The following is a 144,179-nucleotide window of genomic DNA, read 5'->3' on the forward strand; positions in this document are numbered from 1 at the left end:
TGTCCCTTCCAAGGGCTCTCCTTTTCCAGCTTCTTGCTGAAGGGACACGGCATGCAACTGAGAACACACACACACAAAACAAATACCATCTGTCATATTTGGGAATTTTAATTTGTGTATGCATTGACCTGAGACAAGCTCCGTAGGCAAGAACTGAACTAGATGCAATCTCTCTGGCTGAGCCGAGAGGAACAGTAATAAATTTACTTCCTCTAAGCCACTTTCTTCAGATCTCCTACTAAATACAAGAAAACAGTTTCTGCAGACTTTATAGTCTACAGTAAGGTGAATTATTTTTGGAGCAAGCAAGCCACATACATAGGTTTTGATGGAAGCACTTGGGGCCAGATCTCCCATCCATCCCTTCTTACATAGATGAAGTTACACTGCAACTATGCTAAAAATATCAACCTGTTCCACACTGATCACATGATGGAGAATATGCTACTTTGATCATGTAACAGGCACACATCTAAGGGTGCATTGAGAGTGTCCCTATGTCATGGCTTGACAACCAGTCTTCTCATATAGCCAAATCTGCACCCATCACCTGAACTGCAGTTGTAGGATGGCTGTCATGTCACCCATTAGTTGTGTTATGGGGATGGGAGGAGTAGAGCGAGCAAGGTTACTGAGGAGCAGGGTGACAAGCAATACACTGCCAGCACAAGTTATTCTGCCTATAGCCCACTGACTCATCTTCTGAGGGGCCCCTGAGAAGGAGACTGGTGGGAGCAAGCCAGATTAATTGTTCTGGTATGACAGATTTGGTCTGCATGATGGAAGCTTCTCACCCCGCTCTATGGTGAGACTGAATGTGCTATAATTCAGTTTGAATTCCCTATACTGTGTTCAATCACAACTGCTCCCCATCAAGTGATGAATTCAATAGAGGTAGCAAAGTTAGGAAAAAGCCCAGTTGCACCAAATCACAGACAAAAAGGAAAAGAAAGTAAAAAAATTCTCCAGATTCAGCAGTCAGACTCTTATAGCCCTGGTAGGAAACCTGTATGAATTTCCTGCGCCTGAGGAATGAAAGATGCCAACTTTTCTGGAAAGCTGGGATAAGGAAGCCAGCTCTTTTTTGGAAGTTGTATCTGGGGGTACACCTAAATAGTTCTTAAATTGGAAGACTAAATCTTTGGCACACTCTACTCCAGCCTGTGGGCAATGATGACCTACCTGAGTTTAAATTATTTCAAATTCACGTTGGCCAAAATAGATGATCATTGTAGGCCCCTTCCAACTTAAATATCCTATTCTATTCTACTCTGTTCTATTCTAAAAGTCTATATCAAAGGTTGCATGAGTTTGAATCCATTTCCAGATAGAATCTCCCCCATTTGTAGAGAGCCATACCCTGACTTCACACTGTAGAAATGAATTACAAATGCATACATGGCAACATCTATTATCTGCCTGATTTCTGGCCACTGAGATGTCTTTAGCAAACAAGCTGGGTATTTTCACTTCAGTCAAACCTTTTTCAACAACTGTGGGCATCAGGATCTTCTCCCACTGTTCAAAAACAAGGGTAGCAGTAGTAAAATAAAAAGGTGGATGACAAGAATCTTGCAGGGAAACTCCACAGAGAGGACTACACAAAAATGGAACCCCAGTAAAAAAGCAAGGCCATTCCAAAATGCTGGCAAGCAATGGTTCCGGCAAATAATCTGTAAGTCTGCAGTACGAGAAAATTGCTGACAGTGTTGACTTTGTGCTTGAAAATAAAGATATGGAAATATGCCAATAATGTAGAAGCAAAGAGGAATTGCAGCTTGAATTGAGAAGGGAGCTTAGTCTCCATTTCCTCCTAGAGGCTCTACTGAGACAGCTGTCTACGACAGCACTGACAGCACTTCATTCCAATTACAGTTTTTTCACAATATGATGAGTTGTGTAGTAGGACACAGGCTATAACTCTCCTCAGATCATTCTATATAGAATATTCAACAACCCATCATATCTGTAAGTCAGAGGAAATGAGGACCAGACCTCTAACCAGTGGATTTAGAGGTAAATTCCTCATATTTGTCATTCTCAGTACTTTAAACTGCCGTAAGATACTCTGAGGAGTCTCATTAACTATACAGCAGAGAGGTTTCATCAGCTACCTCTCCCCAAATATTTCTATTTAAAAGTCTGTTCACCTCTATCACCTGAGAATCACTACATAAATTAGACTGGGACCTGGATAGCTACTGCTATTCCTGTTGCAGTAGCAACCCCATAAACACTCAGAAGCAGTGGACAGACATTAGCTGTTGGTTTGTCAAAACATTTCCAAGACCAGCTACCAGAGATAAAGCTTCTGCCTTAGACAAACCTTTCACCATGACAGCCAGATGATGATACTGAGACAGCCTGCACCTTGCAGCAGGACTGAGAATGGTTGATTTTGATAGTCTGACAAGCAGCATCAGAGGTAACTTACTTTATTATGGATTGTGACCAGTTCACATCAGTCAATAACTAGGAGAGATGTAAAAGGACCCTTCCATCAACAACAGAACTAAAAAGAATGGAGTCAATGCAAGAAAGGAACATGTGCTTCTCTGGGAGGGAAATTAACATCTTAATAGCATTTTACCAGAGACACCTCTGAAAAGTTGAGAAATAAGCATCACTGAAACCTGCAAGTCTTTTTTTCTTTCTTTGAAATGGAATATATTATGATACAACCAATCACAGCAGAGGAAGTGTTTTACTGGTGTGCCTCTTCAAACCAGCATAGCTTTATTAATTATTTAAGAGCTCAGAAAACTAGTGAGTGATGTATCAGTTTTGATCATAACATGCTATATGTCAATTTTGTAATTAATTGCAATTGTCTATAATAATCTTTCTGACTCTAGCTAAGCAGCTGTGAATATGGAGCCACAATACTCTAGAGCAAACCAAGTGCCTCCCCTTTGAGGTACACATAATTGCCATGTCAGGTGACAAATATGACAGCTATATTGATATTACAGCCAGAAGTGGTACAAGTGTCCCTGCAGCTAAGATGGCTTTTCTCTCATTACCCTTTATATTGAACAGGAAGTCAAGGAAAGTCTGAGATCCTGTACTTCTGGCAATGAAAAATTACAGACTCATTCAGCAATTTCTTACAACTCCAGCAAATTCTCAGTACAGAAAGCAGGCAGGTGGCTTGGCTATCCAGTTCTCATTAATCTGCCCTCTGGCATGTGTCAGTGCTCTGAGAGAATTTTGTATTATGCTTTAATAAAGCCTTTCAAGATGTATTGAATGCGTAAGTAATTTTTCACTGAAGGACGTTTGTGTGGCAGTCCCTCGACATGGGCTAATTATTTTTGCCTTGAATATTTTTTAAAGAGTATCTGGCTTCAACAATGCAAGAGCAATATTTTGTCATCACTCAGACTGATGTTACTAGATTTGTTTGATCTTTAGAGGACAGTGAACAATACATACAATCCCATTTGGAAATTTAAATGAACCAGCTCCTTTAAGTTATTATGCCTATGTTCATTCATCTACAAATTCCAAAGTATTAATGAATAAGAAACAGGGTTGAATTAGATAGAAAAAGAAGCTAGCTCCCTCAGTTGAAACTCCGAAGAATATATTCAGGGTAATGTTATTTTTTTATTTCCAAAGCCGCTTCTTTATTAAACAGTTATATCAGTATCTCAAAACAGTAAAATATCACTGGGAGGGAGATGGGAAGAGGACTATGTCCCCAGTTATCTCCATGTGGGTGCGTATGCTATTTTTACCCCAGCTTTGGACTTTCCTAAGTCTAACATAACATCTATTTTTGTCCTCTTTTCATATAATTGACTGGGTCCTGTCAGAACGCCAACAGTATCATTTAGAAGTGTTCCACTCCCAAGATTTTGCTTATTAGAACCAGGGCTCTCTGCAGAATTATTGGTGTGATTCTAATTAGCTTGCAATGCCGTCAGTTAGAGAATCCATAGTTACTCCAGTAAAAAAAAAAAATCCTGGATCTCATCACTTTAAAGATTAATAAAGCCTCAGTCTTAATTCTCACTGTCTGCTCATTTCCAACATAAATCATATTTGATGTGGAGAAAGGAGAAGTGTGAAGTCACAAAACCTGTGCCAATTCAAATGTCCATGGCACACACAAATTAAGTGCCAGTTAAATAGCCCTGATAAATTCCAGTGTTTCAGAAATGTCATCTGTTTTGTTTCTGGTAGTGCATGGGCAGTTTGCCTGGCTTATGTAGTAGAGAAAAAGCAGGTCATATTTTACAGTGTGAGAACCATCTGAAGAAAGGAATAACCATTTAGCACATCTGCCAAAAAGAAACACCAGAAGGAAACATTTCCGTGATCTATTTCATATACTTCTCTGCAATTATATTTTCTTTAACAGGTGCACTGCAGGACAAAAGTGTTCTGTCAATTCAGCAAAATCAATAAATCAAGTACACCACAAATTCTCTTCTGCTTTCTTGGTAGATTTTAAGGAACTATATAGCGACATCTGAGCCTTTGCTGCCTCTCTCTCAAAGATGTTGTGTCGTTCTTCATAAATGAAACTGTGAACAAATGTTGTGCTTACTGAACAGAAGCATGTCAGGCTAGTCCAAGACTGTCAGCAAGTTTATTGTGCAGAACTGTGGTGTCCTTTTAACTTCACAACAGCTAAATTAAAAGCTACATACCCTACCCACCCCGGTAGCCCTTCAGGACCTTGGGCAGAGGTATCCCGGAAATGACGACAATGGATACTACTTCTGTCTGTCTTCTCCGTATTCTTTATGATGAAATCTTTGAAGAACTAATTTCTAGATTAATGCCTAGATTTCTCTTTTTCCTCTACTAGAGATTTTGGGGGGGGGGGGGGGGAGGAATCAATGAATTATTTTTTCATTCTTGTTTTTAATATAGCATCTGAAGACTGAATCAGATGAACACTTGTCTGGCTGGCTTCCACTCCTCTATACAGGAAAAAGAAGTTTCAAAAGATATTTTCCAGTTTCTAATTTCCCATTATTGTTAGCAAGCACTGTATCCTATTCAGCCTTGTGAAGTTAATACCACTGGTTGATAGTTCTGAGCAAGGAGCACTTAGCTATACCTGGAAGGATTTGTTTATCAATGAGACATTCAAACTAAGCAACATTCAATCAACCACTCAGGAGAAATTTGTTTTGGAAATGAGGGGAATTAAAAAAAAAAAAAAAACCAAACCAAAACAAAACCAACAGTTATTCAGACAGTGCTTACTCTCATAGCTTCACTAAGCACACACAACTTGACATGTAGATGGACCTCCTTGAAGTTCATCATGCACTGTCTTGCTTTCCATTGTTCAAATTGCATTGTCAGGCACAGGTTCCTCCCCATCCACATCTCATATTACATCCAGCACATCTGTCTCAGCTCCATTACTCTAGCTTTTCTCCTTGGTACAGGGAATATTTATCCTATCTGAACTTTCTTGAAAAAAACATGGCTAAGTGTTATCTTTTATGTACAACCTGACAATGTGCCCTGAACTCTCCATAGGAAAAGAGCTCTGAAAAAAGTTACACATTACCCTGCTTTTAGATGACTTGAAAAATTCTCATCTACATATCTTATAATTGTTGATTTGACATAAAATGTAACTTTAGGTGTATATGTGACTTATAAATATTAATCTTCTCCTACTCTTACATAGAGAGCACTAAAAGCCCCAAATAGCTCCTTTCAGTATGACTCTGGTAACAGCAGCTAGAAGATGTACTTGATCTCTGTCCCATCAACTGATGTTCCATGTATTCATTATGCAGCCCTGTGAACCACATAGAGGTCTGAAAATTACAACAGAATTGGAATAAAGGGGTCAGAAGAGCTTATGGTGGATTTGGGGGTGGGGGACACCTTTGAACTTTAGCTGTTTCCTTTAAACAATAAACTGCACATCTTGCTTTCTTAATAGGGTTGGTACAGACATTGTTTGTAAACAAGGTGCTCTGCTGGACCTTGTTTACAAACAAGGGGATGTGAACGTTGAAGGCTGCCTTGCCTGCAGTGACCATGAGATGGTGGAGTTCAGGATCCTGAGAGGAGGGAGCATGGCAAAAACAAGACCACAGCCCTGGACTTCAGAAGAACAGACTTTGGCCTCTTCAGGTATCTGCTTGACAGAGTCCAATAGGATAAGGCCCTGGAGGGAAGAGGGGTCCAAGAAAGCTAGTTAATATTCAAGGATCTCCTCCCAGCTCAAGAGCAGTCCATCCCAATGAGCAGGAAGACAGGCAAAAAAATTTCATGAGGCCTGCATAGATGAACAAGGAGCTTCTGGAAAAACTCGGACAAAAACAAAGTATACAGAAGTTGGAAACAGGAATAGGTAATGTGGGAGGAATATAGAGACACTGTCCCATAGGCACAGTTAGGAAAGCCAAAGCCCACCTGATGCTGAATCTGGTGAAGTCTTTTACAAGTGCAAAAGGAAGACTAGTGGACCCACTGCTGAATGGAGCAGGGGCCCTGGTGACACAGGACATAGAAAAAAAAGACTGAGACACTGAACGCTGCCTTCGCCTCGGTCTTTACTAGTAAAACCAGCTTTCAGAAATCCAAGGACCCAGAAACCAGGGGGAAAATCTGGAGCAAGGAATATTTACCCTTGGTGGAAGAGGATCAGCTTAGACAATACTTAAGCAAACTGGTCATACCTAAGTTCATGGGCCCTCATGGGATGCACACAAAGGTGCTGAGGGATCTGGCTGATGTCATTGTGAGGCCATTCTCAATTATCTTCAATCATGGCAATTGGGAGAGGTGCCCAAGGACTGGAAGAAAGCGAATGTCACTCCTATCTTCAAGAAGGGCAAGAAGGAGGACACAGGGAACTACAGGCTGGTCAGCCTCACCTTGATCCCAGGGGAGGTGGTAGAACAGCTAATCCTGGAAACCATTTCCAGGCACATGAAGGACAAGAAGGTGATCAGGAGTGGTCAGCATGGATACACTAAGGGGATGTCATGCTTGACCAACTTTGATAACCTTCTGTGAGGAAGTGACGGGCGTGGTAGACAAGGGGAGAGCAGTGGACATTGTCTACCTAGACTTCAGTAAGGCTTTTGACACTATCTCCCATAAGATCCCCATAGAGAAACTGATGAAGTATGGGCTGGATGAGCAGATAGGGAGGTGGACTGAAAACTGCCTGAATGGCCGGGCGCAGAGGGTTGTCATCAGTGTTACCAGGTTGGAGGCCAGTAACTAGTGGTGTACTCCAGGGGTCAATACCGGGTCCAAAACTGTCCAACATCTTCATTAAGGATCTGGATGATCGGGCAGAGTGCACCCTCAGCAAGTCCACTGATGACACAAAACTGGGAGGAGTGGCTGATAGGCCAGAGGGTTGTGCTGCTATCCAGAGAGACCTCAACAGGCTGGAGAAATGGGCTGACAGGAATCTGATGGAGTTCAAGAGAGAAGAGTGCCAAGTCCTGCACCTGAGGAGGAATAACCCCATGCACCAGTACATGCTGGGGGCCACCCAGCTGGAAAGCAGCTTTGCAGAAAAGGATCTGGGGTTCCTGGTGGACAGTTAACCATGAGCCAGCAACGTGCCCTTGAAACAAAGATTGACAGTATCTTGGGCTGCATTAAATCTAGTTTTCCATACTCTCCCACATTTTATCTGTTTACCATAGCCTTAGTTATTGCTTTATTCCTTAACAAAACAGTCCACTACTTACATTTTTAAGAAGAGAGGTAATAGAAATAATCAGAAAACAGAAATAGAAATGATCAGAAAATCAGATCCAGTCAGAGGAAAAGAAAGGTAACCAGATATTACCTAATCATTTCTTTGTTTCATATCAAGGTTCTTTCTATATTATCACATTGTGCAATCTCTAATTTTTTAAACTATGTGACTCAGAAAACATTTACATTAGGAACACTGAAAGGGGAAAGATTTAGTAACAAAAACAGAATACCAGTGACTTTCAAGACAATTAACTTGAAAAGGTCAGAAATATTTTGGCACTACCACACTATTGTGGGTACTTACCAGAGCCTTTGCCTAATATCCAGGCTGTTGGATCAAAATTGCTACTTTCTGACTTTCCTTTAACTCACTCACTGAAAATTTCTAGTTTACTTCAGAAAAATACTGAAAAGTTTTGTAACAAGAACAGAGAAGATGCATCAGGTATAGGTAGGTAATGATGTTTATAGTACCGCTGTTCTTTCTACACTTCATTAAATTTTCATGTTTATAGTGTCTCAGATGGAAGAGATATGGACAAAACAAACTGGCTCCTGTTTTACAGCTACTACAGATGCTTTATATCCTCTGAGACTAAAACCAAAGCTGTTGTAGTCTAAATAACCTAGATGAAAGTGACATTTGCTCAGAGGACAGCTATTTATTATGTTATGGATATAAAAATCAGGGGGATTAAAAGACCAAAGGTTAATATCATAATGGTCTATCTCAAAAATGGCACATTAACAGGTATCCAAGAAAAACTAAAATCAGAGGATTAAAAAAGCTTTCTTCTCCTATCAGTCTGATGCATGAAACATTCCCATTCTCAAGCTTAGGGTTGGAAAAGGGTCTGTCCACACAGCTGAAAAACACTGCTGGGACTGTACTACATACACAGACTGACAGAAGAACTGTATTTAATCAGCATTTTAGCTCCCATGCAGGCATAAAGTGCCTAATCTTATGTATTATCTTTGATTACAACATTCTTAGCAAAGAAAAGTAAATTAGTGGAGGTTTACATTAGACAGTAGGAAAAATTTCTTCACTGAAAGGGTTGTCGAGCATTGGAACAGGAAGTGGTCGAGTCACCACCACCAGAGGTATTTAAAAGACATGTAAATGTGCCACATGGTTTAGTGGTGGACTTAGCAGTGCCAGATTAAGGGTTGGACTTGATAATCTTAAAAGGTCTTTTCCAATGTAAATGATTCTATGATTCTATATTTATTTTTACTTAGAAGTATTTACCTGGAAAGGTTTATCTTCATTTCACATCAGAAGCAACCTTGCAAGCATCTTTGACACTTTAACTGGGATATGCAACAGAAAAATCCCTATTATTATCCCAAACAAAACAGTTGAAAGGACATCCAGAAAAAGAACTTGAGTGAAAACCTGGCTTCACTTAACATATTCCTGTTGATATTAATGAAGCCAGGATTTCACCCATTGATACATCAGAAATTATAGTATCTGCATATGACAGTGCCCAGGATTATCTTGTTTGTTATATGACAGAATATAAAAGGGAATAACGTGAAATCTTGTGGACAGAATATGGGATTTGCAGGCATAAATTTAAAATCCTGCAGAATTTAGCCAGTCTATTTTCATTTAACATTTGTAGGTCTCCGATATCCTCAAGTGGAAGATACAAAGAAACACAGAGCATAATACTGTTTACACAGCGTATATATTTGTTGATTATGTATATATTGTGCATGATATTGTTATGATATATGCTAATTAATACATTGGATTAAATTTTAATCCAGTGAGGATGACCAAGGGGCAGAATATTAAGTAGATCATATTAAAAATATTCTTTCTTCAAAATCTGGGGATTATATTAGAATTGCTGGGAGTTTTTCTATTTATCACTTATTCCTTCTAGAGAAAGTGAGTCTAGGCTTTCTTACCATGTCACTAGTACCCTGCTGTGACAGTTACACTGACTTGATGGGTTCGAACAGTACAAAAAGAAATTATCCTAAACCGGGTTTAACTTGAAATACACAAGTCATTGCAGTATCAGCAGCAGTTTATAAAACTAACGTCAGGGAGGCTACCTAACAGTTGTTTATTTTTAAACAATCTCACATATTCAATTATTATGCCCTCTAAGGCCAGTGCCCATGCCAAGCATTTCTGCATAGAAATAGGTACACTAGACCTGTACCTTTGTTTTCATTTAGAAGGTAAATATAATATGTTTAAAATTAGCAGGGTTTTTTGTTTGGATTTGTTTTTTTACATTAACAGTAACAACAGATTACTTTTCTGACAAGAACAGACTTAAAAGACATAATTATGTGACAGTGCTATCTAGAATCATGTACAGGCAGAACCTATGGAACTTTTATAGCACCTAAATACATGTTGAGCTACTGAGCTACTGTAGTCCATGTTTTTATTCCTCTCAAACTTTAAACCACAGGTCTATGCAGCCCTGGTAATGCGTGTACTTGTGTTCTGACTTAAATTTATAGATCTTCTTCACAGAGACTCTGCAAATGAACCTCAAGAATGACATATATATCCTCCTCTCTTCCAACTGAAAACTATACACACAGCTTTGCTCCATGGCACACTAATATCCAAGTCCTAGAACTATTCCAGAATGTGTAAGTCAGTTGTAACAAATGGCATGATGATCCTCAGAGGCAGACAGTTAATCATCAACAGCTCTGTATTAACACCACTGTATTAGTACACAATAAAGAGTAAAACTCTGAAACAATAGGCCCTTGCTATTGCTGAGGATAAAACAAATTCCAGTATAAAAGGTATGACTAAAATCACACTTAAGGAGCTGTGCAAATACTTAGGCCGTTAGTGTACACTGCATTCTTTGCTTCTGCAGTCCCTCTCTTACCCAATTTCTTTCCTATTTAGCTTAGTGTTGGTTGTTATGCCTGACCAAGCTGCAGAGACAGCATAATAGACATAGTAAAAATAAGCACAGCTGCATATCAGTCTATGCAAGTGCTAACTGCATGTCTGATTGACTAGCCATACACATTTCTTGCTTTATATTACTAATTGTATCAAGAAGTGTTTTCATTCCATTTACCTACTTACAAATTTAACCTCTATCATGTCATGCCTTGTATACATTTCAGAATAAACGCAAAAAGCATCCAGTCCCCAGAAAAGGAGAAAAGTGTGCATTGTAGGTATTTATGCAGTTTGTGATTTTTTCCTCACTGAAGTGCATTCCAAATGATGACCTAATCAGCATCACCACAGCATATATTTTTTATAACTTGCTGTTATTTACCTTCTGTATTATGCGTTATTAACAGAATAAGGAAAAAAACCCAATTGTTCTCTCAAACTTTGTCCATTTTTTTAGGGCCATATTTCCTCCAAAGTTCACACTAGAGACTGAAGGCTGAATAAGACAATGTTGTGATGTAGTTTCAGGTCATTGTCATAAATGTTTTAGCATTCACATTCTGAGCTGCATAATAGAGAGAAAAAAGAATGTACGCATCAGTTATTCAACCTTCACAGCATCTGTGTCAAAATTACAGGTAAATGTAAATTCGCCTTAATTAGTGCAAACTGTATTACACCCAACCTCTCCATACGTATGTTTTCTTTGCTTAGATTCCATCAGGCATTTTGCAGGTATCTTTCATTACTAGTAGGTCTAGTATGATGCAGTAAGTAAACATGGGAATCCTGACTGTTTATCCACTGCTTTGCTTGCATTCTCTGTTTCATAAACACTAATATCAACAACAGAACTTGAAGATTAAAGTGCCAGACACCATCACACACTGGTCTTACCCAGTGACCACACCTACCTTCCAAGGATTCTCCAGCCTTACCAGTCACAGTCTCAGTCTTCTATGCTTTGTAGCTGTGTTATTAGAAAAAAAAAAAAAGAGACTGTGCTCCTGCAAGTATTTCATTGAACACATTTTAAAATAAATATCATAAAAGTGTTACCATAGATATGGCTGTGTTTAATTTTTTCTGTAAACTTCTATAATTTCTAACTACCTGCACTTATTGATATTCATTAAAAATTTAAGATCCTGATATCTATCAATCAAGTCTGATTACTTGCAAATGTTTATAATAATAATTTACCCTATTATCACATCCCTTTTTCTTTAAACACTCACCGACTGCTGTTTCTTTTATCTTAATTCTCAATATTTCCTTTCCTTGCCTCCAACTTTTTCTGTAAACCCAACAGGATTCCCTTAGCTCGCCTACTTCTTCCTACATTTTCACCCTACTTTGTGAAAATACCCTGCACAGCTCTAAAACTGAAAAAGTAGCAAATAAGTTATGCAGAATTACATCCCTACCAGCTCAGGTCACCACATCTCTAGACTATTTTCCTTTTGGAAAGCATTAAACCTTCCAACTGAACAGTGACTATTTTTCCTGGAAAAATATTACAGATGTTACTTTCCTCATGCTGCCTCTTCCTTCAGAAACAGTATATTAAATGCAGAGTAATACTCCATTTACATTATTGCTCCTGCTTTACTTAACATTAAGTATTGTATTAAAAATAAAACCTTACAGAAAAAGTTCCTCATCAAGCTCTAATCTTTTCCCTTATGTAAAAATCTTATATATTAAACAATGCACAACTCATATAACAATAACATGATTGTGTAATTAACAACAGTAGTACAATACAGGGATTCAAATGTGTGGGTTGACCCTGGCTGGATGCCAGGTGCCCACCAAAGCTGGTCTATCACTCTCCCTCCTCACCTGGACAGGGGAGAGAAAATATAACGAAAAACTCATAGGTCGAGATAAGGACAGGGAGAGATCACTCAGCAATTACCGTCATGGGCAAAACAGACTTGACTTGGTGTAATCAGTTTAATTTATTACCAGTCAAATCAGAGTAGGGTAATGAGAAATAAAACCAAATCTTAAAACACCTTCCCCCCACCCTCCCTTCTTCCCAGGCTCAACTTCACTCCCCATTTTCTCTACCTCCTCCCCCCGAGTGGTGCAGAGGGACAGGGAGTGGGGGTCGTGGTCAGTTCTTCACACATTGTCTCTGCTGCTCCTTCCTCCTCAGGGGAGGACTCCTCACACTCTTCCCCTGATTTGCAGGCTCCCTCCCACGGGAGACAGTCCTCCACGAACTTCTCCAACGTGGGTCCCTCCCACAGGCTACTGTTCTTCACAAACTGCTCCAGCGTGGGTCCCTTCCAAGGGGTGCAGTCCTTCAGGAGCAGACTGCTCCAGCGTGGGTCCCCCACGGGGTCACAAGTCCTGCCAGCAAACCTACTCCAGCGTGGGCTCCTCTCTCCCCACAGGTCCTGCCAGAAGCCTGCTCCAGCGTGGGCTTCCCATGGGGTCACAGCCTCCTGCAGGCACATCCACCTGCTCCGCCATGGGGTCCTCCATGGGCTGCAGGTGGATATCTGCTCCACTGTTAACCTCCATGGGCTGTAGGGGGACAGCCTTCCTCACCATGGTCTTCACCACAGGCTGCATGGGAATCTCTGCTCCGGTGCCTGGAGCACCTCCTCTCCCTCCCTCTTCACTGGCCTTGGTGTCTGCAGAATTGTTTCTCTCACATTCTCACACCCCTCTTCGGCTGCAGTTGCGCAGTTTCTCCCCTACCCCTCCCTTCTTAAATACGTTATCCCAGAGGCACTACCACTGTGGGTGATTGGCTCAGCCTTGGCCAGTGGTGGGTCTGTCCTGGAGCGCGCTGGCATTTGGCTTTATCAGACATACGGAAAGCTTCTAGCGGCTTCTCACAGAAGCCAGCCCTGCAGCCCCCCTGCTACCATAACCTTGCTGTGGAAACCCAATACAAAAGGAAAAGAATAAAATTCACATGAGCAACAACAAAGGTAGTATAATATCTGAGAACACAACTTTAGAACCAAAATAATGTTTGCTTTTGAATAAAGGTTTTCATACTAGAGTGGGAGATGGGATAGTGTGTCATGTGCTTGGTCTGGTAGAACAGAAAGAAGTATATAGATCTTTTTGTCCCCTCCTCTTTTACTCTTTAAGAAGCTTCAGGAAAAACTGATGTATTGTTGGGTCAGGTGATCAATCATGAATCAATCACACTTTGCTTTCAGCATCATTCCTTTCTGCTGTAGGTGCTCCTGCAGGTCCTGAATGTTCCCAATACATATTGTTCCATCACAGCAGCACTATGGACTTGTAGTCTTTATATTCAGTCATTTTTGGCAGCCTACAAAAATCTCTTGCAGAAATGCAAATGAAAGAACAGAAATAGTAATTTGTAACATTTTATAGTTCAATGAGAATTTCAAAAGATTTACAAAAGATCTGTCTCTAGCTGCAGGTCTTTGACCCTGACAAACTTCAAAGGTTGGTGAAAACAATAAGGTATTAAAGCTTTGAGGAAAAAAAACCCCAACATATTACAAAAATCTTACATAATGGAAAATGTTAGGCAATCTAAAGAGAGGGTTCACTATCAGCTCTCCTAATAATGATTCCCATTTCTTATTTTGTTTCTTTCATAACTAAATTAGGAGTTCAGTGTTCATTTTTACTTTCTGGCTAACGAGGTCTATTCTTCCCTAGCAGTTAAAAAGAATTGAAAGTCCTTTAGAGGCCTTATCAGAATATGTAAGTTTTCAACTCCTAGCATATGCTTAGAGTACAGAGAGAAAGAACTCAGGCTTTTCAACCTGACAGTTAAACATGTATCTCCTGTAATCCATATGCTTTTGGTCATTATAACTGTCCAACAAAATTCTCTCTATTCTCTGAAACTGTTATTTTATACTTACTGATGGGGTTTATTTGAGGTTTCTTTGAACCAGCTAAAAGCTTTTCAAAGCACTGATATATTTTTGTTGCATGTGTACACAGTCCCCCAAACCCTGAAGGCAAGCTTCTAAATGTTCTTACAATGGTAAAAAAATTTTAAAAAGCTATACTCAATGAGGTCTATGAACACACATGGATATCACACAAAGCCTTTTCCATTTCCCTTCAGTAATCTCATAAACGCCACTATCACCATTTATTAATATGTTGTTACTTTAGTTATCCATTGAAAATATCATTCTGCATTTTCTACTTACACTTCCTGACAATTGCCCTGTCTCCTATTACAGGAAAAAACAAGTATATTTGAAGTTTTTTGAATTAAATCCCAAGTCATATGTTTAAGTGGAAATGACTTAAACACTAAAATGCATGCTAAAGAGTTCTCTCTCTTTTGCATGATCAGTTTAAGTTTTAGCTGAAAGCAGACAGGGAGAAGATAGTTAGTGCTGGAACATTTACTCTAAATAGCAAGATGAGTGTGTATGTTAATACCATTGAAGAAGCAAAATTTGTGAAGTGGAAGGACAGAAGCAGCTCCATGAGTCTATGTAGAAGAGAAGCTCTAGCTCTAGATAATGATTTAAGAGCTTAGGATTTCTGGCTCAGGGATGCAAAAAAATATGCTACAAGAAATATCAGAACTGCTTAAATCTCTTCTCTCAGATACATTATGTTTAGTACACAAGGAAATTTAGGGCAATACTCTTGAGGTCAGGAGTATCAGTAAGCATAAACCCCACTGCAGATCCAGAGTAAGCAAGCTCGTCAGCTGCATCATTCAGCTAAACTCAGAAGCTACCTAATGTGGAACTATGTACAGTTAATGTGTGATCAAGCTACACAAATTATCAAGCCAATCTGGCTATATACAATTTTTTTGGTTGCCTGATGTCTTTCCATGACCATGGATAGAGACTATAATTTTTACTACCTGACTATTTTTCAGGGCTATACTGGGGACTGTATTATGCAAGTCTCCATCAGTGACAATTTCTCCTAGGCTGGCTAGCATCAAAAGGAGCTTTAACAGCAAGATAAATCTCTTAAGTAACCTTCTTTGAAACAGAAGGGCTTACAAGGAGCTGCTATGCTTACAGAGCAGGAACAAGCCACCACTAACATTGTTCTCAACAACTGTCCTATGATGATTCAGCAACTTTTCCAGCCTGTTTTTGAAGATCTACCAGATTGTTAAGATCTTTCTTATACCTGCACAGGCAGGCCTCAATGTGTGTCTCTTGGTTAGGGAAGACACTCTTTTTGCTTTAAAAAAATCTGTGCTAATTTTTTTCCTTCATACTCAAAACACCAAGTAGGTTGTTTTCCTTAAGCTAAACTTACAGTTTATCTGCAGTTTTATTTATGAAAAGTCACTGTATTAAAAAATAGTCCTTTCCTCTAAATTCCAGTGTATAACCAGCTTCATGTACCAGTCTCAATGATTAAAGTAATATCTTAACATTTTTTACTATTATCAGTTTTGCAGAGCCAATTCAACTTAAAGAGAAAAATCCTACTCTCTATTCAGGTAAACATCATTGAAACATTTAAAAATCCTTTTCAAATTATGCTATTGAGGTGTCACTAACATAACAGAGTTAGCACATAGATATAAAGCAAGTTTTTAAAAAGCACAGCATTGCACAGGAGAATTCAGGGTAGCATTTTGGCTACCAAATTCTTCTTACTGAAACTAATTCATCAGACAGAAGCAACTGTAATTCTTACCTCCAGAATGGTTTCATCATCTATTCACAAATTGACCCAACTTAACATGGACACATTGGAAAATGAACTTGGAATTCTGTATTGGTTGTTGGTCCCCAGCCCTGCTCTGGTGCATGAGGTTGTGCCTCCTCAGGTGCAGGACTTGGCACTTCCCTCTGTTGAACTCCATCAGATTCCTGCCAGCCCATTTCTCCAGCCTATCAAGGTCCCTTTGAATAGCAGCACAACCATCTGGCATATCAGTCCCTCATCTCAATTTTGTATCACTTGCAAACCTGAGGGTGCACTCTGCCCCCATCATCCAAGTCATCAATGAAGATGCTAAACAGTATTGGTCCTGGTATCGGCTCTTGGGTACACCATCAGTGACCGGCCTCCAGCTGGACTTCATGCTGCTGACTGAAAAACCTTTGAGCCCAGCAGTTCAGCTAATTTTTCAGTCCACCCCACTGCCCACTTCTCTAGTCATAACTTACTTCATAAATTTGTCTAGAGGATGCAATTTGGAGTCTGAGTCAAAAGCCTTACTAAGATCAAGATAAACAACATTGACAGGTCTCCTCTCATCTACTGAGCCAGTCAACCTTCCAGAGAAGGCTGTCGGGTTGGTCAAGCATGACATTCCTTTCATAAATGCATGCCAACTACTCTAAATCACCTTCTGTATTTAATATGTTTAGAACTGGTTTCCCTGGGACTGATGTAATGCTGACCAGTTTGTAGCACTCATGATCCTCTTTCTTGAAAATAAGAATGACATCTGCTTTCTTCTAGTCCTTAGGAACCTCCCCCAAACACAATGACCATTCAAAAACAATCAAGCATGACCTTGCAATGACATCAGCCAATTCCATCAGCACTTACTGAGTCAGGTCCACTCATGGACTTGTATATGCCCAGTTTGTTTAAATCTTCCCTAACCTAAGTCTCTTCCACCAAGGGTAAGTCTTCCTTGCCCCAAACCTTCCCACCGGTCTCGTAGGCCGGTGAGAGAGACCAGTCTCGGAGAACACATTTCCATTTTGAAGTCAAGAAGGTATGACTTTGTTGATCCTGTCACAGATGATTGAAGATACCAGTACTCACAGTAGCTGTCTGAATTAACCTTGAATGGGGACTTTGCTAATCCTGTCTTGTTTATGCCAGATTCATGTGAATGATGAATACAATGATCAGAAATTCAAACACAGTCTCAGTGAAACTTCTGGAATATGTTCATTGCAATAGCATTTGAGTGGATGAGAATAAAGAAGGAAAACTGACTAGCAATTTTGTTTCTTCTGGACTGAGGAGATTATGATCAGGAATTAAACCCTCAGTGTTTAACAATGCAGAGAGCATTATCATGCTCAAATTATGTTACCTCAGTGGGCTCCCCACTTACGCTATGGAGAGGAGTATCACTAAGAGAAGAATCTTGTCAGGAAAGTAATATAGCAGTATTTTTCATCAAAGTTGGATGGCTTAAATAAAAATTAAATAAGTATTTACAAACTTGAGAAAAATAGTGTGTCAGAAGTCAGATCCCTTCTGTATTGGCAAAGTGGAAAATAGCTTTTGTCTCAAAAAAAAAAAAAAGATTCCTTCTATAGGGTTTTCTGTTCTGCAGCAGAAATTGTTTTCATGTTCTCAGAATAATCATAATTAACATTATTCAAATAGTGAGCATCCAAGCAATTAGAATCAGAGATAATGGAGCATGCTGAAAAGTCTTATCTTACAAAGGATCCACCACCAAGGCATAACAGGTCAAAAATGACAGGTAGCAAACAAAAAGAAAACATTTTATTCTATCACGCCTTATCCTTGGAAGAGTCACAGGAGAATGAAGTACAAACATGGAGAAAGATTCTACTCAACCCAAAATAAAACATCCATTAAATAGCCCTAACTCCTCCCTTAGAATTTATTTTCTAAGGAGACAGCTGTCACAAGTAAATAGGCTTGAGAAACTTTCCAGTTTTCAAACAGAGCATTGACTTAGGATCTCTTCACAGGACACAATGCTGCTTGCCAAGTTCATCTGCTAAGATGTCATTTTTCTTTCCAGAGGGAAAAAAGCAAACAAAAACCTCCCCCATGGTTATGATATGTTAATTATCCTATCATTTCTAGAATATAATAGCTTGCCAACAGAAAAGGCTAAAATTGTGAACTGACTTCAATAAGGTTCCCCATTCCAGATGATAAGTACCTTTAATTAGCATTTAAGCATTATTAGGTAGCCATATTTGGATGTTCCAAACAGCTTTCATTAGGTTTGATAGCCATTAGGAGTTTAAAAAGAAAAAGTGCCCTACATTAATCTTAGTCTTCAAGACATATTCTCAAAAGAGCAACTAGCAAGCTCTTGAATGCAGAGTCAGCTTAACAGCAATTTTTTTCTAGTGCATTTACAGTTAGGACTTCAGTGTTGTGTAGGTATGTTTAATCTAGGGTTAAACTGAGTGAAGGTTTAATTAACCTATGATGAGTTTCACTTTACTATGGTTAGATTGCTGCTGTTACCCTCACTGGTCTATTAAAACTATCTGAAGTATGTCTGAATCTACTCCACTGGAGTACAGGCAGCAGACCATTTAGATATGGACATACATGATGATCAGGACTTTTCCTACAGCTTTACCATCTTCCAGCACTTATGGACTAAGGCATAATTAAAGCAAAACTCAATTAATTTATAATTACCCAGCAATAATGATTATGTTTTCTTTTTATCTGAACATCTGTCACAAAATGTTTTCATCTTCACTGAACGTTAGTCAAACACCTGCTTCTCTGAGCTGTGATGCTGTAGGGAATCATTCTCCAACAGGGGTTTAATATGTGCTGAAATGGGAATGAGTATCTGTGCCTTTAATTAACAAGGAAAAATGTAGTAAAACAAAAAAACCAGCTAACACTTCTTGGAAGCTAAAACGTAAACATAAGTTATCTTTCAAACTAAATGAAATGAGCCACTTGAAGCCATTTCAAAATGAGGATCAAGAACCAATGACAAGTTTTTTTATCTGAAAGAAAGTGCAGTCATGAATCTTCAGGTTTCAGAATTCTTCCTCCTCTTTTTTTTCTTTGACATGTTTCATTTTCTATAAAATCAGAAAACAACTATATCAGAGTAGTTTAAATGTGTTCTGCCTTTGTTTGGCCATTATTTGAGATATGCAATTCAGTCTCGATTTCCTAGTCTCATTTCTAATATATAAATACTACCTCATTTTTACAAGAAATGGTCAATTATTTGGATTGAAAATAGATTAAATGTACATGACTAAACTTAGAAAATATTAATATTTTGTTTAATGAAAAACTTATAAAAGTATTAATGTCAATAAATGGTGACACAGTATGAACTCAAACGTTAGTTTCTTATGTTTCACATATTTTAAGGCTTGTATTACACACTGGCAGGTTGGAAGCTGAGAGTTAGTCCTGCCACTGTTCTAATCTAAATGATGTCAGGGCAAAGGCAAACAGAGATCACCACCTGATGACATTTCTGTTAGTAACACTTAGGTCAATTAGTATTAGCCTCTGTTCAGAATATATACGCTCAAATTAGGCTCACTTCCAGCTGTTATAGCCTTATCAGTGTCAATTTCTAGAGACCAACACGGTTCCTGAAAATAGAGAAATAAAGAGAGAACCACAGTATGCATAAATGATAATGCAGTTGAATAAATGATACTGGAAAAGTGACGAATCAATCTGAATATGAGAGACTGATAAATTCAGTAAAGAAATTAACAAGTTGAAATAGATGGTTAATACCCTACCTACAGGAACAGCTCAGCATATAATAGAGTTTATACATACTTCATGTCATAAACCACAACATATTTTAGACATTTTAGTCACTAAAAATTAACAGCTTGCTTCAGCCACAATTACTCTTAGCGACCAGAGTGCTATGCGCACTGTCTTCGTGCTTAAGGGTAAGGATGGTTAAGTGTACGACTCCCTCTGTCTCCCTCCCCTTTCTTCACTTGAATGAGTCTGCTTAACACTAGGTATTTATTGTAGACCTCTCAATAATACATGCAAAAATCCAAGGCCCTCATTAAACATACTGCTAGATTTCAACTACCATTTCAGATACTGTATTGTCTAAGCCTGTCTAATGCACAGGCTACTGATATAACCATATGAAAAACAAATATCTGGGATTTCTTCTCGAACCACAAGAATATATGGATTTGTGCTGGATGTGTTTTATTGTACAACAAAGCAAACTGCTAGCATTTAGTACATCTCCCCTGAACTTGGATAAAGATTAAACTGATTTTTACCTCCAAGCAGTTAAATTCTCAAAGAGAGAACCATCTGAGTCTCACTAATATGCATTGTTTAATCCTGCTGAGCCAGAGAATGAATTATGTGACTTCTCTCATTTGACTACATTGCAATAACAGCTACAGCCAGTATCAAGCTGATACTGATGTAGACTAGATTCTGCAGTAGTGCTAGAACCACTGCAATTACTCTAAGTAACAACTGAAGCTAAACTTTGTATCTAGTTCAAAATCTTCAGACCTGCAGTTCGGGTCTCCCTAGGACCTCATGATAGCATTATTTCTAATTTAATGAAGAAGGAAAATTAATATTGCTTTCAAGAAAATAATTGAGCAGGTTCCAAGTTCTGGCAAGGTCAAAATATAAAGCTTATAGGGTTTGCGGAACCAAAAGAATCAGAGCTAAATGGTAATGAACGTCCATCATTTACACTGCCATCTGCACATCTAGAGCGGTCACCATTTTTTGTGAACACCTGGACAATAAGGGAAGAAATCCTAAAATAAGTGACTTAAGGTTTCTCATAAAAGCACTTGGTCTGCTCTAACAACATTCTCTCAAAATAAAAAGCCTAAAAATAAGACAGAATGATATATATACACATTCTAGAACATAGATAAAATAATCCTAAGACAGTGATAGCTAAAAAAGAAAAATGTTCCAAAATGAATTTGGAAACTATATATTTGGGGAAAAGCACTTAGTCATTCCATCCATTAACCAGCACTGTGAGGGAAAGAACTGACAGAGGACAGGTCTGCTCTTCTTGCCCTGAACCCTCAAAAACAGCAGTTAATAGTGGCTGACAACTAAAACATCCATGACACTGATCACATACTGAAGAGCAGAATAAATACGCAAAACAACTATTGAGAGAAGAGCAGATGCACAACTCTCTCAATATTAAACCCTCAATAATTAAAAAATACATACCCGTATGGCAGCTTATGTTTTCCAGATGTATTGCCGCTGTGTGCATTCCACTGGGGCTGGGCATGCATTCCTGCACCTACAGTCAGAGAATTGAGACCCTTTAGTTCATAAGTACACTTCAGCCATTTACACACAGTGTAAAGGAAACATTCTACTCTTATTTCTTTTCCATTATAGACTTTATGAGGTATAAAGAAATCTGCAGCAAAGGGGAAAGTTGGAAAAAAGTGGAATACATATGGGAACAGCATGTTACAAAGGTAAATCTATTAGATAGAGGCAATTAACTTCTCTCTCTCTTCATGTGTTTACTCCTATTCAACTGTCATTTTCTCCCAAACAATAAATGAATGAGGTAAGAAATCAGTCCTTTTTCAGTACTGATGGAAGCAATGACTAGCTAGAAAACATACCCAGAACAATACTTCTTCAAAATGCTTTGCAAAAGGTCTATAGAGAAGTCTATGTTTTTTTCTTGTACTTGCCAATGACCAAAGCTGGTGAAAATTTTTGAACGTGCTGTGATTACACTGAGCATTGGTGTCTGACCATTCACAGCATTGCATGCTACTGCATGTCTAGTTTGAAAATTTCTGGTGCAAACCAGAGAACTTCTCAGTCTCTCAAGCAGATAAATTTTGAACAGCTTAATTCAAAACTAAGTAAAGATTAGGGCCATTATGACACCTGAGCTGTGTACATTATCAGTATTCTTAGAAGCTTTGATTATGATTTAATGGAAACCTTGTAATGATGAAACACAGCGTGTACGTGCATGTGTGTCAGGGGGTTCTGATACAAAAACTTTCAAAAGTCTGTTCTGGCTGTTTCATTCTTAAAAGACATACATATTACACAAAAATGAAGAAAGGCAACACATGTATGGAGCACATGGCAAAGGTAAAATTTTAGAAAATTCATTAAAGACTATAAAGACAAAGGATACTGTCTTTTAAAGGACAGAAGACTAATTGCTGGCAAGTGCACATGAAGTAAATGCTGGGAGTGGCCCAAAGCTTGCAGAGAAAACTACTGCCATTATCATCAGTAGCTGCAATTAAAAAAAAAAAAAAATCTTTATTTCCATAACTAAGTTTTCTTTGTAGATGTTTTCCTGGTATTCAGATTAACCTTTTATTGAGCATAGCCTGTATAGGTCAGAAATGCACACAAAAGCAATCTTTCTAGGTACAGTTGAAATAGGTCAGAGTGTAAAACTAATACTTCGTCATCAGTCAAAAAACCACCATCTTTTGCCAGAAAACTGGCAGAGAATTTGAACCACCCTGCGAACTAAGTTTGTCTTGTCTATGTAGAAATTACCAGTATAAAGTGCTTTACCTAATTTTTGGAGAAGTCTCAGAAGCAAGAGAATTGTAAGGAATGCATCCATCAGCACACCTGACTTTGGAATCAAAAAGGCATCCTCAGGAAAACACAGATTGCAACCATCTTTGAAAAAAGGCTTGTTTCTTTTCATTGCAAACAGATACATAGCTAAATAATACCACTGCTGAAAATAAGGATCACTCATCTAGGGAATTTCCATTTGTGATTCCTGGAAAAAAGTTTTCTGCAATTGCAAGCATGCTAGAGATACTTAACTTCAGTATTGACATGGTAATCTGATGATGCATGCATGCACCAATTCCAGAGCACTAATAATAATGTATACAAAAGGAAAAAGCATTTGGAAATTTGGAAAATTCCTGTTTGCATATGTAGTATATTGTTGTTGTATTGTCATATACAAATACAATCTTCACAAATGTTAGGAATTCTGAAAAAGCGTAAGATTAGAGCAACATAAAATTAATAGACCCTCATACAAATAGTATTAATGAGAAAACATGGGTACAACACACTGTTCTGATGCACACTTTGAAAACTAAATCTTCCCTATACAGAAAGTTTGAAGACTCCAGACCAGAGACTTCTCTCTGAACTCAATATGAGTCTTTTTATCTAATAACTTATTCTTTTCTTAATTTAAGTAATTTGGGGAGTTTCCCCAAAGCAATTTGTTTGGCTGCTGGGTGGGCTCAACTATCCTTTGAATCTGTCTGTAATAGTAAAATGTAGTTTACATTCTTTATTATTTAGTCATTGAGTGTGTGCCACGATAAACAAGTGACAGACCTCAAACCAAAATATGGAAGCCTGTTTGTTAGTCATAGCTACTGTTCTTTAATAAAAACACCCCAGTTAAAATGGACAGTGATTTCACAAATCATTTGTTAGTCATACTGCTGTGAAGTGATACACTTTGCACATCCTGAACTGAAATTAAAATGATTAATTAACATGACATATCAACGTATTACCTCATGCATAGACAGCTGTTCCTACTCTTTCCAGATGGATATACTTAAAGTCCTATCATTCATGTTATATACCACCCACTAGTGGTTATCCGAAAACCTCAAGATGCAAAAATATTAAATGCTGCAACAGAACAGCAAGGTAATTTTGTATTAAGATTAAAAATGTCTTGAGATAAAATTTCATATAGCTGTTCTGATAGGCAGTCTGTACACTGAAGAGTCTGTCCAGTTCAGCAGATGCTAATTAATGCTGATTCCTCAGACATAAGCAGCAACTTAGTCATGCTAGTTAAACCAACAGGGGAAAAAGAGGAAAAAAAATCCTGTGTATTTCTTACTCTGGCATTTAGAGTAATCTTTCATGCAGTTCTACTTTTAGGAATTTAATGGGATTTCTATGTTTTTATTATGTTTGTACTAGGCCTAAACGATCTACTGCTTTTGGAAAATCTTTACTCCTTCCAGAAACCTTGTTGTCTATTATTTATTGTTTCAGAAGTCTGAACAATAAAAAAATAAGCTTTTTGCTTCTGAGAACGTAAAATGAAAAAATGTGATATATGGAAGATAAAATTTCATGAAAAAAAGCAGATGTGTTGATAATCCAATTGCATTTAATTTTCTGTTTTCATTTTTTGTACATATGCAGATTTTTAGAGATCTGAATGAACAGAGAGGAAGACCATTCTACATATAAGACAGAGACAGGGAGGAAATCAATTGGAAACAAAGAAATTAAGTTGGCACCACTGGTAGAGAAGTTTCTGGAGAAGATATTGCATAAATGAAGAGATTAATGGACATTGTTGTGCCTTGTACTAGCAGCATGCTTCGAAAACTCATTTACAACTGCCTTTCAAGCACAGACAACACTATTGCCCTGTACCCCTGCAACTGCAAGATAAATTCTAAAACAAAGTAAAGCCGGATAAAATAGACTTAGGCAAAAGAGTGGTAATGTTGGTAGGAAGAGGTGGATCACATAGAATTAGCCCAAACTAGTTTTTTGTGGACTCCATATATCTACTGTCAGGGGGGTCACCACTCTTTCTCAGACAGCAATAAGAGCCAGAAATACTTGCAGAGGCTTAAAACTCACTTTCAGCACCAAATTGTTTGCTACAGCCAACAGTAGTAAGCTACTTGCCACAGAAAATAAATTCATCTACTTTGTGGTTTTGTAGGTCAGCAAGGCAAATTGCAGGTATCTCAGAAATAAAAGATCAGACTCAAATCAGCAAAGAATGGTATTATTTTCTTTTTTTCAACCATTGCGTATGGCTTTAACAAAAGGTAATGCTTCAAGGGAAGTTTTGAAGAGAGACCAACATCAACTAAACACTACAGAGAAAATCCAGACTGTTTTACTACAGAGGTAGTACAGCAGAGCACCTGCATTAACAGGATGCATCTTATTAGAAAGGAATGGCATGTTCTGGAACAAATATCCATCCAGCAAAAAGTCATGACAAAATAATGTATGACTGTTAAATGAATCCTGAAGGGGCAGCCCAGGAAGAGAGGAAGACTACCTCCTGCCAACCACATCAGCAGATAAAGCAAAGACTGGAACAACTTCATGTCAAGCTAACCATTACCTTGGTCGCATCCTCATCTTCTAGAGGTTTCTTCAGGCTCTTCAACAGATTTTACCCCTTCCTATTAGATACATAACTGTCTATGGTGTATGCATCTGTCTCTCCATAGCACATTCCTGCAACACGTTATTTTGAGAATGAAAAAGGGCATGAGTAAGCTCTAGCCAGTTCAACAAAAGGTGACAAAAGCCTATTATTCCAATGGCTCTTACGCTTACTCTTCTACATTCAATTTTAAAAGCACAGAAATGAGGGATATACATTCATGTTTACTTCCAAAACTCTCACTAATATATACCAACCCAATCAGCAGTGGCATAGATATAAACCTGTTTCAATTCACATTGAAATAGATTTAGCATACATGTGGTCAGTTACTAAGTCCCAAGAAAGGAATGAGAGCAAACAAAGTAGACAAGGTAATTTCTTAAATCACTGTGCCGTTTCAGAACCACACATATAAATATAATACCAATAACAAAGGTCATCAGCCTGTAGGAAGGAACTAAGAATACTTCCTGAATCTGACTTCCAATACTTGGGCTTGGGTTTTGAGGGTTTTTTTTAAGAAGTTCTTTTCATAAACATGATGACAAATAAGCAATATATGTAACTAAGCAAAATATTAATGCAACAGAAATAAAAGCAAACACTACAAGATCATACTGAATTTAGCATTACAGATAAAATGTTTAACCCATTTTATGACTAAAATTATTATCCATATTCCTGTACTGTCTAGGGATCCTACTGAATGACAAGAATCCCACTGTGTCAAGAGTGGTGGAAACACAAAAAAGAGGAGACTCTTGGATCATAAATCTTATAAGTTAAACACTGGACAAGAGGAATGAGCAACACACTCAGAAACATAAGAACATGAGCTAATATGAATCAGCGTAATAAAGAGTAGTCATAACACACCAACAGCCCCAGAGAAATACATTTTGAGCAGGCAGATACATCTTAACTATCATTTTTTAATATTTAGAAAACATTTTTTCAGTTGTATATAAAGGGAAAAAATTAAGCACACTAATCCATCAATCCTAAATCTATTATGTGAAGGTTCATTAGTGCTAGCCTGTGTAAAATCTCTAGTGACACACAGGTTAAAAAAAATGGTCAAGCCAGCCTAACAAGATTTGTCTATCTTTGCTGAATAATTGAAGTTTAGTCATAAGCAAAAAGAAACATTAATGCAAGGGCAAGAAGAAACACTGGCAGTTTAATACCACACATCTGAACTTATTTTTTGTGTATAACAATTTTATTCTCAAGTGAAAACAAATAAAATTTTATAGATGTTACAAAGTGACCACAGATTTAGAATTATAAACCGATCACAGTTCATTCTCCAGCAATAAGCTGAAGTAGTGAAGCAAACTACTCCCATCAACTAGTCAATTGCTTTCCAGCATCTTGGTTGGACATAATGGATGCCCGAATCCTTCTCATTCACAAAGAAGGAAGTAGGATGGCCTGTTTTTTGGTCTCCTTCCATTCTTCCAGGTTGCTACTGTTTGGAAAGATACCAGCAAACATACTCGGCTTCTTTAAGAGAAAGATCTTTTGCAGACAGCCAAATCGGACAGCAATCTCTACATTCAGTGGATTCTCACAGCTGAGATGTAATATTGTTGTGGTTCTACTTGTAGTGGAATAATTGAGAATTGTGCAGCTGTATTTCCCAAAAAAAACTGCCAAAAAAAGAGAGCAGGAACACTAGAACTAAGCTAAAATAAAGGATTCTAAGACTGAAGAGAACAAAATGACCTGTCTCTTAAGGTACTGTAAAAAGACTGCATTCAGATTGCATTCCTAGTGCTTGCTTATTAAGCTGCAGGAATTAGTGTGTAATAAGTGCTAGAGAATGCTACAAGAATACATCTTTCATCTGGTCAAGAAACTTGCCACGGCGTAAGCTGTAAATCTTATTAGATAAGGAACTTCTATGCTTTGTAAACCTCCTAAACACTCATTAGGCACATCTGATTATGGTGTTTTCTCCTTGAATCCTTGACTATACCAATTAGGGAAAATACAAAAATGCATTTTGTAAAAACAATAACCTGCAAGAAATATAATTTCACATGTTATTACGAAAAATCAAATATGACACTTGCTGTCCCTTGGATTCCTGGCCAAGTAATGACCACTAGCCACTACGCAAGGAAATCAAAACACACTAAGCAGAAAGAGTTGAAGAAAGTTTATACAACCATTGTAGATCAGGCTCAGATGCAAGTAGCCAGTGGGGCTAATGAAAGAGCATAAAAATGTAATAGACTTGAGAAAACACCAATCTAGATGATTCTATTAAAATATTGTGACTGGAGAATGTCTTTAAGACAATCAGAGGAAATAAGGTGAGGTCCAATATACTTCTTGAAGAAAATGTAGGATAGCTGGGACTTTGTCTCACCATGCTCCAGAAAAGCCTTCATAAATATACTAAAATAAAAACAAAATCTTGAGTCTGTATCAAGTGGAAAAATCATGCAAAATTGAAAGTAAAACCAGTACATGTATGTGGCAGCAGTTATGTAACACGTACAGTATAGTCCAGTGGAGATAGCTCCTTCCCTCAACAGTGCCTCCTTAGAAGGCAGCCTAAGAGCATGCAGTTAATGTTGAGCAACAGTAAAGACGTTTTGGTGCAAATAATTAGCATGCCTTTGCATTAATTCAAATTTGCTTGAATTGCAGTGGCAATAGGATTCTGCTGACAAGTAAGTTGAGTCAAAGGAAACAAGCATACAACACAAAGGAAGGTTCCACTGAGTAGCAAACATCATCAGCATTGTTAGGTATTTGTACATGGTACCAAAAGGGGTGAAGACCAGCAAACACATCAATAGGATTCTCAGATACCTGTAGTAACGCTGGAAGAACTTTGCCTTATGTACTTTGATTCTGAAATAATCTTGTACACAGTGAATGCAACCAGTGACACAGGCAAAGAGACTAGCAATTTTTTTGCAGGCTTGGAAATTTTATACTATCCTCTTAATTGTATCATGCAGTGCCACATTTCATGCTGTTTAGAAATGAACAGGATACTATGAAGTCTAACCCAACCTGTTTGTGGTTGATATTTATGCGTAACTTATTTTGCTTCAGTCTTGCTCCCTATAAGCAGATACATATAGAGGACTCTGACAAAAGTCTGTAGACTACAATTAGAATTCTAGTGGTGCCTGAGGGAAATGGAATTTTTGTGAGTTTTAAATGCAATTTTAATTCAACATTATAAGCAAACCAAAGTTTGTGCCATCTGACAGCCTGCTTCCAAGCCACCCAAATATGAATGAAACATTAAGTAATATAGTAACAACCAATGATCAGAATATGACCAGCATGTTTATACACACAACTGGGACTGGTACTAAGCAAAATCAAAAGAGGGGTTGCAAATTTTAGGTTTTTCTGGCAAAGAGGAGAATCAGTTTGCTGGCAGAGGTCCTTAACCCAGCACTGAAAGGTTTATTTGTGGCTTTATAAACTGATATAACAACTTCAGTTAAAAGTACAATATCATGTCTTCTTATTAGTCTGTCTCCTTCCCACCTCCCAAACTAAGCAAATGATTTTTACCTGGATTCTTCAGACACTTGAGAGATCACATTGCAAAGAAACTTACAACTGGGAAAAACAAAAGTTCAATTCACTGTTTTGAAAAAGTTCCAAATTGTAGGTGCTACTCCACTGGCATGAAGGAAAATCTCCCTCCCCTTATCAAGGATTTGTCATGAAAATCTTCTATTTTATATTCTATTATGTTGCTAGCTGAGAAGACAAGACCTTTATTTTATAATTGCATACCAAAGAAACATAAAACCCACTATGGAGGAAACTTTCACATTGTGAGTATCTCTCCATAAGAAAGGCATTATCAGTTCTCTTTTCTGAAAAATTGGTAAATGAGAGAAGTCTTTCTTGTAATTCCAAGTTTCCTTAAAATTCAGTGGTAAAAGGGGTAGACAAAAGACTTCTCTGAAGGTAAATATTTAAAAATTTTGAAATAAAACATCAACCTTCATGAACAAATCCACAATACTCTGCAGTTCACAGGGACAGGATGCTGGCAGAGGTGGTTTGGGAATCCCATGCATCTGACTGTAGGCTGGACTGAAAATCAAAGACAGAACTCAGGTTGGTGTAATTGCAGTGTAGCAGCAAACTGCTGATGATGACCCCCGTCTCCAGGTGCATCAATGTCACAGAAGACCAGTTAACCGAACTACTCAGAATAAATTTCTTAGCCTAGCTGGTAAGAAGCAAGTAGAATATTCAGCTTCCAGAGACTACATTTAGCTGGCAAATAAGTTATTACAGAGAATGTGACAATGATAATGTAAAATAGCAAAGAAGGAAAGAGTACCGTTCATATTTTTTTTATGAACAACACACACACACGCACACATGCTTCTTAAAGAGGAAAAATTTAATTAAACATTAGCTTTTTTAAAAGAGTATGAGGGCTGTCTTTGTTTTATGGATGTCAGACTTGGTGGTTTGGTATGAGGCAAAAATTACATGACTGGATTGTTGCAGAGCTACAAGGTGAACAGAAGAAACAAGATGTATGCTTGCTTGCAAGCATTCTGGCTAGTATCTTAACGAGTTCACAACTTCCAAAGATTCATCTTTCTTTCAGGTATTTAAGACAAATTTTTTATTTCCTGTTTTTTCACTTTTCTGTGAGCTACCATCAAAATTTGGGGTTCTTATTTTCATTTACCCATGGATCCTTCCACACTACCTGGACTTCACTGTAACTAAAAATAAAGTCTCTAATATTCATTTTGTTTTTAATATAAAAAAGATTCAGTTTTAATGAAAGGTCCCAGGATTCCAAGATGTAACTAACTGGTAGTCTTAGAGTAAACAAATCTCTAGAAACAGATGCATCTAGTAAACAGCCTATTGCTAGGTTTCTTCCTCTGAGAAGTACTGCATTATAAGCCCTAGAGGATCATATGGCCCAGGGGAATGACATCATAGCATCTACATTAGTACATTTCTTAATTATTAACAATAATTTTATAATTTCATATCATTTCATGATTATTTTCTCAAAGATGATGAGCTAGTTATTCATTAGGTACTTAGAATATGTAAGGAGGCACATGTACCTTGCCAATATTTGTCAGATATAGTCTGTTAAGGAACTGCCACATTATATAGGTATGTCTTCTATAACATCAGTGTTCTCAGCTCTTTCGTTACTACCTCAGAAGATCTGCTCTTGCCTTTGGGCTCATCTTAGATGTTCTGTTATTTATCTTCTTTAGTGATATTTTCAATTGAGTTACCTGACTATGGAGGAATTTTCATGTTAATTCATCTATGAAAACTATTTCTGCATCACACTCTAAGAAATTAGCTGGAAATGATGAGCTCTGAAGCTGTAAGTAAAGAGCTTCAAAAATAAAACATTTTCAAAATCTGTAAGTATCAAATAGATAATGTAGTATTTGTGAAGAAATAATTAAATTAGTTTTCCCAAAGATAAAACGTATTGATGTAATCATTGAGGAAGAGATGTTTGTGGGTTTGGATTTTTTTTTTTTCAAGTTCAAAAGGAAAGTAGCAATAGCTTTCTATGTACAATTCAAATTTAAGTAAAAAAAGGTTGTAATTTAGCCTCTGAAATACCACAAGTTTGGCTAAGTTAGTAGAAAATTTATCAGAATCACTTAGACAGGAAACTAACATCAAAAAGCTTCCTTAGTAGTTCCAAAATACAGAAACATCAGTTAAGTCTAGCCATCTTTAGTCACAAAAATTCACTGACTTTAGCATTTCTTGGCCACTCTTACTCACTTGCCTTTATCCTTCAGTCTATCTTTAAATTCCATTTGGCATCACTGCTCATTTTTACTGATATGTCTATTTAATACTACTAACAAGTAATTTATCTTTTTTTTTTCCACAGAAGTTTTCAACTTTGATTTTGTTATTCAAGACACAAAATAGTTTTTCAGTTGAGGAACACGTAACTGGAACACATCTACAGGATCAGTCCTGCGACTAATGTCAGAGAGAACTACTTTGTTAATTCCTTTACCTACCAATAAAGTTCTATCTTACTCACCACTGTTTCAATTGGAAGACTGTTGCTGAACTTCACACCGCCAGAGATTTCCTTTTACTTTCCAGACTAAAATTTATTCATGGTCAAGCTCATCCACTCATTATTTCAACACTGTCCTTGGTCTATTCATAAATATAATTAAATATCCTTTTAACTTTTGCTTTGTTAAGGTCAACAAGCCATGCTTTTTTAATCTTTACTCATGTGGCATTTTCTCAGTGTCTGAATAGTAAACATTTTCTGCACTTCCAGTGTTCCAGATTGGATTGCACTAGAACCTGTATAATGCTATTAATATTCTTTCTATTTGGAAATAATCTCTTGATATCTCATACATTTTTTAATATATATATACACACACACAACCCCCAAATCTACAAATTTGTCTGTAAAATTGTTTTGTAAATCATCTCTTTTCTTAATAGAGTGCAGACTAGCAACAGATTTCAAAACACTGAGAATTACTAACAATTTTATGTCATGCACAAAAATTCATCCTTGTGTATATTTTCTTGGAACCTACCATTTTTTGGGTAAATTGTTAGAATTTTTAGAGTATTCTAGATTGACTGGTTCTATAAATAGGATAACCTGAAGTATTTTACTTAAAAGCAACTACATTCAACGCCAAAATGATAAATGGCCTTCTATACTACCCTAAAAAAAAAAACCCAACCCTTTTCAGAATAGTAACACAATCTAAAAAACAGTGCTAGAGAGTAAATGTAAGAAATTGAGCCACTGAAGTCATCCTGCTGAAACCCAATGTCCACAGAACTGAGAAACACTGCCACTAGCTGTTGTTGTAGTACATAATGAGTGTTTAAAAATTCAGTGAAACTCCAGCTACTTTTTTCTTTCTGGGTTTTGTGGTTTGGTTTATTGTTTGTTTTAGGTTTTTTTTTTAAATAAAAGTAATGTCCAGAAACATTATCAGTACTAAAGAATTTGTTCATGGCATTGTTTTACAAAAGTTCCTAAGACAGTGATTATTTTATTGTTGGATGTATCCTTTATTTTATTAATGATGAGAAGTAATCAATGGAATGCTAAAAATAAACTTGTAAAGAAATCTAGTCTGAAATCTGAATCTGTTGCTTGAAGCAAGTTCAGTAGTCACGGTAACACCAGTTGAAGATTGACTCTTGCCTACTGTGAAATAGGCATGGCTCTTCTAAAAAGGTCACAAATTTTTCAAATATAGGCACCATGTTTTAAATTTTGCACATACAAAATATGTTCATGTCACTCAAATTACACAATGTGGCAGTGTTATAAGTCTGAACATTATTGTCAATTAATGGCAGAGAAAAGAGCCCAAAGCTCACATAAGACTAATGACTGGGACAAATCCTGAAGAGAAACAAATAGTATAAAACAACAGTTTTCCTGTTGTATGTGGTTTTGTGTGTGCATGTGTGAGAGTGCATATAACAAAAAATGTTTAAGAGTAAGTTCAGATAATAGCCCATCCATTTGTTCTCAGCTTCTTATCCAGTTTCATTGCTAAAGGCTTTGATTTTAACTGCATGTTAAAATTCAAATTCAAATCCCATATAAACCATTAGTGTGTTGACTGGTTTGAACCAATCAAACTTGAGAATTACTGCCGAATGTCTTCCTTTTAATCTACTTGTCAGCCTCTGGGTATGTAGGATACTTGACTGTCTCAATTTTCTCCTTAACTTTATAGGATGGGTACAGGCCTGTTCTTCCTAATTTCCTATTGATGCCTTTTGAATAACCATCCCAGTGGTTTCCAGCTACTCCAATTATATCTCCAGGTTCCATAGGAATTTCATCAGCAGTTCGTGGATGATGAGCATAAATAGCAATCTGGTTGTGGGCATTCTGTCCCCCAAAGTAGTAGATATCATCCAAAGAATGGAAATATGCTGAAGCATCTGGATGCAATGTCTGCATAATTTCATAGGCAACTCGACAAACCTTAGAAATAAAAACAGAAGAGAAGTCATAAATATTGTGTGTGCCTGCAATATATCACAGAAGTCAGCAACCAATGTGTAAGAATTAAATTTCACAAGAGGATCAAGTTTTGGAATGTCCAGGTCAAGAAAACAAAAACCCTGCATATTTACTAACAAGCAGCATACAATTTTGCAGCATTTTAATTAGTACTCTGATGATCAGATTTGGTAAATAAATGAATAGATAAATAATTAAAAGTCTACTTTTCAGTAAAAATTGAAAACTTCTATATGAACACTAGCCATCCTGCTTTATAAAATTAATATGTAGCCACTCAAATGTAAAAGCAAATTTGTTTTCCTTTTCTACTACTAATAAAAACTGTTATTTTACTTCCCTTTGAACCTTTAGAACTTACATTTTCAAAACTTATTCTGCAATAATGAGGCTTTACATTTACTTCTCTAAAGGAAGCTCCAATTTTCACAATCAAGCGGTTCCAGAAATCCAAAGTTTTAAAATGTTGTTAATATTAGAACAGTGACAGAATTATGACTGTTGGGAACTTGGAAGACAACTAAATAAAACTGAATTCCAGGAAGCCAGTAATGATGTTGGTGAGGAGAAAGGTGCATTTTGAAGTATCATTGTGTCACATTTTATGAAGGGAATTTTTTTCAGACTGAAAACAGATCCCCACATCAGAATTGTGTTGTATCTCTCAAAGCTGCCAGAAACACAAAAGGCTGCCACTATATTAAACAAAGCTCTTTTCAATAACTGGCTAGAAAGCTCTTCTCTGTCAGGTGTCTGATCTGGCCACTGTGACCCTTCTGAATTCTAATCTACGTTACTGTATCTTTCTCTGATTTTGCATAAGCTTGATAAACTAAAAACACAGCAGACTTCTTCCATATGAAGAAGCATTTGAGCTTTTTCATAATTTTCAGTCTATGTAAATATAGTAAAGCTTGATTTTACTTTTCTCCCTCTGAAGACAGAGTGAACAGAACTTTGATCAGTAACTAGACTTATTTGTACTTTCCTACCTTCTTTGAGAGAGGCATTTGCTTTGAAAATATAATAGATTTCCTTTTATCCCTCTCCATCTGATCTTTGAAATAACTTTTCAGAAGTAGCTTTCAGAAGATCAGGCTGAAGTTAATTATTTCAAAGTACTTGTTATACCCCGTATTATAGAAACAAATTTGATTACCCATACATTGGTAAGAAGTTATTTATTTTATAGCTTCTGTGCCTCTTTTTGATGTTTTGTTCTCTGCATGTGTGTGCACACCAGGAGGAGGATACACACACACTCTCTCTGTAAAAGATTTTAAATCTTTTCAGTAGAAATGCTTTTTAGCAAGTGTAAGTGTCCTGCATACCTGACATAAAACATACAACATGTCCTCTCAGCAATTGTTTCCTTTGTAGCACCAAACTTGGGTAACTAAGCTGTAAGCTGTTGAGGGCAGTAAGCAAAGAATCCACATGCAGAATCATAGTTAAAGCCAGCCTCCCATCTTTTCGTTATAAATTCACTTCTTTTGCAGCCTGTATACTTACATGTACAATGCAAAATACAAAGACTAATAAGTCCTGGAAGGAAATAAGATTATGGAGAAAAATACATCAGGCAGATTTCATCTAAATGAATACTGAAAAGACAAAAAAGTTTTTTGTTTTAATGTGCAATCCTAATTCTGCTACTGTGTTATGAATTGTATAACTACCACGTGGCTTTTCTGTACATCTCAATTAATGCGATGTTGCTGAAATACAGTGCCAAGGTAGGTTGCTTCCCTTGATGGGCCTGATTTCTTTAGCAACAGTATTTTAATGAAATATCTATTCTTCAGCTTATATCAGTATTCATTTAGTTTTAGTAGCATAAATAAGAATTAATATAGGGGTCTGCCTAAAGCACCTGACTCTATTCACATATACTATAATTTACTCTTAGTACTTCTGTAACAAAGTTTTGACTCTTTTTGGCAAGGAAAAGAAAATGGAAAAAAGTCAGCATGCAATTGATTAATCTGAAAGTCCAAAATAACACTGGAAATAAATCAGACTACATTCTTATCCTTACTTTTTCTTCATGCAGACTGGACAAATGATGGTCATTAACAGCCTGATTTTGCTTACCTTCAATGCCAAAGTAACTACCAAACTGCTTCTTTCATTGATGAAAGGACAGGTATAGCAGTTCAGATGTTAGAGATTAGAGGACCAAATTTTAAACCCATAAAAGAGAAATCTTTCTGAACAGTGGGAAAACTTGCAACAGACCTTAGAAAAGCCCAATATATGAAAATATTGTAGACATCCACATTGTTGCATAACCAGCAAAACTGGTGCTAAATGACTTTTGAGGAGTTTGAATTATTAAAGCACAAGAAATTCCCCAGAATAAGTAGATGGTTGGACCAAACTCATAGTCCCAGCTATTGAGAGTAACAGTCTAACGCAGGATCTCCTAGACTTTAGTAAAATTTTCTGCAACTTTGGAAAACCAACTATGTCATCCAGCAAACACATCTCTTGTCAAATGCAGGGAGATGCAGAATGAGACCAGAGCTCAAAGATACCATATACCTCACAGATACCCTCAAAGGAAGTCGTACCAGGCAACCTCCAGAGGTCCCCATCAACCTGTATCACCTTAATTATGTCAATGTATTTTAACATATATTCTTCTTTTGAAATTACTCCAACACTTACAATTCAATTAAAATATATTATGTCCAAGCCATTTGTACCTATATTTAAACATTTCTTCTACGTTTATAGCCAGTGTTTTATTTAAAGCAAACATTTACCACTTTAACACAGCTATCTGAACACAATAATAGCAGAAAATGTTATAGGTTTCTTACTATGTTTTTATCTAAGACCACGTAATTCTTCCTTCAGAATATGAACTGTCTCTACACCAGTGCGTTTGTGGCATTTAAGACATACAGCCCTAGGTCTTGGCTGACGATCACCACTTTCACTGTGATATGCATTCACTGGACATGGACATACTTAAGCTGAATCAAACGTTATCGTAAAAGTAGATGGCTCCTCACAAGCTGTTCTTAGTGAGGATTTTTACTTTGGATTCATGTCTTGGTCTGAAGTAGCCTATGTTAATGAACTTCTGAATATGCTATAAAATATAATTTTCTTCACAGGGTTTGGCGAACAGTGAAAAAAAAATGTATCCACAAGCATGATTGAGGGAAAAGAGGCTTTTCTATATTTTTTCTGGTTTTGCTGTCTTCTTGCATGGTAATGTTATTAGGAATTATGGCTGTCAAGGTCAATATAACACTGTATTGATCATACATTAGTATTAATATTATGCTTGTTACCTATCTAATTGTCATTACAGTGCAGAAGACAATTTACATTTGAGGCTGTGGAAAACATTTCTTTTTGACGTGAATTTTAACTTCCAGTTTTGTGTCCACTTCCATGTAACAGTACAATGATGTGTGATCATAATCTATCACCATCTATAGTTGAATGCTTTCCTAACCAAGAGCGTCACCCAAGGAACATACCTGACAACAGTAGGTAAAAATCATTCATTTGATTTCAATAATATTTTGCCACACTTGAATTAGGTGGATCAGCATAGCAGTCACAAAAATACTGCCTTCTGATCTTTTTTAATCCTAAACCAGTTTTTTTAAGACAGTTTATCATGATATATGAAATTAATATACTATATGACGTAATAAAGAAGAAAATGCCAACGATGACAATTATATGGTTCAGTTTTCTAGTGGACTCCAACTTGCTTCATCAGAAGCTTGTAGCATTTATCTGCAACAAGAAGTCTCTATGGATTACAGTGGTCAGAATTCACATTTATTGCACTGCCGCTGGGTTGCTAGAAATGTAACAGACTGAAGAGAAATTAAATGTCTGCTTTCTTCATTCTTTTCCATTTCCACAATCGACTAAGGCAATGGCAGACCTTTTTGAACTGTAGTAGAGAGCAATGATGTGCAGAAATAGATGGACACAAGTTATATGTTAACTTTATGCAAAATTAAGAAGTGTTAAACATGTTTAAAATTATTTTTATTTATTTTAAATGCCTCAACTAAGCCACATAGAAATGGATACAAGTTATACATTAACATTATGCAAAACAAGGAACTCTTAAACATGTTTAATATTATTTCTTGCTTATTTCAAATGTCTTAATTAAGCCAGTAACTTCAATTGAAGAGAAGTAATCAACCAGTGCTTACGGTCCTCTAAATGTTCACATAGCATACCGAGCCTTTAATTCTTCCCTGAAATTTTCACAAGAAAGCACTGAGAATAAGATAACAGGAGCATGAAGAAAACTAAGATTTAGAACTGGTACATATACTCTATATTGTATTTGTATTGCAGTTTACCTGGGACGAAAATGTACAGACCAGGAAGTCTGCCTGAGACAAAAAGTGAATATCCAGAATAACACCTCTTAGGGAGTTTTCAGTGTATCGGTTATGAAGTCCTGCTGACCAGGATATGGAGTTATCACTGATAAATTCATAATTTGGATACCTGTGAAAATACAATACACTGTTAACAGCAAAGTCTTATTCTAGTTTTTTTAAATTATTTATTTTTTAAGAAGCATCATCTTTGCTGCAAGATAAGGTTGTTAATTTGTTTTAAGTGAGTCTCTGCTTTACAGGGAATGAATTATAATTTTGCTGAACACTCTAAAATGTTACTGCTGCCTCCAAGCATGCCCTCTCTTTATTCAGAAAAAAAGAAAATTAGATAAAAAGACACTGTAAGTCTGTCTGAGATCTTATACTGTAAAAGAAGTGAAAAAAATATCAGGAAGTATATGCCACGTTCTGCAAATGCCACGGATTTTAGATGAAATATACTCAGATCATTTCACTTTACTACTAAAGAGAATACGGGATTGTGTCTTTACTAGACTACATTTTGTTTATTACCATACTCTCTATTAGATACTGATTATGACACTGTGCAAGAAAATCAGTCACCTGTAAAAGGGACCTGTTAAATAAATGAATCTAAACTAACAAAAAAACCAACCAAACAAAAAAAAGTCTTTCACCATTATTAAGGCTGCATGGAGAAATTTTGCAATTTACTGGTCAAAAAGAAATAAAAGAAGTGTAAAATTTAATGGTAATACACCTTTCTTTACATATCATAAAACAGTTAATACTTTAAGTCAAAATATTTTTATTTGAAATATAAAACCTTGGTTTATATTCTTTTTAAAACAAAATTAAAAGTTTTTAATGTGTAACAATGACTTTGAAAGAAAAAAAATCCTTTTTAAAAATGTTGAAAAAGAATGGTCTTTCTCAAAACATTTGTACCCCTCTACTGGGGAACTGAAATCTGAAATAAATTGCAAGAAGTAGCATGAATTAATTAAATTTTCAGCCAGCAAAAGTAAGTTTTATATGAAGAATTCCAGGTAGATGTAACAAAGATAATAATTACATTGCTGTTACACAATAATTATATTTCATTCATGAAGTGCAACTCATGCTACTAACCTGCCAACTACAAAATTTCAAGTACAGGGCTAATTATAAAATAATTTAAATAAAATATATTTTTCAAATTAACAACTTCCTAGCAGCTATAAAGGAACATATTACATAAGATAGTAAGGCAGCTAATAATACATTTGTAAGAATTAATCATTCTTATGCCGTTTAATAAAGAAAGTCAGAATATAGAGCAGGCCGTAATGCTGGAGCAACAATAATTTAGACTAGACGCATCAAAGCCTGACAGTCCTGTGCTGAACATTGCTCAAAATAAGGTTTACGCTTAACTGTTTTCAAAAGTGAAATGGGCAAATATAGCAGGCTTTTCCATCTAATTCACTAGCCATGACTAGCAAATCAGAAAATTTATCTCAAGAGCAAATCAAAAAGACATATGCAAAACTTTCACATTTGAGGAAGAATTATAATTTATCTTTGTAGTGATTTTAATAGAATTTTATGTTCCCAAGAGAAACACCTGCTCCAACAAAAAATAATATATCTATGGTAATTTTCCCAGAGATAGCATGACAACTTTAAAGGGTCCATCTGATCATGAATGTCAGGGGAATTTCATGTTACATTAAAAACAAGACAAAACAACCCCCCCCCCCGCCCCCCCCAAAAAAAAAACCCAACAAAAAAGAGAAAAGGAAGAGAAGGTAGAAATATTATTCATTTGGAATAACTGATAAGACCTTTTTTGAGGAATTATAGAAGCATATGGATCAAGAAATAGTTTTTTCAAGATGAACTCTTATCACAATGATCATTTTCTTATCTTCTCATGTCTAACATTTTTTGTCAGTATTTAACTAGCTCTCAAAAAACAACAGATGACAACACAATATTTGTGAAATATTCTGTTTCCATTGTGTGAATCATTAGTATTTTTTAAAAAAGAAAAAAAAAAGTGCAGATCAAACAGAAATATGTCATACTCTACTGTGAAAACTAGCTGAGGAGCAGAGATGGGCATCAGTCTTATTTCAGTGACACAACTCTGAGGGGAGCAACATGAAGAACATTTAAGCGAAGATGTCATTTCTAAGGACAATGAACACAGTAAAGATATTTGCACATTTGCAAGTTCTTGGCCTCGGGAATACTGCTAAAATTAATCACTTCCTTCAGAATTCAAAAATCAGAATCCACATGCTGAGTAGAGACAAAAGAACCTTTCTTGAAGAATCTGATTTCTTACTAGCAAAAGATCAGGCTAGTAACTTGATAAATGATGCACATCAAAAAAAAGTGTCATATTGGATCTGGTAAAAAAAAAAATCAGAATTATTTACACATCTTCTTATGCATATGTTTAGAATTTTCTCCTTCTTCCCTTTGTTCTGGAAACAGTCTTTGAGATGCTTTTAGATCTGGTCTTCAATTCCATTTTGTAAAGTTGATCCAAATTCACCTAACCAACAGCTTCAGAACTCATTTCTTCAAACCAGTGATCCAAGCTTAGTATTTATCCACTCACATGTTTAAGTTTTCAAACAAGCACTTTTATGTTGTCCAACACACACAATGCTATATTAATGCTTGAGAAAAAAGGTTTCTTTTAAACACCCTAAAAGGCGAGTATAATAGCAGCCATACTCAGTGCCACCAAAGAATCTTCTAGTCCACCACCCTGTTTCCAACACATACTGAAAGCAGAGCATAAGGAAAAATACAGTGAAAGGCCAAGCCTATACACCTCTCAAGCTTAGCCATAGGTGGCCCACTGACTTCCTGCATCAGGTGAGGTTTAATTCTCCTTCCCGCTCACTATAGTGCTTTAGATTCTATTTAAAGCTATTCTTACCACAATGACTACAAAGAATAAGGGAAATGAAACTTCTAAAGCTCTATAGTTAGCTCTTGCTTCCTTCTATTCCCTTTTCTGTCTATATTTATATTATGACTAATGTAATACATTGCAAGCTTTTGGGGAATTTTTTTCCTTTTTAAACAGAACTCAGGTACAATCCTATTACTAGTATTCCTGAATGCGTGGTAAATGAATAATAAATAATAAGATGTCATATTCTTACCGACAGAATCACCTAAATACAGCATTTTGTAGGATTCCTGCTGGCTTTCCAAAGAAATTACCCACACATTCTCTTCTCTATAACAGGAAAGGACCAGACTGAATATAAAAGCAAGAATGGAAACTGGCATAATACTGTTCTCTTTGTATTAGACTACATATATGTAGTATATCTCCTCCACATATCTAAAAATAATATCCAATTCTTCTAAAGCTACCTAATAGGTTCTTGAAACCTATATACAGGCCAGGAAGGATTCCCCCCCTCATCTAGAAAAAGGGGAAAAGAAGAAATCAGAAGAAGGTGGGAAAGAGAGAGTTTAAAATCTTTCCTTCCTGCCCCTACCAGTCTCAGATAAGCATACAAATCAAGCACAGTTATGAGATTATTTCACGTTCCAATTGGTTTCAGAAGCTGATCAACTAGTTGTGTAACTATAGCTTATCGCTACACTATGCAGTGGGTGCAAACGAAGACAAGTCCCACGCTCCTGTTCTCAATTTGTGAGGACTGGGGAAGTGTGCAGAACAGACAATGCAAGTTTTCTTCCCTCTGAAAGAAGAGTGTGAGCATGTGTGTAAACAGGTGGAACAAGAAATAATGTGTTTGTTCAGGTCGTGCCCTAAAAAGAATTGGAAAATGTATCAGCTGTTCATCAGACTCAAGAACTTTGAAGCACTATGAACTCTATATACTAGGCATACTATCACTCAGGGGCAGGGAGGGTTGCAACAGCTAAACTACAGATAGTACACAGGGAGAAAAGACATTAACTTGCTATTGTGGAAGTAAATAAACAGTGAAATAGGGTGGGGAAAAAAAGCTTTCATAAGTGCTGGAAAAAAAAAAACAAACCCTCATGAGGGAGGCAAATTACTGCAAAACAATGAAAAAGCAAAATACAGATGACTGTACAGGTAAACAACCTGAAAGGAAGAATGTAATTTACTGAATTTTAGTGCTCATATACATGAGAAAGAGACCTAAATAGATTCATACATAAACCAGAAAGGTATTAAATATGGTTTCTTCAGAATTTATGTGCATTTTCAGCTGCATTATTTTGAATACTCTAAAGAGAGAAGATGCCGTCAATAATATTATAGACTAGAAATACATACACTAGAAATTCAGAAGCTTGCATTTGAAAACTATTAAATCAGCCAAAGAACAAGCAATTTACACCATCCCTAACATACCACTTATATAAGACAAGTACCATGACCTCTGCTTACCAGAAGCTGTCAAGTGGTTTTATACAGCTGTTGAACTCTCAACCATGCTCCTCTCTAATCATGTTGTTCTACATCACCCTAATCCTGAAAATATATCTTTCTTTCTTTCTTTTGGAAAACAAACCAAACAAAAACACTCTACAAACTGGTACTACTGACTCCACTGTCTTTACTACTGTACTTGCAGTTGGTAGACATCTGACTGCAAGGGAAATTTCTGAAACTTAAGTCAAAACATTTCTGTTTTCATGACAATGAATAGTTTGAAATACTTCTCTTAATAGAAACAACATGTCTATTCATATGAATGTTGGATAAATTTTCATTATTTACATGCCAACGTTATTTGACAGCCAATCACTCTCATGTAAAGAGAGATATAGTATCTAGTACTTACTAATATTACTGCACCCAACAATGAATGCAACATAAGCTACTGCAGTACAACATGACAGCTGCTTCTGTCAAAGCTTGGTAGTTCAATGTGACAGAACTTTTGTGTCAGAAGTGTAAACTAATTTGTAGTTTTCTTCACAAGAAGAGGAAGAAAAGGTTCTTTATTCCCAAAACCTGACCTTAACCTGCCTTCAGATGCCCTTAAATGATGAAACATCAAATTGCATCCTGCCTTCTATGAAATCACAGGAAGTTTCAGATGCCTTCTACTCGACAGCAAGCAACAGTAGGGTGCAAGCCATTTTGGAAATTCTGTTTCAGTGTAAACTATGACCTGAAAACTCAGCAGCAACACATTAAAAAATTCTTCACTACTTACAGATTCTATGGCTTTTATTAAGAAAATGAATGCTGTACTAATGAGCTGTATCTTATCATATTTCAATAAAAGTGTGATTTGGAACTGCCACAGAAACTGCAATGCTTAATAAAGTTCACTATTGTTTTACTGAGCAAGTCACAATTCTATTAGTTTTTGTTGCTATTGAAAACTTGCTACTGAAAACTTGGGAAAATACATTTACATAGGTAGCGCATCTCATTATTATTCACAAAGCTAAAGTATGCATTACTAAGGATTGCAAGTTGAACACAAATAAAGAAAAAATGCATAACTAAGATTGTTACAGCAATACTGAATTCTGTTATGTTACAAACAGTAATTAAAGTTATTTAGGACAATGTAATAAATTAAACATTATAACCTCGATTTTGTATTACCTGTCTTTTCATTGTTCAGATTTGCACTTTAAATGTTATGTTATCATAATTGTTTCTGCTACTGTTCTTGTCTCTACATATACAAAAAAGGAAGGATTAGATTGCCATCATCTGGAGTTGTGTATGTTCGTTTAGTTTTTTCAAAACTCCATAATTTTAAACAGCAGGCCTTTATAGATATGAAAGAAAAATAGAAATAGCACAATTGAAATACACAGGTTTGCAACGCTGTAGAAAATTCCTCTACTACAAAATAACATTTTCTGCTTACCTTGTATATGCCAAAGAAAATTTGTAATCCAGTATGTTATCTTACATATTTTTCCAAGCATGTCTACCAAGAATAAAACAGTTGAAAAATTTGCCATTTTTGAGTTACCTTGATTTTAAAAAGTCTTAATTTCCTGGCTTAAATGAAAAAATACATATTCTTCTCCTCAAGGGAGATAAAGTTTTGGAAACAGAAATAGGTGCTATTCAGTAAACAAATAAATAGTACTCAAAAGGAAAACATGCTAACTTGTACTTGGTAACGAATACACTTAAATTCAATGGATCTGAAATACTTATCCAAGTTTCCATAGTCATGGCAATAAGCATTTGTGAAATTTGTTATATTCCATAAACACCATCACCCAAGATACAGTTAAATATGGCACATTAGTCTTCCATATGCATCTGCTTTCTTTTACTAAACAGAAGGTTTTGCCATCTCAGTGACACCTTGCAAAACATGCAACTTAACAATGACTTTTTACAGAAAAATACAGGCCATGTTAGGAGTAAATTTCCAGGTTTGAACACAGTTATATTTTCTATGATGGGCTGGGATATCCTATAGCTAGGGTAGGTTGTTACACCCATGTTCTGTAGAGCTAGAAGAGGACAAAGCAAAAAAGGGACAGAGACAATGTTGCAGATCGAGAATCCCACATATATTTAAGGACAAACTTTAAAATTATTCAGCATGTAAGGTGAAAGTCTTCTAAGGTGTCAATATAGAAATCTGTCTGAAAGAGTCATCAGAAGCTCTTCAACCAACTTACAAAAATTTCTCTGGCAACTACTCACAGAAAGGTATTTTTTGGACAGGTGAAACTTCTTAATATATTAACTAGTGTTTACAATATTTCTGAATAGTTTCTTTTTAATATGTATGTTCTATAAGAAGTTTAATGTATTTGGTTTTTTTACTTCCCTTTTACAGCATTGGTTTGCCTTTAAATAGTCACAGGTATCTTGCACAACTCTTCTAGATTATTAACATTAAGCTTTGAAAAGCATACTTGGGGAGGAAAAAAAAAAAAAAATCCAAAAAAGAGAATGAGAGAAAAATCAAAATCACTGGAAGCAGAAATGATTCTTAACCATGTAAATGATAACAGCAACAAAAAAACCAAGATACTAAGATTTGTGCACACAATTGTCAGAAATTGTAAAGCTAACCAGAAGGAACAAACTGTAATATAAACATAATTCATCTTACTTGGATTTTGCCTCTTGCAACAATGAAGGGTCATCTGTAGCCAAATACACTCTTTTTTTATCAACGTGCATTCTGCGAGCAAGAAGTTCAAACCGCTCTTCAACATGGATCATATATTCTTCAATGGGATGAAATGCTGCCTCTGTTCCTACTTTGTCTGTCCTTCGAACGTGAACACTGGAAAAAGGCAGAAACTAGGAATTCAATTTATAAATACAATACGTACTTTAGCAACTGAAATTTTAACTTCAAATTTCAAGCCTGTGCTTTTAGAATGCACATTAAATTAAATCCCTACATAAAACAAGGAAGGATTAAAACTCATTGATGTCCATCCAGACACACTGACAACATGAAGTAAACTGTCAGTCTGTTCTTGAAAGCAATGTAATAATCTTGCAAAGAACGCAAAGGGTAAATAAAAGAAAAGAATGAAGAAGATTTAATTATAGCATACAAGGTATTCCTTTTGTGTAGAAGGTTAAGTTACCTGGTGTAGTTAGATAATGCTTGATCAATACAGTTCAAAAGCAAAATAGGAATATTTACATGATGGATATATTGGGACACCAACTACAGCGCAGGGTTTGAATGACCGTAGTTAAAAATGCATCTTCCCCATCTGCTTGAAACCTAAGAAGTCTTCAGATTCGCCACTGGTGAAGTGGCCTACCAACTCAATGGTCAAAAGCCAACTAATGTTTGGACAGAACTATTGTGTACTCCTACAAAAATAAAGATTAAGGATTGAAGGAAAATTCTGGCAAAGGAAGCAATATTTGCAGACTCTAGTACAGCAGCAGCAAAATTTTTCACATTACATGACAATAAAACCTTTCTTTCACAAGCTGCTCTTTACTGCCCATAGGTGCTTGCTTTCCTTCTCCCCATATCACCCCATACAGACCTTTCCAATTCATAGCTACTGCTAAGAAACAACAACAGTGAAAACATCAGCAGGAAAGGGAAAGGCACATACCATGTTCAGGTGCAGCCAACATTAAAATTAGTTGTGGATTATGGCATGTAAAATTTTTCCTCAAATGTAAAGGCTATAGGCACTTGAAAAGAAGACCCAGACAGAAAAGTGTCTGGAATACAAGCTGTAAGGCAATTCATGAATGAAATTCTGTATTACATTTCTAGATATGGAAGGACATATAAGAAAACCTTCTACTGAGCCGCCTTTCATATATCTGTCCAACTACAGGTAGGTAAGTATGCTGAAGAAGTACTTGTGATCAACTTGTATTATGCACAGTTAAAAAAAAATAACAGCTTCACCTAGAAAGCACCCTCTCTCCCCGCAAAATGCTTGAGGCTCTTAGATAACTATCATAAAACAATTTGTCCTGAACAGGAATCACTATATACACATATTAGACCACAGGCAGTTAAAAAGAAAACTGTGAAAGAAAATACCCACCCGATCACTGGATGTTTGAAACCAAGTTTCCTTGTAGCTTCCTCTATTTCTTTTTCTAACCAAGGCTGTGGACGAATCAAGTATTTCACAAACTGTGAGACCCACCACACTGCAGGATCCCCATGTACACGAATTAGCCTATCAGCCAGATCTTCAGGGATAGCCAATGGTAAATAAGGTGGCCGTGGGTGTAAGCTGTCAACAATGGGAAGTTCCACCACCTGAACATCCTTATCATTAGCCTCACCTGTTTTAAAAAACATACTAGGATGAGTCAAATAGTTTACTTTATTAATAAGCTTTAACATCAGCGAGTAACATCCCAAACATCAGCTAAACTGTATCTTCAGCTTCAAAAAGACTACCTAACCCTTGCTCTACTTTTTCAAAATAGCATTAAAGAAAATAATAAAAATCATAGTTTTAGACTAGATTTATGTACGAACTGTATCTTACAATCCACTCCAGTAGAACAAAGTTGAAGGTCCTTGAATTCTTAGCAGCTGGTAGTTAATAGAATATAAAAAGTGTTCCTGTTTATATGTTTGTACCTTTTTATATACAACTACACCATTACTGTGTGCTAAGGTTTACTTGGATAGACTTGTTATCTGAAATGCTTAAAATTCAGTTACTTGTTTAAAAGAAATATTTTAAGGCATAAGAAATTGTTAAAAAAATAACTATACAGCCCTGCTGCTCTTTTGAGTACCTTTTATTGCAGTAAATCTCAGCATTTCAGTCACCATTGGAACCACAGAACTAGCTACTCTACTGACAAAAGGGGAGAAAGGACAGAGAGAGAGACAATTCCTGTCTTGAAGAACTTAAACTATGAAGATAAGTAGCAAATTAAATAGATCAAGGAAAACAGCCAAGCACCATACAAGCATGTGATTTACATAAAGTAAGAATTTGTTATCTTTTAAATACTAACTGAAGTGGAATATACAGACGTTTTAGATGGGACTTTCATTCAGGGCTCAATAGCCACTAAACATTTTTTTATGAGTTTCTACAAATTAAACAAACGTAAGTGTATATAAAATGGATAATTCAAAGTTATTTTCATATACTGAAATAAGATATAATACATGACAACATAATACAAAGCATTACATTTTTGAAACATGGAACATTTCAGGTAAGATTTCTAGTGTGCTCATTTCCTCCAAAAGAATACTTTCATTGTTTACAGTGTTTACTGTAAAGATGGCAACTTCTCTGTTTAGTGCTCACCAGCCAGGAGAGAAAACTGTTCTAAATATAAGCAAATCAAACTCATACAACTGTTGATGACCAAGTAAACCTAATGGCTGAAAAAAATCAACTTAGTGCAAGGATAATGAGTTTTAGTTTAAGAACAGTTAAAAATCCCTAAGTTTAGAACACTTTTGCATGCACTAAAAGTAATTTCATTATTTTGTGACAAAGCCCTAGAAATATGACAATTGCATGTTTAAGTCATACATTGCCAGAATGCTACATTAACACCAGTGAGCCTAACAAAACTAGTCAAAATTCAACAGTAACTCTCTGAGACATGGTTATTTAAATAAGGTATGTTTATTATGATCAGGTATATTTTCAATTAATTTTTAATAGATTTGGAAAAATCGGTCTTCATAGATGTATCTATATATTAATATTTCATCACGGTGCTGTATAACACCACTATTAATGGGTCTTTTAGAAGAATTTCCAACAGAATATGTACTGCAGGTATGGATAATACTTTTTAATTCAAGAAGCCAATTCATATTTTTGCCATCTATTATATCACACTTACAGGAAAAGATTTAGTATAAGTTCATAAATTTAGTAAAAATACTGAGCGTTTAAGTTTTCTTACAATAAGATGGATAATATTTTATCAGTATGTTTTCAGAAAGCTGCAATAAATAAAAGCAGCCTGAAGCCAGGGAAGTGTTAAATCCAGTGCAGACGTGAAGTATTAGCAGTCTAGACAAGAAACATTTAGCTTGGGAATGGTATGAAAGAACATTGGAGGTTCCATCCTTTTTACCCTTTCCCCCTCAATTGAGAGTGGGGGAAGGAACAGGGTGGCAAAAGAAGCAGTAGCAATCTTAGCCAAGAGAAGAAAGAAAGGCCTCCAATCTTAAGTTAGAGAAGGAAATTCGCTGCAATTCTTTTTGAGGGGAAAAAGCAGAGATGCTAAGGTTTATACAAAAAGGTGAATTTTTATTACGTATGGTATCACTGACAAGTTTTTAAACTTCATTCTATCATTGAAAAGATATGTTGTTGTGTAAAAATAGCCATTTAGAAAGTCTTGCTATTGATAAAGCTGATTGAGCTTTCTGACCCACTATTTGGCATTCTGACCCTGAAAAGCACCCAATACATTGTTCCATACTATTCAAAGGATAAGAGCGTGCTAAAAATTTCCATGGTCTGTCTTAAGGTTTTGAAGAAAACATGATTGGCCAGCAATAACTAGGAAAGCTCTCAGCATGTATCAAACCAGATTAAAATATACTAAAATCACAAGAATACCAAAGAAGATTGTGAAGGAAAAAAAAAAAAAGAAACCACCATCAACAGATTTCAGCTTTGATTTCAGCTTTCAACTGTATGTGATATGTTGTTTGAATAGTAATGAAGTTGACAAAAACTTGCTGTGAATCCAAATCAGAAACAAACAAAATGTATTTCATTAAGGCAAAACAAACAATTTGGTTGTGCAAAATTAACTACTAGGTCAAGTGTTAATGAATTCACTTTGAGATATGGAAAACTACTTTTTGAGAAGGAACTGAAAATATCTTATGGTTATCTCACAGGGAAGATTAAGAGTCGCTTTGTAAAAATACACAATATGAGACCCAACAAGGGAACTATCACTGAAAGTATGGGTAACAAATGGAAAGTCATAAAATGAAATATTCACAAATACAGATCAAAGAACATGTTGTTATTATAATTAGAAATTTTGAAATGGTAACAGAAGCCCCTCATGCTTCAGGACTTTTGCCAGTTACTAACTGTTGACAAAATAATTCTGACACACAGAGTGTTGAGACAACGCATGTAACTGTTTTTTAAAAAAAAAAAATTTAAAAAATCAAACGATCAATACGGTCATCCCTATTTTCAACAATGTTCCATTTTGTTAATGGTTTACATAAAATTAGAAGTGGGCAAATCTATTTAATCCAAACATACAAACTTCTGATAAAGCACAGCCATTTGACATCACTGATTACAACACCTGTGTAATAAAACACACAGATGTGTGAACAATTCTAGGAAACTTTTTGACAACTTTCTAGTTTTTATTACCTTTATAATCATTCTGAACAACGAACAAAAAACTTCCTATTAGTCTTCACTCACTTTAAAGTATAAGATAGCAGATGCAGTAAAAGGAAAACTTACAGCAACTGTTTGCCTTTGTCCTGGACAAAAACAGTGAAAAGTAACTCTTTAGTAACCTGAAGGACTAAACAACTCACTGCAACAGCCATATAGGCAAGTGACAGCTTTCTTATCCTACTGCTCACTCTTCTTCCCCCCCCCCCCCGCCCCCGCCCCCACCCCCACCCCCGCCCCCCCCAGTGTTCATTGGAAGATTCCTAATAGGCAATGGTCTTGTCCTATTTTCAACAGGCATAGTTTAAAAAACTTTCATGGACATTTTTGGATAGCAGGATGTTGTTTTAGTTTACTCAGAAATAAGCTGCAATCAAAATAATTGATACAGTAGATAACCAAAACTCAGTCAGATCGACAGGCAAGCCATATACATTACAAAAACATTAAGTCATTCTTGATTGATATGAATTGGACCTGATTGACATGATGAAACTGTGATTTGAACTATCAACATGAGAAAAAGATGTAAGCATTAGTATGGATTATTCTCTTTTATGGATTATCTGTTATTTAACAAAATACAGGTGGGAATTGGAACAACTGTGGTATTTTAAAATTTAGAGAATACATAGCTAAAAACTGAAGAAATGTGTGGATAAAAAGATCGTTCTTATTTTTAAACCAGTTTCACTATCTTCAGTTGAACAGCTACAATTCATATCAATCAAGAATGACTTAATGTTTTTGTAATGTATATGGCTTGTTATAGGTAATTTACATTTCAGCAATACTTTAAGCTACTTCTTCCAATGTGATTCATTTTGCTTTTACTGTTGCCAAAATTTGCCTCTATAATTCTATTTATAGCTTGTTTAAGTTTCATACAATTCCAGGCGTTATTTCTCAGTTTGGATTAACCTAAATAATTGTCCTCCAAAGTTCTGCAACTTAATCCATTTTTCCTTCACTGAGTAATCAAAAGGTCAAGTGTTTTTGTAATAGTCATAAAGTACCGCAATATCGATAACACTCACTCTTTTACCATAACAACATACTCTGGAGGAAAATCACGGACTTGCAAAGAAATTGATTTTTTTATTTAGATGACCCATGCCAGCTGCACCACCTAGTTCTTATTTATCACCATTTTTTGGATATGTTCATCACTAATAGATCTGTAATACAGTTTCAATTTCCAGGAGTCCCACTGATTACTTTTTAAATACTGAAATGAACTGTGTTATAAAAAGCATAACTTTGTTTCCCTGCAGTACCTTAAAGCCCATTTAGAAACTTTTGCTATTTGTATCTTTCATATCAACTTTGAAGTGTGAAAAACGTTGGTTTGGCTCAAAAGGACCTTTGTAATTTTGTCTTTTTACCTTACCTTACTTCCTGCCATCTAACCATTGGCTTAGACCTGCATTGGGATGAGCATTTTTGTTGGGTGTAATTACTTTGCATGCCAAAACATCAACCTCGTTTCAAGTAACAATCAATACTATTAGTTAATGTTAACTGAAAATCTGTCTGAGCACTTTATTCATTCTCCTATTATTTTGGAATTTGTCATCTAATTTCAAAGTATTCTTTCAAGGAGTTGTCCTTAAAAGTATGCTAAGGAACATTGTGCTAAGGACATTCCTGTTGTGTAAATGAGAACTTCAATTTAGTTTCAGTTTGTGTTGCTAGAAACACAATTGAATAAACTCAAATAGAAATGGAATAGCTTCATTGCTTTTCTGGTTTTATAATATAGACTTATTTAAGCTGATATCGACTTGCATAGACTAATCACAGCTCTACTTAACTAAGCTCCACAACCTGAAAGACTTACTACCAATTTGAAACCTCACCCCAACTGAGTGAACAATTCTAAATTCAATCACACAAGATACGTCAGAGTGCTAGGAATACCATTAGATTAGCACAGGATATGGTGAGAGGGATTCTCACAAAGCTCTTCATTGTCTTGCTGGCTACCGTTATGTATTGGCAAAGACACCAGGTTCATGGCTCATCAACTTCAATGATATTTTAATGCTTTTCTTTGCAAAGCAGACAAAACAAACAATGGAAACTATGCAAAGTTCTGGTGTCTTATGCTATTCATGAATTGTTAACTAGTTCAGAAGAAAGAAAAAGTATGCTTTTATCTGTTCTGTGCTGCAGGCTACATCTCCTACAACTATCTTTTGGGCATTTCCAAACATTATTAGTCACCTAGTAAGGGCATTATGCCATAGTTGAATTATAAAATTGAATTCAAATGAGATGAAGAATCCTATTTTTCTTTTAAAGTAGTCAGTGTAAAATATATCCTGTATATTTAAGTGTTTGTTCTCTAAGATTTTGCTTTGTGTATTTTTAATACAAAGGTTTTGAACTTGGTTTCTAATTACTTTCTCACTAGTGTTCCACTTATTAATTTTTTTTAATCATCGTTATCTAATCAAACCTTTTAAGGCAGGCAAGCATTGAATAAATTTGGTGCAATTCAGTTTTAAAGAAACTGAAAATACAGTCCTTCTCCGTGCGCCCCCCCCAGTTTTATATGCCATATGGGCAGTGTTGTCCCATTTGTCATCCCAAGAGGCTGATTCTTGATACCTTCAGGAGGGAATAAACCAAAATGTTTTCAAACATACCAACATGTCTTCTATTACTTTTCTCAACCCAGCACTCCCAAGGCTTTTTTCCTGCATACTTTCCTCTTCTTTCTTGTGCAACTCTTGCAACTACCCTCACATACTCCCATGTATCTTCCCACTCTCTGTACTGTTTGCCTGTTAGAAAGTACCATCTGTAATCAGCCAGTCACTGCTTCTCACTTGCTGGTAGGTCTGATTATTGGCTTGAGCAGCTGTATACACATACCCAGGCTATCTATTTTGAGGACTTTTGAGAGACCTTAACAAGACCTATTTCTTTCAGTCAAATTTGGCCAAAATTCATCCAATACTCAGAACTTGCACTAAGTTAGGATAAAAAAAAGGAACAGATAGAAAGGTACAGCATGATGACAAAACCTTTGCTCTCACAAGAAACCTGGCTAAAACAATTCTCTGCTGAAGATACTATTTTATCAGCTCCCTTCAAAAAAAGAAAACTTTGATGGCAGTCTTATTTCTGCTCCAGCAAAAACCCTACCTTCCAGAGCTCCTGAACTACCCACATGTCTTTGTAACACAAGTTCCACTGACTTTCAATAGTATTTATTTTCCCATATCATTCCAGTTCTTTGAAAATCCTACCCATAATCAAAACCACAATGTAAAGATAAACAGTGCTCTTACTGTCCTAATAAGTAATGAGATTTCAATGAATGTTCTCCCTCTTGGACCTAATGAAAGCATGAACTCAGTGTTACTAATTTCTGTATTTGAAATAGCTATGTCTCTAGCAAAACTAAAGCAGTAGCATCTACTGACAGCTTTAGGGCCTCCATTCCCTTTTTTAGTAAGCTCAGGTGAGCTGTATTATAAAGACCTATATTTGTCTTTCACTCTATTGAAAACTTCTCATTACTTATCAGAAGTTTTTTATGGCCATTGTCACATCACTTTGAGAGAACATTGAAAAGGAAAGATTTTTCCCTTCCTCAATTGTTCAGATACCCAGCATGCCAGCTGAAAAGTTTACAGATGAAGTGTATGATTGCCTTCATATAACAGTCAGTGAAGGCATTTTCAGCAGACTGTCAAACTAAGTAGAAATCAAGAAGCTTACTAGTAATTTATTTTTCCTTTTATCTTTATATATTCAAACTGCTTTTGAACATAACCCCATTTCATCTAAACAGCCTATATGAAAGGGGTACCTGTCTAAGAATAGCTCCAGCTCTGTGGCTACCAGAAAATACCATAAAATGTATTTGCAAAGGCAAATACAGTTTTATAAATGCAAGGGGTTTTGCCATGTTATCCAGGTTTAGTCATTCATGCAAAGAGTAGTCAGAACTGATCATTTAAAAGTAAGATCTTACATAAGGATAGCTGAAATAACTTGGGAAAACATATAGAAAAGATCTTTACAGCAATATTGAAGAAAAACTAATTCTGGATTTGATTAGAAACAATGCCACTGAAGCTTATTCTCTATTTCAGTATAATGTTAATTACTATAGACCTGAAAATACTTACAAAAACTTGCTTTGAATATTAGGTTGTCTTTTCTGGAATAGAAGATAAACAACTTACTTTTATAATGATCCTTTAACAGCTGCAGGGACTTATCTGCAGGGACTGATCTCTGGTGTGCATATGCTAATTGGACATATGCACATATGAGCCTGTAACAAGCGTGTATAAGCATGCAAAAACCAAGACAACCTCAAGACAATATTTTAGGAGACCTAAAAGTTTTCAACAGGTCATGAGAATGGAGCTTAATATTCAGAATTAGCTGGGCAGGCATCTAGTGGAGAAGGGCTCCCAGTTTAGACAAGACATTTACTGTCTTTTTGAGCTAGTGGTTTATAACTTGAGCTCCCAATCTTGTCCTAATTTGAACAGTTAGAGGACTCTTCTTTCAATGAATTAGTAAAAATACCTTCATATGCAAGTCCAGATGGAACACAACCCTCAAGATGAATGTAGACAAAAAGACATTTTAGTTAGCCACAAATAAAACAGCAGAGAAAAAACCGCTATGCTGTTGGAAATTCCTATCAGTGAGGCACACCTCACCTTAAGAGTGCATCTGAAGGAAACAGAGAAACAGGGACACATTCTGCTTCATGTGGTCTACTAACATAAAATGGGGAAAACCAAGAGTGTAACCCTGCAATAATGGAAAAGGAAATTTTTCTGGTCTTCAGTCATACCATGTATGCCCATTTTCAAGTGGTTTATCATCTGAAAACAGAATTTTGTATTTTCCAAAGAAAGTAAGTGGAAAATGTAATGGAAGAATCAATAAAAACCCCAATATAACTCACATATAAATATAAAAGTTTTCTCCATAACTATTACAGTAATAAAGTATTATTAATTTGCACACTATTAGAAACTTAAAACCACTACTGTGTCTTATAGGAGTTAAGGGCATTTGCAAACCAAATACGTATGTCTTTGAGATTTGTCCCAGGACTTATGTAATAGCAGATAAAGGAAAATAGGTTCTAATGATTTCTCTACAAAACGTGTCAGATGGCATTCATGGACATGTAATGCCAAAAATATGAGATTATAGTAAAGGTTTCTTCCTTGGAATATTAAATATTCATTTTTTCATATGAAATGTTAACAAAATAAATGTGTGTCTTCCAATGTAGGTAGAAGACCAATGTAATAAAATGCAGTTTTCAAATTTCTTATCTGTTCACAACAATAAGAGAAAGCAGTGGGCTGAGGGCCTAAACATTGAGAAACCGAAATATAAATTCCAAGAAATTATTTCTGCCTTAAGTTTTGGTATAGCTTTCAGTTATTTCACATGGTCAAAAAACTGTATTCTGTACCATTTGCCTACTTAGTTGATTCTTCATGTCTAACAAAATATATAGCAATAAAAGCATCTTTTCAGTATGACATTCTGAATCTATACAAGAAGTAAATGTTGAGTAATTAGCTGAAATTTTTAGGTTGTTTTTTATTCATTACTCAAATGCAAAAAGACAAGAACCCTTTAGGATTTGTTAAAGTTATACTGAAATGAATAAAAAGTCCAGCCTTGAACTACAGCCTCTCTATACAGAATTAATAGTAACTGCATTGGTAGAAAAGATGACCCCATATTAAATGACACTTTCCCAAGTATCAGACTGATAACCCATAGTGCTGGAGGTGCTCTGGGATGCCTTTCATCTGGAAATGGTGATAACCATTTTCAAGACATAGGAAGGGTTTGGATGAAATATTTTCATGACTTGAATTTGACCCCACAGCTGCCAGTTCAGATTACACTTGTTTAAAGATTACTTCAAAGTCAGTCATATTACTTAACCATAACATTGCTGACACTTTAATGACTAGTGTAATGCATTAGAAAGTAATTTGAAACTTGAATGCAGGTGATAATTTCCCCAATATCTGAGAATGCTTCAGCTTGGATTGAAATTTATGCAGCCAAACAAAGAACTCAGATTAACATTTGAAACTTCGTAAAGATTGTTTGAGACCCAGCATATTTCTGAGATAATTTTACTCTCGATTTGCCTAATGCTGTCTGTTGATATCCAAAACCAACAATTTTTTTCATTTGAACACAAAACCCACTTACATTCTTCCCTAGGTACATGCTACAGTACAACTTTTCAAGTACAGAATGGTTACCTTAAATCAAATAAAATCCAATAAACTCTAATATTAGGTCAATTTGTAGCTTTCTGCTTATGGAACAATTCTTAGAAGAGTGACAATAAAGAAAAAAACTTCTACAGTTTGTTAATGGAAACCTGGCATTTGTTTACCAATCATCCATGATTTAATGCTTGTGAGAAGAAAAGTTTGCAAATAATCACTAAGCTACTAGTACTAGTTTTGCTAGTATATTGGGGCAACATCAATCTTTTAGGAAAATGGGAAAGCCATGCTTCAAAAGGTAATATTTCATATGGACAGCATAAGATATGCGATCAGGTATGTGATCAGTTATTGGTACCACTGCAGAGAACAGAGCCAAGAGTCCTCCCCGCCTGCCGCCCGCCCCCCGCCTTCATGCACTCCTTAGATTTCCAGGTCTACAAAATATCAGCAGTGCTTCAACCTCCTCTAATGAAGAAATGTAGGGAAGTAAGTCCCTACTATTTTGAAAAGAATTATTTCAGTGGACACATTTATTCATGAAAAAAAAATCTCTTCTTCTAGGTTACCTTCATTCACTTCAACATACTTAAATAATTCTCTTTGAACAATGCATTTGCTAGTCTGCTTATGGTCCTGCCCATGCATGGAACTATTATCAAACAGTCAATCGCATTTTATACAGACTAAAGCTAAATTAACAATGACATAAAGAGAACTCATTGTACAAAATCTCTGCCTTCTTGCTCCTTGAGCATTATTGGATAGATAGCGCAATTATATACATCAAACATTAAAGAAATATATACATCCTTACTTCTGCCACTGGAAAATTTACTTAACAATGGCTGTATTTAAAAGCAATGTATTCCCTATTTATCTCCCATCCTGCTGCTGACATGGAAAACAACCTCTAAGAACACCATTCCTTTATCAAGAAAAGATTTACTGTACTTCCTCAAACAATTAAATGAGAACCAATAGTACACTTAGCCTATATAAATGGCTTAATCAGAATCAACATTCAGTACTGCGCGCTTCATTGATTATAGTGTGAAAGAGCACACAAATGTATTTTATGAGGAACCTATTAAAATACAAACTGATTTAGTTTAGTATGGCAGATCTGGGATTACACAGGTGAACTTTGTGTCACAAGTTGTAAGACTATGTTAAAAGCATTGCTACAAAAAAACCCAAAACACCAATCAAAAAAAAAAACCCCAAAACAAAAACCAAAACCCACTGGAAGACCAAAGGCAAACATTCTTCTATGTAAGAACAAAAGAAATAAAGCTAGTTACAAGAATTTACTGCATCTCCTGTAATTCTGATTTCAGATCATTCAATCTTTCAGGAATAAGCAGAATGACAGTGTACAGCTACTTGATTTTAATACTGATCACACTTAACAGTCTTTGTGAAAAAGTTACAGCTATTTTTATACTTTCTCATATTTTTCTGAAAGAAAATTCTTGTGAAAGCAGCTGTGCAGAAAACTGAACTATGTAGTTTTTCTACTTACACACAAAAAATGAAAAATATTGGCAAAAACACCACATCAACAGGGCTTTACTCTGATCCCCTCAGAGGGGGATTTCTGATCTGGTCCTCTCTCTGAAAGAGGGGACAATAGCATTCAACTTGCTGTGTTCATGCAAGCCTTTCTGCATCTGGAAAGGCTGCCAAAATAGGGGTCAACAGCAGCAGTGGCTCAAGAAATCCATATACTTATTTCAGAGATGCACCCAAACATCCAGTCAGACTGGTTTTGAACCACAGATATGACCTTGTGATCTGAAAATGAAAAACCTTACTCCCAACGTACATCAATTGAGCCACCCAGTTCCTTTAGTATTACCATTTAAACAGGCACTCTCTAATACTGAAGGTGAAATACTGAAAAGCAAATGTTAATCACACACAAAGTTTAAGCACAAGTTTTTAGGCAAACATATCACTGCAGTATACTGGCCACTGGATGTATTTCCACACCTCCTAAATAGCAATACATACCCAGATCTCACCACAAGTGTGTAGTTCAGGGTTGTTCTTCCCCACTACCTGGCCTTTATCAACACAGACTTTTACCTGCTATTCTGTTCCACAGTCACTTACTACTGCAAGAGCCTTCTGTAACTCTTCACAAAGAATTTTCACCTTCACTAACCAAAATACCTTATTATCATGAAGAAATATTGCCATCTCATATTCTCTCTCTTTGGCCAGATGATACACAAATATGTTGAAGAGTAAAGTTTGCATCAGTCCAGGCTGGTGACTTACTCCTCTAAGGGATATTAATCATTAATTTCTACCCTTTCCCTCAGAACTTTCTTTTAACACAATTTTATATACATGAGGAGCATCTCTTCTATCTCATGGTAGTTTACATCTGGAAGCCTTCTGAAGTGCTGCCTTGAAGTGCAAGATATTAAATGAACTCAGACTTCCATGCCTACCTATTTTTTGCCTCTTTCAAATAAATCCACTAAATTTATGAGACATTATTTCCTTCTATAAAACTCTCATTTGCTCTTCTCCACTATAACATATTTTTCTGTGTAGCCCCTAAATTGATTCTTCGTTACTATTTCTGTTAATTTGTCCAATACAGAGTCTGTGATTTGCTGGAACCCTTTTTGAAAATTGGTATTCCTTCAGCCACCTTCCACTGTTCCACAGAACAGCAATTATAAACAAAAGGAATAATAAACAAAAGGAATTATAAACAAATAGCAATTATAAACAAAATATTTTGTTGTAAAATTCTTTTAATGACACTTGTTTGAGAAAAAGCATCCGAAGTGTCCCCTACAAAGAAATTCCAGCATGGGAGCCTCCCTAAGCCCTTTCATAATGAATGTGGATGTGAACGATTTTCATAGTTTGTACTACAGTCTTGTCTTCTTTCAGTGTTCCTTTCATCCCTTGATCATCTATTGGCCCTCCAGATTTTCTGGCAGGCTTCCTTATTCTGATGTGTTTGAAAAAGGATTTATTATCAGGTTTTTTGCCTTTAGCAAGCTTCTCGTCACAATCTTTTTTTGGCCTTCCTTACCACGTTTTCGTATGTAATTTGCTAGAAATTACATTCTTTCCTATTTTTCTCACAAGATTTGTTTGGGGTTTGGTTTTTTTCTTTTTTTCTTTTTTTTTTTAATGCCTTTTAACAAAATCAAGCAACTTCACCATATTTGCCTTTTAAAAATAAAGGTTTTTTTGACAGGTGGTGTGAGTTTGGTCCATGTTTTATGTAATCTCCATGCTGCTTGCAAGTATTTAGTCCCTTTTCATAAGCAGTCTGACTTATTTTTTATGTAGATCCCTTTTTTAAATGAAACATTGTAGTGGATTGTTTGGATTTTTATTTATTGTTATTTATCTGTTATTTTAAGCAGACATGGCTATACCTCTGCTGCATGACATCATCTGTCATTCTCACATAAAGTACTGTGAGTACTGAAACATCCCATAAGTTTCTGACATGCTATTCTGGCTATGCACACATTTCAAATCAGGAATTTCAGCCTCCCATTCTATTTCTAGAATTCTGTTTCTTCTGGCAGCTTCTTATCACCACAGCAGAAAATATTCCTCCGCAACAATACCAAAATTGCAAGCTGAAGGCAGGACAACTCTATGATATCACTCAAAGTCTCAGTTATGTTTCTCTTCCCATTTTTTCTCAGTTTCATCCCTCTGTCTGGAAAAGAGTACTTTTTTTTGGAGGTCTGTGAGGTGCATGCACAGAATATAACCTTACAAATGATACATAGTGTCCTAAACTGAGCAATCCCTACACTCACCCAAGCTAAATTCAATTCACCTGAATTCTGCTTTCTAAGATTTCTAAGATGCAAAGATAACTTTGTCATTTTATCTTAGATAAGTAAATGGCCACTTTAGGTTTCCCCACCACCACCACCACCACCAAATTCACTTACCTGGTTTCTCTTATTCAGTCTTCCCACCTAACTTCCACTGTAGCTACAAAATGTTTAAGAGTAGTATACCAATAAAGCAAGCCAAATGTCTTAACACATTTTCACTGGAACATATCAAGTATTGACAAGATACTGTATGTATATATATTAAAAAAGAAAATCAAGGTTGTGAAATAATTAAAATCTGCATATAATCGCTTTAGAGCATATAATGGATTTTTTTTTTTTTTAAGATAACGGTAAGTGTTTTTTATGTCCAACAGTGGGAAAAAGTAAAATTAAAATGTTAATCGGAATGCAGACTATTAAACCCAAACTTTAAGGTGTTTTGCAAGAGGTGCCATGAGAGATACTATACTGTCTTTCCATGTAAACTAATCTCTCATTCCCCTGCATGTTATGGGTTTAAAAAAAAAAAAAAACAAAAAAAAGGAAAGTAACACAATTGTAATAGTGAGTTGCACCCAAGAACTTAAAATTCAGTATCTTCACTTGCATAAGGAACTGCATTTTGATATTGTAGGTGAGATGGCATTCACAGACATGTAATGACAAGAAAAATGAGACTACATAATAAAGATTTTCTTACAATATTAAATTATTATTGATCATGCAACACTTTAATAAAGGTATATCCTGCAGTAATATCTGAATGTTTTGCATTGTACACAGGGTTTTTAGACAATTTTCAAAAAAGTTAATGATGTAAATAATAATAATAGCAATTAAAAAATTGCATTTTTCAACAGAATGCTATTTGCAAAAGCACGCTTTATTTCCTAAGCAGTTTCATTTTAGACCCATAGCTAAAAACAAAATCTTTTCGTTAAAATCCACAAATAGTTAGCTAACTACAACTGGTAATATTCATTACATATCAAGTTTACTCTAATAAATGGGTGCTACATAATATTCTGTTTATTCTGTAATTTAGCAATATTCTTCCAGACAGAGTGCTATCATGGAGTAAAGAATGTTTCAGTTCTAATCGTGTTTTCTCCTTTACCCTTCTAGTGTTTCACCCCATAAGCAGGAGAAAACAGGATTGGGGTTTTAAGGACAGAATAATCCTAATTGCAATGCTGGCCATAAAATTTGCTGGAAAATTATCCTCAGTTTTCCTAAACTGACAAAATACAAAGCAGAGAAGTGCACAAAGTGAATTTTAACATCAAAAAAAATGCTGGACAATGGTTAATGACTGCAGCATTGTAGATGACTGAGCCTAAAAAAACATACCAAGAAGTGAAGTGCTGTAACTGTAGTACAGATTGCAACAACTGAAGAAAGTATCTATAATAATAAAAAACAATATCTTTTTATGTTTTCTTTTTTAAGGAATGTATTGTATTCCTGAAATTCTTACTATGCTCATATTTAAAAAACTGACATGGACCGTGTTTAGAGTCTTGTTCATTTTTGAAATGGCATGATGTTTTTAACAGATGGAAACGTATATAAGGCTGACATAGCAAATAATATAATAACATATGAAGGACAAGTTGAGTAACACCAAGTTAATTATGAATTCTTAAGGAGATAACTACGTATGATGTTGATGTATGTTGATAGCATGTTGATAACTCACAGCATTTTAGTTAACGTGACATCATCCAAGCATTTTCTGACTGTGACACTTCTACTCCTTTTGCCTGTAGTCCCTCCAAAAAAGTCCTTCTGAAGATTTCTGTTTTAGTCTCAGGTCTCTGAACAGAACAGTGCTGTTCTATTTCAAAACCTGCTTCTGTATTTTACTACTTGATCCTACTTCCCCAGGTACAGAAACTACTTTCGTGAGTATCTTCATTTCTCTGCTATGTCTGCAATGAATGCCAGGCTACTAAACAGTAGGATTGGATTATAACTATGAATAACTTTGCTGTATACTATATTTAAAAATTAAGACAAAAGTTAAATGCCTTCATGCGGATTTCACTAGGTATAAAGTTAGTCACTCTACTAATATCTTCTGCTGTGTCTGTCTTACTGGTTCTAATTCTGACTGCAAGATTTTACAGTCTATAAGACTATCTCCCTCAAAAATACCTGTCGCAACAAGGCTTTTAGGAGCTTCTGTAACAGAAATAATAATTAGAGACACCATTTTCCAATTTTCAGACAATGACCTATATTATATAAATGTAGCTATGACAACAACTAATATATTCTCAAGATGAACTTGAAATAATTTTTTTTCTGATTTTGGACAGCCACATTTTCATATCAAGTAAAAAGCTGTAGCAAGAATTTTAAAAAAATTAAAATAGTGTACTTTGGGGCTACAATTTAACTTATTTTAGGGCTAAAGGAAGCCTGGACTCTTCACTTTTGCTGCAATGGGCATATGATCTAGATAAGTAAACCCTTTTTAAAAAAGGATAAAGGGAAAAAAAAAACAGGAATATAGTTAACAGTTTTCTTTTTGTTACACAAGGATGTTGGAACTGAGTTCAATTATGTTACCAGATATCTTCTAAATACAACTTTCTTTATAGTTATGTGAAGATTTTTTTTTTTTAATATATACGACAACTTACCTTTCCAGAAACTGTTCTCTATGTGAATAAAAGTTAATGAGAAACAGTTCATAGCAGGAAAAACCTACAATCTTCTCTACCCACAGTTCAAAACAGGATCACAAATCATCTTTTAAATGACTTGTATAAGCTACAGCAAAGCATGCTGTTCAGTTTCTCTGAGATCCAGAAAGCATCAACCTATGTTTTATAAAGGATGAAAATTTCATAAAAAGCAACACTAAATACTGACTTCAATGATAAAAAATGTAGTATGCCCAATTATTAACTTAAGAAGTGGTAAAACTGAAAAAGACATACAGTACTTTAGTACTTTATCTGGTCTGCTGGTGGTAACACTAGCATAAAGATATGTCAATTTAAAAAAAAAAAAAAAAAAGGGCAATTTCTTTTACTTATGTCTCATGACACGTAATTCCTACCAGGAAAGAATGTAATTGCTTTTGGAATATACTGAAATCTTTGCCTCATTACCCCCTGTGTGATTTTGAATTCACCTCTATCAGTTTCATTTTTATTTCTGAATATTACATACTCAGAATATTTTTGATTCAAAGGCTTCTAATCAGAACAGGACTTCAAAATGTTTCAAAGCACCTTAACTTTAAAGTCAGTTTTTATCCATTAGAAAAGATCTTTTTCCATTTCTAACTCTTGAAAGGAGATTTGCAATGACCTCAAAGACATTATGTATAGTAAACCAGGCTCAATAACACAAATCAATCTCTCTCCCGCTCCATCCCACCTCTCTATATGTAAAGTGTTTTCCTTCACTGTAAGATTAGCTGGTTAAATGAATTTGACATCCATTTGTCTCTAAGACTTTGCTTCTTTTATTCCACTAACAGCGTTGTTCATGCAGTTAAGCACTGATATGATATCTGAAAGTGAAAAAGGATTGCCATGTGCTCAAAGACAACATCTAACTCTTGAGTTATATACCTTGTGTTTCTTTTCATGGATTGACTCACCTCGCTCAAAAAAGTAAAATGCACATTTTAAAAAACGTGTCAACTTATTTTTCCTTTTGTTTTTCTGCTGTTCCAATCTCTTGAGCAACAGCAGGTAAAGGACTGTTCAAAATAAATTACTCTACTTGTGCTCATCCAAGGCATAGCTACTGAGTTGCTGATGGCTCTGTTCAGCCTTCCTCATCCTTGCCGGTTTACTGCATACCAGATCACAGCTTCAACTGGGTCACTGAAATCACAATAACCTTCTATGCCACACATGCAAAATATTAAAAGATTGAAAGGGAGATAATCCAGTTTTCAAGAACACACATAATCTTGATAAAACAAAGACTTGCTGATGGAGTATCTACCGTATCCCCTGAATAAATTATTACAGTAGTCAGCAAATCTCTCTGCAAAAAACAGACTGTATTTCCAATCTGAATTGTCCAGCCACATGCTTTTGTCTAAAAGTAGAAACTTTTCCCATATAGAAATGCCTATAAAATGTGGCAGGACCAGCTTTTTAAACTTGCTTCATGTTTAAATTGAATTATGTTCTTTAATCTCTCACTGTAAAGCAGATGTTTCTGGCCTTGAATCAGTGCAGTTCTTTCTGAGAATCCTTTCATATATATCAATACCCATTCTGAAGGCCAGATAACAAAACTAGTGAGTGCGCTGCAGCCTGGCCATTGCAAGGCAAAAATAACTTCTTGCTACTATTCACTAACCCTTCACTTAGACATAAGGATCACACTTTGCTCTCTTAGGCTACTGCATTGCTCTGAAAACTCAGACCTACCTCATTAGAATTCTAAAGTCCTTTTAAGAGTTACAACTTTCTAAATATTTTTTCATGTTTATGGACACAAATGTCTTCATATAGAGCATCTTACAAAGCACCTTCACAATAAAAAATCTACACAATATCAGCACCTTGATTTCAAGATTAACACAACTGAAACAAAGGCAAAATACAAGACAGATTGCTGTTCTGCTCTGTTCTCTCAAATCGTCATTCCCCAGTATGCTTGACAGTAACATAAATTTGCTTGAATTAAAATGTAAATAATGAAAGTGCATAAAAAAGATACTAAGAATTAGAAATAGAAATGAATCAATTTTTTCTGCAAGATTTTATAAAGAAGAGAGGTATGGGAGCAAAACATAATTCATACAATTGTATACAAGTTGAAGGGGTTTTTAGGCTAATACTAAATATTCATCTGATTTACATTAAAAAACCTACTGTCAAGGAAGATCTAGTTCATGGAATGAAACTTCTTTACTTATTGCAATTAATTCTGCAGAACTTTCTATGGTTTGCATTTGCAATTTTCATTTAGTCCTTTTGATTAGTGTTGCCTGATTGGCTTTAATAAATTAAAAATTAATTTTGAGTACCCACAGTATTCTCTGTCTTGAATTATACATATAAACAGATTAGTTAATTCATATTTTAAGATTATAGTTCAATGAATACTTAAAAGCTGGCACTACCACCAAATGAAGAGCTCTGCCATTTTTTCCCCTCTGGGTACCCCTGCCTTAAAAGTATTCATTCATCAAACCATGGCTAGAGGCAGCAAAGTCAATATTCAAATGTAACCACAGGAAACTTTGTTTCAGGATTCCTTTTTCAAGTTCTCTTTCATCTTACTGGTTTGCAGGCCTTATGGGAAGGAGCACACACTATTATTTAAAACATGTAGACGGCTTCTTTACATCCACATCCCTTCATTCCCCACCATATAATGCAGTTATGGCTTCTAACTGTATATTAATCTGTTCTTTCTCTGAATCTTTCTTTTAATCTTTCCTTTCCCATTTAGTGTATTGTTTCTCTTTTTTATTTAGTTATTTAACAGCCCTCCTTCAATGTATTATTGGGGAATGCCACCAGGATATCATAAATCAGTAAGTAAAAACCGATAAAAAGAGGCCTACCCTGTTTTAGCATGTTGCTAAAACAGAATATTATGACCTGGCAATTAAAAATTTAAACCTGAATATAACTAATTATTTTAAAGTAAATTAATCAAAAATTTAATGATAAATATGTCTTCACAAGTTCTCTGTATTTTGACTCTGATTACTAGGAAGTCATACATACTTCTTATAAAAATTCTTACCCAAATTATTCATAAATAGTTTGACCACAGATATCAAGGGAAAATATAAGTTACAATTGCAGCCAACTTATAATTTGAAAATTAAAAAGAACATGCATACAACCATCTCTCATTAAGATTTTTTTTTTCTCTAGAGTGACAGTATGAAAGTGTTCGAGTGAAATGAAGGAAAATTCCAAAAACATGCTAATTTTTTCTGAAATATACAAGCTTAGCTTTTATGCCTAGTTAGGAGAGGACTGGACCTATAATATTTTAAAGATGCAAATATTCTCAGCTCATATAAGCCTCTTAATTCTTTGTAGAAGAGATTACTATCTAAATTGTTTCGCTGAAGATAGACTTCAGAAACCTCAAAACTTCATGTTGCTAATACAAATAAAAGTGTCAAGCAGAGGCAATTTAATTAAAAAGAAGATAAATGTACAGATTTAAACAATTTTCTTATGAAACACAATTTACTAAATTATTATTCTATGCACATCTGCAAATTACATGAAAGTAATTCTTTAAGATGATATAATTTGCTGACTTTTTGGCCTGTATCTGTTATTTACACTGATATGCTGATATAAGCATTCGCTTCTGTGAATATTTTTTATATATAATTAAAAAATTACTTTTATTAAAAACCCATATACACAGCATAGTAAGTACAATATGTAGGAGAAACAGTTTGTTTACGAGAAATGGAAATTTATACATTTCTATGCATTTTTATAAATTTGTTTTGAAAACCTAGAAAATCCCATGCTCATTTCAGAAGTTGTAGGGAAAAAAAAAATTAAAGGTGTGGTTTTGCAGATGAACTGTTTTTAATTACAGCTAAGAATTTCAGACTCATTTGTCCCTGTAAAGGTACAGAATATTAAAAAAAAAAAAAAAGATAAATCAAAATCTATATAAATTTAGAAAGACATAAAAAACATATAGAAATCTTCAGCAAGATAGAATGTCTTTCAAATTTACTGGCTCTTAAATATCCAGTGAAGATTCCTACTGAAGCCACACTGAGCTACTAAGAGAGATCAATTGTCAGTATCATTCTTCCTCAGTGATCATGCCATTGCGTAAGATTAGAATTTAACACAGTTTATAGCGCAAGCAGCTATCCAGTAGGCTAACCTTAGAAAGATTGTCTTTCATAGCTGAATATCTTCTATCTACAAGTTCAAATTAGTGGCATTCATTAATTTAAAAAAATTTGATCACATCAAGATATTTCATGCCTTCAGCTTTTGCATTATGCATCCTGATTTAGAAACTCATTTAAAACAACAAAAAAAAGTAGGGAGCTAAAAGGAAACATTATATGTACTTTCATCAGCAAGAGCCAATATTGTAGGAAATCATGATGTGTTTTAACAGATTTTCATGAAAATATATAGTCTTTTTAAGTCATGTGTGCATAAGTGCTCCAGAACACTGGTTTAAACCTTATTATGCTAAATGCAAGGCTCACAAAACTGCCTGCAACTAAATTCTGGGGTCACATAGAGCAGTCTGCCCAGAACCATGCCCTGATGGCAATTTCAGTTGCTAACTTTGCCAAACATGAATAAAACTTCAGCTGAAGTCAGTTTTCCATTTCTACTTATTTTTAGAAAACATTCAACCATTTCTAAGAATTAATTGTTGGACAAAATTCTTGTTCACAAAACCCAATAGAATTTTCAAAGAAAAGTTTTGTAGCATCTTGAAGCTTTGAAGAACAGATGTTATTTCAATGTGTAAATGTTGTTTTGATGCATAAATACACAAGTATGTTTACACACCATTGGATTTTGTAAATCTGAAAAAGTTAATTTGAGATCTCTTAGACTTTAATAGTTAAATTCTTTAAGATTCCATATGCACTGGGTATGTAGTGTCCTACTGAGAAGACTGAAGATTTTGATGTGTTCTGACTATCAACCACATGGAGAAAGATGTAAGATTCACCTGCATGTATGAGGACTCATATGTGTAACCAAAATAGGAGGAACTGACCCTTTCTAGGAATTTCTCTTCGACAGAGCTTACTCCTCACTTGCCTGCTGTTGTACTTTCACCCCCTTCTAAAGCAGCTGGTTCTGGACAGTGCCAGTTCATTAGGCTAAAAGACCACGTTATTATTAGTCATAATCAGTACTTCCCACAGTTAAACTCATTTACTAAGTTTGTCCAGATCACCCAGTTTATAGGTCAGGAGGACATCTACTCCAAACTTCTGCTCAAAGCAGGGTCAGACATAAGACCAGAACAGGTTGTTCAGGGCTTCAGCCAGACAGGTCTTGAGAGCCTCCAAAGATGGAGACTGCACACCCTCTCTAGGGAACTTGCTTGGCTGTATTCATGATGAAAAGGTTTTGCTTTTAATCAGCATTGTTCTTGGTGTGGTATCTACAACAAGGGCTTGGAAATGTTCTTTACCAACCACAGAAGACAGAAGACTAGCTTACTGAACTAGAGATGTGCGCTTGCTTTGGAAAGGCAAGTACTGCTTCTCCATTTTATCCTAACCTACAGTTCCCTATACCATTTTACCCTGCCCTGCCTTCCTCTGAATTCAGCAAGGTTATTGTATCTGAACCTTCTAAGAAGCTACAAACAGCTAATTAGAGGAATATTTTGAAGTAGAAAAATATTTGTAAAACCTCTTCCACAGAGATAGCTGTGGAAACTATGAGATCTGGTTGACACTTACACACATACAATGTGTTACATCAAGGAAATTTCTGCAAAGCTTAATTCTTGTTATGACTGGACTCAAATAGGCCCTGGGCTGAATTGTCCACTGCATAGGCAATTCTCCTTCCTCTATATATCCTCCATGGCACACTTCCTCACTAAACTGCTAATCAGCCAGATAACAAAGATCTTCAAGTACTACTGGATCCAACATGAATAAGAAAAGTTACTGATTCTCTGGAAAAAAAAGAACACAAATGACAAACAAAACAACACACTGATCTCAAAAAAACAACAAACCCCTAGCATACAACACAACTCCCAAGAATTTTCAGTAGGAAGTAAAATAACTATAAAGCAATCATTCCAAGTAGTACAATTGTTGAAGATACGGACACTTCCACTATATCTATAGTGGATTTAGACTGGATATAAGGAAGAAATTTTTTACAGTGAGGGTGGTGAAGCACTGGAACAGGTTGCCCAGAGAGGTACTGGAGGCCCCATCCCTAGAAACGTTCAAGGTCAGGTTGGACGGGGCTCTGAGCAACCTGATCTAGTTAAAGCTGTCCCTGCTCACTGCAGGGGGTTGGGCTAGATGATCTCTAAACGTCCCTTCCAACCCAAAGCATTCTATGATTCTATGTAACTAGAAATCCTTGAAAGGTATCCGTTCTGCCTATAATAGGCTTCAGCACTTAAATAATTTAAGAAACTATGAGAGGCACAATCACTGTGGAATGACAACTGAAACGTGAGACACTTGTCAGAACAAACAATTTTTCCCTGTCTGGAAGTAGCTATGGGACTGGCCACATGTTCCACCATTTCAAAGACAGAAAAACAAATGAAGTGAAGGAATGAACATCTACATTTTTCTTTTCTTCTCAGCATTGATGTTAATTTCCAAGCCCAGTGGCTAGTTCAGAGTTCTCCTGAAACACACTGTAACCCTGTACCTTTCAGAAATGAAGGAAGGGAATACTCCTTGTGACTCCTTTTATCAATGAAGACATCTCACTAAACTTACCTAGTCTGGGGTAAGAACAGTCAGTTGTATTCTTTTTGATAAACTGTGTCTTCCCTGCATTTATTGCAAAATTTATAAACTCCCACTGTAATACCAGTTACAGACTTAGAAAAAATAAGTATGCCTAACAAAAGAGTTAAATAGCATCTATGTTTTAAAAAGCTGACAATTGTTCACATGAAAATTATCTGTGCAGAAATTTAATTTAAAAAACCTCTTTCCTAGTATTTATCATACATTGAGAGCAAAAAGTTAGTACATTGCCAGCCATCTCCAGTTGTGCTGTATGCCTACTCAGTTTTGACAAATGCCTGAAAAATGTTTTAAATATATAGAAAAAACTATAAAACTATGCAGATGTTAGTAACTCTTCAAGATGCTGACTGCAAGAATTCCATTAAAATGAATGCTGTTTACTTTGAGACAAAGCTATCTGATCCTCCAAACATGAATGCCCATCTAGTTATTGTAGGAAAATTGTTCAGCCTAGTATAAGAATGGATCAGCTTACTGGTCTACAAATAAAAACATATGTAACATTGCCAGTATTTTTACAACCTCAGTTTCGAGTCAGTTCAGTTTACATTAAAAACTTTCAATATTTCATTATTTTGTTGATGTGTAAATGACTTTTGGATAGCATTTTCTTTGTATTTCTTTTGCTTTGTATTTGAAGCATGCTTTATTGTTTTAAAGTTTACCAACAACAGCCTCTATTTAATACCCTCTTCCCATAAAAATTGGATTCATATCTGCCAGGTAACACAGTGGCAGACTGCTGAAGGATTATAATTTAAATCTGAAATACAAAAATTTTGTATTAAAAAAATTCTCTGCCAAAGCAGAGGTATCTTAATAAGAATAATATTTTTTTTCAATACAGTAAAAAAAAAAAAGATTTAAAAGATGCTTATGTATACAATTGCAGTGATAGTCATTACACTCCACATAATGTTAAAGAAAGAGGTATCAAAATAGTCCTACGTGAATGAAACTGAAAAAAAAACCAAGAAACTATTTGAGTTATTACGTCTTACCTGACCAGTGTCCAGTAGTGGCACCTGATCTGTCAGTACACGTCTCGCTTACAGGCCTAAATACAGTCTCCCAGCCACCGGTAGCATAGCGCCAATTCTGAGACTCTAAAATGAGTGTTCGCTGAGTGCCATAAGCGATCATGAAGCAGTAGACTACATGATGAAGTTGACAACCATAGCCACAGCCTTTGTTGATATTACACACAAGTTTCTTAGCTTTGCTGCAATCCTTCGGGTTCTGTAAGTATGGATGAAAAAGAGAAGCTGAAGAGAAGATATACACAAAGGCAACTTTTTTCTGAACACCTGACAAATGTCATAAATCACACAAGTCATCCTACTATAATACATATCATATTAAAATGGATGAGGAAGCTTCAGCTCCATGAAAATTTTATGTGAATTCTTCACTGTGAACATGAACAGTTATTGAACATACTTCACTATCCTAATGTAAAACAGAATACCCTCAAGATTTTAAATTACTTTCTCATTTGTAAATCTGTCAGAATAAGCTAACATTTGGACTCAGAGTTCAGATTTCATCAACATGATTCTCAGTGTTGCAATGCTTTTTCCTTTGGCATTTTCCCAAGTTTGTTAGTTGTCTATCAATGAGTACACATCATCCAACGAAAGAAAATTTCCACCTGTCTACTGTATATAGAACAAATGCTTATTAATGGATTGCTTCCCAGACTAACTGATCACATACCAAATACAGAATATAAAACACATACCTGACCAGACTGATAAAAGACAGTATTTTAATCTGCATGCACTCTCAACAAAATACTACACTTCCACAATCCAAGAAACAACAAAGGAGGCAGATGTCTACATGATGTGAATGCTATGTTTAAAAGTATAAACTAATAAATATTTTTAGGTATGTGGACAACACAACAACATAATCTACAGAAGTTTTTCTTTCTGTAAAATATAGTACTTAGTTGTACACATTCATAGTTGCATGTCTCTAGACAAACCTCTGCATTCCAAAAAGGTTTTTTATAAAATGTCTAGGATAAAGAGTTAGTTTTCTGTTAAGCTGCGAGAATACTGATATTTGAACATCAATATAAATTCTGTTCCTCTCACATCTAAACAACTTTAAATAAAATTTTCTGTAAGTTTGCAACAAATCAGGTCTTTCCAAAAACCAACAATCACCATCTGGAGAACTGAGATCTCTCCAACAGGTGATCTTAAAGATAATCTGAATATTCTGAGTCCTAAAATACTCAACAAAAATTTTAATTTGTGCATTCAGTTGTGTAAAGGAGGGGAGAATAGTTCAGATCTGGTAAAAAAAGGAAAAACAACAACAAACCCCACAACGTGCATTACTTCAGCATTTGATTTTTTCATGTATAGGAAAAACATCTGATTCAAAGCCTAACTAGCTATGACAAACAATAAATTAAATAAAATTTCCATTCCTAAGTTTTGTTCCTCAGACCTGTACTCCTGCTATCAAAAATCTAATGGATAACTTGAGACTAAATCTAATAGGTATCTTCAAGACTGTAACAAATCTACTTCCCACAATCTTTTAGGAGAGAAAGAGGGTTTTTCTAGTATTGTGTGCAAGTCCACAACGAAGAATTCCATGAAAAAATATCTCCTCCCTAAATCTACAGACATATTTACACCACGCAATGAAGTGCAACGATAGCAGGTGCAAGTAGAATCATTTTCTGCTGTTAACTGTAACTGTGTAGAAAAGACTTAAGCTCAAAACCCAAAGACAATAGTGTATATTGTTATGTTGCTATTTTTTTTAACTGAAATATTAGGCTAATAAAAAAAAAAGACGACGCTTCTTTCTGTCATTTAGAGAGTTGTCAGAAGCAGATGTAAGTGATCAGTCATAGAAGCTGAAAAATCTGTATTTTGTGTTTATCTGTTTTACTTCCATTTTTGAAAGATGTGTCTAGGTGTTTTAACTGCTACTTAATAATAATAATTCATACTTTATACAGAGTATCTCAGAAGAGTTTTAATACCATTGTGTAATGTAACTAGATTGTAAAAAGAACAATTATGGCCAAAAGTAAACCATTAGCAAAAGGTATTTATCAAAAATATACAAGTCTGTCACAAGATATCAACTGGTTTAGACAGAATTTTATTTATTTTTAAAATTAATTAATGATTTTGCAATATACTTAAGACATTTTTTAAAAAATCTTGATTTTTAAAGAAAGCATGCAAAAAGGATCAATAGATACATTAGAGATGTCAACAGAGCCATAAAGCATGTTATTAAGACTGTCTTCCCATTTTTTCCACATGGCAAAAATTCTTATTGAAACTAACTTCTTTGTAACTATTTTGAAAGGGATAATCTGAGAGTTTTTAGAAAATAATAACAGATAATGTTTTCTACACTTTCTATTACCTTCAAATGCCTGTGTCCCCTTGAAAATGAAAGCATTTAATTGATGACATATTTGAAGTTGTGTAAACTTTGATAAGGTGGGCCCTTCTAACTTTCTTGCATGCAAATGCAAGTTTCATATAATAGCTTATTAACAATACTACAGAAATTGAGTAGGAAACACATAAAGAAACATAATTTGATACCGTGACTGCTTACCAATGTTAATATAATGCACTTACTTGGGTTTCAACATTATTTGGAGACTTAACTAGAAAGTATATATATTAACTTTCTTAATGATTATTAAATAAATAAAGAAAGAAAGAAAGAAATACAAACTTATTTTTTATATATATATATATAACAGGCTGCGCAGGGAAGTGGTTGAGTCACCAGCCCTGGTGGTATTTAAAAGACATGTAGATGTGGTACCTAGGGACATGGTTTAGTGGTGGGCTTGGCAGTGCTAGGTTAACAGTTGGACTTGATGATCTTAAAGGTCTTTTCCAACCTAGACGATTTTATGATTCTAACATTAATTTGTGACTTAAATAGAAAGCTAGTTAAACTAATTTCTTTATGACTGTGGTTTTTTCAAACTGCTATACTCAAATTCTAAGACAAGTCACTATTTGAGCTTAAATTATTGAGAAATTATTAAAAAAAAAAGTAGCGATACTTAGCTATATTGCAGTTTCCTGAAAAAGGTCAAATTCATAGCCATTGAGAAGGAAGAAAAATTATGATCACATTGCATGCATCAGAATAGCTTGGGTGTTCATAAACCAAAACTGCCAAGCAAAGCAACCCATAAAGGGATAAAGGATAACAACAGTCAATTTCAAATCCAGTGAAGACTAACAGAAGATTTTTCCTCCTGGCATAAACTCACAGAAAAGGATTATCAGTCTCTCATTTGAGTAAGCAATGTACTCTGTTCTCATCGCTAACTACGCTGCTGATCACAGACTCATATCCATTTGAGTTGTCTACATAATAAAGAGAGAGATGGAAGGGACCTCCAGGATTGTCAAGCCCTGTTATGTAACAGCCATACAACTGCATTAAAAAACAAACAAACCCCACACAAAAACCCAAACAAACAAAAAAAACCCCCAAAACCCAAACACACAAAACATATTGCAATATGTAGATTAGATTATCAAGCCATGCCAGAGTTTACATCTGTCATTTTTCTCAAAATTACTTACATGAACACTGCAACTGAAAATATTAATAGATTTTCAGAACTGTAAAATGGTTAAAAATATGTATTTCTGTGGAAGAGAATGTTACATGTCACCTAAAATAAAAGTGGATTTTTATAACTGGCAAAATGGATTTGGTGGCGTTTCATCACAAGTAACATGGGCATACACTGTTGCTCTTACAAAAGTCAGGGTTTCCACTAAATTGACACACTTAAACTCTCACCCAAATAAAGGCAATATGCCATTACTTCTTACTTGCAAGCACTGGGAGATTCCAGCTCCTTCTCCCCTTAAGAAATTTTACAGTGCTTTAGGCTACAAATGACCTCTCCTGCCTAGGTTACAAGGAAAGTAGTATATCCAGGTTTTCTCTGCAAGAAATATATGTCCTTAATTCTTCTGTAGTATATGATAACCTTTGTAATGAGGTACGCAGGCCTTATGAGTGCAGCAGAGTTACAGAAGTCTGGCTGACATCTCCTTTACTAATGGAGCTGGGAAATCACCTATTACATTGCAGACCTACAAAACTGCATTAGTAATGAGACAAATAGTAGGTTTTAGTCTTGGATTTAATTAACATTCATTGGTTTACCTGTTTGAAGGAATATCCTTGAATGGCTTCTTTTGAATAACCGACTTGGGTAGCTACGTTATCGTCATAAGACTTACTTGAATTTGTTCTTCTGCATCCATTTAATAACTACTTTAACCAAGACATGCCAAACAGGAACCACTAGCCTTTAAATAAAATTATTTAAAAGTTATTTTTAGTATCTATGGTTCACCAAAGGAATGCTGCCACTATAAATCTTTACAGGAAGACTAATGAGAATGAAGCAGATTCCATGCTATTATATGACTGACTGCCCCAAATATGCCTTGTTAAATTCAACCTTAAACTTAATTCTGCAAAAGCAGAGCAGTAAGAGTCTTGTACTGAAGTATGTCTTCTTTAGAAGAGACTAGACTGTCATTCCTTACTCAAGTTCTCCAGGGTACTCGAGATTTTCTAGACCTCTATGTATCACATCCCTTCTCAGCTCTCTTAGCAGACTGAAATCTTCATCTATTAAGTCTTTACTCTCAGAGATACCAGGTTCATATATTTGATCATTCACATTCTTTCCTCTTCAAGTTTTCTTGTTTTATTATATCCTTTCTGACACTAAGGGACTAGAACTGCACAGTCTATCCTTGATGCAGATGCATTGTTTAAATACTGTTGAATGCTGAAATGATATTTTCATGGAATTATCTGTGGTAACTCCAAGATCTTGTTACTCAGTGGTATTATTCAACTGCATATGTGTGTGTATGTGTGTTAAAGACTGTCCTTCCCCCATGTACATAACTCAAAATTCAGTGCAGATGACAGTAATCCACAATTTTAATATGCAGTCAAACATAACATACTCAATGAGCTAATACTGTAAAATTCTTCTGCAACTATTAGTCTCAAGCTGTTTAGCACCAAGTTTGCAGAATACTGAGGGTATTAAAGCCAGATATTTTAAATAAATTGTTTAAAATGCAACAATTTTTTTGGTCTTAATTTTCTATCTCTAATTAAAACAAAAACACAAAAAAGAAGAGACTGAAATCCTGGGAAGTATTAAAATAAATTAGTATTCTCTTGTAAAAAATCTGAAAACCTGGAAAAAGTTTGAGGGGAAATTATAGCTGTATAGTGGGAAATACCCATTACTGAGTGGATATTTATTTTTCCCCTAAACAAACAGCAGTATTTTAAATGGAACCATCAGCAAGAATGGTGAGAACAGACATCTCTGTTCACATAATTCTACACATTAAACAAAAGAATCAGTAGGTATAATGCTCTCTAGCACATTATTTGTACCATGAGTTTATTTTTGTTTCTTATTCCTTATTGGGTGACTGAGTACTCTTGAGTAAAATGAAAACACACTCCCACTAACTCCATAAGCTGCTGAAAGATAATGAAGCACCACAGTATTTTCTTAATGTAATGTGTGGCTCCAAAATTACAGTTTGTGGTATTTTTACATTCAGATTACTAGCATACAACAATAGCACCAAAAATCAAATAAAATCTAAATTGTTAGAAACATGATAATTTGGAACACATGAACATTGGCAAAATCTATAGTAGCAAATCAAATGTCCCTGAGACTTATTCTAGCTGGCGCAGAAAAGACTGCATACGTGCTATTAAACTTTCTAAACCTCTTAAACCAGGGTAGCCACACACAGCAGATTTATGAAAAGTGTCTTGTGCTAAGTCTCAAACACAGCCAAAGAATTGTTTGGGAGAAAACTATTTGATGTGAGTGAAAAGCATGCCAGGAACTGTTCTAACAATTTAACAGTATAGAATATTATGTTCCAGTGCCTTGGAACATTCCCTGCCATTCTTTGACTAGAGTTAAAAACAGTCTTAGGAATATGTCCAGGTCCCCATCTTCCACTGCTCTCAGTGCTCCAAGAACCTTCTTCTCCAGGGCTCTTGGTTAGCCTATTCACAGAGTCAAGAGGATCAGATGGGAAAGATGTCAGAAGTGCTGCTTCAGTGCCTCACCACCTTCCACTGTTTTCAAGTGTGCAGTTAGTCATCAAAGCACATGACAAACTGGCGAAAGTACACTCTGCTGCTTAACATCCATTTTACTATAAGAGAAATGACTGTGGTGTTTGTAAACTTAAAAATGTTTAGAGAAATGTACTCTCATCCAATGAATCAAGACAGATTAGAGTGGGCAAGCAGTCTGCTGCAAATTACAAAGTAACCTCATAAACACAGTACGATGCTCATTAACAAAGGTGTTCTTTTTCATACTTTCAATAAATACTTTATTCCTTAATGCTACATAGTCTGCTGGGGGAGACACTCCAACCCAAATACTGTGGAAAATCCCATTTTTTGAGAGAATGATGTCAAGGAAATGTATTTCTCGTCCTAGTTATCACAAATGTAACTCACACCATATTCTACTCCCCTTTCGCTGTGATGCCACTTGTAATGGTTCTTTTTCATACCAGCTCCCCTCAATACTAGTCGGGGGCAGGGGGCACATGGGATGATGATGACACAACTCACAAAATAAAACCCCAGAAATTTCTTCCAGCTGCTGGAAGAAAATTTTCTTCCTTCCCTAGTAAGAAATATTATGTATTTGATTTGAGAGACAGGGAGCCTTATCTGCCTCTAATGTTAATTCCTCTAGCTTGCACCTACCTTCCTACAATATACAAGCTTCAGCTTGAGTAAAACATCCCAGCGTGCAGATGGACTAACCACACTATGCTCCACAATCCACTATACAGAAATTCTAGAGGAAACCTCATATAGATATCAGCAGTGACCACACTTTATTAAGTGGTTATTATCCTAGCACCATACTTTCAGATACTGAATTTGCTAAGTAACTTAATGGAGAAGACCCAAGACATGTCTCAAGACATATTCAAAAGTCAAATAATTTTTACATTTTCATATGTGATAGAAACTATTCAGTTCCTTTCTAAACTTTCACAAAAAGTCAGAAAAATTGGCTTGCTGTCTGCTATTTTCTCTTTAATTCTTTTGTTTTACTTTTAAATCTGTTTTGCCCAAAAGCTTAACTTTTTAAATGCTTAGATTCATTCACATGCCTAAGTTTTCTTTTCTAGTGTTACAGGGAAGGAATCAAAACACTCTTCCAGTGCTGTGCAATTAATTCAGCAACCTAGTGAAAATGGGAAAAGAACTGCAAAATATAGATGAGCTTACGATATCAAACCGTAAAGATGGTTCAATACACAATAAAAGAATCTGTTCACAAAAACCATGAATAAGAGCCAGAGATGTGCAACTACAAAAAAAAAAAATCCACCAACCACTCACTGGGCAAAATGTCAGATTATACATATAAATATAATCGCATTTAAATTTCAATCCACCAAATATTTTCAGTAGGCAATTCAGAACTACTGAAATGTATAGTAGCAAAATAGAAAAACAGAGAAATGCATATTAAATTACAATCATTTCCGAGAATCTGTCAGTAGGTTTTTGGTTGCATGGGAGGGTAGAGGATTGGGCATAATCCTTCAACTAGTGAACAGCTCCTGAGACTTTATAACAAATTTTCTGTTCAAGCCACACTTCCAAACCTGAAGTAGGCTACTTACAAAAACCTTGACAAAATGTGTTTTAAAGACAGTTTCATTTTTCATTAACTATTTAAATGACATAATTTCCCAAGAAAATTCAGGTAATTCTGGAAGTACCAAAACTAATCAAACAAGTTCCCTATGCATTTTTAACTAGTGGATCCTTCCTGCGTGGATTCTTTGGTGCCTAAAGAAGGATAAGTGCAACTTCAGTCTTCTCCAGTTGATGCACTAAGAGTTTCTTGCCTCTACCTTCCCCACTTACCTCCACAGAAAAATCTGCTTTAATAAAATGTTAAACTGACGATGCTGTAGAAAAGAATGTAACAAGATAACAATATAACCATCTGCTAGATGCTACATTTTAAGGCCTTGCTAGTAGGTCAGTAAACCTGAATCTGAGACAGAATTTATTAATTGTTCTGTTCAATGACTTTCCCTTCGATATAGACAACCACATGACTGTCATTATCTCTTTTCAATTCTGTTGACCACTTGTGGCACTGATCCATTTATAATTAAATGAGTGAGTGTATGTAAGTCAAATGATTGAAGTTTAATCAAATTAATAACAGACACAGTTGTCAAGTTCAAGACAACTAGAAGACACAGCCAGAGTGTGTCAATATTATGAATCCATAACCACAAATCTTGACTGGAGCTATACTACCTAGTAAGCAAGTAGCACTTGTGGCCAGGAACACATCTCAGTTAAGCTTAAGGATATGATCTTTTTCAACCATTTGCCTTGCCAGTATCTAAACTTGCCTTTATCATTTCAAGATGAGACTATTGAAGTGTGCTATTCCTAGGTCTACTCCTTAAATCTATTCAGAAACTAGAACTGGCATTCACGAAATTTTTCTCCTTGAGTAAGTGAATTACCAGGATTACATGTATTTGGCAGAAATGCCAGAAAGCTTTCAAATAAACCTAAGGATGCTGAGTCTACCACAGGAAAACTGAAGTGCTACAAGGTCTGCCCATTAAAGAAATCATCTCTTCTCCCAGACAGTGCCCATACAGACACATAGCTAAGTCCTTCAGCTAGTGTTCTCTTTCCCAATAAAAAAAAGTAAATGCTGACTGATAATTTTCTATGAGATTTTTTCTACTCTGGAATTTACTTTTGTCTTTGTTTCAAATTACTTTGAATTTATCAACACCAACAGCACACTACAATTTCTTTCTTATGAGTGAAGTGGAATAACTGGGAAAAGATATAATACATTAGATTTGAATTACTGAAGGATACAAGTTTACACTTTTCAAGACTTACAGGTGTGAATGGTAAATCCCTTTGCACACATGCAGAGTGCCCAGAGTCTTTTTTGTTGTTGTCATTTTAGCATGAGTACTTTTATTTATGATATATATCATTCATTTTAATGGGAAGGAAAGAGAGAGGATTTAATACATTTTAAGACAGAAAAATTTAAGTGACACATTAAATCACCAAAAATACTGACAAATCCAGAAACCTCAGAATAAGGTCTTGTAAGCAACTTTCTTTTCTTTGCATGCATACACAACCCCAACTAAATAGTATGAATATGGCAAATTATGACTATTATAACTGGTGATATTGTCAAGTACTTAGTAACCTTTCTCACCTGCTTATATTTTTAACCTTCAAAGTTGAACATAATGTTTTGATTTTTTTAAAAATTTGAGGCAAAAATATTCTGCTACTGGGAGACTGTATGCTGAATCACAAACCCCCTAAAATAAATAGAATAAAACTAAGCACAAAAAGAAAGGGGAAGAAAACAAACTGCTGCCTTCATAATCATTTACTCACTCTACCACTTCCAGAATACAGAGTACTACAGTACTGTCTGACTTCTTCTGCACATTCTCTTCAATCATTTGATAATGAACATCTCTGAAAATAAGGTCTTTTGCTTAAATGTAAGCTTCTAGTTTTTTAAATGTTGCTCTAACTACATGAAACTAGCTAAATGTAGCCTCATTAAATCAAATTTATGGTAATGCCATCCAAATGAAGTAGCAGTCATCACTATTCACAATCATTCAGCTAAATGATTTCCCAGGGAGATGTCCAAAAATAATGCAGCTGTCACTGTTCACATGTACCAGAAAGAAAACTATACGGTACTTCTATTCTTCACCAAAAAAAAAAAAAAAAAGAAAAAAAAAAAAGCAAGTATGTTCCAGACAGTTCTTTCTGGCATGGAGTTGGGGGGCAAGGGCTGTTGAATTTTTAAATTTTATTTTATTTTTTAATACAGTTATATTATGAATAGAGGTCTATATGTGTCATTTCAGACCATGGACTGCTTTACATTGCATACTCACATTCAGTCCTGTACTCTTCAAAATCCTGAAACCCACACTAGAAAATAAGTCAGCTTGACTTCCAAGTGTGTAGTCACAGACATATTCCAGTTTTGGATCATTACTTGCAACAATCATTCAAGACAGGAGATATTTTAATCTTTAGAAGGGCTCCAAAAGCTTATGCCTGGCTTACAGGCATGCAGGCAAGAGATTGCATCCTTGGGTTTTTTCAGACAGAAGAATGAGAATAAAAAGGAAAAGAGAGAGGGTAGTAATTGTATATGTGAATGATCCATCTCAAAGACTGTAACTACTCATGAGAAAGAAAATATTCTATCTTTGATGAGTTGGCTAGGTTTCCACCCCAACTTTGGGTAATGTTGCACTCATTGCATTTTTTTCGGTCTTTTAGCAAACAACCTTCAAAGAAACAAAAGTAGTCATGGAGTAAGGGACAAAGTGCGGTCAAAGATCAAAACCAGATTATAACAAGGAGCGAGAAATGGCAAATACACAGAGAAAAAGCCTCTAGTTATCTTAAAGGGACTAGTACTTTCATGCATGAAACATGGAAGAACTGGTAAAAGGCAAAGCCATTAAATTAGAAGTCTAAGAAATTTTATATTAGTCAAGTCTAGAGAACATTGTCATGAGTTGCAGAAGAAACTAACCAAAGTAAGCATGTCTCATGGCAAGTGAAATTTTGTATTGATAACTAAATTTAAAGTAAGCACAGTGGAAGAAAAAATATTCAGGTTTCAAAATTAAGCCGAATTAAAAATCTTGAGCATCATTTTCAATAGCTCCATAGTAACATGAACTCAAGGGAGACCTATTATTAGCTAAGTAATACCTCAGACTGCACAAAAAATGATAAAAAAAATCATATTTTGGTGCTATTCTATAAATCAATAGATTTATAGAATATATTGTCTGTTGTCATTTGTCAACTAGTGGATGCTCACTTCTAATAGCCTGGTGAAGAATTAGTGTTAAGGGAAGACAACAGGAAGGAAAAATTAAAGGTATTATAAATTCTTACATGTGAAGAATGAAAATTTTAGGTATGTTTAGCCTGAAAAAAGATCAATAAAAAGAAACACAGTACGCATATGAAAGAATGACTAGTTTAGTGAGAGAAGGTTCATCACATATTGCTGTGAGAAGGCTAATGACATATTTCTATTTCACATTTTAGTACAACAAAAACTAAACATCCAATACACCTACATTGTTTCTACTAATCTAAAAGACGTATAGAATAAACAGTGTAATATTATTTGTTCATAAAATACCCAAATAATTGTTAACGTGTTGCTGCATATTTGCTAAACCCAAGAATTTAGTGCTATTGTTGATCATCTGCACAGTTATAATGCTAAAAATATCAACGTTTATCAAAGCTAGAATTACATTTTTTGGAAAATACGTATCACCACTCTTCAACTTAAACCTCGAAGACAATTACTAAGGAAACACATGTCCCTTCTGTATAGTTTCTAGATCCTTCCATGTGAAACAGTCATGTGGAATTTCATGTGCAGCAGTAACACATTTATATATTTCTAATTTCTATACTCTACCAGTGACAACTTATTAAAACCAATGTAATTTCCTCTCTAATATAGAAAATACTAGAACTTAAAAAAAAAAAAAAAAAGAGGGAAATACTCATTCTTAGTGTTATGGGATTAATCCATAATGATTAATTTTATATTTTAAATGCACAAATAGGAAAAAATGCTCAGTTCTTTCCATGACAGAAATTTTATTAGTGATTCCCTTTTTAAAAATTTATACATAAAACAGACAAAAATGGCCTGTATGATGGAAATTGAGCCAAGTATGTTAGACCTAATTCTAATTCTGAACCTAATGCTACAACTTTCTGTACATCACCTGCTCATGCTCACCATCAGGTTTCCTTCTCAAGATAATAAGGATAAAGAAAGTTACCTTTCTTGGAAGTGCCTTAGGATATAATTCACTTTCTGAAAGGCTTTAACTTAGTTGTGCTACAAATATGAAATATTAGGATTCTATATATCTTGTGACTTGGCACTGGTTTTATTCTTAATATTGTTTCTATTTTTTTTTTTTTAAATGAGAATAAATTACCTCTGTAGAGAGAAAGCCCTTTATCATAGACTAAATCTAAATCTAAATAAATTTTAATCTAAATAAATTTTAGAAGGGGCTAACTGGGCTCTGAGCTCTTTGCTCAGTAAGGAGATTTATTTCAAATTCACTAGAAAACAATGTAAGAATTTATTTAATGCTTCAATTTTGAGCCTCTGTTCTCCTGAACTCCTTTTACTTTCGTTATTCATTGTACGTACTTGGAGGTCCTAGTCTTGAACTAAGGCCCTGAACACTGTAAAACATACAACAGGAAGACAAATCACTCTCCAGAAACGTATGCATGCTTACGTAAGACAGCAAACGGACATGGTGAAAGAAGAGAAACAGGTAGAGAAAAGCCATATTTATCAGTATGAAAAGTAGTTACAGTACACCATAGCGAAACAGTGACATCAAAAATGAAAGAATGAGGAACAGTTCTCAAGAAGGAGTTGAAGGAAGATAATAAAGTGATGTCTCCTGCATAATTTACAGGGCATTTTTTTCCATGGGAGGGTGTCTTTTTTTGTTTCACAAACAATAAATACATAGCTTGGTCACAGAAGAGAAGGTTCCAATAGCTGAACTGTGAAATGTGAAATAATGAAAATCTGAGAAACAAATTCAGCTATTTACATAGAGAAAAGATCAGACATTAGGGGTGACCATACAAAACAGAGCAGTGCTGTGCACACATGCAAGGAAAAACAAACCAAGTACAAATAAAACAGACTACATCAAATATCTTTTTGCTCACTATATAAACAGCTGCATGCATTCATAGATGAATAAAAGTCCCAAAACCTTCAGATCAAGTTTTGTTTAAGTTTTATAGACACACACAAGCACATATATTAAAAGGGCTTTATGCACTCACAAATATGAGCATCTATGAGAAGTCTCACACAACTGCTGAAACAGTCTAGGACTGGATGATATACTACACAAGCACTTCAATTTTGCATACTCATAGTTTTAAAAACGGGCTGCTTGTTCAGAATTTTCATAGAAGGACTTTCATACTTTTATTTTTAACACTGTGTAAACATATGTATGCATTCTGATACTGTAAAGAATCAAAAATAGAAACCAGAGACTTATCTTTTATAATAAAGCAAAGAATCCAAACAGGTAAGTACAGCCCAATGAAAACCATGGATCCAAAAATCAAACAGAAAATCCCAGCGAAAACCCCAAAACCAAAAATTTGCTTGAAATACTATCATTCCATATACATATAAAATAATGTCTGAAACAGACATTTTAATTTCTGTTGTATGTCATTCATATACAAACATTTACTTAAAACTATCATGTAATTATTCTATTACAAGGGTATAACTAAGTGCTATATATATTAAAAAAAAACCCAAATGTTTACCTTGATTTAAAAGCTCTACCCTCTTACCTGTAGATAAGTTATTCTCCTCTGTACCAAATCTGTTAGATCTTTGGCCTCTTTTTCTCGCCAGTCTCCTGCTCCGTCTGTTTGACTGAGGTAGTACAAGTCGGTCATTATTGACCTGCAAACAATGGAAAACAATCTTAAAAAACATGGGAAACAATCTTAACATTACTAAATGGGACAATTAGATGAAATCAAAGACAAATTTAACAGATATTTCAATTAGGGCCTCTAAAACAGTTTCTTCATGCCACCTCCTACCCCACAATCCAAACAGTAGCCAAGAAAGACTGACTGTGTCCTCCATTTAACATATGTTCCATACCCATAAGTAGTAGTAAGCAGGAGATGGGTTAGAAAAACTGCTATAAAGCATTTGTTTCTGGTATGTGCTAAAGGAAACTAAAAAGAAAGAATAGTTCCATGCTAGATACTTTATCCAACAGCCCCAGATGGAAGTGTAATAATGATTCCTACAGTAGCTTCTATTACAATGTATTGTTACTTTGCCTCCTACAATCATCTTACTATGCTTGTATAGAATATAATATTACAAATGTCTTTAGCACAGGTACAACAGTAATCCTTCTATTTTTATTAGTGAAAACTAACTGCAGAATATTATTACAAGGTTTAGTAAACAGTATTTTCTATGGCATGTAGGTCCCTCTGACTCTGGAAGAAGGAAGCATTCTGCCTGCTTAGAATGACCACATGCTACTAATACTCAAATGGAAAAAAATTGAAAAATAAGAATTTTGAAAGAGACTCATAGCCATGTTACAAGTCTAGACTACAAAACATTAACTTTGAGGCACTATCAAATATTAAATTGAGGTTATCTAATACACTAGAGATCCCTCTTCTTAGGGTTACCACATTTCAGCGGCCAAGTAAGAGGATAAAGAACTCCATGTCATGAGAAGAAAAATGGTATATGACATTTATTTTCTGAGATTAGCCAGGAATTTTGTGAAAAACAACCCAACAGTAACACCCAGGAAAAGATTTCTTTGTATCTGTGGCTTTTGGGAGGAAATACAAAACTAGAGGCAAACTATTAAAAATATTTTTAAAAACATTAATGGCTATTCTACAAGTAACAGGTAGCCCAATTCAGAACCAGTAATTTCAGAGCTGGCTTTATAGATTGAGAATATTTACATATGCTAAACATTTCTCCATAACAATGCTAAAGTTTTAAGTTTGAACCACTTTTCTTAATTCTTTCATCTGACCTTCAGATGTTGCAATTTATTGCCTGAAATTCATCATAAGCCACAATTTTGATCACTAGGAAGAGATACAACCGAACAAAGGCAGAGAAATTTGGGAGGTGACAAAAAAGAGAGTGTGGGCAACACAAGCATATTTCCTAACAACCTTTGAAGTGGTCTTGTCAGTGAAGTAATACAAGACACGGCTGGTGGCAGCACTTGTTAGTACTGGAACCACAAACCTAGTTAGCTAAGGCTATCCCTTGTAAATAAGCTTAGCAACTGAGAGAGGAGCAGATGACATATCTCTATTAGGTAATTATTTCCAATGACACAATATTTAAGTGGTAAATATTGAGATAAATCAAACTGTGACAGAGCTGTCTTTATCAGCACAGTTATCAGACAACCTTCTCTTGCTAGTAACTGGATTTATGGATCCGTATCTATCCGTTCTCATGCACTGATTCTGTTTTTCACACTCATACTTCTACACAGGATAACAGTGACACTGACTTACTATATCATCTGTTGCTATATTAAACATTATACCCAAATTGTTCAGTAGCAGTAATGTTCACTTTCTGTCAATTAATTGGAAGTGCCATATTTACATTCTAGTCTCAAACTATGTAAGCTGGATTTTCTTTTACAAGGTCACTGAGCTTGAAACACCCTACTCTGGCTTTGTACAAAAAATAAACAATTTAAAGTATTATCAGGTAACTAATTTCGAATCACTAACTTTTAAAGATGCATAATACTCAAAATAACACGCAAACACAGTTTAGGACAATTAGAACAGAATTAATGATGCAGTAGATCTAATACAATGGATTATATACAAATAACTGAACAAAGAGTCTGCTTCTCTTAAAGCAGTGTTTTCCAATTTATAGAGAGCATTACAGGCTAGTAGGCAAATTAAAAAAGGAAACCCATGCATTTTCTTGGGGGTTTAAATATACTTTTCTTCCCAATCAGGATGCAACCATGTTGGATGTTTAAAGAGAAACTATAAATTCGAGGTCTAAACATTAAAAAAAAAATCCTGTGCTATCATTAAAAGCAGCTGTGCAACCACAGCCACATTTAAAACAATTTTCAAATGTTCTCTTTCACTGGCCTTAGAAAAGTCTTTTCTGTACTTGTGATGTAGGTAATCACCATACTCTCCTTTTACTTTATAGAAATAGATTTCTATTAATTTTTGACGTAAAATAACTGAAAATACAAAGCCTACCAATAAAAAAAAAGTTTTCCCTCTCAGCAGTTAAGTAAATTTTCCTATTTGTAAGGAAAAAAACTGTTGTCCAAAATTTATTTTTTATCTTGTTGGCCCTGGTCACCATGACAAAGCAAAAGCAGTAGGTAAGTTTAAATAACCAACCTTACAGATGAAATCTAATTATTTTCCATCATTTTTGAGGTAAGAGGAATAATGAGAGAGTCCTTAGACAGCTGCAGTGACTCAACACTTTAGGGAAAGGTAGCTTTGCTCAGTACAAACCATAAAGAATATCAAATGATTTGTGGGAAATTTTATGAATACATGCAAGAGTTTTCAGAGAGTATCTACAATCTTATTTTTAAAAAATTTACTCTTATAAAACTCTGAAGTAAACCAGGAACTGAAAAATTCACAGGTGTTATCACACAGATATCATTATAGGGTAGTGCAATTTTAACACAAGATCAGTCACAGAAACCTCCTTTCTTTGACTGCTCCTGCTGCAAAATGTGCATTTTTTTAGGTTTACATCTGCTAGGTTCTTTTGAGTGTGGCAGACCATTATGATGGCTTATTAATACAGATTTAGAAGAGACACAGACTAATACCAAAGGCCAGAGTCAGGCTCCATGTGGAGAGCTAAAAAGTAGATGGACCGGTGATCCATGAGCTAAAAATAGCTAAGTGCAGACAAAAGATGAGCCTGCACAGGATTATTAGAGGCTATTGGGGGTGGTAAAATGGCAGAAAGACAATTTCAGACAGTGGCGTTGCAGATATTTAGTAAGTCAAACTTGGTCTTTCACTGTGTTACTAACCAACGATATAATTTTGTTGTTATTTTTGTTTCATATCATAAATTAAATCTTGGAGCTACTCTTAAAAGTATTTTGCTCCTGGAAAGCAGAATGGAGTAAAGATGCTGAAGTTACTCTCAACAACTATCTCCCTATGGCAACTACAAGAATACAATTACACATTCCATAATGCAGGAAACTCTGCATTGGGCTACATTGTTTCTTAAACAGAATCAGTAGTGAAATACAGGACAAAAACATCTGCGCAGACTGGCATTCTCTTGGAGAAAAGCTACACAACCCCTAGGACACAGCCAAGAAATACTGATTAAGGCACCCAACAAGAGAAGCGCCATCATGTTAGTAGCAGACATTTGTGTAACAGTGACAAGATTAACAAAGAACTCTAATACTACTTATCCAGAGTCACAGAAACTGTCTTTAAGTCTATCATCTCTTAAAAAGCAAGTCTTCTCTATGATACAACAGGCTTTCCTCACAAACAAAAAAATATTATTAGCTACTTGCCTTACATAGCGACCTCATCATTTGATCACCACCCAGCCCTTTATCTGCTTTCCCACATAAGGAGGGCATTACAAACTGCCTTAAGTACTTATAATTAACACTAATCTTTCTAATCCAAATATTAGATTATAATATATATATTTAAAAATCTAAGATATATATGTTTTTCTATATATAAATAAATAATACCAGCTTCACATGCAATGTTCCATTTATCTAAGATACATAGGTAACGATTTTTTAAGACATCATCGTCAACAAAAGGGCATTTGGCAGCTTGTTAAATCCCTTTAAGAAAATCAACAGGTCCACATGTACTTCAAAAAAAAAACCCAAAACCCAGCAATAAAATAAAAAAAAAAAAACTAGAGCAGCTGTGATTGCTTGCATCATATACACACTTCTTCCAGTACTACAGTGGTTTCAGACTTCCACAGTGGGATTCATCTCATAACTTCCAGAGGTCTACAGTGCAGACTTTTATTATTCAATGCAAAGGAGTATGCATTTCTAGTATGGGTTTCATCTCATCCTGAAGTACAGAGAGATGTGAAGATAAGGCTGCCAGAAATAAATTTGCAAGTTGGGCTTAAAGAATTAGTAGTCATTGGTGTAGAAGGAAAGGAGTAAGAAAAGGATTCATCCTGGTGGCAGGGACATAAAAACCTTCTGGCATCAAACACACAACATTATTCAAGGTTCCACTGTGGCAACTGCCTGATGTGATCCTGGCTATATAAACAGAGCAGTAATGTGTACACAAGTGATTTGGATCCCATGACGGACATCAGTAAGGCTGGCATTAGACTACTTGCTCCAGTTTCGGCACAGACAGTTTAAAAGGTACATCAGGAATCAATGACCTGAAGTCCAGGAAACCCAAATGGAATTAACTTCTCTGGAGAACAAATACTTGTGAGTGGAGGTAACTACTGAAACAAACTGTCCAAGGAAACGGCAGCTTCTCTGTCAGTTGACTGTTTCACTGAAGGTCTCAAATCTTTTGGAAAATTCTGCTTCAGCCAAGCAATACTTTTATTTCAGTCACACATACATAATTGCACTCAGCAGAGAAATAATTGGATGAAATGTAATGGCCTATTTTATATAGATAATAACTCTCCATAATTGAATAGTCCCTTCTCACTTTAAACACCATCAATCTGTGACAAACTGGGTTTAGGAATTGTGGAAGATTAAATTACAAAATTTAATGGACTAAAGTATTTGCCCACATTAATAATCAAATTCATATCATTTTTAAATAATGTTTACATTATTTCCAAAGAATTGAAAATTTTTACTATTTTTTCCTTTTATTACAGTATTATTTTCGAAAGTTCATGCTTTACTACTGATGTTCACACATGCAGATCTCAGCTTTTTTGGGAAAGAGCTATTTGTTTAACATGTTATATTTAGTTAATTCCACTATTTTCTTATGACTGGTAACTAGCAAGACACAAATTGCCATTGCAATCCTGTTGGGAACAGAGTTATAAATACAATGGGTTTACAGGCAGATTTTACTGAACTTTTAACACTTCCCAGATTAATTTTGTTCAGCATGAACAAAACTCATACAGAATGTTTTAGTATAATACAAAAGGTACTTCAACAATGGGGAGGCCAGAAGATCAACAACAACTGAAAATATAATTCCAACACATCTTTGAACAACATAATAATGACAATGTAATTAAAGGTCATTTCCATCTGAAATACGCTGTTAAATCCTAATTACAAAAAGAAGTGACTTTTCAGAATGATGATTAGTCCTGATATTAAGATATTAGCCAATGTTAAAATAATTCCAATTATGTAATATCCCAATGATCAATGTAACTTACATTCTAGTATTTATGAAAGGAACAATCAGATACCCAAAATAAATATTTTTAAGGTTTTTTAATGGTTTTGTTATATGCACAAGCATGCACATATGCACATATATAGACAGGTGCAACTGAAAAGTAACAACTGGCATCCAGGACCCAGATCTTCTCATACAAAAAATGAAAATATGTCAAGTTAAAGGGTCATACTCTAAGATGTAGTGACATAAGCTAGATGTATACTTTATGTCCCATCAGAGACAAGTAATGATTTTATGTTCATGCTTCAGACATGGTATTTTAGCCCACATACTGTGGTGGATGTGCTGCCCGCCCCCTCGTGTAAGCAGTAACCACCAGTGGGGGTCATGATGCCTGCATCCAGCTTGTGCTGGACTTTTGGGACAGGTGGCAACTCAATAGCCCCAGGCTGTCTGGAGCAGGGACCCAGACATCTTGCGGGTATGCAAATATGACTATAAGTCAATTGTCTTACTCTATAAATAGTGGACAGCCCGGGGCCCGTTGAGCTCTCCTCCACGGCAGCAGGCTGCATGCCAGCATCTCCCTTTGAGTAGGGACACCTCTTAAGGTTGAGAGATTCCTTGATGCAACAGATCCTCAGTAAGTGACCAACAGCATGCTAAACTTTGAAATCTTAGCTAAGTGATATAAAGAATTAATTGCACCTATATAATCCTTCAGACATAAATGGTTGACCAAGCCTGGGACTAGGATTGGATCCAGCCACACCTAGACTCCTCTCGGAGAAGGAGTTTAGAAAGCAAGAGGGTCCTTTCTGAATATTATGACTCAACAGGAGGGTCTACCTTACAGTTTTTGTCTGATCCTGTCCTCTATGCAGTAAATAATCAAGTGTACCTTGTCATGGAATCTTGTTAAACCACTGTTGCATTTACCATTGAACCTTGTTAACTCACCAGTTTATATCCATAAAGTATATTTTTGCTTCTCTCTCACCCCATCCACAACACATACCAGTGATTTATCCTAAGAGATTTTTAAGCAGTATACCAGTAGTTTACTTAATCCATAATACTGACAATATATATACAGAATCAACTAATACAAGTACCTTTCCTGATGACCCAAATCAGACAGAAATTCATCAATGCGTCTTTGCAGTTCACCTCCTTCTAAATTTTTCAACTTCTTCAATTCACTCTGGAGGAAAAACCAAAGTTCCTTAGCCCCATTTTCAATCCTCCTCCTCAGTATTTCATGGTCTCTTCCAAGGCCTCCTATAAAAAAAAAAAAAAAAAAAAAAAGGCATAAAAACATCAGCACTGGTAGGTAAATTATTTGTTAAGAAACTAATGCATTTGTGATACTGAATACCAAAACTTGTTTTAGAAGTAAAAGAAAACTTATCTACCAACCATCTCCTGTCCGCTTCTTATAGTTTTCTATCTGTTCTTTGGCCTTTACAAGTTGCTCCTCTAAAGCATGTACCTTTCCTGCAGCTGGTCCCTGATCAATGGGACCATCTGGTATCCTAGGATATAGAAAACAAAGAAATTATGTGATTTATAAATATAATTGTTATTTGATAAATTATTTGCATTAACAATTCAGCTCTCCTCCCATTTTTGTGCCACACTTTTTTGCTGATAAGCCTTCTTGGCATTTTCTTAAAGCCAGAAGAAATTGAACATATTAACATAAATAAAGATTTTGAACTTCAATCCCACAGGAGAAAGACAGCGCATAACACAGCTGCAGCACACAGATTCAACCTGATATTAAACTGTGCTGTTTACAAGACTTCCACTTGTTGACAAGACCAATCCTAGGCTCTACTTGTGAAAGTAGTATTTGCAGCAGCTTAACCCATTTCCTGTGAGTTCATTGGACTGACTGGCACATAAGCAAAGCTTAATCAAGGGATGTGCCTTCACAACACTCAAGTTCTGGCTACTTTTTATATTGACATATGAAATACAGTCTGGTCTTGAATGCTGGCCATATATTCTTAAGAGGACCGGAGCTCCAGCACTGGAACTCCACTTTTAAGTCTTCCTACATATTGGGACAAGATGATTTCAATGTATTTTCTGAGTCCAGAAAAAGATCCTAGCTTCTTAAATGTACCATCATGGTAATTTTTTTATGACAACTCTGGCATTCTAAACTGCCGGTCACCTAAAAAAACACTAGAAACTGCAACATCCGTTTGTGAAATCTCTGCTATGTGAGCACAGGAGAAGTATGGAAATATGTATCCTGAAATCTATGAGCCATAAATCAGCCCTGAGGGTATTACTGAGGTTTGCTCATCATCACAACTCAAATCCACATATTAATAAACTGAAATTATTAAGGTATAGAAATTAGATGCTATCCTCTATTGGCCTCAAAAATTAAAAATTCATGCAGGGAAAATAAAACCCCTTTTCATCTCTAGAGAAATGACACTTCTGGTGGATCCAAAGGTTAAAAATTATTCCACCTTTTATAAGACTTTTGTTAAGAGCTGACCTTGAAAAGGAAAAAAGCAAACAGATTTGTAATGAAAAGTCTTGAGCACTGTAAAGAATACAGAATTCTTGCAGAGCATGAAGATGATTCTTCATTCATAATGGAATATGAGCATAAAAAGAAAGTGATATTCTCTCCACACACACATACACAGAGTTTCAAGGTACCATATGGGAATACTCCTTGCCAGATGAAAGATGCCTCCAGCATAGAGAAAACAGTGGTTAGAGGGAATACCTTCACCCTAAACCAGAAATGACAGCATTGTAAAGATCCTACTGAGATACCATTACCTTTAATGTCTCTCAGATCTGGATAACTAAATGCCAATAAAAATTTAGGAACTGATGAAAAGTCCTTTTCACTGGAACATTTGAAGGGAATAAATACCTAATGTGAGCATCAGAAAGGTGTATCACATGAAGCATAGCATTTAAGTCCCTTTCTTCAGAGGGGCATGGGAGAGGTGGAAGAGGAAGCTACGTAGCCTGACAGGAATTCAGTAAAAATTTTTGCACACTTAAAGCTCCTTATTGAAAGCAAATTGGGGATAATTAAATTATTGCAATATATTTATTTGTGTTTTAAAGCTACCATGGTAAATCACAGAATGCTTTAGGTTGGAAGGGACCTTTAGAGATCATCTAGCCCAACCCCCTATTATCAATAACTGCTCATATATCTGGTTTTTATGCACTGAGGGAACAAGATGACAAAATTGAGGAAAATATTCTAATCTTAAACATGTGCACTCCCTAAATATACTCCCTCTGTATGAACAATGCATTTGTGAATTTGTTTCTACAACAAATGCACAGTATGATACTATAACTGAGATACGGTACTGTATTGCCATGTACAAGACAATAAAAACAAACATTTAAAAAGCATACTGAAACATATTTAAGCTCTTGCACTAGTTTAAAACCACAAGGTTGAAATGTATTTGTGGTCTGTCAAGTGGGTATCACAATTTGGATTGTGACAGGACAACTAACCCCATAAAATTACCATGAAAAATGGAATGGCTTATCCAGTATAAGTCACATTCCCTAAAGATAGAATTTGTGAAGAACAGTAAGGTAAAAGGATACCAAATCATTTCCATAGGAAATTTTCAGACAGCCCACACATCCTCTGAACATAAGGAAAGTCTGTTAAAGTAGCAATTACAGAATACTACAGAAGGATGGTTGTGGATGATATGAAAGCAGCACAATAATTCTGACACCATTTGGTATAATTAAGATTTTAAAAAAGAAAGTACGTGCCATTTAATATTCAACTTGCTTTGTCATACTGCAATAAAAATGTTTACTATACTTAGCTTATTAGATAGAAGGAGCTAGAATGGGGCAGGGCGGGGAGGGGTGGGCATTCCCTTAAGCTAGTTGCTTGGACTTTTAAAAATCACATAATTTTAGGATAAAACTAAAATAACTTCTTCTTTGTGCAGTTTTGTCTCTACATCTGTTACCTCATGAGACTTGAAATTGCTGTCTTCCTCACTTTCATCCAGTCTCAAAATTAAGGAAAAGGTTCTTCTCTGCAACCAGCACAGCTTGCTTGTTACTGCCCTCTACAAGTACATCAACCGAGTCGGAGATAAGGCAACATTTGAGGTAAAAGTGTTTGAATTAAAATCCTTATCTATACTCATGGCATCATCTATGCAGATAACTTCTAGTGCAGAATATCCTAGGAATAATGCATACTTATGAATAACAGTTCCTGTTGAAAAACATACACATAAGCTTTCATACCAAACTAAGTCCTGACAACTGACTTGTTCCGTAAAATTTGAGAAGTGAGTTTATCTAAACTATGATGATTCTACTCAACAACAAAAGAACACGTCAGTAAGCATCTAGAAAAGAATATCCTTCACTTATTGCTCTGACAACATTGTAAATTAAGTTATAAATACAAAATAAACAAAATTATAATCCACTTACATGGGCAGCCATGATAATACACCAAATAGTGTTGGTTTTGTTTGAATTATTTTTCTCAATACAAGGTGTGATTTTTGCATACTGTTTCGTACCATTTTATAGTAAATATAAACTATCTTTTCCATAATGACCTCATATCAAATAAAGATATTACTGTATAACTTCAAACATTAAAAAGATTATGTTGTAGAGACAACCCATTTCTGCTTTGTCCCTTGTTTACTAATCCAGCTACATTAAAGATGGAAAAAAGAATTCTATGTACATCATCCATGTCACTGAGGCCATTTTCTCACCACCTTCAGGTAACATAGAGGGGCAATGGCAAAGTAGCAATCTCTAATCTGAACCTCTGAAGGCAAAAAGAACCACTCAAAAATTAATTGCAGTGACATTCCATTTAGCTGGAAGAACTGCCATACTGCATAAAATAATTGTAAGAAAAATATAAAACAAACAAAAAAAAATTATAAAAACTATTCCAACCTTTTCCTATTTCCAAGGCATTTAAAGGTTACACTAATTTATCAGCAAAAGGAAAAATGTAAGGTTTCATAAGTTCACACTCAAATATTTTCTCATTCTTTCATTTATATCTTTTTGAGTTTTGTTTGGAACTAGAAGGTTTATAACTAACTAAAGCCACACTATGATTGGCTTTTCTTCTTTCAATTTTTTTTTTCCCCCAGAAGAAAATTGTTTAATGACCACTAACACACACAAACAAACAAACAAAAAGAATATGTCACTTCACCCTTCTAAGATAAAACCTCCTCAGTAAATAAAACTGAAAGAAAACACTCAATGTTACCTGCAAATAAAGAGCAAGCAGGATCCCTTATCAATTTAAATCAGCACAGCTCTGATCAGTGATATATATCCACTGAAGATGTGTCCCTTCCCTTAATTCAGAATTGCACAAAAATGAATAAAAAGAGCAGAGATGCACACTGCATAGTTCAATGATTTTCCTCCCTCACACATTTTGCCGGTGCAATAGCCTCAGCTTCAAACTTGAGACACTTTGAATACATGTAATAGAAAACAGTACTTTAAAATAATACTTATATTTTTATCAACCCAAAGCTGTTCTTGTATTCAAGTCCCTTTCAATGCTTACAACAGGCTTACTGGGCCCAACAACCGACCGGAGTAATTGATAGAAGTACTTTAATAGATTTGCTTGTGAGTAATTGATCCTGAGTTTGGATTCTATCCCAGCCCCAGCATCAACTACATTAAGGCAACTATAGGGCTCTCTCAAAATTAAAATCCTACCTCTTCTTTCTGAAGCTACACTCAGAACTATGAGAATAATATCTAGAAATACTGGTGTTTGGTTTAATTACATTTTGCCCTTTTCCATTCCTGTTCTACTTTATAGCACATGATCCTATTCAGATAAGAAACAGGTCACTGTATTTACTAAAAGAATTGCAGGTTCTGCAAAATGTAGTATTTAGTAGACTCTAGGAAGTAAATACATACAGAATATGATGTATTAATAATATGAACACAATATGAATACATTTAACAAGATGCTCTATTTCCCTGAACAGGACTCTGAAATTACTGGTTCCTATATTACCAGGTTTATCTTCCAGGAGTGCATACAACTAATATATAATAAAAGATAAAAATTTGACTATCACCCACCAAGACACAAAGGAGCACATGAATAGTATGAACCATTAATGTATTGCAAAAAAGATAGTCTAGGACACAGATGAAGGCATACATGCAGCTTTTCCAGTTTCTATGTAAGAAAATCAGACATTACCAAACTAGTCATTTTTAAGCTCTCCTTCTTCTAAAAGCCTTATATCATCTAGATGCAACAGTGACAGCCTTTAGCGGTCATATCATAATCTTACTAGTAAATAAAATGTTCAGATAACAAACAATGAAACAGCATGATGTACTACTTTGATTTGATTATTACTTCCTACTGAGTTTCCCTTAAATAACTACAAAAACTGTAGTAAAGATTTCCCTTTTTGCTGTGAGACCTACAGCATCTCTAGTAAGTGTTCTTGAAAGGGCTCTTCCAAGTCTACTGGATATAGAACAGTAATACAACAATGTAATAAAAACCCCTCAGTTTTATTACTATTTTGCACTAATGGGATCTAGGCTGCTTCTAAAAATCAACCGACATTTGCTCACACAATATTGTTTATAAACATGTAAGGACTATGGTAACTCTCCAAATCTCATTATAACACAATATTCATGCACATAATTTCTAAAACTCAAGCAATACAGGACATCTTTAAATCAATTTATCTTCTGCATCGCTAATTTACATCTGTGCCTCTTTACAGCCCCCAAGTAAGGCTTTTACAAAGCATCATATTGGCAAAAGAAAAACGACAGTAACTTCTCACCTAAGGCTTTCTAAATGCACTGTAAAAAGGAAGTGGTGCCTGAAGTCATTTCAAGTCATCAAAAGTGCACCACAAAAGTGTACTCCGTTCCTAAAGGAGTATTTTTATTTCAGACAATTTTCAAAAAGATGTGACTGTTCCAACTTGCACTATTGTGAAGGTACATATTTAAAAAAAAAAAAAGTATCTCAAAATAACCTCACCAAAAGTCCTTACAAAAACATGAACTATTCTTAACCAATATAGGTAATAAATTACAAATATTAAAAAGCATAATAATAACAAAATCAGAAGAACATTATGTGGTTTGTGAAATCAAACATTCAGAAGGGGGGGGGGGGGGGTGGATGACAAAAAACCCCCCCAGACCTCTTACTGCCCTAAAGCCTTAATTTTTCTCACGCATCCTGCAGAAAAATTACAAGATCAAATATGATTTAAGTATGATATGGCAAAAAAGGGCTAAGGAAGATTTTATAAAGCTGTGTCACAGATACGACATTTCTCAACTTTTAAATGGATGTTTTTGCCTGCACATAAGGTATGTTTCATAAGGCATGTTTTTGGTTTTCTTTTTTTGTTGTCTTTGGGGATGAGGAGCTGCTACATAAATTGGTAGCAAAAGAGCATTCAAATCTCGGCGTGAAAAGATCACTTCTTGTCATACACTGGCCTTCATGGATGGCTGGATTAAACTAAGCACAGCCCAGCTCCTATTTTCAATCATCCCAGAGGACTGGCACTTTTATCAGGTGAGAAGGAAGTCAGAAAAGTAACAAGAACCCATTATAATTGGAAAAGCTAGGCAACTGAAATGTATCATATTGAAATGTATTTTACCATGTAACTTAAGGGCCCAATGCAATTGAAGATGAAATACCAATTTTCTCTAACTTCAAAATGGAAACTGTTACAACATCTTATACTAACTACTGAATTCTTGTAACCATACCTGCTTTCTGTCCCTTCCTCCCTACCCTAACTAGCTATTATTAATGGCACAGCTACATACTATTTTCTACCATTCACAAAGCCTCTCTGCCCACTAAGATACATTCTGTCAGCTTGGAGCCTTTTACCATCCAGAAGTTTTATCTAATTATGTCAAAATGCGTTAACTAGTGTACTTAATCAGATGCCTGTTTATTGTTACAATTTTCCACATAGGCACCCTCATCTTGTTTAAACTCCTCCCAAAGTAACATTAAGCTAGAGTTACTATTGAAATATGCTTGAATACATGCATTAGCTTAACCCTGTTGCGTGCCATAATATATTCTGTATCTTCACTGCAAAAAATGTGCTTCTTTTCTGTTGGAATAAAAAAAAACTCTAGCTGTCTAGATACAAAATCTTAGTGGAGAAGGGCAGCAAAAACAAGTTTTTACCTCAGTGTAACAAAATCCAACTTGGCAATAATAAATAACAGAGCACATGGAGGACAGGGGGGTGATTCAAGACAGCCAGCACGGCTTCACCAAGGGCAAGTGGCACCTAGTGGCTTTCGGTGAAGGAGTGACAGTATCAGTGGACAAGGGAAAAGCAATGGATGTCAACTGTCTGGACTTCTGTAAAGCCTTCGACACAGTCCCCCACAACATCCTTCTCTCTAAATTGGGGAGACACGGATTTGATGGGTGGACTGTTTGGTGGATAAAGAATTGGTTGGATGGACACATCCAGAGGGTCATGGTCAATGGCTCGATGTCCAAATGGAGACTGGTGACAAGTGGGGTCCCTCAGGGGTCCATACTGGGACCAGTGCTGTTTAATATCTCCATCAATGACACAGACAGTGGGATTGAGTGCACCCTCAGCAAGTTTGCACATGACACCAAGCTGAGTGGTGCAGTTGACACACCAGAAGGACGAGATGTCATCCAAAGGGACCTGGAGCTGGAGAGGTGGGCCTGTGTGAACCTTATGAGGTTCAACAAGGCCAAGCACAAGGTCCTGCACCTGGGACAGGGCAACCCCCAGTATCAACATAGGCTGGGAGATGGAGGGATTGAGAGCAGCCCTGCAGAGAAGGACTTGGGGGTACTGGTGGATGAAAAGCTGGGCATGAGCCAACAATGTGCGCTGGCAGCCCAGAAAGCCAACCGTGTCCTGGGCTGCATCAAAAGAAGCGTGGCCAGCAGGTCAAGGGAGGTGATTCTGCTGCTCTACTCTGCTCTGGTGAGACCCCAGCTGGAGTACTGCGTTCAGCTCTGGAGCCCTCAGCACAAGAAGGACATGGACCTGTTGGAGTGGGTCCAGACGAAGGCCACAAATATGATCCAAGGGCTAGAGTACCTCTCCTACAAGGGCAGGTGAAGGAGTTGGGATTGCTCAGCCTGGAGAAGAGAAGGCTGCGGAGAGACCCTATTGCGGCCTTTCAGTACTTAAAGGGGGCCTACAGGAAAGATGAGGAGAATCTTTTTGGCAAGACCTGTTGTGACAAGACAAGGACTAATGGTTTTAAACTAAAGGAGGATAGATTTAGACTGGATATAAGGAAGAAATTTTTTACAGTGAGGGTGGTGAAGCACTGGAACAGGTTGCCCAGAGAGGTACTGGAGGCCCCATCCCTAGAAACATTCAAGGTCAGGTTGGGGGGGGCTCTGAGCAACCTGATCCACTTAAAGCTGTCCCTGCTCACTGCAGGGGAGTGGGCTAGATGATCTTGAAAGGTCCCTTCCAACCCAAAGCATTCTATGATTCTATGAATAGGGTTTACCATTACAAGCTACACTGATACAAGGACTGTCATCTTAACCACTCGGATTTCACAGCCAGTATCAGTAGAGTTTTCGGTACAAAACCGAAACTTCTAGCAATTAACTCATATTCAAATAATAGTTCCAGCCTTTCTGCCTTTGATCAGTAAAGCCCAAAACAAATTATGTCTTCACTTTAAGATGTTAACAGGAGCAATAGTAATCTTTTCTGTCTAATTTTAATTCAATTTCTGAAGTTACAAGGTGTTTTGTTTCTTTAATATACGTTCATAGCAGCAGTGATCTCTTCCAGGACACAGATACTGAATCCATGGACTATTGGCTACTGCCTTATTTTAAACAGCCATATTGCTATAAAACTGTAAATGGCACTATTTGAAAGCTAACAGTTATTTTAAACACCACTTGTTCTATCTGGCAAACAAAGAAATGAGATACTGAAATTCTACATCACATTTATGATTTAATACTTTAATGATGCAGGTTGACCAGGATATTTCTCAAATCTATTTGTGAAGTTTCTACAAAAACAGTAACATTCATTCTCCTCAATAAAAATAATGAAAAGGCTCTACATTGTGATACATCACTTCCCTCAAATCTAGTACTTCACCAATGTCAGATCACTTCCAGAAAAAACTATGCCTGAATATCTTCCAGTTCCAAGATGGCTCATTTCTGGCCAGCACTGACTACTGAACCTGGAGATGCACTGCTGTTCAAACGGGCATTTAAAGTCATTTTAGGCTTTCTCATGCAAAAGTTTCAGGTTCTCCTGTGGTTACATACAACCACTTTGAAGAAAGGTCTCAGAAATATTTTCAGGAACTTATTCACACAAAGGAAGCTGAACAGAGTCCAGTTAAGACAGTTTTGGGTCACCTAATCTAATTCTAGAAACTTGCAGCAATTAACTGCAGTATAGAGAAGGAATGTGGGTATGTTCTATTCTAACATGTTTACATTACAACTAAACTAATGTTTTTATTTCTATAAATCATAAAAAATTATCAATAGTGTAAGCTATTATTTAAAACTTGGCCACTGAGAATGTAATATTTGTCTGAATACAGATAGGTTAGGGAAACAGAGAAAGGTGTTTAGAGAAATCATTACTGCCTAAAATATAGCTTAGCCTGTATCTATGCATCTCCTATATCTACTGCCTCCTCCTTGAGAGGAAGAGTCCCCTGTCATCAGTAAAATCAAGAACATTTACTCTCTTCTAGTCACTGTGCAATTTGAACTGGTCAAATTTCAATGACTCTGCAATACATCACATTACCATTTATTCAAGTCAGCCAAACATTGGAGGCTGAAAGCATGGAGTGTGCTAATCTTTACATTCAAGGCCAAATATTTCCCCCTCTGAGGCAAGCCCTAAGGTTGACTATTATTGTCTAATATTAAAGGAATTTAAAAATATTGTATTTATTCAAATATAGGATCTTGCTTAAGTTTCTTCATAGCAGCATACTCTACATCACACCATTTTGTCAACAAAAATACAGTAAACTTTTTGCCAATGCAGTTATCATATATGAATAAATTGAGTTTAGAAAACTACAGCCAAATAAGGCGTTCATGGCCATATTACTCAAGGTGAAGATTATCTACACTTTGGGTCAGCAGCATTTCTCCACCTCTGTGCAGCACCACATGAATGCCTAGGTACTTCCTCAGGGCTGACATGTTCAAAATTAAGACATCTGTTTTTCAGAATGCTGAGCCTAAGCTAAGAAACCTTGTCAGCGCACAGCTGTATCTACAGTGCATTCCAGAGACCAGGAACAGAGTGCAATGAAAAGAAATTTCAGTAAGGCAGGGAAGCCTACCCAGCCTATCAGAACAAACAGCCCTGGCTGTGCATGAAAGAGAGAGAATGCACCAGAACAAACATCAGAACATGGTTAAGAGGAAAGGTATTCATTTCACTGCTACAGAGTCCGTATGTGTGATTTCATTCAAATGAAGGGGAGAAACAAACTTACCTAAAGATAAGGTAATAAGAACAGGACTAGAACCATAACATACCCTCGTAAGGAAAACAGAGATTTGTGCAATTCAGTAATTTTTCCTATGATTTATGAAGCAAAACAGTAAGGTAGAAGATCAAAAATGGCATCTGCTCCTAAAGGGTATTAAAAGGCAAGTCCAAAATCAGTTTCTCATTGCCAAGCAAGAACCACCCAAGAGACATGACGAAGATTCAACCGCGAATGCCCCTTGCTTTCCATGTTCTACACACATGTCCTGGTGCTTGTGAGTATGTGGTTGTGAAAGAGACAGTAAGTGAACTCAGCTCACTTAGAGATTTTAAAAATAAACATCTGTGGTGGTACATCTCCCCCCCCCCATTTTTCTGTTCTGTTTTTCCCCTTTACTTTGGCTGCTTTACAATCTCAGGAATTCGCAGGCCGCAGCTTTTGCGTAGAGAGTTGGTCAGTTAAGCGCCCCTTAATTGTACCAGAAACTCCTACATGGCTGGAGCAGAGAGCGGCTCTGTTCTTATCAAGATTCATATTACAGCTAACGAGGGGAACGAGAACAAACAGCTACCCCGGACAGCCTTGAAACAGGGTGGTATCATCACTGCTGGAATTCCAACAACAAGCTGACCCAAATTGTGGCTCGGATGGAAATTTACTGGTGATTAAAGTCAATCATCTCACAATCCTATAAATGGCAGTCCTAAGTGAGGCCCTTTGAGCTCTCCTGGACCGCTGCGGGCCACACCAGCATCTCCCTCTGATCGAAATGTCTCTCAGTCAGCGAAAACTAGCGGACTCCGAAAGTCTGCTGCTACCAGAACTCCATTGCCAGTGATTGACAATGGAGCCTGGGCTACTGATATTCTTCACTCCTCAAACTCTACTCTCACCCGTTGAGAAATGCCAAGGCATTAGACGTGAGTATTTCACTAAACTCGAGGGGAATTTTTAACAGGTATACTATTTTCATTTATGCATTTATAGTTGTAAGTGTGCATGCATGAATCAATTTAAGTAGTTTGTAGATGTATGATTTAATTTTAAAAGGAGTTTTATATTGCTGTATTATTCTTATAGCATTACTCTCCTAAACCATTGACCAAGTCTGAGACTAAGAGTGGGCCCAGCCACACCTAGGCTCCTCTCTGAGAAGGAGTTTAGAAAGCAAGGGGGTCCATTCTGAACCTCGTGACTCAACGGGAGGGTTTCCATATCCCCTACATACAATTTCTCTCTCTCTCTCATATAATCCAATTTCCTTTATATATTTTTCCTATGTACTAGATATACTTATATGCATATATATACATTATCCTTATCCATATAAACTGTTGACCAAGTCTGAGACTAAGACTAGACCTAGCCACACCTAGGCTCCTCTCTGAGGAGTTTAGAAAGCAAGGGGGTCTAGTCTAAACCTCGTGACTCAACGGGAGGGCCTCCCCCCCTTGCCTTTATTCCATATATACGCAATCCTTTTATGAATCATTTTAACTCACTGTGATTTAATTCTCTTTTATGTGTTTCTATGTAGTAAGAGTGAACCTTGCCATCTTTGAATCTGTAACTAAGTCACTGTTTTGATCAATTTTGTCTAATCACTTTATTAATCATTGATGATTGAGTGCTATTGAAAATATTATAATCAAATTCTGCAATTCACTACAAGTAAATTCTAACTTTTACTAAATCAAACTGTGTAAAGTCACTCATTCATAGCGAATTGACATAATCAGCAGGATTCACAGACCTGCATTCGTGACATCACCCTCCCATTCTGTAAAATCTTGTATTGAGCTTTGCTCTTCTCTAGCTTCCTAAAACATACGAAGCATCTACACTTGTCCCCATGATCCATCAGGACTTTTAGGTTGTGTGTGGTGATGTCCACATACTTAGGTCCAATCTGACTCTGGCCTGACATCCTGCCTAAAAAGCTCTCCTTTGCAAGTTCTTGGGAAAGGAGATACCGGAAGTCTATGTTAAAAGTTGTCTGTCTGAAAAGGTGAAAGAAAACACTTTATCTTGTAGTTGTACCAACCTATAATGTAACAAATACTTATAAAAAGGGAGATGATCCTACTGTTTTACAAGTATTGCTACAAGTTTAGCAGCAAGGCAACGAAAAAAAAAAAAACACCTAGTTAAAAGAATTCATATAACGCAGCAGGCTACTGCAGCTCATCTTCAAGTCCACATTTATCTTCAACAAGCTGTACGAATGTTTTCAGCACTTTTAAAACAAGCTCTTCCAGTTACTGCATGCAGAAGTGTAGAAAAGTCACTAGCTGTTCTAATTGGTTTGAACATCATAATAATAGCACTTGTTTGAAGTCGGCAGTGAGGGGTTAATCACCTACAGAACTCTGTTATTTTAACAGTAACACTTGGACACCATTAAATAATAACTATTAAATAATGACTATATTAGACCAAAACTAAATGTACGTTATTTGTTTAAAGGTTTTTGCAATATATTTTCAGTTAGTTATAGCAGTGATTAAAACAATTCTCCATACTTTTAAATGCTAAATAGGATTCTACAAAAAAAAAAAAAAAAAAAAAAAAGAAAAAACTCAAACAACTCTTTCAATTTAATTTTTGATATTTCATATAACCATTTTCTGAAAAGTTTTAATTACTATCAGGTCCTACCTGAGAGATTCTGCCATCCGCCTTAAGTCTTCATTTTGTTGCTTTAAACGTTCAAGTTTAGCAAGTATCTTGGATAATTCACGACTAGAGTGATCTGGATGCTCACTGTCTCGTACCAGGTGTCCACCAATATAAAACAGTAAAGTTCCCCAAGCAAAGAGGATGAGCATAATCCAACGCCAGGAACCAGTCCATGGCCGCATTTTCAGAAGTTCAATTCACTCCAGAACTGCTTCTGCTCACAAAATAACAAACATTTTAAGTCCTTAGCCTGTACAAAAGTGGACAATTTCGGTTCCTCTGCTTCACCACATTGTATAGGAGAAAAATTATTCTCAGTGTTTATCTTACTGCAGCTCCTTAGAGAAGATCGTTATGGGGCTGTACATAAACAGCATTAATATTCCATCATTCTTGGTTTAGATTCTGTGAAAAGAATAAAAAATATCTGAAATTATAATTCTGACATACAATAATACATTGGATTGCAATTAAGCTAAATGTATTGTCATTATCATTCAGGAATTATAATAGACAATGTTACTACTTTCTGTCAAGGAGAAAAAGAAAAAAGCTTTTAACTTTCCACAATAAATATGCTGAGCTCAAGAATGAACCACATAAATAATACACAGTTAATTCTGGGTTTGCAATGGCCAGAAGAAACACTGCTTTTTACACAAGAAGTATTTACCAATTTGTGTGTCATTTCACACATTAAAACAGTTCAAAAATCATTCTGCGGTAAACTTAATAGTTTCCTTTACTATTAATAAAGAGCTTTTATTCAAATACAAATTCATCTTCATTTTTTATTATTTTTATGAACTCTCTTCTCCATTTTTATCATGGCTCCCACCCTGTAACAGAAGAGTTATAGCCATTCTAACAATATATTCTACTATTTGCAAGTAGATTGGCCTACTAGCAGCTGTAACACCAATTGAGCAACTTGCAAGCACTGCAAAGAGTGTAAGCACCAATTTCTAAACAAACAACCCACTGTATATCTTACCCTTGAAGTTACAGTGGCCTCTGAAACACTCATCTAAAATTAAACCAAAAATTTTATTTCTTGCTTAAAATAGCAAGACAACACTTCTGTCTTTACCCTTCCACTGTACGTATTACAACAGATAAGAAGAAACACTGAACATTTAAGAGGTAAAAAAGAGGAGGATTTCAAGTAGAACCTACGTGGCACTGTTGTACTCACACATTTTAAAATCAGGCATGACTTTAGAAAGCTAATTTTTTAGAAATATTTTTCCTTCTGCTTTAAAACTATCAAACCCATTTTGACAAATGGCATTATTAAAACTATAAAGATGCAAAAAAATGCTCTAATGGTAGTACCTTCTCTCATCTAAAAACATTGCACCATTTAAAAAAAATGCAAAATCATCTCAACTCATTTTCTACTTGGCAAAACATCATTCAATGACTGTAAGAACCTTCTCATTCTGTCTAGAACAGAACTTAAGACTGAGCAGCATGTCCAAAATTTTCTAAAGTATTTCTCACCTTTTTTCCTCTTTCTCTGCAATGTAACATTTCTGTCTTCAGTAAAAGGCATATATATGCCATTTATACTCAATTTCCAAAATAACCTGTATTTCCAATTCTCAAATCTGTAAATCTATATTTCCTCTGAGATGCTATCCACACCCGCCTTCTCCCAAATTATTCTTCTCTGTTTAATCTTTCTTTCACCTTAACTTCTTCATTTCATTTAGTTTTTTCATTCTGTTCCAATTCATTTCAAGTTTAGAGAAAAGGCTTGCCAACTTGCAGTAATTTCAAACTCACCCAGTCATGGAGATATGCCTGGAGCATGCACTTCCAGATACAAAAATACTAACACAGTATTAAAAATGCTGAAAAATTTTCTCTAGTTATTTTGCAGAAGGGTTTTTGTTTGTGTATTTTTGAAAGAGGCAGAAAAATTCCACTTAAGACTAATAAGATGGCACACACGATAAACTATTTGAAAATTGAAAATTACTAATGAAATGAAAACATATATACCCCTCTCAGGTTTTTCCATCTATTGTACCTGTGACAAGGTGAGTTATAAGCACATCAGTTTTCTTTGAAAGTAATGTCAGAATCTCACATGTCATTTTTAACAAATCTCTAAGAAAGCTTTATATAACTTTTGCTTTAGCTTAGCAAAAGCATGGGACTGCCTTCAGGAAGATAGTGGTTTCTTCAACAATCTTTACAGATCACAGCACAAGGAAAAAGAACCCCCATTATATGAAATAGGCTATGCCCAACCCATGGAGAATTGTTTCTATAAGCAAAGCAAGCCTAGTTACCTGCAGGAACAATTACTATAAAACCCTGATGGACTCAAGTTTAAAGTTTAAGTGGGAAAGTTCTTATACCTATACTACCAATCACCCAGAAAATGGCTGACTCTAGCTGCAACACACTAAGTGAAATCACAAAGTCTGTGAAGGCAGAGGAAAGAAAAAAAGACTTCAAATATTCCTCTACTGATTGGGTAAATATTATGCTGGGAATTGTGATGAGAATAAAATGATGCTACAGACATCATAAAATTAGTGCTTAAGAGAAAAGCTACTGTGAAAAACTCTTGACTGAATCATAAGCATTTTGCAGATCTTAGATCAAAAAGTTGCTGCTGGAGGACCACTTCATAACAGTCTGCATAATATACTCAGAGGTGATCTCCTTCTAGGAGCAACAAAGTAAAAAAATTCACTACAGCTGTGATTAATTTCAAGAAGAGGGACTATTTTAAAAGAGAAGTGGACTCCATGACACCTGGAAAGATATCCTGGTCTTAACTAAAACAGCAGGTAAAGGTGACTATTATAATTAGCAAAGAAAGTATCCTTTTAAAATTTTACAATCATGATCAAATTATTAGATAGATAAGACTGTAAATTCTGGTACGTTAAAGACATAAAAATTAATACTAAACCTTTTATCAAAAGATAGCTTACTAAAGACTTTAAGGTCAACAAACGGTCAGAGTATGAAAGAACTGTTTAGAGTACTTCGCAAGGAAAATACTAACTTTCTTTTTTTCAATCTGTTGTTCACAACACAGGAGCTTAAGTAGACTCACAAATCAGGTACCTTCTTTATAAGAGGAAGAGTTGATCTGTTTCAAACAACAGTGTTAGTAGAACAGGCTATCAAACAAATCAACAAATATAACAAGTCATCAGGAACAGATTATATTCTTCCAACAGTTCTAAAGAAGTTCAAGAATGCAATAGTTTAATTATTAACAGTAGCATGTAACCTCTCACTGATAATCAACTTGTAGCAAAGAAATGGAAAATGAAAACAGTAAACTGAATTCTTTGCAAGAGCTACAGTAGGAATCCCTGCAATGACAGGCCAGAAAAAAAATTACACTCATGTCAGACAAACTGGCAGAAATAATAATAGGATGGTAAAAAGAACTGCAGACATAAGGATGAATGCAATCAAAGTAAAAATGTACTAACATGGCTTTTGGAAAAAGAAATTGTGCCTCATACATTTATTACAGTTCTTTTGAAGATGTAAACAAACACCCAGGCAAGAGAGAATCAGTTCCAATTGTTACGCAGTTGTCCTAGCCAATGTGGATTTCCAAATGGCATTCAACAAGGTCCTCAAAATGTTTCAAAGAAACTAAGCTGCATGGAAGAATAAAGTTCATCTCATATGAGTCACCACCCTGTTAGAAGAAACTTCCAGTAAAACTAGGCAATCAGTTTCTAACTGGGAAGAATTATCAGGGACCTCACTGGGACTCATGGTAGAGTTCATACAGTTTAATATATTCATAAGTGATTTGGAAAACAAGGTGGAAAGCAAAGTAATAAAGTCTGCACATATAGTACAAAAGCTGACAGCAATGAAGGACATCAAGACACTGTCTAATGAAGAAATAAAATTAAAGATGAAAAATCAGTTTGTTGATACAAACTGATCAGTGTGTAGAGTTGTGTATAGATGACCTTTGAATCATTACCTCTCAGGAATGGACTTTAGCTGTAACAGGTGATTCTGTAAAATATCAGTTCAGCATTGGCCAAAAAGCAATCAAGTCCTCACAGGTTTAAAACAACCAACCAACCCACCTCCCTGCCCCCAAACCCAAGAACCTCCCACCCAAAAAAAACCCAACATAAATCATTATCATTATGTCACTGCATAAAAACACTGTGTCAGGACTTCAATTACTTCGTATCATTCTGATTTAACCAACTCAAAAAGACATGGTAGAAATAGATATGATACAGAAAAGGGTTACAAAAACTAGCAGAGATAGAGAATGGCCTTCACTAACAAACAGGTGGCTGAACAGATTAGTAGAAAGGACAACTCAGGAACTAACATGGCAAATCTATAAAAATCATTAATGGTATAAGAAAGTAAACAGGGTATAATTGTTTGTTGTTACGTCTGGTACAAGGGCATAATGAGTAAAACTTTCTGGTTTGAATAGATTCAAAACAAAATAAAGTATTTCTCAAGATGTGCAATTCCAGCATGAAACTCATTTTGATCAAACACTGTACATGTTAAAAGTTTACATTTCAAAGGCCATTAGGCCATTTCAAGGAAGATTAAAGTTCATCAAAGGCTACCCACAAAGATACCACCCAATACTCTCCAAATTCCAAGCCACATATTGTTGGAAACTGGAGAATATACCAGGGTAGCATCGCCATAGTATCCTGGTTCTTGCAGTTTTCCCTAGACATCCACTACTAGCAAGTCTCAGAGATACATCAGGCTAGATAAGCCTTTGATCTGATATAGTGTGACAACTTTTACAACAATATTTAAAATGTTAAACAAATAATATTTTAAATGTTATTAAAGATTTTCCATTATCAAACACAAGAAGACCACATTTTAAAAGGGCTATCCTACATTTACTTTATAAAAACAAATTTTAGAACTCATTATTAATAAAAAGTAATTTCCTGAGTGTTTGGTTTAAAAGGATAAATAGAAACTCAGACAGGAGAAATATCAATCTTTTTGAAGAAGAAAATGGAATGGTAGTTTCTTGAAGTACTTGTCTGTGGTTCTGAGGATAAGATTGGTCAAGTATTTCTAGCTCTCCAGAGCTTATAAAATGTTCAAGTGTATAGGGGGGAAAAATAACTAACTCCATTTTTTACATCACTGTTCCTTGCAAGCAATTAATGGTGTGCAGTAATTATTGTCAAGTACATTGTTCTTGTAGCACCTTCACATTGCTTTTACACAAGTGATTTTAAAGTACTGACACTTTAAATTTTACTTTCTTTAATAGTAAACCTGGTTGTACTTCCTGAGAATAAATAAAATTGCATCTAAAACAATTAATGGACATAATATTTTAAAGACCATAGAGTTCTGAAACTACTCTTAAATGTTTTATATAATATGCAAAAGATACCATGTTTTATCTGAATCCTATGAATCTCTGATGATGTCACTGTTCTTTTTATGTTAGATCACAGTATAGTTAAATATAAAATAAAGATGCCAAACTATCTGAATAAATAGGAAGATCGTTCTGAACTAACATTAAACATTCAGCCTGTATCTCAAAAAGTGGTATATCTAATTATACATGAGTTCTAACTGCTCTTAACTATTGGCTTTGTACTGTAATGTGCCTTTTACATTTTTTCTTGAATTTCATACTGTTCTGGGAATGTAAAATGTCAAAGTATTTCAGTATTTCAAAGTCCATACAAGACCTTTAAATAAATTAAATTATAATAAATAAAAGACTAGCAGAAATAAAAGAACAAATAGGGAAACAGAAAGGAAAACCGATCAGATTTTTAAAACTGTTCAACTTCTACAGCTTGTATCAGGTTTCTGAAAGACCTCCATATGCAGACATATACCATAGATATTTGCCTGACAGGAAGTCAAGATGAAATGTCAATATTTACTCCTCTTTAATTTTATATATCTGTTTATGAGTTTCCATACTGTAAACTAAGCTCAGGACTGCCAAGACTGAAAGTATGAGCCTGAAGATTGAGAAAACTCAGCAGCAGCCCATAAACCCAGTAATTCAAACCTGAGATTAATCATAACATACATGGTCATTAACATCATCTGATACTGAGTACCACAGTAAGAGCCCACCAAACTTAAAAGGTGTAGGAGAGCAGTACCAATAAATATATTTTATTAAGCAGGAAACAGGAAAATATCTAAATAACAGTGATTAGTGTTAATACTAAATTACGTTATTACATAGTGAAGAACCTTTATCTAAGAATACTATGTTACATTTCTTCTACCAGAGGAAGACATGTCTTTTAATTTACTAGTTATCCCCCGAGATTTTACCATGATTTCTTGTCTTACATTTGATTGGATTTACCCGTACAGAGTCCCTTGCATTTTCCAGTGCATAAGCATATCAAAAACAGTATACTGACAATTAGCTAATTTGCATTTTCTTCCCTGCAATTCTAGATTAGTTCTTGTCTCCCTCCTAGGGGATCCCAAGAATGGTTGACTGCATTCTTATAAAATCACCTTTTAAAATAATGTAATACGATCCCTCTTTTATCTTTTTGAAATGGCTTACCCTGGGTGTTTGTGGTGAAAAAGAATGTATTCCTCTGTTCTCCCCAATAGCTCTTGGAATTATCTCTATAGCAATCTTTCAAGCTAATTTTCTGTTCAAATTTCATCACTACACTCAGTTAAAAGGGTTTCAATCTGATTTCTCAGAGAAATCATCTGCCATTCATAAGAACCCAGCTACCATCCACAGAAATCCCTGTCACAGCACTGACACAGGTGCTAGGCGTGGCCTGAAAGACAAAGCTCAGTAGAAGCAGCAGCATACAACAGTACAGTGGCAAAAGAAGCTTTAATGCCACTATCAGCATGGGGCTGGAGGTGCCACAGTGAAACTGGTAACCTTCAGGCATGCTTGAATGTAGGCTTGTAAAGACACAGCTTTTAGCTGTCGTGAAATAAAGCCGTCTGGACTTACATAAATGGTGGAAAGTCTTCCACATATGAATGCAAAGGGTCTCCTGGTTCCATTGGAGACTGAAGATGAAGAGACTACAGACAGCTATAAAATCTTCTCAAAATAATAAGAAACAAATAGATACTGTGGTGATTAACATCAAGGCTTTTTGTATTTAAATGTAGAAGTTTTCTGTCACTCATTATAAATTGATTTGTTATTTCAAACTCCTGTTTCAGCTACAAAAGAAATCAAACCAATATCAGGAAAAAGTTTTGTAGAATAAGACAAAGTAATGTTAAAAGTAAATGCTAAATTGAAAGCAAAGTATCACCTACAGTAAACTATTTTTCAGGTTTAATTTAGTCCTGTAGCTCTATTATAAGAAGTCAATACAAAATATGCAATATTATTTAATGAAGCAAAAAAGTTCTGATAAGTACTTGCTTTTATAAATCATTAGGAATACACAATCTTTAATGCATCAGTTGAATGGAAAATAATATTGTGAGAAAAGAAGTCAAATTAAAGTTTATTTACTACTAAATGCATAGCACAGAAAGTGTGGTTAGTGTCACAAATTTATTTAGACTCCATTAAAGAGAAGACAGAACTTTTACATAAAAATAAGGGTCTGCTTCAATGCCATAATCAGGAAATCAAATTGTGCATACTACACATGTAAGCCACAATTGATTGTAAGCATATAAAAATGTTTTGTTGTCCAATTAACAGGGAAGGTTTGGTTAAAAACCATTGCTTCAATGCAATGCAATGCAGTTTACAAAATGACTGAAGGAAACAGTAAAGAGAACACTAACTTAATTAAAATGATAATAAAGACTGAAGCACAGCTCCAACATCATCAGGAGAAATAATGTACATCCACATCAAAGTTATTTTGCTATAGCAAAAATGATTAATCAATGACAAAAATAAATACATACTATCTTTCCTCATCTTGCCCCTATAATGCCTTCCAGTTATTTTAAAGCTTTAAAGGTACTTACAAATTAGAAACTTGAATAGCCCAATACCATTGTTTCAAATGAAAGGACATCTTCCATGAGTTAAATAAGGTGCTTATTAATTTGCTATTCCCAACATGCTTTCAATAACAAATTCAGTGATGGATTGGAGATTTTCTCCTTGTGTATTTTTGCTTGTTATTCAGAATTATGGCCCCAGAATAGCATTATACATTTTCTTGGCAATGTAGAGTTTTTCTGTACAGTTTGTCAAGCAAATCTACTTTTGGCTCAACCACCTACTGACTTAGATTCACTGAAAAAAAAAAAAAAAAAAAAGAAAAAAAGGTGTACCTTATATAAGTTGAAAAGAAAAAAAATTACTCATGAAGCAAAACTCATACATAGCTAATATATAAGCATTGTATTTAATGGCATGTACATTATGTCCAATTCTTTTTTCACAGTATAAAACATGAAATTCACTCCACTGTTAAGGGCTATCACAATGACTTCTCACTAAACGTGAAACACTCAAAAAGCATGTTAGACTGTACACACAACTTAGACTGAACACTCACATAGTTGTTAGTTTCTATTAAAAGTGAAGTAAACTTAACTTATTTAAGTTACTATTTTTAAGATTTCACCAACAAAATTTATCTTCCTAGGAAAGCATGCTACTCTAAGTAATGTTAACCTGCTCTGCTCTAATAAAAATAAAATTTAAAAAAAAAAAAAAAAAAGCTTTCCGATTCCAGTTCCTATGTAACAATGATGTGATGGCACAGCCTGTGACAAAGGATTAGAGCCTAAAGAAATAATCATCTTAGGATATTAAAATAAAACTAAGGATCAAAGGACAAAAATAACAATGAAATGACTCTGCAGTGTTTGATACAAATAAGCAAATTTTGCAAATGTTATTCATGGTGTATGCAATGCATTCTTTATGAGGCTTATGTATTATCTGATTAATGAAACACCATCTTCATAATCTGAACTAGGTCATATGAGCAAGTTTTCTTCAGTCAAAGCCTATGTCCTAGTGTTTCAGGCAACCATGTCATAGAAACCTCTTTAAGTTCCACCTAAAAAAAGAATGGATTTCCTTTCCTCATTATTGGAATGCTGTTTAAAAACTCACTCTTCCAGTGCTTAAAAGCCTTCTTTACTTTCCAAACTAAATTTATATTTTTCTAATTTATACTGGTGTTTTCTTGCACGAGTATAAATTCAGTTTAGAGGGCCTGGTTACTGCCCTATTCTGTACACAATGGTGGTGTATCTACAGAAAGCAGCCATATCCTCTCTCAGGCTTATATGCTAGTCTGAGTATTATATGCTAGTTTACAAGCACTTCATTGCAAGAGGCTTAAAAATTCTCCACATCCTGTACCAGCTCCCATTCCAATTAAGTCTTTTCAGAACATCAGGAATCAGAACTGTATACATAACACATAATATGTGTCTTGTATTGAACAAATACTTGCTTTTCTCCCTTGGACCCGCTCTCTGTGATATATCCTAGGACTGGATTTGTCTTTTTCATGGGCACATTACTCTGGCAGTCAGCAAATGTTTTGCAAGGACATAATACCTTCAAATATTTTTGCACCTATATCTCTTCAAATTTATAAGCTCCCATCTTATACACAGAAATTTTTATTTTTAATCTTTTTCACTTTGTGTTATACTTTATCCCTTTCTACCACTCCAGTATCCCAAGTAAAAAATTCTTCTTGCACATTTTTCTGACCATCGTAACACCCCGCTACTTTGTGACCTTATTTTCATTACAATCTATTATCTTTTTGTGACATCGTCACTACTGAAAATACCCAAGATGACTAACAGATGTAATCCACTGCACTAATAGTGTCCCTCCTCCAGTCTAATACTCTTCCTTGCAGCCCAAGTCACTGTCACTTCATCCCTTCAGCTACTTTCTTTTCCAATGAATGATTATACTTTTCATCCACATTTTCTCTAACTCAATATATAATTTTCTACATGCCAAGCAAATGCTGAAAGGAAGTCCAGATACACAGTTTCTCCCAAACTACATTTCATTAGGAAATTTACTTTCACTCATTGAAATAGTTAATAAGTAAACCTGGAATAATCCAGATCAAACAATCTTTGGCAAACCTGTGTTGTATTTATCTCATTTGCCATTTTCATCTAGCTCTACTTTGTTAATTGTCATTTCTTTCCAAATGTGTCCCCATGCTTTGCATACTACTGTGATCAAGCCAGGGCTGGTAATTATTTCTAATTCTAGCATTGATCTATACTAATCACAAGACTTTATCCAATTTGGTTCCAAACATTTTAGAATATTGACTGGAAACAATTTAGAAAGCATTTAAATCATCCATTACTTTTTAATTACCTTTATTAATATACAAATTGTATATATTATTTTCTTCAACCAGAGAACACAAACCCATTTCACAGAATATGTATTAATGTTTGTATTCTAAAAGTATCCAAAATGAAGTTCCTTTAGTTTTCTATTCAAGTTCACTGTTTCAGTTATATAATTCTATTTTTCTATCCATAAAGACTATCCATCCCTGCTTTTTCTTGAACAAGGACATAAATTTTGCACTACTCCATATGTATACATAATTGTTGTGCAAATTTACTTCTTTTTTCTTCTTAACTTCTATTCATATGTATCACAGGACATAAGTAAATGTAAACATGAGACTTGCTTACTATTTACTCCTACATCCACAACTTCATCTTTACTACTGTTTTGTAAAAGCCTCATTTTATATCTGTGTGGATTGCTCTGGGCAATTTGGGTGATTTTCTCTTCATATACTCCCTTATAATTTTACATAAATAAATATGATCTGCTGATCTGATACAATCAGCAGATGATTCTTTAATTAAACATTTTCTTAATGGGTTTCATCACCCTTTTCAATTTCATTGCAAATACAGGTTTATTCAATACTGAAGCCTTCAAATACTATAATTTTGGATCTTCACCAAAGAAAACTCCCTGGCAGGGAGTTTTCTAATAAAACACTAATAAATGTCCCTACCATAGATGGTACCGAGGCACTTCCTTAACTTCCTTAACTATGTGAAAGCTACAGGCCCACTCATTTCATTTGGTTAGAAAACAAAATCACAACTAACAAGAACAAACAGGAGAAAGATGCAATGTGATTTATCCTTCCTGAAATTTGGTTAGAGAGATTCTGCTACTGAGCGTGGAAGCTTGATGATTTTTCAGACTTACAGAGTACAAAGAAGGTAAGTTATCAGGAGTTGAGGAATTAAAGCTAGAGTCTAAAAGCAAGATTATCAACTTGAGAAGAGTCATCTTAAGATTAATTTAGAAGCATTAGCAGAATATACATTATAATACATACTAGAAATTCAAAGCAGAGGAAAAATGAACCTTAAAAGATCCTGGTATTATTTCTGAGGTTCTAGTGTGTATTCTAAAATGCTCAGCTGACCAACACAGAGACTTTTTTCAATTTAACTGCATAAAATTTTATAGCTGAAAACAACTTCGAAGAATTTTGAAATAAAAACACCATCATAAAGGAAGGCAGAAGAAGAAACAGACAAATATTCAGAATGTCCAGTAAGCAATCTTCTTGTGCCAAATTTCTTCTTCTTTTAGGAAGTCAATACTTACAGTTTGTTTGCAGCTTCAGAGGTAGTTGCTCTATATTACTAATTTTATCCTACAGTCCTGGGCAGTGATTACTGATGCAACCAAAATCAAGTCAACAACAAAAGACGAAGATATGCAGATTATAAACCAAGAGCCAATTGACAGCTCAAGAGTTGCTGTATTTGCAAGCCAAGTAGCAGCAATAAATTCCCTAAAATGACTGATGATCAGTGAAGACATGACAGAAGTCACCAAATCAAGGTTGCTACTGCTTTTTTGAAGGTCTTAAGAAGGTATATAGCAGACAAACTGAAGCTGAAAGAACAGTAAGTGTAATTTCCCATCTTCCTTACAAGTCTAAGTTCAGTCAGAATACTGTAGGAAAGTTACTCCCTATGAGGTTATAGCTCCCCATGCCACAAGCAAGACCATTTTGTGATATTTAAGGTTCTTCACTAAACTATTCATTATCTAGCTTCTTTAAGAATTTACTAACATTGACATGGACACATTCTTTAATATTTCTCCTGTCCTGCACTGACTACAAGTACTCTTTCTTCTACAAATACCTATGAGATTTTCTTGAGCTGACACCCAACTGACTGAATCTTTCTACCTACTTATCTTATTCCCTTTCAAAGTTCTGTCATACCAACCAGAAATCAACATTTCAAGGACCATGACTAAATACTACTGTGTTAAAAATGCTTTAGTATCTCCTCATTCTCTTCTGTGTATCCCTTTGGTTGTTACCTAGACTGCCCTTCCTTAAGACATGAACTCACTTTTTACGTTAGTATTTATATAGCATCTTGTGTAGTGACCTCAATTACTGACATAGTCCATCAGCCCATCACTGTTAACGTAAATTTAAAACACAAAAAATCTTAAAAAAAATCTTTCTGGATTTTTATCTACCACAGGTCTAAATATCCTCTATAAAGAAAAAGCTTACAAAGTTTCACGTCATTCAATCAGGAGATGTTACTGCAAATGTTTCCTCCTCCAGAAAAATCTGTTCATAGCAAATACAAATATTTGATTAAAAATATTTTATACAGTAGAAAGTAAAAGAGAGAGAAGATTGATCCAAAATGATATCTAGAAAAATAAGATTGCAAGACAATTGCTAGCTATATGTTTTTTGTGATCAAATAAATAGTTCACTATTAAAAGTTCCCATGATAGCTTGTTTTATACAGCGTCTCACTGGATGAAGTTCTTTGGTTTTAGTACATCACATGGTCATGCTGGAGCAAGTGCAGCAAAGGGTGACAAAGATGATTATGGGATTGGAGGCTGTGCCATGCAAGGAGAGGTTGAGAGAGCTGGGATTGTTCAGCCAAGAGAAGAGAAAGCTCAGGCAGGATATATATCCTCAATATCCTATATCAAAATTTATATATATCAATATATAAAAATACCTGATGGGTGGAAGTAAAGAACACAGAGCAAGACTCTTGTCAGTGGTGCCCAGTGACAGTTCAAGAGGCAATTAATACAGACATCAGAGTACTGAAGGAGCTAGCGGATGTTATGGTAGGACCCCTCTCGATCATCTACCAAAGGTCTTGGGAGTGTGGGGAGGTCCCTGATGGCTGGAAGCTAGCCAATGTAATTCCAATTTACAAGAAGGGTGTGAGGGAAGACCCAGGAAACTACAGACCTGTTAGTCTAACCTCAGTTCCTGAAAAAATTATGGAGATTATACTGGGTACTATTGAAAGGCATTTAAAGAACAATGCAATCATCAGGCACAATCAACACAGGTTCACAACATGTTTAACTAATTATCATTGATATCCCTCAATGGTGAGGTCACCTGCCTAGTGGATGAAAGGAAGGTGATGGGGTGGATGTAGTTTTTCTGGATTTTAGTGAGGCTTTTGATACTGTCCTTCACAGCATCCTTAAGGACATGTTGTCCAGCTGTGGAATGAGCAGGTTCATAGTGCTCTGGGTGAAGAACTGGCTGAAGGGCAGAGCTCAAAGGGTTGTAGCGAATGGAGCTACACCTGGCTGGCGACCGGTCACCAACAGTGTTCCTCAGCGTTCAATTCTAGGGACAGTTCTGTTCAATATATTTATCAACGATCTGGATGCAGGAGTTGAATGCTCCATTAGCAAGTTTGCTGATGATACCAAACTGGGAGATGCTGTTGACTCTCTTGAGGGACAAGAGGCCTTGCAGAGGGATCTAGATAGATTTGAGCATTGGGAAATGATTAATGGGATGAAATTTAACAAGTCAAAATGTCAAATTCCGCACCTAGGATGGAGTAATACTGGGCACAAGTATAAACTGGAGAGGAGTGGCTGCAGAGCAGCCCTGCAGAAAGGAATCAAGGGGTGCTGGTCGACAGCAGGCTCAATATGAGTCAGGAGTGTGCCCTAGCAGTCAAGAAGGCAACTGCATCCTGGGGTGCATCAAACACCGTATAACCAGCTGGTCCAAGGAGGTGATTACCCCGTTGTATTCAGCATTGGTATGGCCTCACCTTGAATACTATGTGCAGTTCTAAACACCACAATTTAAGAAGGATGTGAAGGTCCTTGAATGCATCCAGAGGAGGGCAAGAAAGTTGGTGAAAGGGCTTGAAGGAACGTGCTATGAAGAGCAGGTAAGGACTTCGGGCTTGTCTAGTTTGGAGAAAAGGAGGCTGAGGGGTGACCTCATTGCTCTCTCCAGCTTCCTGAGGAGGGGAAGAGGGGACGGAGGTGCTGAGCTCTTCTCCCTGGTATCCAGTGAGACATGTGGGAATGGCTCAAAGCTGCACCAGGGGAGGTTTAGACTGGATGTTAGGAAGCATTTCTTTACCAAGAGGGTGGTCAAACACTGGAACAGGCTTCCTGGAGAGGTGGTTGATGCCCCAAGCCTGTCAGTGTTTAAGAGGCATTTGGACAATGCCCTTAACACCATGCTCTAACTTTTGGTCAACCCTGAATTGGTCAGGCAGCTGGATTACATGATCGTTGTAGGTCCCTTCCAACTGAAATATTCTATGCTATTCTATTCAATGGGCACAAACTGAAACACAAAATTCCATTTAAGCCTAAGAATATACTTTTTACTGTGAGTGTGGTCAAACACTGGAAGAGGCTGGGAATGTCAGTGAAGTCTCCATCCCTGGAGACTGCACACAGACCTGAGCAACCTGCTCCAGCTGACCCTAATTTGAGCAGCAGTGTTGGACTAGAAGATCTCCACAGATACTTTCCAAAGCCAGCTATTCTGTGATCCTGTGAAATAACAGAACTCCTCAGGAATTTAATTTATTCAGCATTTTTTACAGCTTTTGGTGTGAAAAAAAAAAAATCTAAAATGCATAACATGTAAATGTACAACATATATTATCTTTCACATAAACAGCAGTAAATTTTTAAATATCATAACTTCATAATACATCTGAAGAACAGCTTACCCTCTCCATGACAGCAGGAAATAAACACAGCTGCATCATGGGCTTGCAGGTTAACAAGTAATTCCACTAGTCCGGAAGCCAATGAAATTAATAACTGCTTAGAAGAAAAAAGAAAGTCCATTTAGTTTCACATTCAAACGGAAGTGTTTCACATTCTATAAGAACATCTTCCTTTGATTTGCCCTTGTACAATAATGTTGAGAAAAAAACTAATTCTTCATCTTAAAATATCACATTTTCTACTTTTTATTTAACTAATTATGGATCTTCCACAGAAATCAATTGCTTAATCAGAATATTTTTAACTACCATCTTTCACTATACCTAGATTAGATACAATGTGATCTAGCAATCAAAGAATTAAATCAAAGAATCTTTTAGGGTCGTATTGATTAACTTGTACAAGCCAGTCTCACCAGGCCCCAGTTTCCCTTATTAGTATTTGCCAACCCCAAAATGATGTTTGAAGTTGAATTCATTAATATTACAGATACGATCAAATTTGCAGCTGAAAAATATTATAAATTTTGAATGCAAGGTATAAATCTGCATAATCAATTACAGTAATTCAGCCATTTAGCCGTTTTGTCAAATAATTGTTTCCCCATTTCTAAGCACTACTCCCTGTTCAAAATACGAGTCAAAACTTTGAAAAAGGAAAAAAAAAAATCAAGGATTCAATATTTGTTTTTAACCCTACATTTTATAAAATTAATACAAGAGTTTTCAATTATATTCTTTTATGTACATTATGGTTTATAAAAAGTATAAATATGTTAAGGAAACCTTGCAAAGAAAATTAACTTTTTTTTTAATCAAAATATTAAAAGTCACTAGAATAATCATTTAATGCAACTGGAGAAATCACAAATCTGGCGATAGGGAGAAAACAAAACACAAATAAATTGAATAGCCCTTTAAAATAATTCCATGGCAGAAGAATACAACTACCAAAATTTCAAGAAAATTCCTGCTATCTTGCAAAGAACGTAACTAATTAAGCTAAAAACATAATTCAGCCCTCATAACAAAATTCTTCTTTGTTCATTTTAGTACGATCAACATTCATTTTAGTACTAGACAACATACATATTGTTCCAAGACCTGCCTTTTGTGAATTCTGGTAATATCTTTAGATGTATATAGCTTTATAGTTTTTAGAATTGCCCTCCATTCTTTTAGATAGACAGTATTAGGGGGCCAGGAAACATTCTGCTTGTTTGTTCACAATCATCTTAATGCTTCTTTAAGATGACTGGGTCAGGTAGGGCCTCCCAGACAAAGAGAGGCAATCTGCATTCCTTGGAGATATCCTGAATATGCTCAGGTCCAGGAGGTTCAAGAATCTGTACAGCATGGCAGTCAAGAAAATTCCAGTACAGAAGCTTGCAGCCCAAGCAAAGAAACTGCAGTAAAGAGCAGGGAGAAGGCCACCTGACCTTAAACATAGGAAAAACTTTCAGCAGATCAGAGGGCACTGTGCAGTTCACAACTTAAAGTCACTGAATTAACTGTAACCAAATCGAAGCAACAGTACACTCACAATGACAATGTGAGCAGGGAAAAAGTTGTTTTAAAAAAATGTCACTTTTCTTCTGTCTTTCCTATTCACTGAGTTTGCAATACTTAAGATGTTAATTATCCTAACTATTATTCTAATAAAACCTGGCACTTTTTTTAATTAAAAAACATTTGGTCTCCTTTGAGGAGCTAATTATAAGGAGAAACCCTAGGCAGAACCTCATCAAAATGACAGCCAACTCAGGGTCCCATGCCCTGTAGTTATTAAATTTATTTCTACCAAAAAAAAAAAACCCAAAAACCAACCAAAAGGCAATGGAGAACAAAGTTAAGTATTACTACTAATCCTACTTCAACTACATAGCTTCTGGTCAGAGATCGGGGGGGGGGACGACGACACACAAACCAGTTTAAGTAATTTTAATATCACAGACCAAACTTTCTCAAAATTATGCTATATGAATACCTACTGGTTCAGTTATCACAATGGCAGTGGTTCAGAGAAACCCATACCCACAGCACCTGGGTTTTTTAAGCTGAAGGCATACACAGAACACTGACCTTGAGACAGTTTAACAGGAGTTAAGAACTAATCAGAAGTAAGATTTTTTTTAAACTAGATAAAAGACTTAACATGAACAATAAAAACAAATACTGTCTGAAAATATTAAGCACTCCTTTGTTTTAGATAGAGTAATAAATACAAGTGCTTACAATTTTTGTAACATATTACATTTGAAAGCTTGAAAAAAGACACAGTAATTTCTAAACTTGTTGACAATTCATGCAATTTTAAACAAAAGTGGTAATTGTACCTTGAAAGGAAAAGAACAGCTTATTTGTCAAATATATGCAAGATTCTCTATCAAACACTTAGACAAAAAGTAACTGCTGATTTTTCTTTTAGAAAAAGAGTCAATTGCAGAAACAGTACACTCCTCCACGGAAATTATATATACGGACTCATTTTAATAAGCAATGGATAAAGCAGTCTTCAGTTTTACAGTCCCTTTTAATTATTAAGATAACACATTAACCAGAAACACAGCAAAGTAAGAAATTATCTTTTGTCTTATCTGAACTAACCAAATGTCTTTGTAAGATAAAAATTATCTTAGCAAATGAACAGCACAATTATATAAGAGAAGGTTTATTTATTCTTGTTTACTTACCGTATTGACTCCACACAACCCTGATCTAATATAGCCACAGTCAAGAATGAATAATAAAATTCAAACATCAGCTCTAAACATTAAGCATGATCTTCCTCCAAAGTAATAAGTTAATAATACACTGACAGACCTTGCAGAAACGTCTTTACAAAAGAAAATAGAAGAGTGAGAATCTGTGGAAGCAATAGGGTAAAAGGACATACTATGGAAGTTAGCAGGACATAACTTATGTTAAAAAAGAAAGGATTTCTGACATTGAATTGCTTCTTACACTTGCAAGCAGTCATAACAAAATCCGGGGATTAGGAGTTTAACCTAGATAAATTCAGTTCATGAGGTAGGGGAAAGGAGTTCCTAAACCTCTAAGTGTATACCAGCTAAAGGAATCAGACATTGAAACAGATGATTTAATGAGGTAATGGATTCTCGGTTGCTCATCCTCTTTAAATTGAAGCACCAAAAATGCTTACAGAAAATATATAGTAGTTCAATAGAGAGGTTGAAAAGAATTAAGTTTTCTGCCCTGTGTTAGTCACTTAAGAGCTGATGAACAGAAATGGCCCATCCCTTTCTTAACAGAACTTAGAACTTATTATGTTCTTAATAGAACACAGAATTTAATACTCCTAATTCTGTGAAATACTTCTGGAGATCAGTAAACCCCTGGAATAAAGAAGGTCAATCTTCTTAGCCCATCTAGCTGCATACCAAAATCTTAACATGGTCAATAGCCACATAGTATGGCACATATCCTGAAAAGACAAAGAGCTCAGAAGCTTCCCTGAATAAGAGTTAGTGGAACATCCTGCTGAACTTCAGTGCTGCTGGCTGACTTCTTCCAGTAGCCGGGGATTTCTATTAACCAACAGCCCCTGTGTCAGCATGACCTCCTGCTGGTCACATGATGTGATTCTAAAATGTGAGTTGCATTTAAACTGCATGTAAGCTACAGATTTGCTATCACTTCTCTAGAAGTATGGACCCCAAAGCACTCTAGCATGACCCAGTTAAAATGTATTCAAACATGCTTGCTGATCTTGCTAATCTTTCAGACAACTTTTTAGCCACAACGGCCGAACTTTTAATTTTTTTCTCCAAAAGCCACAAAAAGACTGATTTTAAAAATATGCTAATCCTCTCCAAATTTTATCACACATTTCTCTTTAAATCACACTGAACTACTCATTAGAAGCTTAAAGAAGAAAACAGCTAATTTTCTAACATCACTTAGAATACACAACAGTAAGGTAACATCTTTCACACTGCAAGTGGTTCCACAGCCAAGAAATTCACAGAGTAATGAGGTGCTGCTCCCCCGCCCCCAAGATGTTTCCTTGTTCCATAGTTTTGCATTAGAATCCAAATTTATCAGAATCAGACATATAAATGTTTTGCTCTCTGTTTCAATGCTTTTCTGGGACCAAAGTACAGCTGCCTCTTCTGCTTGGGGGAAGTGCAGCGTCTTATCAATAGCATAATCTAGATACCTTGGAGAAGGAACAGAGTGGGACAAAAAAAGATGAACAGCCTTTAGCTAATATTTGATCCTTCCATTCTTGTTAGTGCTGAAGCTCTCCACTAAATATTCTCTTCCACAGCCTTCCCCATGTCTTTCCTTAATGGCTGCAAACATCAGAAACAAGATCAGAGGTTAAGATCTTTCTTCTTTTGGCTGGCATCAAAGCAACATGCAAAATCTAATAATCAAGAAACTTAACATCAGCCTGTTCACAACTCAGCTAAATGTTTATAAATCAGGATGAAAAACAGGCAGAAGAGAGCTGCTGAGTTTGTAATAGTTATGAAAAAATGCATGACACTTGGCAGCCATAAGAGAACTGGAGTGCTAGCTGCAACCAGGAGGTTTTGCGAACTCAAAGCGTAGTCAAGGCTATACAGTATGCAGAAGCTAGAAAAAAAGTCACAGAACTGAGCTAAAAGCCTTCCTTGTTACACACTGTCAGAACCCAAACTGGGCTGCCCAGAGAGGATCGTGGAGGTTCTGTGATTCCCTTGGGCTAAATTAAGGTGAAAAGACACCAAAAGATTGATTAAACACTTTATTCATGGTGAACACCAACCTGGACTTGGAAATCATAACGGCAGGCAACCGGAACCAGGAAAGCGCAGTGATAGGCAACGTAGGTTCTAATTCAAATACTGATAAAAGGAAAGGAAAAGGAAGAAGGGGGTGGGGGGGAGAGATCACCACCCTTGGATCCTGCGATGTCGATGGTAAATGCAGCAGTCCTCCAGCGGTGGGCACGCTGCTCTCGGAGCACAGGGCCTCCGGCTGCACCAGCACCAGATGGGGGAGGCCGGCCCAGAGCAGCAGCTGCATGGAGTCCTCCGGTGGTGGGGGTGTGCACATGGCTCCTAGGAGTTTTGTCAGTCCCTACCTCCAGTCTTGCCTCCCTTGAGGCTTGTTCCAGAACATTCATCATCATCTGCGCAGGTGCCACTGGGGGGGGGGGGGGGGGGGGGGTGGGTTGTCACAAGCGGTCTTTTGGGTGGTCATGAGCCCCTTCCTCAAATGAACTCCACAGGACCTTCGGCCATCGGAAGGCGGAACTGTGCGTCCTCCGACACACCTCCCAGCTCTGCGCCAGTCAGCTTCTCAGCTGTAGTGCTATGCAGACCCCAGTTAAGCGCTATGCAGACCTTAACTTGCCTCACCACAATGTCTGAGACATTAACTCTTTCAGTCTCTCACACACACAGGAGGCTTACAGACTGGGTGATTTGACAACCCAGTAACAGAAATGCCAGAATACAATTTTGAGCGGGCCACATCAAGGAAAGAATGTCTGAAGTGATCATTATCTACATAATCAGATTTGCTTTGTATCACCATTTTTTTTATTTAAATTTAACTGTTTTCTACAGTACTTTTATTAGAACAAGAAAAATTTTATTGGAGATTGTAAATACTAATATTGCTATATGCTAAAGAAGTATTTGCCCTAAGTTTCCACTGTGCCATAATATATGTATCTTAACCTGTAAAAATTTCCCTTGGTACTGCAATTTTCTTTTAAGCACTATCCTATTTTCATAGATAAAAAACTTTTACTGTAGGACACTGAACTTCACGTACTACAAAGCACAATAAAGAGATCTGATCTATAACTAATGAGCTAATTCAAGTATGGGAAGCAATTTATGTGCACTAGCATATGGGTTCATCTTGTCTAATTTACACTGGTTTACAGCTTTCACAGAGCTCCATGCCACCAAAACTTTATTGCTTCCTGCATCTAATCTTCACCGTCACCATGGCTCAAGTGCACTGCTGATCTAAGATGTATTCTTTTTTTAAAATGAAGGAACTGAAAAACTCAAACTACTTTGTACCATAGTAAGGCTATGAATAAAACAGGACTGTGAAAGTTGCAAGTCAAAACCTCACATAAAGCTGCCAACAGCCTTTCCTGTCAAAATTGGTGTGACATATTCCTAAGGGAAAATGACAGATGAGTTTAAAACTTACTGAGTTTAAAACACCTTTGAAGGTATTAGCTTTTTGTTTAACTCCTTTTATGTCAAGTATTAAGATTATACTGTTAATCTGAATTCCCATTTTTATTTATAACATAACTATCACTAATTCATAAATTTCCTGCCAAACCACGGTGAGCGTTAGAAACTATCAGCCTTAACTAATGAGCTATTTTCTTTAACACACATGATGGGGTTTTTCTGTGTGTGTGTGTGTGTGTGCGCGCGCGTGTGTGCGCATGCATAACATTGTCAGTAGAAACAAAAGAAAATTGTTTGAATTTTTTTAACAAAGAATATTTTATTTTATAAACTAAACATTCTAAAAATAAGACCAATTTGTCATATAAAGTCTGTAATTACTACAATAATATTAATACTGTATTGTAAAAAAGGACTTAAAAGCTAAATTTGCATATTTTCTCACATGTAATTCTAGTAAAATGCCATTCAAGTATTTCAGACTGGTAATAAGGAACACAATGCAGGCTTTGAAATATCCTTTTTAGAAAGGTCAAGCATTAGGAAAAACCTGTAATCGTGTGTTTTTCTTACTGTTTCCTAGGCAAGCTTACAATAGTATCCACAAAGAAAGCCGTTAAATTCATAGAATCATTGCATACAGACTACTTTTTTGGGACAAAAGCAGTATTTTCCTTTGTGGTGCATGCTTTGTAATAAGGATGTGACTATACCATGGCCAGCTGCCCCTACATTTGGCAGTCCTCCAGCAGTATCTCACAATTCCTTGAACTTGCAAGTTATGCTTCTTACATCTATTCTCTTTTACACCAGATATTATCTTCTTGTTCCTACTTTCACTGTAGGGGTTTTTTTAGCCCTTCCCTTCAACTTCCTTTATTTCTGAATAGTTCTGCCTAATTTGTTGCCTATAGCAACCATATCAAAAAAAAATAAAAGATGCCCAGTATTCCCCATGCTGGTGTTTGAAAGAGCTCTCCATGGTTCTGAGCAACATCCTGCAGGAGCCACCCGCCCAGGGAACTCTTTTGCTGAAGAGTCTGGCTAAGGCCCAGCCACAGATAATAAATCTAGTGCCAGTCTGATGGATTCTTTTTTCAGCAAAGTGAGTCTCAGGACAGAACAACCTAGAAAGGTAAAGGGGAGTCTGCATGGCATTAGAGTTCAGCTCCACAGGAAGGGAGGAGGATAAAGGATCTACATCTCTACTCCTGAAGTTTTTCACAAAATCAAAAAGCAACAATGAATCAAGAAAACAGCAAAATCAGTCTACTATCCCCCATTTGAAAATTACAAACTTACAATTAAAACAAATGGCAGCAGAAGCTAAGTGGAGGGCAGGGGCTTCCCCCTAATGCCCCAAACATTATACACATGATTATCTACATTGAGGTGTTCAGAAGTGAAGTACTGGTTTTTGAAGTTGGTTTTGCTAAAATCAGGAGTTTTCAGACAGAGAATTACACTGAACAGACTTCTAAAGACCTTGAGCAACTCCATCTCTGGTCTCATACATCAAGGGGCAATAAGAAGAAAGAAAATTCTGAGACAGAAATGGTCCCCTAAATCTGATAGTAGATGATACCAACATCATTCTCACATGGAGATTAACTTTTTGATTACAGGGATTCTAAAGGATAGAAGAAGGCAGGTTATAACAGTGAGGCATTAAAATATCACCTGTATAAGATAACAAGCTGTTTAACGCTAGTGAAGGCCCTATGGTGACATGACTGCTGAGTGCAAAGACAGAGGATTTTATAACAAAAACTAGACAGTCTTTTAGAAAACGCTGGGAAGGAGCTGGTGACTTCAAGTCCACATCCACTTGCAGAAACAACACAGGAAGTAGCAGAAAAGAAGTATTTGGAGTACCACTTATACTGCTTTATAAAAGATTATAAGGACCCAGTTTTTGCTCCCTGTGACACATACAAACCAAGCAGAGAGGTCGTGATGAAGCTTAATTGGAAGATACTAAATTTGTGAGCTACAGAATTTTTGAGAAGCAAATTCTTACATGCATAAAAGCTACAGCAAAACTTTTTAAAAGCACAATAGAACAAAAGACTTCACAGAGATTCTGTAGGGCCAAATGACGTTTGAGCTGTAACAGCACAATTTAAATACAGGACCACAGCAGTAAAGCTAAATTAAGTACATGTATTAGCAGTTACTAGGAAGGAACTTAAATTGATCCCTACATTGAAATCTTTCTTCACAAAGATGACGACAGAAGAATTCTTGCAGCTTGAAATATCAGTAAAATGACCAAGAACAAACCATCAGGACCAAACTGTGAGAACTGTGTCCACATACCTATTCTAATGGAACTCAAGTAACACAAAACCATTAAGAGTTTCACAGTATCTTATGACTTAAGATTCCATAACAAGGGAATAAAATATGACCATCAGTTTTGAAAAAAGTCTCTAAGGAGGACTTGAGAAACAACAGATCAGTAAATATGATTTCTATATCAAGTGAATAAGAGGAAACTACAATACACATCAGAAATAGTAGGCACATGGATAAACACCAGATACTGGGAAATAATCAACATTGGTTTTGTGAGGGAAATCATGTCTCAGAAAGTGACTAAGTTTTATGAACAATCAAATTAGAATGAAATTAAGGGAGACCTGGTTGATGTCACATGTTTGGATTTTCAGAAGGCACTATTAAATTGTGAAATTCACTGTAATTAAAATGTGTTTGAGTTTAAAAAATTGGATATGTTAAAAAATAGACTTAAATACTCCTGCTAGAAAAATCTATCCATGGATATTATACTGCCACAGAATTGAGCCCTTTCTGACAGAGCTTTGATGCAGTTCTTAAGAGTCTTCAAGATACCAAATATAATGATCATGAACTTCTGAAGCACCAAAGTTAGGGAGACTATTTTTGTTGTAACAATTTCAGAAGTAATTAATAAGGGAGTTGGCTAAAATGATATGTAATGCATGTATATGCATTTGGAAGTAGGCAGCATGAGTGGAATTCTGCAGATATACAACAAACCCACGCTGCTGCAGAATTTAGGGCTGCCTTTTGCAAAACTAAGTCTTACTGTATCAATGCTAATAGAGATTAAAAGTTAGTAGAGAAAATAAATGTTACTTTTAAGACCACTTTCTCTCACACTCTTCTTTTTATGCAAAGCAGCAGCAAACCGTAAAAAGAAAGAAGCCACAATGTGTGACCAGTCATGTGAAACCAGAGAAAGATGAGGGGATATCATACAGCCTAAGCACTTCTACAAAAGAAATGTTATGAAAGTTGTTTGGATGGTAAAATAAAATACAAAACATAACTTTTTACCTGGAGTTTATAAAATGGCTGATTTATAAGTATCGGGGCTTACAGGAAACAACTATTACAAGACACATTTTGTCTGATAACTTTGTTCTAATCAGAGTGCTACCCATTCCTCACAGCAAATTGATTGAAAAATCCCAATAATTAGTTTTGTAAATACAGTAATTACTATGCTCTTCTATGAAATAATAGGGCATTATTATGACAGAGTTAAGGGCTCCAAAAAGCAAGCTATTCAGAAAACAAGATCAAAGAAAATTTGTAATTGTTTGTTTCCAACCACTATAGTTTCCCAAAAAATTATATCCTTTGAAACACAGAAGCAATCTGAGAACATTAAGTACCACAGAAAAAATACTGACATTATAATATATACTTAATGTTTGAAACATCGCTATTTCTTCCTAAACAGTTCCTATGGTCAGCTTTAAAATGTCCTTTCTGCAGGCATGCAGTCCCTTGCATATGAATCAAATATTTCTGTTCATCATAATAAAATAAGCATACATACAAATTGATGCCACGTTTGAGCAGGAAGGATGGACTAGTTGGCCTCCCAACTTAGAACAGGTAAACTTCTTTTTCTGTGATTTTTATACCCTAATGAAATCTGTGCATGTGAACACTTTGTGTTCATGTTTTAATTTACAAATCACACCATTTCACATGTACGCTTACTGTTTAAAAGCACAGGCAGACTGCACTTTTCAAAACAGTGTAATAAATAAGACTGTGCTCCCAGGGTGTCAACGTGCTGCTGCTGGTATAATTCAGTCCTTCCGTATTCAAAGGACTTATTGTTCCTGCTTTGCACCCCTAACTGAGATCCTGATCCTGCAACTGGCATTCACAGAAGCATCCCTACACACCCAAAGTGTCAGCTGCAATCAATATACAAGAATTCTCAGAAACAAACAAAAGAGAACCCCTGACTACCCACTTGATTTCACACATTTTAATTTTCCAAAACTGGTCTGAGTTATTTCTAATCTTTTCAGAATGTTATTCAGTCAACAATGTGGAGGAGAACTACTCATTTTTCCTTTTTTATTTGCACACATTTGTGTAAGTGTTTTCAAATAATTCACTTATCAGGGGGAGAGAGGGGGAACACAGAATACCAACACCACATTCTCAGTGCAATAGTGCCTGGCTATTTCTAATCACATTATATACAGGAAAAGATTGAGATTGCCAAAATATCAAAACCCACAGGCTTCATTTAAAATTTAAGTAATCATAAAGCATTACATTTCAAGTCTGTCGGGGGGGGGGGGGGGTAAGATAAAGATACTAAAACTTGTTTTCAAAGTTCAGTTAACACTATATGCTTTAGATTCTAAAAATTCCTAATGTCTGCTATTCAAATATCCCAGAAGTGCAGTACATGGAGAAACAGAAACTGAAAATTAGACAAATAACATTGATGAAGTAGTAACTGATTTTCTCCCCACTCTCCATCCATCACCACAGTTTTAACACAATACTACCAACATAACAAGCACTGGAATTCTTTCTTTAGAAAGGATTCCTTATGCTCAATTGAAGTTTTCTGATATATCAGTTCTCCAACAGCTTTGGCCTTCTGCAGATACATATGCTTTTATAAAGACTTGAATCAAACAGCCACCAAAATTGACTGAACTGTATTTTACAATCTTCTAGTTCTCAACCTGCATAACTGTAAACACTGACTGTAAAGACATCAGAATCAAAATATCTAAGCATATCATTACAGTATCTCAGATGCAATTCTCCTGCTCATAGTTTATTCAAACTTGAATAAGCTTGGACCACATACATCTGCTGTTTTCAGATTTTTCATAAAGGCATCAACTTGAAATGAAATGTAATACTAATTTGAACACATTTGTAAATTGGATCTAGTTTTTGAGATGCTGAGCAATAGCATTTTCAACTTCAGGTGAAATTGTTATGGTAATTAGTTCTTCCCAAAAACAACTTTATGGTTTCTTAAGCCACCTTTTCAGATGTTGATTATACCACCAAAATTACTTCAAGATTGTTAGTAGCTGCCACTGCATTTATTTGGAGTAGAACATTAGCCTTTCCCTTTATGTAGTTAAACATCTTATATGGCAAAAGGAACACTCACACCAAATTTCTTTTGGAAGATGTGTCACAATTTTGTCGTAACATTTCTTTTTAAATTGAGAACAAAATAAAAAAGTGGTAAATTCTTTCATTAAACTATAACACCTAGGTTAAATGAGAATGTTGTGCTTTTTTATTTTTACCTGGAGTGGCACTACTAATCACTTCGGTCATTGTTATCCTACCTTTCACTGCCACAGCATCTGCTCAACACAAATGAATATTAAGTCTTTTGCTATGGTCAGTGTAATGCTTTAACAGTTTAAAATATTTCCAGGACTGGTGGCAAGATATGCTACTTCACACTATGATCATCAGTCTTCAGAAGCATAAGTGATGAAGGACATCAGTGTCCATGTATCAGGAGATCAAAACTGATGTAAGCTTTCTTAAACAAAACCAAAAAGAAGCTACCTGAATATGACAGCCAGGTTAATTTTGCAATCTATTTACTAAATACATCCCAATATCAATACTGAAGACAGCAGCACTGAGGGAAAGAGAGCGAAGACAAATGTAACCAGGCACATACAAAAAAATTCATGCAATATCACAACATTCTACTTTAGTAGTAGCCCAGGGTATTTTTGTTAGCTAATGATTTTCAGAAACTTATTTTCAAAAGCAGATATTTGGCAGAGTATTTTTGTTTTCCTTTGGAAAAAAGGGAGTGATGTGCATATAATTTATGATTGCAAACTGTCACTGGTTATTTCACAGAAATATACATAACATTACAAAAAAAGTCCTTTAATTGACGTATACAAGAAACACTACTTCATACTTTTATACAGAATCATTTATAAATGATCTAAATATCTATTAATAGATTTCATAAGATTTCTCTAGGAAAAACTCTCTATACAACAATGGATGGAAGAGAAATTACATACACTGAGTTTATCTCACTGTGATCTGCATAGGTGGCTCCAGAGAGAAAGAAAAGATTTTAGATGCAGTTCTCATTAGCCCAAAAAAACCTGAGTTTGGGGATCTTTATTTCAGTGATACACAAGTTAAACTTTTAAGAACACATGTGCAATGGAATACACATTTTAAGTATACCTTGCTCTTCATAGCAATGACAGTAGACGGAAGTCTAAAATAGCATTGGGTGATCAAAAATTCAATTCTGGTATTAAAAAAAAAAAAAAAAAAACCAAAAAACACCCCACTATCCTGATTTGCTTTTAAAGGATCTGTTAACATTTTCCAAACTTCAAAAGGGATTCCTAATGCTAGCAAAAATAATGGTGTACTGACAACAAGATCTACAAACAAAAAGAATGTTTTCATTTGTTTCAGATTACTAAATAATAGTAAGTTTTTAAAGAAACTCGGTTATACATAAATATAAAATCATTTATGTGTTGTTAAAAGCCAGAACAGGCTTTAAAAAATATTATTAGAATATTTGTATTACAATACACAAAAAGAAATTATATGTGCAATAAACAGCAACAACTGCCAGACAAAATTGTGCTTCACAGTTCTTTTTCTTAAGCAATGCATATTAAGATCATAACCAAGTAAATGGGAACATTCAAGGCCATTGTTTTGAATTACACCTTTAATGCAGTGAATTGAATTTAATTCCATCTAAAAACTCACCCAAAATCTTAGTTTTCCTTGAGTCAGAAATGAACCAAAAGCAGTATTTTGTCATTTGTTAAACCTGAACCAGAACAAATTGAACTAAACTGAAAAATTTGCTGGTTACTATTTAAGTGCATATAAAATGGTATCTGTCAAATACAGAAGAGGAAGGGGGGACACACAGACGGGACTTTGTTACTATCAAACTCAGCTTTATGTTTATGGAGTGCAAAACAGTTTTTTTAGTCTTTAAACATAGTATTCCAAAAGGCTTCCACATACTCTACTGAGTAACATAAATGGCCATATCTTCATGAAATGCTATATGCACAGGTTCATTTGGTACCATTCAGATTTTTTTTTTTTAATTCATTACCTGACCACAGGAAGACCTCTTCCCAAATCTCTATTTGTACTCATTTCTAACTTTCTTCACTCCTAATCTATGTTAGAGAAGTGCACAAAAAAAATGACACTTAAAATGTAAACATTATGTCAAGATTTTTTAGAACCAAATATAATACTAAAGTTTCCTGTACAGATTCTATTCAGAAAAACTCAAGAGACCCTGCTTTCCAGATAATTTATTCTTATGATGAACTACACATGACCAAGCACAGCTCCTTGACAGGATAAGATGAATCCTTGCATTATACTGTTTCTATTATAAAAAATAACCACATATTCCTGTTTTTTCTATTCCCCTATGTAGTTACAAATTCACAAAAAGACTGTTTCTCTTTTCCCAGCAGACTTTCATTTTTCTAAAAGTAATTGTTGAAGAGCCTGGCCAAAATATGCAATTTAATTATAGTTTATTGATCAGGTCACCTCTACATTGGCTCGTCTTCAATACACCATACTTAAACACATATCCAATAATTCTTTTTTCACAGTTTCTCCAGATTTGCTTGATGCAGAAGTTAAACTTACAGATCTTTTGCCTCAAAGACCATTCTTTTAAAATAAGGTTCTATTGAATATGCCACCTTCTATTTTTCTGTACAGAGACCAATATAAACAATAGTTACACAACAAAGTCAGTCTATGTATACATATGAATAGGATTTGGTCCTAGTATAGAACTATAACCAACTAAGATAAAGCTATATCCTATGAAAGAAGCTCCCATTACCAGGGAGCAGTATGAGCCATCATTTCACAGTTCTGTTGAGGAATCTTTCCCACATGCAATACAGGCTTTTGGAACAGTTTGGCATAAGTTTTTTTCCTTAGGGTTTTTTTTTTTAGTTTGCTTGTTTGTTGGTTTGCGGCATTTTATTGTTTTAAGTGTTATGTGTTACCTTCTCTCCTGCCCCATTCTCACAGATTTTCTCTGCTTGACAAGAAAGTGTACTATAGAGCAAAACCACTGAACATTAGGATATAAATAAAAAGGCATGAAACCAAATAAATCAATACAATCACACACCATCAAAACGTTCTTTACATATTCATAGTTCTGATGATTCTAGAAATGAAGATCATTTTAAAATGTTCAGGAGACCATTATCAGTAATAAAATTAAGTGGGAGGGAGGAATCAACTTATTCTGACAATAAAAAAAGAAAAACATCAGGTTCCCCCAAATACTCTGCACTGCAACCAGTTCTACCAAAATGATTCCAAAAATAATTCTCATATTTGATATTAAAAAAATAAAATAAAATAAAATTTTAGCAGTGACCTGGTTCTTAGCTTGTTATAAAACAACTTGTCTTCCCTGCTTGCTTAGGAAAAACGTATTTTTATAGTTCATTCCTTAATCTTGTATAATTAAATGACAGGTGGGTAAAGAGTAAAAAAAAAACAAACATGAACACCCAAAAAACCCCACACACAACAGAAAAACCTAGAACCCTCTCCAGAATTTGACTGCATGAACTGGTGCAGAGGAACAGGGGGGAGAGAAATGGCAAAATTCTTCTTGCCTTAAAGAACCCTGAACAAGCAGCCACACTGAGCAATTTAGCTGCTGAAGAAAGATAATCAATTCATAAACACAACAGTCTTTCTAGATGAAAGAAACACTTGATTACTCATCATAACAGGCCAGGAATTAGACGGAAATCAAAAGAAGTTACAGCATTAAGCAGAGTAACAGAATAAATTGCATTTCAGAAAAAATACTGTAGGTGTGTACAAAACCAGGAAAAAGCATTTGTTTGTAGTATGCCTGCTAAAAAGAATATAGATTAAAAATGAAGAAGAAAAAACCAAAAAACACCACACCTTCCTGTGTGAGTATGGGCACATAACATGCTCTTAAGGTCACTAAAGAAATGGCACAGATTAAGATCCTGTCGAAATACAAGACACAAACAGAAGTAGCTGGCAGTGACTTAGTGTCTACAGGAAAAGACTTGGAAGAAGCATACATACATGGAAGTACTAAATTGCAACAAAGTTCTGATAATTTTCTGTATCTAATTATCAGTTAAGTTAATTCTGATGCTTCTTTACAGGCTGTTTTGAGTCTCAGTACATACAGAGCTGGAGAAAATCCATAGATTTTAGGAAATCATGCAGAACCTACTGATTATATTTGGCATGCACTAGGAAAAGATCTCATGCTCTCTGCCACCAACTCCATCTCCAGACGACATGTTTACAACCGTTACTAAATTATGAAAAATTTGATGCAAAGGAATAAATGAAACGCAGGCAATAAGCAATCCTTCGACATAAGGCAAATGGGGAAAACCCTCAAGTACTGCCAAATTGGAGGGATTTGCAGAGTTCAAGCCTGAAAGATTATTGCTCAAAAAGGCACGTGGAAGAAATAAAAGCAGAGTGAGGGGTGGAGAGCGTATGTTATTTAGATACTCTCTGAAGCCATTAGAATGCATGAACTGCATTCCACTAATTTGCTGAACAGAGCTGGAGTTTTCCTTTTTCTTCACCTTGCTTTGTGCTACGTTCCCTGCTCTAGTGAGGCACCAAAATAATAATCCACTCTAATATACATTGCTGTAAAGTGCTCGAAAACTCAGAGATTATTTTACACTGGTCACATCCCAGCAACATTCCCTGGAATACCGCTATTGTACTGAACAGCCAAAACTAAATATAAGCTGCTGGCTGAAAAATCCAGGGATCAGTTGAATAGTCCCAATTTAGGGATTTTGTAGTATGTTCAGAGTACATGTAAATGCCATTACTTTTGGCTTAAAGCATATGCTTCAGAACAGAAGCAGTTTGCAGAAATGTACCATTTCAAATATATTGTGAAGCACTGATGTAGAATGAATATTCAATACTTCAGAAGTATCAGCATTAATTAACTTTTCCCCTCCAACAGAGCTTAGTAATTCAGGTTCATCATACAAACCATTTCATATCATAACGCATTTTAAGAATTATCTATTAGTTAATAGCAACAATTACGAATTGAAAAACAGAGATTGCAGGTATATGCAAATTAGTTTTCTGGAATATCCCAGGAAAAACAGGAAACAACATTATAAAAAGGTAAGAAAACATTGAGATCAGCAGACTGAAAACAACTAGATGAATTGTGTGAATGGAACAAGTGGGACAAAATTAGTATAAGCATCTTTAATCTGGATGTTAATTTAAAATAGAAATGGTTTAGTAACACAGAAATACAAACATCATAAAATATTTTGAGCAAAATAACTTAAGAACCTATTCTAATAGTATTGCTACACTAGAAAAAGTTTTATTCCAGAAAGCATCGGTTGCCATACTGCTGCTAATAGCGGCATATCACAGCATACATACACTTGTTTTTGTAAATATTCTGGCTCCTGTTCACAAAATCTTGTAACCACAGAAAGGTGCACAATACAGCTGACATTCCAGAGCCTTCTTTATCACTGCCTAAAGGTATGATTAATGGATTGTTTTACAATGCTCTGTGGGATGCTAATCACAGCATTCAGGGAATTATGAAAACTCAGAGTCCACTTCCCACAACTCCATTCGTTGCTTTTTAGTGACCCCTTTTTAAAATACCTGTGGCTCACCACACACATTTTCATTCTGCCACCCTCCAGAAGAAAGACGAATTCTCAGATGAGTGTTACGCACATATAACAAAGGCATACATAATTTTTCCATATTTGTTTGACTTTAACAACTACCAAATCATGCTGAAATGAAGACAAGATAATCAAGAAGAAAGGATGCATGATACAGATGGTGCACAAAAATCACCAACTGCTGCAAGCATTCATTGACCAGCTGCACACTGCTGAGAGGTGCTTTTGGGTCTGTGAAAAAAAGCACTGAGTTATAAGATCATTCACTGTTACAGTTACAGGACAATCAGCAATCTCCTCACACCCTTCAGATTACATTCATGCCAAACACAACTGCCATGTACCATCACTGACAACAAAATCAAAGTCATTTGACAATGGGGCAAAATGGAATGATTGCCCTCCAGAAGTTTGCAATCCCAGACTACTATCAGTCACCAGATCATCTACTTGAAGGGAAATACAAGTAAATAGCTATCATCACATATAGAGCCACTAAAAACATGACCTCCTGTATAGTACTGCAACCATAACATGCAGGAAAAAGAACGTTTTAAGACAATGGAATTTCTAAAATGTGAACAATCAAGAGGAAAGAGACATGTAGCATTTCTGCCTTCCTAAGCCAATCATAGAATCATAGAATCATAGAATGCTTTGGGTTGGAAGGGACCTTGAGAGATCATCGAGCCCAACCCCCCTGCAGTAAGCAGGGATTGAACCTGTGAACTTGGCATTATTAGCACCATGCTCTAACCAACTGAGCTAACCCGGCTAATCTTAAGCATAGAAGGGAAAGGAGTACTTTTCTATGGTTAAAAAAAGAATACCATCAATATTAACATAGTTGGGCAGGAAGGTGCAAAAAGCAGTCTTTTAAAACTAGGACTTTGTGAAAACATTAGCATTTTTCCTGGAAAGGCACATATTCAGTGGCAGAATTGCAATGCCAACATTCATTCTGAAGAATTCTACCTTTAGCCTGACGGGTGAAATTCTACACGGTGTCTAAAGAGGAGAAAGGAGTGATACAACTACTGCATAAGAAGATGTAACATGACCCTTGAATATGCATTTGATTAGCAGAAAAGGGGCTGGTAATGCCTTGAGACAAGGATGGATTTCACAGAATTTAATATTCCCGTTACTGTTACACATTGTATCTTACATAGTATTTGTGACAAAAACATTACCAGTAATATCCTGACTTTGGTAAGGGTATGTTGATAACCTGTTGGCAGAGGCAAGCATGGTACTGAGAACTGAACTGAGATTCCTCTGTAATATCCTGTAACATGTTTGATTCCTGAGCAATAAAATGAGGTCTCAGTTCCATCTGCAAAGCCAATGGCAATCCTTCTTCCTTTTTTCCATCTAACATGGATGTTCTACTAAATAGTCTTGCTACACTGCCTCTAATACATCATGCCTCCCATCTCTGCCTGCCAAGTAGCCTTTTTACCACCAGAGAAGCTCAGAAAATCATTTCCTAAGCTATGTCTTCCCTTCTCCTAATCAGAGCCAGTCTTCCATGTATCTGATACCTCAGCCAAAGGCCACTGACAGAAAGCACAGATTTATTTTGTTCACATTAAACAAGGGGGGGGGGGGGGTGGGGCAGGGCAGGCAGAACACAAGTACCATTACATTTTTCCTATGAGAATCTCTCCAAAACAGATCACTTTGTTTCAGGAGTGGTTTGTCACCACCTCCAAGAGAACTGTATACCATTCATCGTAGGGTACAGATACCAAAAGGCTGCATGGCGAACTGTTGAGTAGCTGAACATACAAATGTAGAAACAGTGCACTAAAAATGGCCAACATTTTAGAGGCAGTGGCAATTACAGCTGCTGTATGATACTGAAGGCAATCATGGCAAGCATTATACTCAGCACCAGTGAGACCACACCTTGAATACTGTGTTCAGTGTTGGGCCCCTCACTTCAAGAAAGACATTGAGGTGCCGGAGCGTGTTCAGGGAAGGGCAACAAAGTGGTGAAGGGTCTAGAGCACAAGTCCTACAAGCAGCGGCTGAGGGAACTGGGGTTGTTTAGTCTGGAGAAAAGGAGGCTCAGAGGACACCTTAGTGCTCTCTACAATTACCTGAAAGGAGGTTGCATTAAGGTGGGTGTTGGTCTCTTCTCCCAAGTAACAAGAGATAGGACAACAGGAAATGGGCTCAAGTTGCATCAGGGGAGGTTTAGACTGGATATTTGGAAAAATTTCTTCACTGAAAGGGTAGTCAAGCATTGGAACAGGCTGCCCAGGGAAGGGCTTGAGTCACCATCCCTGGAGGTATTTGAAAGAAATGTAGATGTGGCACTTAAGGACATGGTTTAGTGAACTTGGCAGTGTTAGGTTAATGGTTGGACTCAATGATCTTAAAGGTCTTTTCCAATCTAAATGATTCTATGGCATGGAAAAGGCATCTGCTCAAAACTGTTCTGAAACAGCACAAGAAGGGGGGAAGTGGGGAAGGAAATATCAGGAAATGCCTTTTGTACCATTCATATTTCCAGTTTACCTCCCAAATCTGGCTTAAAAATCAGTTAGTTTGGCCAACTAATTACTATCTTGCTTTCAAAGAGTATTCCAGATTTCCAATATATTTTATTTTTATGGCCTTGGTTGTGACATGTTTTTGTTTGCAATTAATCGATTTGGTAACACATAACCAGAAATTCTACCTCGTTGCCAGAACACAATAGCTCATTTAATTTCATGGGATTTTTATGGGCAACTAGATTTTTAAGATGCTTTGAGAGCTAGTTCTTTTGTTTCCTTTTCTTATCACATACTCAGAGCTACAACCAGAAGATGTTGCCGGGGAGGGGAGAGAAAATGTCAAGCTTCCACAAGAACATAAAAACAATAAATACAAGCTACCTCCCTGAACTCACTTCACCCATTTGTCAGGCCTCATATTGGTATCCAAAGTCTCCTTGCTTTCTCTAAGAGTCTGTATCCTCAGGTACATCCCCTTTCAGTGAATTAATTTTCACAGATGTTACTATGGTACCCCTCTTCTGAGTCTTGAAAGAAATCCACTTTCTGGTAATAATGTCCCCAATGTATTCCAAACAGGGATAGCATAAAACTGCATCAGATAGCATGGACAGCAGCACCAGAATTTTAGTTATTCTCTTTTCCTCTTATGGTAGAAGCCACCTTATCACCCAGCTTTTCGTCCTTTTCTTGGTTCTATTCTTGTATAACTATGATATACACAGAGGTATTCCTGCAAGTACTCAGCAGATGGGGTTGCACTTTTTTTCTGCACAGTGGAAGGACAAGAGACAACAGGCACAATTTGGAACACAGTAAATTCCAGCTCAATAAAAGAAAAAAAAAAAAGAAAACACAAACCTATGAGGACTGTCAGACACTGGAGCAGATCTCAGATGACGTGGAATCTCCATTTTTGAAGATATACAAAACCAGACTTCAGCAAGCTGCTCTAACTGGAGCTGCTATTGAGGGGCTGGACTAAATGGAAATCCCTTCCAACCAGCATGGTTCTACTATTCGCACGTGCTGAGAAGATCCATGCAGTTTACATTGCACAGACTGCAGCAGGAAAAAAGTTACCCAAAACACATTAGTTAATTTTAAAGACAACAGCTTGATTCCAATCACAGTAACCATTAGGCAATTGAAATTGTAGCCAATTGCTGACAAACCACACTGTGAGGAACGTCAATGAAAGACTATTTTACAAGACAGGGAATGTGGCATCTACAGAGTGAAACAATGTTAGCAGGAGACTTTCTTCATTTACAAAATAATTTTGTTTAAATACTAGATTTGGCTTTATCAGCCTATCAGCTTCCTACTTCCTGAGATTATTTCTGAAGACTAGACCTCCTACCTAGCCATAATATACCCACCATGGTCCATTAATACTGTATATGGCAGTAATACCACCTGCCCTACATTCCTCCTACTGTTGTTTTATTCAAAAATACAGTCTCTAACCTGTAGGTGCAACCTACAATATTAGTCTCTAGACCTGGGATCACACATTTGGCTCTATCCAAATAGAAATTCCTCAAGTAAGTTCAACTTGCCAAGCAATTTAACAGTTAGTGATCTCTTTCTATCATTAAAATTACTGTATGTTTAACACTACAACTTTTAGAATTTTATTAAGACCAATATATTCTCCCCAACAGTTAGCAAAGACAATGACCAAGAACTCCCTGCCATGCACCCTTAAGGGAATCTTCCTTAGGGTTTGAAAGTTCCCTGTTTACTGACAGTTTTTTGGATTCATTAACCAATTTTAATACAATTAACATGAGTTACAACAAATAACTTCAGGAAAAATCAATCTGATTGATCATTAGGATCAATTTCAATTGACTCGCCCTATAATTAACCTATGTCCTGATCCGGTTTTTTTCTCCATAGTGGCAAGGCATCTAATTTTTCTCATTCCCTTTAAACTTGGGTTATTTCAACATTTGTTTAAAAACAAAAGAGGTCACCAAAAAAAAAACCCAAGACTGAAGTGCAAAAAAAAATTAAGATTTTCCTATGATAACAAGTTCTGCCAATTTCTGAAGTGTTTATTAGCCACCATTTAACATAATCCAAACACACACAATAAAGAAGTACTGAATTATCAGTGTAGTATGATCACATCATTAAAAAAAAAAAAAAAGCAAAGACAAAACAACTGCAGAATATTTCTATATTGGAGATGTAGCCTTGGCATCTATCCACATCCTTTTCTTCTCTCCACAACTACAATTTCTTCTAATAAACAACAAAAAGTGGGCAAGACTAACACCCCCAGTCTATCATTTTATCTAAAACAATAATATTAGATAAAAATTCATAACTCACAGATACTTTCATCAGAATTGGCTATACCCACTCTCTGTATTTCATATTAAAAAACAAAAAAAACCCTGTTACAGAGTTCCTCACCTATTTAACTACAGGAACTTGTGAAGCAGGAGACATATTCCAGACAAAATAGACTACTTGTCTGGCTATTTCCTCTGATCTTGACTCCTTAAAAAATTTTGTCAACACTTAGTTTTAGTTTCATGTAACAGTCTAATCTCAGACATTTAAAATGGTATAGATTACCAATTATATTTGAAATTTGATTTTCCAGGCACTATGAAAATATTACTAATTCATAGCCGAATAATATCCACCAGGTTACCATCTCTAATTCTGCAAAATTTACAGTCAGTGTTTTAGATTTGGAATATTTAAGATCAAAATTAGATGCATTCAAGATCAAAAGTTACTTGGTCCATTTGCAGAAAACATCTAAGCTAAAAAAAATTTTAAAATAAAAAAAACTTACTGTAATATGCAGAAAGAGATTCTATGCTGCTTCTGGGCATGTTTTGCAAAAGGCTGTTCTCCCCATGCTCCACTCACAAGAGAGACAGCCAATTAAGAAAAAAAAAAAAAAATGCAGCTAGAAACTAGACATTAAATCATAAAATGTAATAAGGTTATCAGAAGGTCATTCAACCACCCCTCCCCTCTAAGATGAGATCACGCATGCTCATGTATCTTACTACTTTTTATGAACTTCCAAAGACAGAGATATGCTCTTCCCAGTCTACTGCAGTGCTTCACAAGCCACACTGCATTCATCTCCACTAGCAAAAATGTAAGCTTATTAGGTTTTGTGGTGTTCCAAAAGACCTAGAACAGCAGCACTTACTCTCTGTATTGTCAGCCTTGAGTTTTTCAACCTCTCCTCACAGGTCATGGATCCAGTGTTCTGATCATCGGTACTATTGTCTTCTGGAGTCTCCAATTTGGCAAGGTAATTTTGATTTGTTTGCATGTATTAAGTGCATGGCTCAAAACCAGACACAATGAGCTAGATGACTCCATTTCTCTAGTTGAGCAAAGGGATTTACAAAGTATTTTATGACAGTCCTTCCATTTATTTATCCTGGTATGCTGTTACATTTTCAGAACTCTTTTTTGTGAATGATACTGTTGACTTAGGTCAGCTCTTAACCCTGAATCTTTTTCTTCAGAACTCTCAGCCATTCCTTAGTCTGCATTTGCCTATTTTATTTTTGTTTAATTTAAAAGCAGTATTTTAATCATAGAATCATAGAATAGAATCATAGAATCATTTAGGTTGGAAAAGACCTTTAAGATCATCCAGTCCAACCACTAACCTACACTACCAAGTCCACACTAAACCAATCAAGGGTAGACTAGACTAAACCATGTCCTGAAGTGCCACGTCTACCCATTTTTTGAATGCTTCCAGGGATGGCGACTCCACCACCTCTCTGGGAAGCCTGTTCCAATGCTTGACTACCCTTTCCGTAAAGAAATTTTTCCTAATATCCAACCTAAACCTGCCCTGACGCAGCTTGAGCCCATTTCCTCTCGTCCTATCGCTAGCTACTTGGGAGAAGAGACCAACACCCACCTCACTACAGCCTCCTTTCAGGTAGTTGTAGACAGCTTGCCCTTAATGGCTTGTATCCCATTTTTCCCAGATCATTCTAGTTTGTTTGTTGATGTTAAATTCTAATCCAATCTTCCAACTTCTCTGCAGTCTCTCGGCCTGGTATCATTTTTCACTGCAGTAAACATGCAAGTCAATGGATACGTTAGTAACATCTTTTCTGGAGAAGGAAAAAGACATGAAAGACTGTTGTTTGTGCTACTGCATCAGAACTGACTTATATAGAACACACTTTTAATAAAGAATATATTTCAGAGAGTTAGCCAAGCAATAAGCCATCTTTCAAACAAGAATCCAAGCTAAATGACTACCAGAATAAAACAGTGAACCGAAGCCAAATGTTAGAACAAGAAACACACTTTGCTGATCCTCAGGCAAGGGGGAAAGTAGTAAGCAAGAAAGATAGCAGATACTCCAGAAACATAGAGGGATGGTCCAGATTTGATCCTGATAAAAAGGGCAGGGCTAGATCAGCAACATACCCTTCTGAAAAGAAATTTTCCTTTTCTATCAGGAACCATATGTTGATCTACTTAGTTATGTAGAAATGAATAATATCTATCCAAGATTTCAGGTGCCCCTACAATAAACCTTAAAATTCAAAATATAAAGGCTTTTTGCAGAGATTAGTTTATCTTCAAAAGCCTATCACAGATAAATCTAACTATATGTCTAAGACAGTATGTCTAAGAAAGGATAAGAAAGTGGTTTAGAACGTAATAAAAAATGCCCAGTTGATTTTTTTTTTTTAATAAACTACAAAACCTGAGTTCATACACGGAATGGATTAGACCAAGTGTGAAATATGATGTGGAGAAAAAAGGGGAAAGACTACCGTAGGAATGTTTTTACATGCAAGAAGCATCAAGAAAAAAATATTAAATAGGTAGATGGATTAAATACCTTTTTTCCCAGCCAGACCCTGATAGCAGAAAGTAGTTCTGAATGCAGTTTGTTATGCAATCTGACAGGAAGCAAGACCAACACAATCCATAGACTGCATAATCAAGTAATATGGGAAAGGTATCACCCTCACTCTATTACTTAGTTACTTGCCTCAACCTACCAGCACTACCTAGATCTTACCCAGATATTAAGCTCAACTCAGCTTTCCTCCACTGCTCAGTCTCCCTTAGTAGATGAGCAATGCATACAAAACCACTGGCTTAACTAGTGCTCCAGACACTGCAGTTTATAGACCTGCACAAATCCTCTTAATTATCTTCCCACACAAATTGGACAGAAAAGGCAAAAAGTGGTTTCATGCAGTTCTCAACCACTGTGCTTTGTCCTTGCTAAAGGAAGGACCGCATCTCTACAAAAGATCCAGCCATCGCCACAGTTTACAGACAATTCAAGGTAGTGTGAACACAGTACAAAATGAACTATAAAAACTAAGTATGAGCAAGCATATATGCATACATCCAGGCTCATCCTTAAACAAAACAAAACAAAAAATTAATTTACAAAACTGTAAACTAAGATACAGACAAATTGCTGTATTATGTAACATCATGTACAAGGGACCAGCCAATTCTGGTAAGTGAGGTTTGGACATGTCATGTGAGTTCTTCATATGTACTTTTCACTCATTTTCAGGGTGTGGTCGTACATCTTCCCCCTGCCCCTGGTTTTTTTTTTTCTGTCTGTCCTGTTTTTCCCCTTTACTTCATCTGCTTTACAATCTCAGGAATTCGCAGGCCGCAGCTTTTGCGTAGAGAGTTGGTCAGTTAAGCGCCCCTTAATTGTACCAGAAACTCCTACATGGCTGGAGCAGAGAGCGGCTCTGTTCTTATCAAGATTCATATTACAGCTAACGAGGGGAACGAGAACAAACAGCTACCCCGGACAGCCTTGAAACAGGGTGGTATCATCACTGCTGGAATTCCAACAACAAGC

General features: G+C 35.8%; 1 protein-coding gene across 2 annotated transcripts; it reads right to left on the reverse strand.

Annotated features, from left to right (window-relative positions):
* Positions 1 to 33,126: 33,126 nt before the first annotated feature.
* FUT8 (fucosyltransferase 8) lies at positions 33,127 to 103,809 on the reverse strand. Of its 2 annotated transcripts, none has more exons than XM_075712675.1 (9): positions 103,598 to 103,809; positions 90,791 to 90,906; positions 90,487 to 90,649; positions 83,786 to 83,900; positions 70,225 to 70,462; positions 46,335 to 46,581; positions 44,909 to 45,085; positions 37,839 to 37,989; positions 33,127 to 33,450 (listed from the first exon to the last, which is right to left on the reverse strand). In XM_075712675.1, the coding sequence occupies exons 1-9, from the start codon at positions 103,798 to 103,800 to the stop codon at positions 33,133 to 33,135; spliced, it is 1,728 nt and encodes a 575-aa protein (XP_075568790.1). In that variant the 5' UTR covers positions 103,801 to 103,809; the 3' UTR covers positions 33,127 to 33,132. The 2 variants fall into 2 exon arrangements, with proteins under 2 accessions (XP_075568790.1, XP_075568789.1); XM_075712674.1 differs by having other exon boundaries at positions 90,487 to 90,652.
* Between the last annotated feature and the right edge of the window lie 40,370 nt (positions 103,810 to 144,179).

Source organism: Pelecanus crispus, chromosome 6, assembly GCF_030463565.1.
Source record: "Pelecanus crispus isolate bPelCri1 chromosome 6, bPelCri1.pri, whole genome shotgun sequence".
NCBI classification, from domain to species: Eukaryota; Metazoa; Chordata; class Aves; order Pelecaniformes; family Pelecanidae; genus Pelecanus; species Pelecanus crispus.

What these genes read in the sequence shown, in the direction of transcription:
- FUT8 (XM_075712674.1), bottom strand. Translation starts at nt 103,800, where the DNA reads ATGCGGCCATGGACTGGTTCCTGGCGTTGGATTATGCTCATCCTCTTT. An exon ending in GATTTGGGTCATCAGGAAAG is followed by an intron (nt 83,901 to 90,486) that starts GTACTTGTATTA and finishes CATTGTTTGCAG; the next exon opens with GTCAATAATGACCGACTTGT. An exon ending in CACTACTGGACACTGGTCAG is followed by an intron (nt 46,582 to 70,224) that starts GTAAGACGTAAT and finishes TTTTTAAAACAG; the next exon opens with GTGAGGCTAATGATAAGGAT.